The sequence below is a fragment of the Erythrolamprus reginae genome, chromosome 2, assembly GCF_031021105.1.
Source record: "Erythrolamprus reginae isolate rEryReg1 chromosome 2, rEryReg1.hap1, whole genome shotgun sequence".
Lineage (NCBI taxonomy): Eukaryota > Metazoa > Chordata > Lepidosauria > Squamata > Dipsadidae > Erythrolamprus > Erythrolamprus reginae.
In genome coordinates, this window is record NC_091951.1 from 13,851,966 (window position 1) to 13,975,196 (window position 123,231).

At 40.9% G+C, this 123,231-nt stretch overlaps 3 protein-coding genes and 1 pseudogene across 5 annotated transcripts in view; 2 read left to right on the forward strand and 2 right to left on the reverse strand.

Annotated features, from left to right (window-relative positions):
• Positions 1–637: 637 nt before the first annotated feature.
• LOC139159770 (zinc finger and SCAN domain-containing protein 2-like) lies at positions 638–12,551 on the forward strand. Of its 3 annotated transcripts, none has more exons than XM_070737151.1 (4): positions 638–697; positions 3,660–4,115; positions 7,070–7,196; positions 10,194–12,551. In XM_070737151.1, the coding sequence occupies exons 2-4, from the start codon at positions 3,723–3,725 to the stop codon at positions 11,555–11,557; spliced, it is 1,884 nt and encodes a 627-aa protein (XP_070593252.1). In that variant the 5' UTR covers positions 638–697; positions 3,660–3,722; the 3' UTR covers positions 11,558–12,551. The 3 variants fall into 3 exon arrangements, with proteins under 3 accessions (XP_070593252.1, XP_070593253.1, XP_070593254.1); XM_070737152.1 differs by lacking the exon at positions 638–697 and adding an exon at positions 2,501–2,635; XM_070737153.1 differs by lacking the exons at positions 638–697; positions 3,660–4,115; positions 7,070–7,196 and adding an exon at positions 9,955–10,090.
• Positions 12,552–13,982: 1,431 nt separating this feature from the next.
• LOC139159148 (vomeronasal type-2 receptor 26-like) lies at positions 13,983–29,434 on the reverse strand (annotated as a pseudogene).
• A 4,707-nt stretch (positions 29,435–34,141) lies between these two features.
• LOC139159149 (vomeronasal type-2 receptor 26-like) lies at positions 34,142–53,024 on the reverse strand. Its single transcript, XM_070736500.1, has 6 exons — positions 52,908–53,024; positions 50,332–50,571; positions 48,492–49,304; positions 39,822–40,021; positions 35,841–35,974; positions 34,142–35,037 (listed from the first exon to the last, which is right to left on the reverse strand). Exons 1-6 carry the CDS (start codon positions 53,022–53,024, stop codon positions 34,142–34,144), a joined length of 2,400 nt encoding a protein of 799 aa, XP_070592601.1.
• Positions 53,025–102,352: 49,328 nt separating this feature from the next.
• LOC139159150 (vomeronasal type-2 receptor 26-like) overlaps positions 102,353–123,231 on the forward strand; it is a 24,316-nt gene continuing 3,437 nt past the window's right edge. The window contains exons 1-5 of the mRNA XM_070736502.1: positions 102,353–102,525; positions 105,691–105,979; positions 108,069–108,860; positions 110,393–110,581; positions 120,242–120,425. Coding sequence (XP_070592603.1) covers positions 102,353–102,525; positions 105,691–105,979; positions 108,069–108,860; positions 110,393–110,581; positions 120,242–120,425 — 1,627 coding nt within the window. The remainder of the gene's footprint in view (positions 102,526–105,690; positions 105,980–108,068; positions 108,861–110,392; positions 110,582–120,241; positions 120,426–123,231) is intronic.

Below are 123,231 nucleotides of genomic sequence, written 5' to 3' on the forward strand. Positions count from 1 at the left end.
CATAAGGTCTTTTTCTGCAATCAGTCTTCTATGTTTCTATGTTTCTATCTTAAAGTGGCCAAAGTTGAAAAACACTGCACTAGATGGGTCTCCCACAAGGGACACAACAGCACACTTTTGGTGGTGTGGGATTTCTTTGTTGTCCTCCCCCCTCCAGCATTTCTTTCACTGCACACTTATTTATTGATTGATTGATTGATTTTGTCCATTGCACAATGAGTTATATTGGGTATACTGTACATATAGTAAATATATAATGAACTTATAATATGTTCATTATATATGAACATATTATACTATGTAGTATACTATGTAGTAAATATATAATGAACTTCCACAGCGTTGTTCCCTGATACAAAATCAGGAAGTCTCCTCCCTGAGGGATAAATGGAGGGCACCCTGACAGGGTCTTTTGGGGAGGCCGATCATGATGCAAAGAAGTAAATGAAAATCTTAACTTATTTTTACTTCCTTAAATAAAGTACAGAGGGCCAGCAGGAAGGGACGGACATAAGATCCAGCCTGAGCTGTTATGATGTACCTTCTCTTCTCTTAGGGGTTAAGGCAAGAGAGGCGAGATGGCTAGAAAGGCCAAAAGGAAGAAAAGAAACGGGGAAACCAGCCGTTTCCTGTCCCGTCTTGCCCCTCCTTCTTACCTCCCCCCTTGGGCAAAGGGGTCTTTGTCTTGGGATGCCTGGTGAGTTCCTCCCTGGGAGGGGAGGGAGGCTGCCTGGAATGGCGGTGTCAGGTTGGGAGGAGGGCAGCTGTGGGGAGTCCACTCTTGCAGAGGGATGGGGACCCAAGGGTGGGAGGGAGGAGGGAACCATTGGAGGATTCAAAGAGGATCAAGAAGCTGCTGATACAGTTCTGTATAACTGTATAACTGTCTGGTTCGGTTCTGCAACCCAACAAGACACAGACTTCAGAGGATAATCAGAATTGCAGGAAAAAAAATTGTTACCAATCTGCCTTCCATTGACTTGTGTATACTGCACGAGTCAAAAAGAGCGCTGTGGAAATATTTACAAACCCTTCACATTCTGGACACAAACTGTTTCAATTCTTACCCTCAAAAAAACTCTATAAACCAAGATAACCAGGCACAAGAACAGTTTCCTCCCCGAATGTTATCACTCTGCTAAACAAATAATTCCCTGACCACTGTCAAACTATTCACTAAAGCTACATTACTATTACTATTAGTATTCTCATCCTTCCTATCACCCATCTCCTCCCACTTATCACTGTATGACTGTAACCTGTTGCTTGTACCCCTACAATTTATATTAATATTTTTATACAGTATAATTTTTTTTTCCTTCATACACTTTAGTACAATGTCAAATATCTTCTATTTCCTGTACAATAAAATGCAGTATTTTGTTAGTAACTCTTGTATAATCCCAGAAAAAAATCATAATACAAAATTATTCATTTCTCTATAGCTCTTTTGTCCCCTATTGCAAAAAAAAAAAAAAGATTTATCTAATCTTGTCATCCAGCAATCACAATCATCATGTATTACCTCTCTTCATTGATGTTCCCTCAAATATATACTGACAAATAACATTTCTAACATTCTACTTAACTGATAGGCCACAGTGTCTCCTATTTCTCTTTACACATTTTACTTAAATCTTTATATTAATATTGATTGTTTTCTGGTTGCTTATTTGTACCCTATGATAATCATAGGTTGTACCTCATTATTCTTGACAAATGTATCTTTTCTTTTATGTACACTGAGAGCATAGGCACAAATGACAAATTCCTTGGCCAATCACACTTGGCCAATCAAGAATTCCTATTCTATTCTATTCTATTCTATTCTAATCCATTCCATTCCATTCTAATATACATGTATATATAAATAAATAAAAGGACAAGAGCACTGAACGGACTATTTCTGAATCAGATTAATTCAGCCTTCTCTAGGCTGAAACCCACCAGGTGGGCAGTATATCCAGGTTGGCCTACCCTGGCCACCTTGTCACAGCCATCTTACCACAGGAGAGCTTGCTGCAAGACGAGAGTTACACTAATATCAAAGAAATAGTAGAGTAGAATCAGTAAAGAACGGATGCCAAAGAAGGGATAGAATAAAATGTGAATGACAAAAAGTAAAATATTTTTATTTATTTATTTTAAATAATTAAATAGAATTTGACTGTGGCAAAAGAGACATTGAAACTCTGGAGAAGATGCAAAAAAGAGCAGCCAAGATGATTAAGGGATTGGAAACCAAGACTTACCAAGAGAGACTGAGGGAACTGGGTATGGATAGCCTAGAGAAAAGGAGGGCCAGAGCAGACATGATAGCAGTCTACAAGTATATGCGGGGATGTCACAGAGAGGAGGGGATCACTTTATTCTCCAGGGCACCAGAAGGCCGGATGAGGAACAACGGCTGGAAGCTGACCAAGGAGAGATTCAACATGGAGATAAGGAGGAACTTCCTGACGGTCAGAGCGATCAACCAATGGAACAACCTACCAGCGGACGTTGTGAACTCCAACACTCTGGACATTTTAAAGAGAAGATTGAACTGCCATTTGACTGGTGTGCTATAGGGTTCCTGCTTGGGCAGGGGGTTGAACTTGATGGCCTTCATGGTCCCTTTCAACTCTAACAATAAGTAAGTATGTATGTATGTATGTATGTATGTATGTATGTATGTATGTATGTATGTAAGTAAGTAAGTAAGTAAGTAAGTAAGTAAGTAAGTAAGTAAGTAAGTAAGTAAGTAAGTAAGTAAGTAAGTAAGTAAGTGAGTAAATTGTCCCATTCCTGTTCCATTTCCCACATCCCTAGGTATTCTGAGATCTGCGATTCTGGGAGGCCCCAAGTTGAGGAAAGTAGGCTTATGGCTTTGTTCTCCATTGTTGTAGGTGTGACTGTCTCTACGGTACCTTCATTTGCCCTTTGAGGTTTAAACTTTCTACCAGGAAAGTTGGCACTGCTTACCAGATCCTTTTCTGCTTTGATAATATTTATTTATTTATTTATTGTTAGAGTTGAAAGGGACTATGCAGGTCATCAAGTCCAACCCCCTGCCTGAGCAGGAATCCTAGAGCATCCCAGCCAAATGGCAGTCCAATCTCCTCTTGAAAGTGTCCAGAGTTGGGGAGTTCACAACCTCCGCAGGCAGGTTGTTCCACTGGTTGATCGCTCTGACCGTCAGGAAGTTCTTCCTTACTTCTAGGTTGAATCTCTCCTTGGTCAGCTTCCAACCATTGTTCCTGGTCCGGCCCTCTGGTGCTCTGGAGAATAGAGTGGCCCCCTCCTCTCCGTGGCAACCCCTCATATATCTGTATACAACTATCATGTCCCCTCTGCCCTCCTTTTCTCTAGACTATCCATGCCCAGTTCCCGCAATCTCTCTTCGTAAGTCTTTGTTTCAAGTCCCCTAATCATTTTGGTTGCTCTTTTCTGCACCTTCTCCAGAGTTTCAATGTCTCTTTTGAAGTGTGGTGACCAGAACTGGATGCAGTACTCCAGATGTGGTCTGACCAGGGCGTAGTAGAGTGGTATTAATACTTCCCTGGTCTTGGAGTGTATCCCCTGTTGATGCAGCTTAGGATAGTATTGGCTTTTTTGGCCGCTGCTGCACATTGCTGACTCATGCTACAGCTTGGCTTTTGAACCGTGTTTCCTTTAAGAATAAGTTTCAGAGAACTGCGCCTTCCTGCTCCTGATGGGATCTACCCCAGAACAGTTCAAAAATGGAGCAAAACATGGCTGGCCCAGAAGCAGGAAAGAACTGTGATGTTCTCCAGGTGGAGTTCAGGGCTGCTAAGATGAAGCCTGGAGAGTCCGACCACACAGTGGATGCCCAATGTTTCCATTTCCGGCAGTTTTGCTACCAAAAGATCTGGGGACCCCGAGAGGTGTTCAACCGCTTCCATGATATTTGCTTCCTGTGGCTCCAACCTGAGCGTCATACAAAGAATCAGATCCTGGATTTGGTGATCCTGGAGCAGTTCCTGGCTGTCCTTCCTCCAGAGATGGAGAGCTGGCTTCGAGAATGTGGACCGGAAACCAGCTCTCAGGCAGTGGCCCTGGCCGAGGGATTCCTGCTGAGTAAAGCAGAAGAAAAGTCTCAGGAAGAGCAGCAGGTGAGTATCCTGGTCCAGGTATTCCTCGATTTATGTCCACAATATGGGCCCGGGATTTCTGTTGCTAAGCAAGATACCTGTTAAGTGAATTTAAAAACCTTTACAAACTTTCTTGTCACAGTTGTTAACTAAACCACTGCAATTGTTTTTTTAAAAAATAACAATATTGATTTATGATGTAACAGTGAAAATAATAATAATAATAATAATAATAATAATAATAATAATAATAATTTTTAAATTATTATTATGGTGATAAGCAGGGATATCTGGGCAAAAGTGGGATGAATTTCTCATAGTAGTTTGCAAATCCCAGGAAACTCTGTAGCTGCTTCCTGGCCTCCCACTCCAGAATCACCCCTACCTTACCCAGGTCTATTTCAACCTCATCCTTAGCGATGCAATGCCCCAGATAACTGATTTTGTGGAAGTCACATTTAAATAGTTTCACGCACAACTGGGTTTTTCTTAGTTTCTTACATGCTCTTCCATGATTTCAGTGTAAATTAAGATATCTAGATATACCAGCACCCTTTGGTATAGGTATTCATGCAGGACTTTGTTTATCAACCACATGAATATCACTAGTGCCCCTTGCAGCCAGAATTTAAATAATTTCTTTCTAGAAAAATCTCAGCTTTGCTTTATGAACATCAGAAGAACCCTGAAGCTGTGTCAGATCACTCTAGACTAGCATTCTGTTTCTCTTAGGCTGACTTTGAGATGCTCCAGAACAGAATAAGAAGACACCAGCTATCTCCTAATTCAGCTGGTCTCTTTCTGAATGTTTGCTGAAAAAGCTGTTGAGCATTTTTTGTCGGTAATTTGATGGCCTTGGTGGATCAGGCAAGACCCATAATTGTCCACTATTTACCTTCTCAGAGTGTCCAACTGGGTGCTTCTGGGATGTCACCCACAATCAGAGGAAGACAGTGCTATCCAAAACCTTAAGCCACTAATTTGGACTAATATTCAGTTTTCAAGGCAAAAACTTACTGATGTAGTCTTCAGGGCCAGTGAGCTTATATGTCTGAGGATGGGCTGAAATACACAACCCCCCCAACTTATCCCAGTGTCAATGGGAAAAAATAGTGGCCATTTCTTGTCGGCAGGAATTCTTTATCCTCCCAAAGGTGCTTTTTGAAGAGGCAACTGGATTTTCTGGTTTTTCTTTGAAGACATATTTTTTCTCATCCAAGAAGCTTCTTCAGTTCTGGCTGGATGGTGGAGAATAGAAGAATTTATACTCCTTGCAGACAGCTGGTCATTTGCATTCTTTTTAGAGAGCTGTTGAGGCCACTTGGAGGTTTATCTGTGTCATCAGGATTGCCTGAGTAGTGCAAAAGGGTGTGGAGCCTTCATGAAAAAGTTGAAAGCATAGTTCCCTCTAAGCTGAGCAGTGAGCAATCGCTCACTTAAAAATCATCATCAACTCAGAGTTTTTCAAACCTGCCCAGAAGCCGAGAGGGAAAGAGTGAGAGGGAAGGAGAGAGAGAGGAAGAGAGGAAGAGAGAGAAACAGATAGAAAAAAGAGAGGAAGGAAAAGAGAAAGAAAAAGAATGGGAGTAAGGAAGAGAGAAAGAAAATCAAAATCTAGTTTGAAACTAGCTCAACTATTTAAGTGGCATTTTGATATTGATAGAGTTGCCCTATTATGAGCTCACTGTTATAGACACACAGTACTGTACAGTATTTTATTTTGAAATTCTCTGAGGCAAAACAGGGTGGGTTTTTTGTTTGTTTGTTTGTTTGTTTGTTTGTTTGTTCGTTCGTTCATTCATTCATTCATTCATTCATTTATTTATTTATTTATTTATTTATTATTTCTGTGCCGCCCAGTCCCAAAGGGACTGCCGCTCAGACACTATACTTTTCCGCCCACCCCCCAAAAAAATTAGAGGGAACACTGGTTGAAAGGACTGTGTTGCAGACTGGAGATCAATATTGTCTACCATACAGTCCTTTCAACTGTTCAAAGAAGGCTCCACAGTAATTTGCACTACTCAGGTGACACAAATAGCCTCCAGGGGGCATCAACGACTCCCTAAAAGAATGCAAATGACCAGCAGTCTGCTAGGAGTAGAAATTCTCCCAATCTGCACCATCCAGTCAGAGCTTCCAATCTTGGATGAGAAGCAAAACACCAAACCAGAAAGTCCAGTTGCCTCTTGAAAAAAAGCACCTTTGAGTCAACCATGACCTGGATGACTTAGAATCTATCTATCTATCTATCTATCTATCTATCTATCTATCTATCTATCTATCTATCTATCTATCTATCTATCTATCTATCTATCTATTAATTAGATTTGTATGCCGCCCCTCTCTGTAGACTCAGGGCGGCTAACAACAGTAATAAACAGCATGTAACAAATCTAATGTTTAAAATAATTAAAAAACCCTTATTAAAACCAAACATACACACAAACATACCATGCATAAATTGTATAGGCCTAGGGGGAAAAGGGTAGTTCAGTTCCCCCAAGCCTGACGACAGAGGTGGGTTTTAAGGAGCTTACGAAAGGCAAGGAGGGTGGGGGCAATTCTGATCTCTGGGGGGAGCTGGTTCCAGAGGGCCGGGGCTGCCACAGAGAAGGCTCTTCCCCTGGGTCCCGCCAGATATTGTTTTTAGTTGATGGGACCCGAAGAAGATCGACTCTGTGGGACCTAACCGGACGCTGGGATTCTTGCGGCAGAAGGCGGACCCAGATGTATTCTGGTCCGATGCCATGAAGGGCTTTATAGGTCATAACCAACACTTTGAATTGTGACCGGAAACTGATTGGCAACCAATGCAGACTGCAGAGTGTTGGTGTAACATGGGCATACCTGGGGAAGCCCATGATTGCTCTCGCAGCTGCATTCTGCACGATCTGAATCTCCATACACTTGCTGTCCTCCTATTATGAAAATAAATTTGAAGAGAATTCACATCCTTCCCTTTTGTCCTTCAGGATCTGGTGACCTTTGAAGATGTAGCAGTCTACTTCACTGATGAGGAGTGGGCATTGCTGGATCCAGAGGAACAAGCCCTCCATGTGGAAGTGATGGAGGAGAACTGTGGAAACTTGGCTTTTCTGGGTAAATTGTGTTCCTTGGGGGCCCTTCATGGGACAGATGGATGAGGCCAAAAGGGTTACTCTTTTTTTCAGGACTTGTTCTATTTATAGGAAAGTTTTCACCAGCAATCCCTGTCAGGGCTGCACTTTCAGAAGATAGCCAGCCCAAGCAGCTGACCACCCCAGCCAGCTAACAAACCCAACCAGCCAGCCAGAGACCAATAGATATGGAGTTAAAGTCTTCAATGAAACACAGCAGCAGCAGGAAGCCCTGCAAAAATATATTTAGTTCTTATTTACACTACTAACTGTATTCCATCTTACTATACATAGATCACACTAGTACAGTGTTCCCTCGATTTTTGTGGGTTCGAACTTCGCGAAAAGTCTATACAACGGTTTTTCAAAAATATTAATTAAAAAATACTTTGTGGGTTTTTTCTCTATACCACGGTTTTTCCTGCCCGATGACGTCATATGTCACCGCCAAACTTTCATCTGCCTTTAATAAATATTTTTTTTAATAAACTTTAATAAACATGGTGAGTAATGATCTAAATGGTTGCTAAGGGAATGGGAAATTGCACTTTAGGGGCTTAAAGTGTTAAGGGATGGCTTGTGATATTGTTCATAGCCAAAAATAGTGTATTTACTTCTGCATCTCTACTTCGCGGAAATTTGACTTTTGCGGGCGGTCTCGGAACGCATCCCCCGCGAACATTGAGGGAACACTGTATCTCACTAGTATCTCACTACAACTATCTCAACTGCAGTAATTCACAGGAACCAACAGATCAATACTTCAATACAGCAACAGGAACTTCAGATTAGAGCACACATCACAGAGCAGAGAACGGATCAGAGAATCAGAGAAAGCAATACAAAAGTTCTTACATATCTATTATTATTATTATTATTATTATTATTATTATTATTATTATTATTATTATTATAATAGAAACATAGAAGACTGATGGCAGAAAAAGACCTCATGGTCCATCTAGTCTGCCCTTATACTATTTCCTGTATTTTATCTTACAATGGATATATGTTTATCCCAGGCATGTTTAAATTCAGTTACTGTGGATTTACCAACCACGTCTGCTGGAAGTTTGTTCCAAGGATCTACTACTCTTTCAGTGAAATAATATTTTCTCACGTTGCTTTTGATCTTTCCCCCAACTAACTTCAGATTGTGTCCCCTTGTTCTTGTGTTCACTTTCCTATTAAAAACACTTCTCTCCTGAACCTTATTTAACCCTTTAACATAGTTAAATGTTTCGATCATGTCCCCCCTTTTCCTTCTGTCCTCCAGACTATACAGATTGAGTTCAGTAAGACTTTCCTGATACGTTTTATGCTTAAGACCTTCCACCATAATAATAATAATAATAATAATAATAATAATAATAATAATAATAATAATAATAATAAATTTATTAATTTATTTATTAAATTTGTATGCCGCCCCTCTCCGTAGACTCGGGGCGGCTCACAACAATAGTAGCAAAACAATATGTAATACAAGTCTAATAATTTAAACTAAAAACCCATAATTTAAAAACATGCACACAACACACCATACATAAACAATATAGGCCTAGGGGAGGTATTTCAGTTTCCCCATGCCTGACGCCAGAGGTGGGTTTTAAGGAGTTTAACGAAAGGCAAGGAGGGTGGGGGCAATTATAATCTCAGGGGGGGGGCTGGTTCCAGAGGGTCGGGGCCACCACAGAGAAGGCTCTTCCCCTGGGACCCGCCAAACGACATTGTTTAGTCGACGGGACACGGAGAAGGCCAACTCTGTGGGACCTAATCGGTTGCTGGGATTCGTGCGGCAGAAGGCGGTCCCGGAGATATTTAAATACTTATCACCCAATCAGGTTGCTGCATGCTTAATTAACTCAGAATGACTCAGCATTCTATACATAGTCTTTCCTTCTGCATTGAGATATTACCTCAGGATATGCTTATCCTGACAATACCAACATTCAGCAGCACCAGTGGGTGAGAGTCAGTTTGATAAAAGCAGAGTTGCAGTGCAAAACTATCCCTTCTCTTCATATGAATGCTATCATTTGCTCACCTAATGTTTATGCTGCTGCAATTGTCATTCCAACAAAAGTGGCCAGACACCGCAGAATCCACATATGGAATTATGCTAGGAAGCAGATGAAATGAGCCCCCAATGCTTTAAAACTGCATATTCTTCATCCCAGCTTGAGCATTATTACCTCATCGTCCATCTAGTCTGCCCTTATACTATTTTCTGTATTTTATCTTAGGATGGATATATGTTTATCCCAGGCATGTTTAAATTCAGTTACTGTGGATTTACCAAACAGGTCTGCTGGAAGTTTGTTCCAAGGATCTACTACTCTGTCAGTAAAATAATATTTTCTCATGTTGCTTTTGATCTTTTCCCCAACTAACTTCAGATTGTGTCCCCTTGTTCTTGTGTTCACTTTCCTATTAAAAACACTTCCCTCCTGGACCTTATTTAACCCTTTAACATATTTAAATGTTTTGATCATGTCCCCCCTTTTCCTTCTGTCCTCCAGACAATACAGATTGAGATCATTAAGTCTTTCCTGATACGTTTTATGCTTAAGACCTTCCACCATTCTTGCAGCCCGTCTTTGGACCCGTTCAATTTTGTCAATATCTTTTTGTAGGTGAGGTCTCCAGAACTGAACACAGTATTTCAAAATGTGGTCTCACCAGCGCTCTATATAAGGGGATCACAATCTCCCTCTTCCTGCTTGTTATACCTCTAGCTATGCAGCCAAGCATCCTACTTGCTTTCCCTACCACCTGACTGCACTGATGACGTTTAGTCAACGGGACCCGGAGAAGGCCAATTCTGTGGGACCTTATCGGCCGCTGGGATTCATGCGGTAGAAGGCGGTTTCGGAGGTATTCTGGTCCAGTGCCGTGTAGGGCTTTAAAGGTCATTATCAACACTGCATGATGACACTACTGTATATCCCTTTTTAATACCCTTCTCTCTTTGTTCCAGCCAGGGACAACTGGAATGCTGAAACAGAGAAAGAAGTCCATGGGGTATTTTTGGAGAAGCCTGCAGATAAGGAAGAGGAAAAGCAAAGCCAGAAAGTGAAAATGAAAAAAAAGAGGATGCCTCCATCCCCTGTTTTTCAGGATGTTGCGGCCGGTGAATCCCCAGCCTTAGATACCACATGCAGTGGGAAAAGGAACAACCAGTGTCTGGTGTGCAGAGAAAGCTTCAGCTGCAAGTTGAGCCTTGAAGCTCATTTGAAAACCCACAAAGAAGAGAAACCCTTTAAGTGTCCCGAGTGCGGGAAAAACTTCTCGCAGAGGAAAGGCCTGATAAGGCACGAGAGGATTCACACGGGGGAGAAGCTCTATGCCTGCCTGGAATGTGAAAAGAGCTTCTGCCAGAGTGTAGCCCTCATCACCCACCAGCGCATTCACACTGGCGAGAAGCCGTACGCTTGCCTGGAGTGCGGAAAAAGCTTCTGCCAGAAGACCACGCTGGTCCGGCACCAACGGATCCACATGGACGAGAAGCCATTCACCTGCGGGGAGTGCGGGAAAAGTTTCAGCCACCGGTCGCAACTGACTTCCCACCTGAGAGTCCACACGGGGGAGAAACCGTACAAATGCTCGGAATGCGGTAAGAGTTTCAGCCAGAACTCAAACCTGATGCTACACCAACGAATTCACACCGGGGAGAAACCCTTCCGGTGCCTGGAGTGTGGAAGGAGTTTTAGCCACAGCTCGACTCTAATGGCCCATCAGAGAACTCACACGGGAGAGAAGCCGTTCACCTGCTTGGACTGCGGGCAGAGTTTCGCCCAAAACTCCAGCCTTATTTTCCACCGAAGAACCCACACCGGGGAGAAACCCTACACGTGTCCGGATTGTGGTAAAAGCTTCAGCACCAGCACCAGCCTGGCTTGTCACCGCCGTATTCACACGAGAGAGAAGCCCTATGTATGTTCCGAGTGTGGGAAGAGCTTCTGTACAAGTACAAATCTTCTCACCCATCAAAGGATCCACACGGGGGAAAAGCCATTCAAATGCTCCAAGTGTGGGGAGAACTTCCGTAAAAAAGCCCATCTCTTACGCCACCACCTCACACACACCGGGGAGAAGCCATACAAATGCACAGAGTGTGGGAAAAGCTTTTGCAAGAAAAGGAACCTTAATTCACATCAAAGGATTCATGCTGAGTATTGGAGTGAGGAACCTCGCAGTGGCGCTCGGGGGCGTCCTTCTCTAAATTCAGATTCTCCCCCTGTTTCACAGAACTTTGGTTCTTTCCAGAGCCATTTGCAACACGATTCTAATCCAAAAGGAAATTTAGAGGGCTTTACACTCAATTTCTCAGTGAACAGATGACAGCGTGCAGGGCGCATGGGGTTTTATGGGGCACCCCCACCTTAGCTTGATTTTTACGCCTGTGTCTCACCTGACCTCGTACAACCAGACAGTGGGCAAGGCTTAACTCTGACTTATTTTGGGGGTAGGACTTATAATTAGGTGCAGGAATGAAAATTGGGCTAGGCCTTGTTTTCGGGATTGTATTTTTGGAGAAACATGGTAGAGTGCCAGTTTAAATATAAAATAACATAGCTTATTTTTCTGTTTTGGATAAGAGATCATGTGCAAAAGCCAAATCTTGCTCAGACACGTGCACGCCTCCCGCTGGTCACCTGGTGCTGCACACGCATTAGCACCGGTAGCGGCAGTAAATTGGAACCCCACCTGGTTTCAAGTAATCCCCACCAGGGGTGGCAGCCCTAAAGATCCAAAGTAAAAGAGGGCTTCCAGGGCTGGCAGAACATAGGAAGAAAGGTTGACTTACACAGATACTGGAGAGTTTTTGAAACTTAACATTTCTAACATAGCCTGAGTTGCAGAAATGATGCCATCATGCCACCGATGGAAAGGTATCCTGGCCTGTAATGATTCTTTGGATCTACCTCATCCTTCTGCAGCATCAGGGGGTTCTTGGTTTTGAGCAACTCCCAAACTTCCTGGGTCCATAGAAGCAGCAAGAAGCAGTGACATGACTTGCGCTCCCAATGGAGCCTCCACACTGTGCATGGTTTGAATAAAATGCGGTAAGATGAGGTGGAAGAAAGCATTCTTATTTCAACCAAGGCTTCATTTCTGAAGGGGAGAGGAGAAGAAATCTCCCTGCCTGCCCTAAAAACCTCCTCAGGACCTCTTCAAATCCATTTACATCCCCATAGTCAATGTTCCCTCTAATTTTTTTTTGCTGTAGGCGGAAAAGTATAGTGTCTGAGCGGCAGTCCCTTTGGGTCTGGGTGTATATATATAAATAACAAATATAAATAAATAAATCGTACAATTGAATATTGAACCAAAACCCCTTGTTATTGTTTCTATTTATGCACCCAATGACAAACAAACAGAATTTTACAAACAATTACACCAAAGATAAATGAATTAAATATTGAAAATATGATTATAATAGGAGACTTTAATGCAATTTCAAACAGAGCTTTAGACCATTCTGGTAAAAAGAAAGACAAGAAAAAGAAAACAATATTACCTATTACATTTCAGAAAATGCGGTCAGAATTGTTATTAAATGATGTTTGGAAGGAACGGCATCCATTGACCAGACAATACACTTTTTATTCAAACCCCCATAAAATTTGGACAAGAATAGATATGGCAGGCAGGGGGATGGGGAGTGTGCGCCCGTGGAAAAGGGTGCGTGGGGGGTATTTTGGGGCGCGCATGTGTGCACATGCGCAGCTTACAGTGAACAGTGCCCATAGATTTCCAATGCCATGGCAACAGCCCACTAGGCTTTTGTGTGAAAGCGAGGTGAAAACATATTATGTTTTTCTGCCAATTCTTCTGAAAGCCTGCAGAAGAGTCTGAAGACAACAAGCAACATGTCAACAATCAAATCACTATAATTTGAATAATGACAATAAAGGAGAAAAGATTCCAATTCTGGAGATGAGCCATTGAACTGGATAGAAAAATTCGCCTCCAAATCTATCTAGAAATATGCTTTTTGCAAACCAATGTCACAAGAGACTATTAGAATGTGTGCACCATGGATCTACCTGGATCTGGATATACACTATAAAAAAATAAAGGGAACACTTAAACAACACAATATAACTCCAAATAAATCAAACTTCTGTGAAATTTGGTGGTAGGGTTTCAAACTGCTGAACTGCTGACCTTTCTGACCAGCAAACTCAGTGTCTTAGCCACTGAGCCGCCGTGTCCCTCATTATCTTTACCTATCCTACCTTTACAACATTAAGAGTAATTCAAGGAGGCAAGCGTACCTAATTTTCTTATTTTCCCAACAACCTAACCCCTAATAGATCTCTAGCTGTGTTCCAATAGTGGACTTGGATGATAGGATTAGTTGGAGATATGAAAGCGCCATGCTTTCATATTAGACGGGGTTAGATCTGTGATCCAGATGGCTGAATTGCTGGAGATGCCAATGTTTAATGCCAGATCTGTATCTAAAACATTATTTATTAATTTATTATTTATTAATTGGATTTGTATGCCACCTCTCTTTGAGGACTTGGGGCAGCTCGTAACATATCAAAAAGTACAAAACGGTATACATCTCAAAAGATCAAATTAATATTATAGAAACAGATGAGCTCATATTACTAATATTGGTACTTTTAATTATAAGATTATTTGTTGGCTATGATATTCTCAGCTTTAATAAGTAGACCAGATGGAAAAACGCAACAGATAACCTAATTTTACTTTATTGTAAAGCTATATTAACATAATTTTGCAAGTCTGATTATTTTGCCATTACATGTTCTTTTGTATTTAAATCTGATCTTAGAAAAATAATGAAACACTTGGGGAAAAAGATGCAGCCCAGAAGACCTGCATTGGAGGCTAAGATAGAGAAGACCTGCACAGCCACCATGTTCTTCCCTTTGGTACTCAGGTAAGAGGGCACAAAGGATACCCAGACACTGCAGAAGATGAGCATGCTGAAGGTGATCAGCTTGGCTTCATTGAATGCCCCAGGAAGATTCCTGGCCAGGAAAGCCACTGTGAAGCATATAGTAGCCTGGAACCCCATGTAACCAAAGACCACATAAAACATGGTGACACAGCCTTCATTGCACTGTAGAATGATTTCTCCAGATTGTGAGTGCATGTCAGACTCAGGGAAGGGTGGGAAAGTGCCCAACCAGATGCTACAGAGAAGAACTTGGAGACCAGAGCAAGAAAGGATGATGGATTTGGCAAAACTCCTTCCCAGCCATCTCTTCAAATTGTTCCCTGGTTTTGTGGCCCAGAAGGCCAGCACCACTGTGATTGTTTTGGCCAAGACAGAAGAAATGGCAGCAGAGAAGATGATGCTGAAGGCTGTTTGTCGAAGAAGGCAGGTGACTCTCCTTGGCTGACCAATGAACAAGAAGGAGGTGAAGAAGGAAAGCAGGAGACAAACAAGAAGGTTATAAGATAAATCACGATTGTTGGCTTTGACTATGGGAGTTTCTTGGAATTTAATGAAGGTTCCCAGGACAAGGCATGTGATTAAAGAGAGGAACAAGGCAATGGAAGTTAAGATGATCCCCAATTTTTTTGTTTATAGGATAGAAAAGTTTTAATCTTTGGGATACAGTGATCTCGGTTGTTATTTGGATATTGGTCTGCTGGACATTTGCTGCATTTCTCCACATCTGAAAAAGAGAAAAAGTAATATTTACATGTAAATTTATTATTTTATCTAATGATAAAATATTTTTCTCAAATTGGCTTTCTGAAATAAGCAAAGTGTAGGATTCATGGCCTTGGTGGTCCTTTCAAGTTATTTTTTTCTGAAAAGGCATCTGCTTTCCTGATGAAACCTGCCTTGTTTCCCATGCATAGAAAAGGGATTGTTGTTTTCCACATTTAGTCCTGGAGATTACTATAAAGTCCAGTTGTCTCTTGAAAAAGCACCTTTGGGACAATTGTGACTTGGATGACAGAGAATCTCCATAGATCAGTGTTTCCCAACCTTTGCAACTTGAAGATATTTGGACTTCAACTCCCAGAATTCCCCAGCCAGCAGATGCTGGGGAATTCTGGGAGTTGAAGTCCAAATATCTTCAAGTTGCAAAGGTTGGGAAACACTGCCGTAGACAATGCTTAGAATGGAATGGCTTTCAAGTGAAGGACCACATAGCACAGTTTATTTCAACAAAAATTAAAAAAATGTTCCTTTTTTATCAACTCACTAGGACAAGAAGGGTGAGCCCTAATTCATAATTTCTGACATGCCTCACACAGCCTCCCTCACTTTCAGGCAATAATCCATGTAATTATTCTCTGGAATGTGTTGTTTTGAATGAAAATGGGGTGAATAGAAATTTGAAATACAAAATGTATGCTGAAAATGAAAGATAAGAAAGGGCTCCGCTTATGCTAAGCTGTCATTGTCCTAGTAATTTTTAAATGTTCTGCTCCCTGTTTATCCTCTAAGGCAAGGCTGTCAAACTCACGGCCTGTATCACACATTGGCCACTCCCACAACCAGTTTAACAAAGGGGAAAAATCTCTATACAATAGGACAGGGGATGGAAGGCACACTAGTGCACTTATGCACGCCCCTTACTGACCTCTTAGGAATCTGGTGAGGTCAACTGTGGATAGTCTAAGGGTACTAATGGAATACTAATATCAAATGACCTAAGTGCTAAAGCTCACTGCAACAATATCGCCAAAAAGGCTTCCAGAGTTGTTAACCTGATCCTACGTAGCTTCTGCTCTGGCAATCTCACACTACTGACTAGAGCCTACAAAACCTATGCCAGACCCATTCTGGAATACAGCTCATCTGTCTGGAACCCACACCACATCTCAGACATCAACACTCTCGAAAACATCCAAAGATATTTCACCAGAAGAGCCCTTCACTTCTCCACTCAAAACAGAACACCCTACGAAAATAGACTAACTATCCTGGGTCTAGAAAGCCTAGAACTGCGGCGCCTAAAACACGATTTAAGTATTGCCCATAAGATCATATGCTGCAACGTCCTTCCGGTCAACGACTACTTCAGCTTCAACCGCAACAACACAAGAGCACTCAACAGATTCAAACTTAATATTAACCACTCCAAACTTGACTGTAAATAATACGACTTTAACAATCGAGTTGCCGAAGCGTGGAACTCATTACTGGACTCAATTGTGTCAACTCCCAACCCCCAACATTTCTCCCTTAGACTCTCCACAATTGACCTCTCCAGGTTCCTAAGAGGCCAGTAAGGGGCGTATATAAGTGCACTGATGTGCCTATCGTCCCCTGTCCAATTGTCTTCCCTTATCTTATATATCATACATATTCTCTCCTTATCTATCTATCTATCTATCTATCTATCTATCTATCTATCTATCTATCTATCTACCTACCTACCTACATACATACATACATACATACATACATACATATATATATATATGTATCCAGCTAAAAACATTTAACATATATATATATATATATACATATATCATATATATTCTCTCCTTATCTCTTATATCATATATATTCTCTCCCTCCCATCTGTTCTGCCTGACCGGCCTCAAGCAATGATTAATGGTCCAGAAAAGAAGGTCAAACACACACATGGATAGTTAATCAGCAAACTTGTATTTAAACAGTAAAGAAAACTATCTAAAGCAAATGGTCCTTACTTTCAGAAGAAATAAAGAGGATTCGTTGCAAAATTCAGTCAGCTACAAAGTTCAATGAAAAGCCAACCCATACAAAAGTCACTGAGCAGAAATAGTCCAAGAGTCTCTGAATATTCACAGCACAAAAGCAGCAGCTGGTCCCATAGCGTTCAACTCCCACAAAGCTGAAGTACAATCCACGAGCAGGAACTTCAGAGCAGGAACAAACCACAAACCACCCAGATAATCAGCCACAGTTTGCCTTGGCCCCGTTCCCTGTTTATGCTGTTTAGCCCTCATTAAGGGAACCACACCCAGCCCAGGTGTGTTTATCCTACTTCTTAAAGCGACCCCTTCTTTGTAAGGCCCTACGGCTGTGTAAATTGATGTATTGTATTGCAGATGAGCTGAGAGAAGATAAACTGTCTGCCAATTCGTCCTGGCTCTCTGCCCCATCTTCCTGACTGCTGGCTACATCTTCCTGGCTGTCAGCTGCATCATCCTGGCTGTCAGCCAGGCTTTCACAGTCACTGTGTGCCACGTCTCCCCCATCTGTGGGGGCAACAGCTGGCCCAGGCCCAAACACAACACCATCTACTTCTCTTCTTTTACTTTCTATCTTTATATATATTACTTAATGCCTATTCTCTTCCATATGTATTGTATATTGGACAAAGAATAAATAAAATAAAATAAATAAAATGTTGGGGGCTAGGGGATGACACTACAGAGTCAGGTAATGAGTTCCACGCTCCAACAACTCGATTATTAAAGTATTTTTTACTGTCAGAATAATTTATTTATTTATTAGATTTGTATGCTGCCCCTCTCCGGAGACTCGGGGAGGCTCACAACAATAAAAACAGTACAAATCCAATAGTTAAGAGAATTTAAAACCCTTAATATAAAAGCAATCATACATCTCATACAAACCATGCATAAAACGAAACGGTCCAGGGGAATCAATTTCCCCATGCCTGATGACAGAGATGTGTTTTAAGGAGTTTGCAAAAGGCAAGGAGGGTGGGGGCAATCATAATCTCTGGGGGGAGTTGATTCCAGAGGGCCGGGGCCACCTCAGAGAAGGCTCTTCCCCTGGGTCCTGCCAGACAACATTGTTTCGTCAACGGGACCCCGAGAAGGCCAATTCTGTGGGACCTAACCGGTTGCTGGGATTCGTGCAGCAGAAGGTGGTCTCAGAGATATTCTGGTCTGATGCCACGAAGGGCTTTATAGGTCATAACCAACACTTTGAATTGTGACTGGAAACTGATCGGCAACCAATGCAGACTGCGGAGTGTTGGTGTAACATGGGCATACCTAGATTTAATAGCTGACCAGATGATGTAAGGCTGTAAACTGAAATGCTGATGCAATGAGGATGAGTCAGCATGGATATTGCTGTTTTTAGAATAGGGATGAGTCAGCAGGGTTACTGCCACTTTAAGAAGCTGTCTATATAAGGGAAGCCATGAGAAAGCATTTCCCTCTCTTTGTGTATCTCTCTCCTCTTCTATCTGTATTGTAGTTCTCCATGTAAAGTTGAAGATTGTTTGCTTGCCTAGTATGTACCTACCACATGTATGTATGTATGTATGTATGTATGTATGTATGTATGTATATTGAAGTCTTGTATATAAACCACTGTTTATCAGACAAACTTCTGTGTACTGTATTTTGCTCCTGGTTTGTCTCAAAATAGTAGTTAAGCTGTGCACGCTCTGACAGAAAAAGATATATATGTTAGAAACAGGGGTGGGTTCTAACTTAACTTGCCGTTGGTTCACTTCCCCCCATATTGCATGCACAGTGCTGAAAAACAAGCAAAAAATAACCAAAAAAACCCCCAAACCAAGATGGCAGCACATGCAAAGTGCCAAAAACAAGCCAAAAAAATTCCCCCTCCCAATATCCAAAAAAAGAGATGGCGATGTCCATGGACTGGCACCGACGAAACCTTCTACATGATGTCACCACAGGTTTACTACCGGTTCTAGAGAACCGGTGCAAACCATGAGGAACCCATCTCAAGTCAGAAAGATATGAGTTGATAAAAAGCCTATCAAAATATTCTCATGCAAAGTGTTAAGATATATGGTCTTCCCAGTAGTTTGCTTTTTCCCTGCCACTCACCTTCCTTGGTGGAGATGGTTCCTTCTGCACAAGGAAGACAGTCATAGCAACAGATGGGCTTCCTTTCTTGAGCCACCTTCATAAATCCAGGACAGCAGCTTTCTACACACCTGGAAGAAGGCAGGGGCTGAGCAGAGAGAGGAAGATCATCCAGAAAATGGTTTATATTTTAATTTCCAGAAACAGGGAATACACAAAGTGGTTGGTGATGCCCAGTGCAAGGCTTAGCTTTGCAAAATTTTAACTCTATATAAAGAATTCAATAATCTTGCTTTTGTTTTTGTCTAACTTTTCATACACTTCCATTTGTAGTTGAGATTTTACAATCATATTTTAAATAGCTTAAGGTAAAGTTTAATGCATTTGTTTTTCCTTTGAGGAAATTAATTCAAACATAACTTGGCTCAAATGTACTTCACAGAAGACTTAGCGAATAGTTTCCATAAATCATTAAGGATACATTTCACATAGATAGCTTCATATCTAACAAAAGAATTTGTTGGCTTTCCTAGAGAACTAGACTAGACTAGAGCTCCAAAGGGACCTTAGAAGTCTTCTAGTCCAGCCTTCTGTTCAAGCAGGAGAACCTATACAATCTGAACAGCCAGACAAGTGGCTGTCCAGTCTCTTCTTAAAATCCTCCTGTGATGGAGCTCCCATTTCTGGAGGCAAATGGAGGTTCCACAGGTCAATAGTCCTTGCTGTTAGGAAGTTTCCCCTTAATTTCACATTATTTCCTTCTTTGATCAATTTTCAAACATTTTTTCATCCAAACTCTTTTCATCCTATACATCAATGACCTCTGTGATAATATCGCAAGCAACTGTGTGCTTTTTGCCGATGATGTGAAACTTTTCAACACCACTGACAACACACTCACTCTCCAAAAAGACCTCGACTTTGTCTCACATTGGTCTAACACCTGGCAACTTCAAATATCAACCAACAAATGCTCTACCCTCCACATCGGCAAAAAAAATCCAAACCTCATATATGAACTGAATAAACAAATTCTCACAGCCAACCCACACTCAGTAAAAGACCTTGGAATACTAATATTAAAAAGCCCACTGCAACAATATCGCCAAAAAGGCTTCCAGAGTTGTTAACCTGATACTACGTAGCTTCTGCTCTGGCAATCTCACACTACTGACAAGAGCCTACAAAACTTATGCTAGGCCCATTCTCAAATACAGCTCATCTGTCTGGAACCCACACCACATCTCAGACATCAACACTTTCGAAAACGTCCAAAGATATTTCACCAGAAGAGCCCTTCACTCCTCCACTCAAAACAGAACACCCTACGAAAATAGACTAACTATCCTGGGTCTTGAAAGCTTAGAACTGTGGCGCCTAAAACACCATTTAAGTATTGCCCACAAGATCATATGCTGCAACGTCCTTCTGGTCAACGACTACTTCAGCTTCAACCGCAACAACACAAGAGCACATAACAGATTCAAACTTAATATTAACCGCTCCAAACTTGACTGTAAAAAATATGACTTTAACAATCGAGTTGTTGAAGCGTGGAACTCATTACTGGACTCAATATTTCTCCCTTAGACTCATTACTGGACTCAACATTTCTCCCTTAGACTCTCCACGATTGAGTTCTCCAGGTTCCTAAGAGGCCAGTAAAGGGCGTACATAAGTGCACTGATGTGCCTAACGTCCCCTGTCCAATTGTCTTTCCTTATCTCATATATCATATATATTTTCTCCCTACCATCTACTTCTCTTTGTTTTTACTTACTATCTTTATATACCATATATTACTTAATGTCTATTCTCTTCCATATGTATTGTATATTGGACAAAGAATAAATAAAATAAATAAATTATTTCTGGTCCTGCCCTCTTGTGCTTTTGTGAATAATTTGACCCCCACTTCTTTGTGGCTGCCCCTCAAATACTGGAATACTGCCATCATGTCACCCTAATTCTTCTTCTTTTTACACTAGCCTACCCCTTTCTCCCAAGAAAGCAATCCTGTTGGTAAAAGATTCAGGAAGACTAAAATCAAGATTTTCTCTACCTTGTTCAATTTATTGATCTCTGCCACACCCTTTGGATTGACCATAAGATTGAAATCCAGGGTTTTTTGTTTTTCTAGGCTACCAAACATCACTTTTCTAGTTGTCCTGTTCTGAAGCAGCCACATAAAAACGTCCAGGTCTGCTGTCAGGTCTCCCTTCTCTTCCAGATACACTCCCTCTATAGATTTATTATAAAACTCAGAGTTTTCAAGGAAAGGATGAAGCTGGAATGTAAAAGAAATCAGGAATGCTTATGCAGGATATCCAGATGTCTGTGAGAAGAAACTTTATTTGTGTGATGGGAGAGAAAAGTAGTTTTAGACTTATTTTAGAAAATGACCAATATTTGAATCATAACCCTACTAATATAGTTAAATACGGTAATATATGTGATCAATAGACAATTCCAATCCCACACAGTTTTTGGAGTATGTAATTATTCCCATCGAAAGTATAGTATTATTTCTGGAATCTCTGTATTATCTCTTTCTTGACCTTCCATATGTGGAATCTCTGTCAACAGACTACAAAGCCTGTTCCAGATGTAATCTATACATTGCATTGAACAAAACTGAACACTGGACAAAAAAACATGGTTATTTGGAGTTTTTTGTTTTTATGATCTGTCCGTGTCCAATTCCCAAATCTATTTCATTCACAATAGAGAAGTGTAAATTTTGTGCGTTTTGTGTGAATTCTCACTGGAGGTTTTTAAAAAGAGCTATTAGTCTGTTTCCTGGTATCCTTTGAAGTGAATCTAAAAAGTGAAGTAGTTCAGAGAGTTTCTTGAAGGAAATATTCAAGACCTGTTTCATAAACAAAATGTCAGAAATCTTCCTGAAGTCCTGGGAAGGGAGACAGTGGTGGGGTTCAATTTTTTTTACTATCGGATCTGTGAGCATGGCTTGGTGGGCATGGAATGATTTGGTGGGTGTGGCTAGGTGGGGATAGCAGGGGAAGGATACTGTAAAATCTCCATTCCCTCCTTGTTGCATAAAAATCAAAACCTAAAGCACAGACTGATTTAGCTGGACTAATAAACATCTTTATAAACATAGTATGTATGTATGTATGTATGTTTGTATGTATGTATGTAGGTATGTATGTATGTATGTATGTATTCATTCATTCATTATTTATTTATTTATATTTGTTTATTTGTTTATATTTGTTTGTTTGTTTGTTTGTTTATTTATTTATTTATTTATTTATTTATTTATTTATTGGATTTGTATGCCGCCCCTCTCCGCAGACTCGGGGCGGCTAACAACAGTAATAAAACAGTATATAACAATAATCCAATACTAAAAACAGTTAAAAACCCATTATATAAAAACCAATCATACATACAGACATACCATGCATAAAATTTTAAAGGCCTAGGGGGAAAGTGTATCTCAGTTCCCCCATGCCTGGCGGCAGAGGTAGGTTTTAAGCAGCTTATGAAAGGAAAGGAGGGTGGGGGCAATTCTAATCTCTGGGGGGAGTAGGGCCGGGACCGCCACAGAGAAGACTCTTCCCCTGGGTCCCGCCAAGCAACATTGTTTGGTTGACGGGACCCGGAGAAAACCCACTCTGTGGGACCTAACTGGTCACTGGGATTCGTGCAGCAGAAGGCGGTCCCTGAGGTAATCTGGTCCAGTGCAATGAAGGGCTTTATAGGTCATAACCAACACTTTGAATTGTGACCGGAAACTGATTGGCAACCAATGCAGACTGCGGAGTGTTGGTGTAACATGGGCATATTTGGGAAAGCCCATGATTGCTCTCGCAGCTGCATTCTGCACGATCTGAAGTTTCCGAACACTTTTCAAAGATAGCCCCATGTAGAGAGTGTTACAGTAGTCGAGCCTCTTCATTAGGCTAAAGCTCTACATGAAAACCGTCCTGAAGTTTCAATTCATTGTACATGCTCAGCCTGGGTACTTAGGGGTATCTCTTGTTATTTCCAGAGAAGTCCTCTATTTTGTGACCTTTATTAGTCATTATTTATGGCATAGGGTAGGTTATTTGTGAGAGTGACTTCTCCCAATCATATCTGCCCACCCAATACTCTTCTCCATGGAGTACATATTTCAAGTACAGTAATCCCAAACCCCCAAAACTTTAACCTTATACTGTCTACCATTGACCTCACCCCATTCCTAAGAGATCTGTAAGGGACATGCGTAAGCACATAACCATGCTTTCCATCCCTGTCCTAATGTACCTGTAAAATTTCTTGTACTCATAACCATGCTTGTACTTCCTATATATTCACAATCATGTTTATACTTTTTTTATACTTTGTTTTTAAGCATATACATGCTTGACAAAATAAATAAATAAAAATAAAAATGTGGTGAAACAGTGAAGGTCTTGTAATATTCCCTTTCAAAAGTAATTTAAAAGGATAATATGCCTTTCGTAAGCTTCTTAAAACCCACCTCTGCCGCCAGGCATTGGGGAATTGAGATACTCTTTCCCCCTAGGCCTTTACAATTTTATGCATGGTATGTCTGTATGTATGTTTGGATTTACAATAGGGTTTTTTAACTGTTTATACTGGATTGTCATATGCTGTTTACTACCGTTGTTAGCCGCCCGAGTCTGTGGAGAGGGGCGGCATACAAATCCAATCCAATCCAATTCAATCCAATCCAATCAAATGTTACTAAATGTTACTAATGCATTTATTATATTACTATTATCACTATTATTATTATTGTTGTTGTCATTGTTGTTATTATTATTATTATTATTATTATTATTATTATTATTATTATTATTATATGTATTATATGCATCTCTCCTTTTATACTCCCTTAAATTTTTCCCCTTCCTTAGTAACATATTGTTCTTTTAAGTTACTTTTGAAAGGGAATATTACAAGATCTTCACTGTTTCACCACCTTTTCATTTTTATTTATTTATTTAATATGATATGATGATTGTATTTCGTGATTATAATCATGATTTATCACTTGTTGCTTGTATATATGCCGAGAGCTTATGCACCACAGACAAATTCATTATGTGTCCAGTCACACTTGGCCAATGAAGAATTCTGTTCTGTTTTGTTTTTAAACAAATACCTGCCAAGACTTCAGTTTTGGAATTTCTAAATTGTTACCATCTTTTGTCTTTGTCTTTCTGGATCTTGGCAAGTTGGCTGCATGTAAGGCCTGGGCCAAAGCCCAGATAATGATGTAAATGAAATAGTTGTCTAGACTCAGGATCCGATCCTTTGCTTGTTGGGTCACAGTCAGCAGCTTTTCTCTCTCTCTGCACCGTCTCCAGTTTTTCACAGAAAAGGCCTCCTTGGTGTAGGAGCACACGAAGGTGTTTTTTGTAAAGTGGTACATGAAAAAATGAAGCTGCCTAAAGCCACCATACATTGTCATTTGCCTTCTCTTCAAAGGAAAGGAAATAATGCTATCAATGAACTGAATAGCAAATACTTGCTGTCTAAAAAAAGAGCTTAAGTCCCAGAGCAATGTTGTCATGAGAACTTTTCCTACCACATGTTCCTTAATTTTATTATGTACCAGTTTTAAAACTCCTATTCCCGAGTGGATTGAATCAATCTCTGCAGCATAGAGAAAGACATTCACTTGTCTCCATTTGCGATATACATGAACATCTAGGAAGATCTCAAAAGTTGTTGATGAAATAATCTGTGATATAACTGGACAAATGCCATTCTGGATCAGCATGGAAGTCATTGTGGTCATGAAATTTTGGCCCTTGTCACTGTTTGGAACAATCAGACCAACCAAAGTCCATCTGAAATGGAGGAGAAGCTTGATCATCCCAGCATACTGGAATCCTTCAGCAGGGAGCATTGGATAGAAGAAAGGAAACTGAATTTTATTCTTCAAAATCTGGGAAACAAAATTGTAACTAATCTGAAAAAGAAAAAAACGATGTATTTTATCTGAGATTGATGAAAGTCAAAATGTAAGATATTGATTCTGTCTCCAATGAAGGTTTGGTTCCACTTCTTGCAGATTTCTATATTCATCATTTCTTCATGCATTGCTGCTTTTGATGCTTGTTGCCTGTTGTGGTTAGCTCTGGCCCAGCTCCTGCCCCAAGGACTGTGGATGTGGGGGAGACATCCACATGCTGCAGGCCTGTTTTGCCCCCGGTGGAATCTGCTGATGAAGGCTCCTCTGACCAAGAAGACATGAGTGACAGGGAGGAGGAGAGTGTGGCAGACAGCTCAGAAGGAGACCAATTATCTAGCTCCTCCTTGGATTCAGAACAAGAGTTAATGATACAGCCACGCACGAGGAGAGCGATGCATAGGCAACAACAACGGAGAGATTATTATCAAAGAAAATGAGGCCACCTGTGGTTGGGTGGGGCTGTGGTAATTAGTGAGGCTGCTATAAAGAGCAGCCTGTTGGTTTGGCCATTGTGGAGGATTATCTGATCATTGTGTTTCATGACTGCTTTCCTGACTTTGACCTTTTGTGTGCTGATTTTCCCTTGCTTTGAAACTAAACCAGAGCAAAGTGTGTTTCACTTTGTGAAAGAAGGACTGTGAATTGCCTCACGGCTGCAAACTAAGTATCACAGAACTGATAAGGAACTTGTACAAATTACCAGTTTGTTTGGAGACGAGTGCTCTTTGTTATACCAAAAGAGGGCTGGGTTTAAGTGAATTTTCATTATAAAGAACATTGTTTTGAATTTTCAAACGTGTGCGTGTCTGAAATTTGTACCTGTGAATTTTTGGGAGGAGTCAACCAGAGAGCCCGACAGAACATTGCCCAAGAGGAGAATTATTTATTAATTTTAAAAATTTATAGACTGCTCATCCTCTTCACCTGTAAAGGTACAGTAACTCAGGAAAAGAACCCCAAATCTGAACTGGGATCATGGAGAGAAAGGATATGTTTTGTTTACTTCTTCCTTCTATCTGGATAACCATGATCCTTAATCAATAAAACATGGGGGAGAAAAGAGTCTTCATTTCTATAATACAACTCTACTTTTCATTTATAAGAAAGATCCTCCAATTGAAAAGTGCCTGATTGAAAACTGTCTTCTCAGCAATAACTCACCTGTGGGATTTTGTAGGTGCCCAACATGGATGAAATCTGAATGGAAAAGCCAGTTTCATCCCCTTCAAGAACAGCCACTGTGTTTCTCTGTCTCCCACAGCTGTAATTGGGAACATTGGCTTCACCATCTGAAAGCAGGTCCAGCAAAGCATCTGAAGTTTTTTTTGAATCAAAATAATTTTCATAGATGTTGTAACCCAAAGTGATGTTGGGCAAGATATGAGGATCCTGGTTGATCTCCTGGATAGCAAAAAGGAAGGATAACATTTTCCAGTCCTGTGCCCCTAATATGCTGCAAGATAATCAATGAAAAGAACATTTGTTTAAATTGAAATACTTCTAATCTGCCTTAGTCCAGGCATTCTTCCGAATGGATTGGAGCAATCGTAAAAAAAAAGTAACATAAAAAAATAAAATAAAAAGCAATCTAAATTATTAAAATATATCTAATTATATTTCAAAGCCACTAACCAAGTGTGTGTTAGCTGAGCAAGTTTTGAGTATTTACTGTCTTATTTGGATAGATTATTTTATCTATCCTAGGAAGGCTAAGAGAGTTCACCAAATGTCTCACATATGAAATTTGAGGCTCTTTTTCAATTTATATTTTATTTTAAGATACTTAGGGCAATTTAAGTGTATTTGAATGTATTTGTTACTAGCTTATTCAAGAGGTAGCCATAACTTTGCAGTCTTTTCGGACTGACTTAAATAGTCTCTATTTTCCTTTCTAGTTATGCTCCTCCAGTAGAGGGAGGCAAACAACATAACATTTTCCTGTATTTTTGTGCCTTGTTCACCCTTTAGGATGGAAGGTAGGAATAAAAGAAATGAACCACCTGGTCCTCTCTATCCATGATACATCCCCGGTGAAAGATGTCAGGGAAAGTGGCTGTTTGAAAAACAGAAGCTCCCTGTTTGATGAATATACTTGAAGGATTTCAAAGGAGATTCATCAGTTGCATGATATAAAATAAATCCTTCAAGATGAAATGGCACAATGTCCAAATGAAACTGTTGATATAACTCAGAAATACAATTGCTCTAATGCAATGCAGAAAGTTTGACTTACTCCAATACTGGAGTTGAAGGAGATTTTTTGAAACTTAATTTTCCGAAAAAAGCCTGGGTTGCAGAGATGATGCCACCAATGGAAAGCTCTCCTGGTCTGTAGTGATTCTTTGGGTCCACCATTTCCCTCTGCAGCTTCAGAGAGCATTTGGCTTTGAGCACCCCTCTGACTCCCTGGTCCCACAGAAATAGCAGAGGCAGCAACAGCAATATGATGTGATCCTGATGGAATCTCCAGTCCTGTTTATGCTTTGAAGAAAAAGAGAGAAGAGATTCAAGAAAGTTTTATTGTTTCAGACAGAATCCAGCCAAGGCTTCATTTCTGAAGTGGATCTGAGAAGATACCTCTCCTAAACACCTCCAAGGCTCTTTCTTCCCAAGATCCATTTATACACCCACCGTTTTCCAAAGCCAAGGCTTCATGTCTGAAATGCAGAAGAAACCTTCCTCCCTGCCTTAAAAACCACTTCAGGACCTCCCTCTCCCCAGGATCATTTATGGACTCCTGGATTTCCAGTGCTATGGCATCAGCCCCAAAGGCTTCTCTGGTGAACCCAAAGGAAATCATGTTATTGATACGTTTGTGTCACATCTTGCAGAAACATCTCTAGAGAATTAGCATCAAAGCAACAATTAAATCTCTATAAGTTGTGTAATAGCAACAAGGAGAGAAGTCACAAATGGCGTCCAAACTTTGGAGATGAACCACTGAGGGAGAACGGGAGAAACTTCTCTAAGAAAATACGTTTATGCAAACCAGTGTCAAAACTATTGAGTAAAATAGAATGTTTACTCTACTTTATTGGATTTTGAAAGAATACATAACATTGTTGTTGTTAGTTGCAAAAGTCATGTCCAACCTTTTGTGACCCTATGGACAACATTCCTCCAGATCTTCCTGTCCTCTACCATCCTCTAGAGTCCATTTAAGCTCACACCTACTGCTTCAGTGACTCCATCCAGCCCCCTCATTCTCTGTTGTCCCCTTCTTCTTTTGCCCTCAATCTTTCCCAGCAGAAAGGCATTAGGTTCTTCTCCAGTGAGTCCTTTTTTCTCATTAGGTGGCCAAAGTATTTATTTTTATTTATTTATTCATTCATTCATTTGTCCAATACACAAATACATAGGAAGAAAAAAGACATGTGGTAATATATATAAAGGTAAAAGTGAACTTAGAGGAGAGGATATATGAAAGGAAGAGAATATATATGATAGATGAAAGAAAGGAAAGACAATTGGACAGGGGACGAAAGGCACACCTGTGCACTTATGTACACCCCTTACTGGCCTCTTAGGAACCTGGAGAGGTCAATCGTGGAGAGTCTAAGGGAGAAATGTTGGGGGTTAGGGGTTGACACAATTGAGTCCAGTAATGAGTTCCACGCTTCGATAACTCGATTGTTGAAATATTTTTTACAGTCAAGTTTGGAGCGGTTCGTATTAAGTTTGAATCTGTTGCGTGCTCTTGTGTTGTTGCGGTTGAAGCTGAGGTAGTCATTGACCGGTAGGACATTGCAGCATATGATCTTGTGGGCAATACTCAAATCATGTTTTAGGCACCGTAGTTCTAGGCTTTCCAGGCCCAGGATTGTTAGTCTATTTTCGTAGGATATTCTGTTTCGAGTGGAGGAGTGAAGGGCTCTTCTGGTGAAATATCTTTGGACATTTTCAAGGATGTTGATGTTTGAGATGTGGTATGGGTTCCAGACAGATGAGCAGTAGTCTAGGATGGGTCTGGCAAAAGTTTTGTAGGCTCTTGTGAGTAGCGTGAGATTGCCTGAGCAAAAGCTGCGTAGGATCAGGTTAACAACCCTAGAAGCTTTTTTGGCGATATTGTTGCAGTGGGCTTTAGCACTTAGGTCATTCGATATTAGTATTCCAAGGTCTTTTACTGAGTGGGGGTTGGCAGTGAGAGATTGTTTATTCAGTTCGTATGTGCGGTTTGGATTCTTTTTGCCGATGTGGAGGGTAGAGCATTTGTTGGTTGATATTTGAAGTTGCCAGGTTTGTGTTTTATCTTTGAGATCTGGCCTTCTAAAGAGCAGTCAGAGTTCATCTCCTCTAGGACTGATCGGTTTGATCACCTTGCAGTCCAAGGGACTTGCAAAAGTATTTTCCAGCACATAGTTCAAAGGCCTCAATTCTTTGGCACTCAGCCTTTCTTGTGGTCCAACTTTCAGAGCCATACAGTGCACTGAGGACACAATCATCTGGACTATACACACTTTTGTTGGCAGGGTGATGCCTCTGCTGTTTAGTTTGCTGTCTAGATTTGCCATAGCTTTCCTCCCTAGGAGCAAGTGTCTTTTCATTCTTGGCTGTAGTCCACATCTGTTGTGATCTTGGAGCCCAGGAAAATAAAATTGCGGGAACTGGGCATGGATAGCCTAGAGAAAAGGAGGGCCAGAGGGGACATGATAGCTGTATACAGATATATGAGGGGTTGCCACAGAGAAGAGGGTGCCACTCTATTCTCCAGAGTACCAGAGGGTCGGACGAGGAACAACGGCTGGAAGCTGACCAAGGAGAGATTCAACCTAGAAGTAAGGAAGAACTTCCTGACGGTCAGAGCAATCAACCAGTGGAACAACCTGCCTGCGGAGGTGGTGAACTCCCCAACTCTGGACACTTTCAAGAGGAGATTGGACTGCCACCTGGCTGGGGTGCTTTAGGATTCCTGCTCAGGAAGGGGGTTGGACTTGATGACCTGCATGGTCCCTTTCAATTCTAACAAATGAATGAATGAATGAATGAATGAATGAATGAATGAATGAATAAATAAATAAATAAATAAATAAATAAATAAATCTGTCACTACTTCTATTTCCTTCCCCATCAATTTGCCAGGAATTGAGAGGGCCAAGTGCCATGATCTTTGCTTTTCTTGATCTTAGTTTCAAGCCAGCTTTTGCATTCTCCTCCTTCACCTGCATCAATATTTTACATATAGCAATGTAACAATGGGAAAAATATAAGATTGAAAGGATTGATGTATATGTTATAATCTTATAGAGAATTTTTGTAAAGTGCCAAACCTCATTGATATATGTTATCGTTCTCTGCACGGCCCTCAGAGTGAACCCACCGACTCAAAAGTCCCTTATTTCATTGTAAACTCTTTATTGATAAAAACACACACAGCAACAAGCAGATTTGAACGGCAAGGAAAAGGGAGTTATTTTTCTCTCTGGAACTAAGCATCAACAGAGTCTGGGAAACTCAACCTAATTGGAAGTCCATTTATCATTTAAGCATATGAATCAACTCACCGAGATCCCGAGCAAAAATCCTCCAGCAGAGAATGTCTTTTATTGAGGCATGTATCATGGTTTTGAAGCCTTGTTCAAGCACATCCCCACTCTACAACCTCTTCCATTGAAGGATGTTGAAATCCCACACCCAATTACTTAACCCTCCTGTTCTGTTTAAGAAAAGTAACAAATCTTATGTTCCCGGGTCACCCTGACCCGGACCGAAAACTCTTCATTTGCAGTGCTTATGTTTGGTCTTTTTGAAAGCTTTTTTCACTTGGAAAGTAGTCTGAACATTTCTGCACACAATGATATGAAAATTGAAATGAAAAAAGTAAATCTTATTGGTTTATTTTGCGGATATAATGCACGCCCCCCCTGTTTTTGTGAATTTTTTTTCAATTTATGGATAGTTTTGCTTGCAAAATGCATTCTATTTTACTAAAGTTGATATGGGATTGGCAGCTTGAACATTTCTGAACATAATGATATGAAAATTGAACTGGAAAAATTGATGCATATTGGTTTATTTTGTTGATGAAATGCACGTTCCCCCCGTTTTTTTTAAATAGTCTTCACTTTATGGATAGTTTTGCTAGCAAAATACATTCTATTTTACTAAAGTTGGTGTGGGATTGGTAGCTTGAACATTTCTGAACATAATGATATGAAAATTGAACTGGAAAAATTGATGCATATTGGTTTATTTTGCACATAAAGTATGCCTCAATTATTTCAATTTATATAAAAATTATGCTGTTAATTTCAAACTTACATACTTTTTTTTAGTAAAATGGATTTGTTTCATAAAATTAGTTCTCTGGCTACAATGTGGTTGATTTTCAAAAGGATATTCCAAATATTTCTAGACAAATATGTATAAACAGTGACAATAATGGCACACAGCAAGGCCGAGGGGGGGTGGCCCTTTTGTGGCAAAAATAAACCAATAAGAACCATTTTTTTCAGTTCATTTATATTTTTCTTATATTCAGAAATGTTCAATTTAGTATATCAAACCTTTTGGGGGAAAATTCCTTAGGGATTTGTAGCCTTAAAAAATAGAAATTGACACGAAATTAAAAAAGGATGGGGGGAGGGGATTTTTGATCAAAATAAAAATATAAGTCTCAATTTTTCCAGTTCAATTTTCATATCATTATGTTCATAAATGTTCAAACTAGTTTTCCAGTTGAAAAAGTTTTCAAAAAGATCAAATTCAAGTACCTAAAAAAAATATTTTTGGTCCGGTCACATACGAACAGAAACAGATTCAAAGTTATGATTTTTTTTTGCCCAGAAAACAATTAGCCACCACCCCAAAAATATTTTTTGATGATCAGCATTGTTAAATTGAGTAAATGAATGCCTAAGATTTTAAAGAATATTTCGGATTTGGAGCATAAAAAAATAAAAAGTGAAAATGGTTGCAAGCAGCCAAGGAGGGGGGCTTATTTCTGATGTTAAAAAACCAATAAGAATCATTTTTTTCAGTTCCTTTATATTTTTCTTATATTCAGAAATGTTCAAGCTACCAATCCCACACCAACTTTAGTAAAATATAATGCATTTTGCAAGCAAAACTATCCATAAATTGAAAAATTTTTCACAAAAATGGGGGGGGCGTGCATTATATCCGCAAAATAAACCAATAAGATTTACTTTTTTCATTTCAATTTTCATATCATTGTGTGCAGAAATGTTCAGACTACTTTCCAAGTGAACAAAGCTTTCAAAAAGACCAAACATAAGCACTGCAAATGAAGAGTTTTCGGTCCGGGTCAGGGTGACCCAGGAACATAAGATTTGTAACTTTTTTTGCCCAGCAAAAACTAAGCCCCCCACCCCCCAAAAAAAATTCTCATAGAGAGAACCCCTGAAATGATGAAACTACATGAAATTTCAAGTTTCAGATATGCAGGGAAAATTTTTTACAGGGACTCAAACTTGGCTTCGGGTCACATACGACCCGAACAGAACAGCAGGGTTTTAAAATCATTTGCCTTGAAGTGACATCGAACTGCAAAGAAGTTAAAGCTGTAAGCATTTTTGACAAACCCATGTTGGCTTTTTGGTTATTACTTTGTTTGCTTCTAGGTGTTTGTTGATATAAAAATTCAGAGTTAGAAGGAATATTGTCAGAGAAATGATATTTAATAGCTGACCAGCTGATGTATGGTTGTAAACTGAAATGCTGATGCAATGAGTCAGCAGGGTTACTGCCACTTTAAGACGCTGTCTATATAAGGGAGGCCATGAGAGGGCATCTCTTTGTCTCCTTATGTATCTATCTCCTTGTCATGTTCAATCTCCACTGTAGTTCTCAGTGTAGAGTTGCAGATTGATTGCTTCTCTTGTATGTGCCTATCATGTGTATGCATGTAGCTATGCCTTGTATATAACCACTGTTTGTAAGTCAAACCACTGTGTACTGTATTTTGCTCCTGGGTTGTCTCAAAATAGTAGTCACGCCATGCACACTAACAAATATTCACTAGTATATTGCTATGATGAGATCATAGCATGATTCAGTTGCACATAGGCAGCATGCTGGATAGAAATTTGCTACATACTCATGAGGCCATTTGATAGGGAATAGGACTCACAATATGAAAACTTATTTCCATGTTTGGGCACCTATGTTGGCTAAAATGGAATTGGTGCTGCCTGGGACAGGTTTACTGAAAGGGCAAGGACTTTCTGGAGGCATGTTTTTCTTTGGGAGGTGTTGTGGTTAGCTCTGGCCCAGCTCCTGCCCCAAGGACTGTGGATGTGGGGGAGACATCCACATGCTGCAGGCCTGTTTTGCCCCCGGTGGAATCTGCTGATGAAGGCTCCTCTGACCAAGAAGACATGAGTGACAGGGAGGAGGAGAGTGCGGCAGACAGCTCAGAAGGAGATCAATTATCTAGCTCCTCCTTAGATTCAGAACAAGAGTTAATGATACAGCCACGCATGCAGAGAGCAATGCATAGGCAACAACAACTGAGAGATTATTATCAAAGAAAATGAGGCTGTGGTTGGGTGGGGCTGTGGTAATTAGTGAGGCTGATATAAAGAGCATCCTGTGGGTTTGACCATTGTGGAGGATTATCTGATCGTTGTGTTTCTGACTGCTTTACTGACTTGGATATTTTGTGTGCTGATTTCCCCCCGCTTTGGAACTAAACCAGGGCAAAGTGTGTTTCACTTTGTGAAAGAAGAAGGACTGTGAATTGCCTCACAGCTGCAAGCTAAGTATCACAGAACTGATAAGGGACTTGTACAAATTACCGGTTTGTTTGGAGACAAGTGCTCTTTGCTATACCAAAAGAGGGCTTGGTTTAAGTGAATTTTCATTATAAAGAACATTGTTTTGACTTTTCAAACGTGTGTGTGTGTCTGAAATTTGTGCCTGTGAATTTTTGGGAGGATTCTACCAGAGAGCTCGACAGAACACTCATGAGGCAATTTGATAGGGAATAGGACTCACAATATGAAAACTTATTTTATTTATTTATTTATTTATTTATTAGATTTGTATGCCGCCCCTCTCCGAAGACTATTTTCATGTTTGGGCACCTATGTTGGCTAAGATGGAATTGGTGCTGCCTGGGGCAGGTTTACTGAAAGGTCAAGGACTTTCTGGAGGCATGTTTTTCTTTGGGAGATGGGGCATAAAAATGTTAAGCGTTGTTTACCAGAATGTTTAACTGAAATTTTGGAAGATTTTTTATGAAAACTCATGTTTCTATTTTATTTTGACATTATATATTCCTTTGTATTCAGATCTGGTCTTAGGAAAATAATGAAACATTTGGGCATGAAGATGCAGCCCAGAAGTCCTGCATTGGAGGATAAGATGGAAAAGACCTGCACGGCAACCATGTACCTCCCTTTAGTGCTCAAGTAAGTGGGCACAAAAGACACCCAGACACTGCAGAAGACTAGCATGCTGAAGGTGATCAGCTTGGCTTCGTTGAAAGCCCCAGGCAGATTCCTAGCCAGGAAAGCCAATGTGAAGCAAATGGCAGACAGGAAGCCCATATAACCAAGGGCCCCATAAAACATGGTGACAGAGCCTTCATTGCACTGTAGAATGATTTCTCTTGATTGTGAGTGCATGTCAGACTCAGGGAAGGGTGGGAAAGTGCCCAACCAGATGATGCAGAGAAGAACTTGAAGACCAGAGCAAGAAAGGATAATAGAGTTGGCCAAACTTTTTCCCAGCCATCTCTGCACATTATTCCCTGGTTTTGTGGCCCAGAAGGCTAGCACTACTGTGATGGTTTTGGCCAAGACAGAAGAAATGGCAGCAGAGAAGATGATGCTGAATGCTGTTTGTCGTAGAAGGCAGGTGACTTTCCTTGGCTGACCAATGAACAAGAATGGGGTGAAGAAGGAAAGCAGGAGACAAACAAGGAGGACATAAGAGAGATCACGATTGTTGGCTTTGACTATGGGAGTTTCTTGGAATTTAAAGAAAATCCCTAATACAAAACATGTAATTAAAGAGAGGAACAAGGCAATGGAAGTTAAGATGATTCCCAATTTTTCTCGATAGGATAGAAATGTCTTGGTCTTGGGGACACAGCTATCTCGGTTGTTGTTTGGATGTTGATTTGCTGGACATGTGCTGCATTGCTCTGTGTCTGAAAAAGAGCAAGAGTAACGTTTACCTTAAAGCTTCTTGTTTTATAGAAAGCTTTGATCCTCTTCAAATTTAGGGTGACTGACAGCTGTTTGGGAAGTTTAGTTTGGTCTCCTGAAATAAACAAACTAACCAGGGATGGGATTGAAATTTTTTAGCAACTGGTTCTCTGCCCAGAGTCTAGGTGGATGTGGTCATGGGGGTGTGGCCCACTTGGTCTCCTGCATCATGGTGATGAAAGGGTGTTTTTGCCCTCCCCAGGCTCTGGGGCCTTTCTTCAAGCCACTAGGAGGGTGAAAATGGCCTTCCTCAGGCTTTAGAGGCCCTCTGGAGGCCGGAAACAGTCCTGATTCCAAATTTCTGGTACTTCCAGTAGGCCCATTTTTCACTCTCCCCAGACTCCAGAGACTTTGCTCCAGCCTCCAGGAGGATGAAAACAGACTCTCCAGCAGCCAGAAACTGGCCCATTTTTGGACTTCTATAACTCCCAAAAGGCCAATTCTCTTCTCCCTCAGCCTCCACATGGGCTTAACTCACATCCAAAGTGGAGACTCCTGGGAGGGGTGGGATTGGACGGGCAGGGTCAACTAGTCCTTGCAATTACCAGTTTGGCGAACTGGATGTAAATTAATATCCGGTTTGCCCGAACTGCTCCGAACCGGCTGAATCCCACCCCTGAAACTAACATTCTCTTGAGCTTAACTGTTCCTTGCAATTTTGATTCTTCTGAAAGGCCATCTATTTTTCTGAGGAAACCAGACACTTCTCTCCCATGTATAGACAGCATCTTCTGATGCCACTCACCTTCCATGGTGGATATGGTTCCTTCAGGACATAAAAGACAGTCAAAGCAGCAGATGGGCTTCCCTTCCTGAGGCACCTTCATGAACCCAGGATGGCAGCTTTCTGTGCACCTGGAAGGAGGCAGGGGCTGAGCAGACAGGGAGAAAGACCATCCAGAAAATGATTTATGATTTAATTTTCAGAAATGGTGAAAAGAGACAGGGGTTGGTGATCTGCAGTTCAAGGCTTAGCTTTAGTAAATTTGAAATCTATTATTTATTTATTTATTGGATTTGTATGCCGCCCCTCTCTGGAGACTCGGGGCGGCTAACAGCAATAATAAGACAGCGTACAATAATAATCCAATACTAAAAACGATTAAAAACCCATTAATATAAAAACCAAACATACATACAGACATACCATGCATAAAATTGTAAAGGCTTAGGGGAAAAGAATATCTTAATTCCCCCATGCCTGCTGGCAGAGGTGGGCTTTAAGTAGCTTACGAAAAGCAAGGAGGGTGGGGGCAATTCTAATTTCTGAGGGGAGTTGGTTCCAGAGGGCCGGGGCTGCCACAGAGAAGGCTCTTCCCCTGGGTCCCGCAAAGCGGCATTGTTTAGTTGACGGGACCCGGAGCAGACCCACTCTGTGGGACCTAACTGGTCGCTGGGATTCGAGCAGCAGAAGGCGGTCCCTGAGATAGAAACATAGAAACATAGAAACATAGAAGTCTGATGGCAGAAAAAGATCTCATGGTCCATCTAGTCTGCCCTTATACTATTTTCTGTATTTTATCTTAGGATGGATATATGTTTATCCCAGGCATGTTTAAATTCAGTTACTGTGGATTTATCTGCCACGTCTGCTGGAAGTTTGTTCCAAGGATCTACTACTCTTTCAGTAAAATAATATTTTCTCATGTTGCTTTTGATCTTACCCCCAACTAACTTCAGATTGTGTCCCCTTGTTCTTGTGTTCACTTTCCTATTAAAAACACTTCCCTCCTGGACCTTATTTAACCCTTTAATATATTTAAATGTTTCGATCATGTTCCCCCTTTTCCTTCTGTCCTCCAGACCAGTGTTTCCCAACCTTTTTTGAGCCGCGGCACATTATTCATATTTTCAAAATCCTGGGGAACATTGAACGGGGGGGGGGGGGGGGGGGCTAAAGAAAAGTTTGGACAAAAAAAAATCTCTCCCTCACTTTCGCTCTATTTCTCCCTCCCTCATTCTCTTTCTTCCCTTCTTTCTCTCTCCATCCCTCTTTCTTTCTTTCTTCCTCTCTTTTTTGCTTCCTCTCGTCCTCCTTCCCTCCCTCTATGTCTTCCTCTCTCCCTTGCTCTCTCTCTCTCTTGCTATCTCTTTCTTGCTTTTCTCTCTCTCTCTCTCTCTCATTCTCTTCCTTCCTCACTCATCTTTCTTTCTCTTTCTTTCTCTCTTGCCTTCTTCCTCTCTCTCACTCTCTTCCTTCCTCTCTCATCTCTCTTTCTTTCTTTCTCTCTCTTTATCTCTCCCCCTCTGTCTCTATCTCTCCCCCTCTTGCTCTTCTCTCTTTTTCTCACTTTCCCTCTATTGTTTTCTTTCTCTCTCTCTTGATTTCTCTCTTTCTCTCTTGTTTTCTTTCTCTCGTTCTCTCTCTTGCTATCTCTTTCTCTCCCCCCTTTCTCTCTCTCACTTTCTCTTGTTTTATCTCTCACACGTTCTCTCATTCTCTCTCTCTTGCTATCTCTTTCTCAACCCCCTCTTTGTCTCTCTCTCTCTTTCTCACTTTCTATCTTGCTCTGTCGCTCTCACTCTCTTGTTCTCAGGAGGCTAGCAAAAGTGATTTTTCCAAGGGCGCCCCCAAAGCCGCGGCCGCCCCCCTGCGCCTCTAGTCCCCTCGCGCCCCTGGCCACTCGCCGCTGCCTTCGGCGAAAGTGCTTTTGTCCCGGGCTCTCAGCGAGGGGGCTGCAGGAGAGGAGGCAAAGGCGATCTCTCTCGTTCTTTGGTGGCTGGCGAAAGTGATTTTCAATGTCGGGGGCGCGGGCCGGCATGCGCTCTCTCCCCACCCCTATGCCGGCTTACTTTGAATGTGGCAGGGGGAGGGGGAGAGCGCACGCCGGCCCACGCCCCCGACATTGAAAATCACTTTCACCAGTCTCCGGAGAACGAGAGAGATCGCCTTTGCCTCCTCTCCTGCAGCCCCCTCGCTGAGAGCCCGGGACAAAAGCACTTTCAGTGAAGGCAGCGGCAAGTGGCCAGGGGCGCGAGGGGACTAGAGGCGCAGGGGGGGCGGCCGTGGCTTCAGGTGCGCCCTTGGAAAAGGGTGTGCGGGGGCATTTTGGGGTGCGCTGGTGCAGGCGTACGCGGCCTGGCACCCTCCTGCTCCCACTGCCCTCCCCCCGGGCCCCAAAGGACATTGGTTGCCGCCCCCACCAGGGAAGCTCCAGCTGGGTGGGGCGCTGCTGGTGCCTCCGCCCTGGAGCTCTTGCCACCGCCATCCCCCGGCTACTACCTGGTGCATCTGCTGATGGCGCCCTCCTCCTCTTGCTGCCGGTGTGAAGAATGAAGTACTCCTTTTTCCCCCCGCCTTCCTTCTTTGGGGCCCAGCAGGAGAGCGCCAGCAACAGCGGCATCGGGCAGTAGCCGCACCGGCAGCGCCCCGCCCAGCTGGAGCTGCCCTAGGAGTTTGGCGGCACACCTGACCATGTCTCGCGGCACACTAGTGTGCCGCGGCACACTGGTTGGGAAACGCTGCTCCAGACTATACAGATTGAGTTCATTAAGTCTTTCCTGATACGTTTTATGCTTAAGACCTTCCACCATTCTTGTAGCCCGTCTTTGGACCTGTTCAATTTTGTCAATATCTTTTTGTAGGTGAGGTCTCCAGAACTGAACACAGTATTCCAAATGTGGTCTCACCAGCATTCTATATAGCGGGATCATAATCTCCCTCTTCCTGCTTGTTATACCTCTAGCTATGCAGCCAAGCATCCTACTTGCTTTCCCTACCGCCTGACTGCACAGAGCCGCCCCGAGTCTTCGGAGAGGGCGGCATACAAATCTAAATAATAAATAAATAATAAATAAATAATCTGATCCGGTGCCATGAAGGGCTTTATAGGTCATAACCAACATTTGAATTGTGACCGGAAGCTGATTGGCAACTAATGCAGACTGCGGAGTGTTGGTGTAACATGGACATATTTGGGAAAGCCCATGATTGCTCTTGCAGCTGCATTCTGCATGATCTGAAGTTTCCGAACACTTTTCAAAGGTAGCCCCATATAGAGAGCATTACAGTAGTAGAGGTGATGAGGGTATGAGTGACTGTGAGCAGTGAAAAACTATGTAAAGACTTCAGCAATTTACTTTTTTGCTTCCATTGCTTCTTTTCAATTTGTTTTGTACATTTCTGTACAAGGTAATTTGGATACTAAATGTACAAGTTCAAATGTTCAAGGTAAAGTTTAATGGATTATTTTCCCTTTGAGGAAATGAATTCGAGAGTAACCTAACTCTAACCTATTTCTCTTCGGAGAAAGATAGTGAATAATTTCCTTAAATTGTTAAGGTTATATTGACGGGTCCTTGGTGCTTTCTGAGCTCTCTTGCTTTCTTGCAGAAGTTTCATTACCCAACTAGGTGCTCTGATGATGTTGCCTAGTTTGGGTAATGAAATGTTCACAAGAAAACTGCAAAGTTCAGAGAGCACCAAGAACCCTTCATTTCAATTCTGAGCTACAAATGTTTTTCTGTATTGGTAAGAATATATTTCTCACAGAGAATTTAATATCTCAACAAAACATTGTTGCTAATTTTGGGGGATGTTGATGAAATGGGGTAGATTCTCCTGCTTGGGTAGGGGGTTGGACTATATGACCTATACAGGTCCCTTCCAACTCTGTTAAAATATTTAAAACCCCTCTTTATCCCCCCAAAACAATCCTGTTGGCAAGAGAATCACAAATACTGAAAAAGGTTTTTCCACACCTTGTTCAGCTGATCCATCAGTGTCATACCCTTCAGATGGACCATAAATGTGAAATCCAGGGATCCCTGTTTTTCTAGGGTGCCAATCAGGAACTTTTTAACAGACTTGTTGTGAAACAGCGAGGTTACAATGACTAGATCTGCTGTAAGATCTCCTTTCTCATCCAGAAACACTCCATTTATCGATGCATTGTAAATCTCAAGGTTTTCAAGGAAGGGATGAAGCTGTAATGGAAGAGAAAATGGGAATGTTTAGATATCTATGGAAAAGAATTATTTGTGGGACAAGAAAATAACGAAGGTCTCAGATTCATTTTTCCAAGAGTTCAGGAGACAATCTATCAATATTTGAATTCTATTCCTTAATATTTGAATGGTTTCTGGATTATGTAGTTACTCCCATGGAAAAATATAATACTGCATCTGGAATCCCTATAAGTGTAAGGTGACCAGACATCCCACCTTCAGCGGGACAGTCCTGCTTTTGAATGATTTTCCCCACATCTCACGGTGGTTCAAAAATGTCCCGATTTTGGAGCTGCCCCCCCCAGTCCTGAAGCCTGGCAAAATTTACAAAAGGTTTGGAGCAAACGTGCATACAGCCCTTCCAGGGAGGTGCTGAGCTTCCGCCCATTGGCTTTGGAGGCAGCCTCTACCACAGCTGCAGCACCACGCCTGGCTGGAGCTCCCCTGGTGGTGGCGGCAGGTGAGTTTTGGGGCCTGGTGGTGGCAGGTGAGCTTTGCAGCTCTCGGGCAGCAGGAAGGGTTCGGGCCCAAGGTGGGCCTGCAGGGACAGCGGGGCGCGGGCAGCTCTGGCGGGTGCAGGGCAGTGGGGCAGGCAGTGAAGGTGCCGCCGCCAAGCAGGGGTTGAAGTAGGAGCAGGAGGGTGCTGGCAGCAGCGGCACCATGCAGTAGCCATGGGGTGGCAGTGGGGTGATCGGCTGTGAGCGGGAGCTCCAGGGTGGAGGCACCAACGGCAGCAGCTGGACATGTTGCTGGACACCATACATGCTGGTGAGCCCCGTGCTCATGCCCAGCACAGCACCAGCACATCCAGCCACCGGTGCCTCTGCCTTTGAGCTCTCGCTTGCAGCCGACCACCCCACCTCTGCCCTGTGGCTACTGCCTGGTGCGGCTGCCACCGGTGCCCTCCTGCTCCTACTTTGCCCCCTGTATGTGGTGTATGAGAGAGAAAGAGAGAGATGGAGAGAGAAAGAGAGAGATAGCAAGAGAGAGAGAGATAGATAGAGAGAGAGCAAGAGAGAGAGAGAGAGAAAGAGAGAGAAAGAGAGAGAGAGAGAGAGAGAGACAGAGAAAGAGAGAGAGCAAGAGAGAGAGAAAAAATAGAGAGGGGGAGTGTTGTGTCCTGAGGACAATCAGGGTTTGTAACTACCCATAATTGGGGTGTGGAACGATACTGTAAGCTGATTGGCTAGTGAGCTAGGCGGGGCTGGGTTACAGGTATATAAGCAGTCAGTTAGACCAGCCTGTTGCTCTTTCTTCTGATGATGTCTGTTACCTGTTTTTAACTAGAATAAAGAACTGACAACTGCTCCAGGCTGGCTTTTACCTGTATGCGGATATAACATTTGGCGACGAGGATGGGAAAAGTGTTTTATGGACTTAAGGTAACCAGGATTCCTGCTTAGTCACCACTGTGTTTTTTTTTCTTCTTCTCCTTTTTGGGTTACTCTTTTCTTCTTCGGCTCTGTTGTTATTGAGCCGGGGTTTTTTTTGGACATTTCTATTGCTAAGTTTGCGACAAACCATCTGCAGTGGGGGGGTTGAGAGAGCTATCTTAAGCCTGCATGCAATCATTGCTACTACTGGAGAAGAAGATTCCAAGTTCAGTTCTTTTAGCAGCCGTTGTTGCCTCCCACGCTGCTGCTGCTAGCACTCAAGGTCTCAGCTGTTTCTAATTGAGGTTTTTTCCCTTTTTTTTTCTGTGTTACTACCGGAGTTTTTTGTCTACAGCTGCATTTGATGGCCGGGGGGGGGGGACCTCCCAAAGAATCATTGTTCTGCTCCTGTGACTGCTGGAAATTTTGTGGGGCCGTCTGCATTGCCGCCAAAGGACTCAGCTGTCTGACAGCTCAGGAAGGATTTTGGTTTTTTTTCCATTTCTTAATTATTTATTCTTTTTTTCCCCTTTGGAGCCACCTGGGTTGTGCTACTATTGTTACTAAAAGCCACTTGTGTATACTAAGAGGATTAGTTATTAATATGGCAAGCCCAAGTTCATTTCTTGTGCCTTTTGACACATTTGACCCTAGTAGTGATACTTGGGAAAGTTTTTTGGACCGTTTTAAATGTTATCTAAAGGCACAAGATCTTAGGGAATTATCAGAAGCTCGCCGCATTGCTTGTTTCTTAAATGCTTGTGGCAAAACCATGTTTCGTATAGCACGCGCTCTTGTAGCACCACAGGTGGTTTACGAAGTTCCATGGGAAGAACTGATGGACAAACTTAAGAGACACTATGCACCAGCTCCGTCCTTTATTTTAAGTCGTTTCCATTTTAGACGCCGCATCCAAGCTGAGGGAGAATCAATTACACAATACGTGGCTGCCCTCCGTGACACAGCAAAAGACTGTGACTTCGAAAATTTAGAACGTTCGCTATTAGAACAATTCGTTTGTGGGGTGCGAGATCTCCAACTTCAGCGCCGCCTCTTGGCCCACCCTAAACTTACACTAGCTATAGCTAGTGACGATGCCTGTGCTGCAGAGATGTCACTTCACTCTTCCGCGGATATACAACGACGTATTCCGGAAACGAAAAAAACTCTTCCACAAACAAGCATCTATGCGACAACTTACCCCCTTATAGACAACACAAATTATGGTGAAACAGTTGCCCGCCTACATACCACCACCAACTGCCATCGCACATCAAACTTTGGAACCAAGCAGAGGATTACATCGGTGCGACAATCAAACTACCCACCGTGTTTCAGCTGTAGAGACCTACATCTTCGCTCTTCGTGTCAGTTCTGTACTGCAACCTGCTACAGCTGCGGAAGAAAGGGGCATCTATCTAGAGTCTGCCACTCAACATCTAACCAAACCGCCAGGCGTGTTACACCTTCACGTCACACGCAACAACATCTGTAGGGACAATGAAGTGATTGTTTCGCCACGGAAACGGATCAGGAATTGTGCAACGGAGAGGAGGAAGTATTTCTAGCAGCTGGAGGTGGGACTAAGAAAATTTCAATGGTTGTAACTATTGAAGGGTCATTCCTAGAAATGGAAGTAGACACTGGGTCTGCCAGGAGTTTGATTTCCTGGGACACACTTGCCCACCTGGTCGTGGACCTATCTAAAGTTAAGCTGGATCCAACAAGTGTGAAACTGAGGGATTATCAAGGAAACCTAATTCCAACCAAAGGGGAGGGAAAATTCCATGTAAAAAAGGGAACATTTTCTGGGATTCTCCCATTGATAATTGTAACTAATCCCCTACCATCGTTATTGGGGAGGGACTGGTTTACCAAATTAGGTTTGTTTGTATCAGGAGTTCATTCAGACGCCTCTGATGTATATTCATGTATATTTGATGAGTTCTCAGATGTATTCAGCAATAGCTTGGGTTGCTATGTGGGAACACCAATATCTCTTAACTTGGATCCAAAAGTGCCCCCTATTAGATTAAAACCTAGACAAGTGCCTTTTGCGCTACGAAAAAAGGTAGATGCAGAGTTGGACAAGTTGATCCAGCAAGGGGTTTTAGAGCCCACCGATTACGCAAAATGGGAAACACCACTAGTAATTCCTGTTAAACCTGATGGATCTCTCCGCTTATGTGGAGATTATAAGGCAACACTAAATCATGCCCTCAGTTCTAACCCTTACCCGGTACCGGTAGTACAGCAATTATTTCACTCCCTGGGTCAAGGGTCAGTTTTTGCCAAATTCGATATGGCGCAAGCGTACCAACAGCTCTTGGTGGATGATGCCACCGCGGAAGCTGAAACGTTGGTCACCCATCAGGGCGCATTTCGTTGTCGCCATCTCCAGTTTGGCGTGAGTGTGGCTCCTGGCCTGTTCCAGAATATCATTGAGAGGCTGTTATATGGATTACCTGGGGTAACTCCCTATTTCGATGACATCTTTATATCAGCCGCCTCACAACAACAACTTCTTACACGAGTGAGGGGCGTTCTATCGTGTTTTAGGAAGGCAGGCTTGCGACTAAAATGTAGTAAATGTCAAATAGGAGTTCCCCGTGTTGATTTCTTAGGTTATACTATTGATAGAAACATAGAAACATAGAAACATAGAAGTCTGACGGCAGAAAAAGACCTCATGGTCCATCTAGTCTGCCCTTATACTATTTTCTGTATTTTATCTTAGGATGGATATATGTTTATCCCAGGCATGTTTAAATTCAGTTACTGTGGATTTATCTACCACGTCTGCTGGAAGTTTGTTCCAAGGATCTACTACTCTTTCAGTAAAATAATATTTTCTCATGTTGCTTTTGATCTTTCCCCCAACTAACTTCAGATTGTGTCCCCTTGTTCTTGTGTTCACTTTCCTATTAAAAACACTATTGATGCTGCCGGCATTCATCCAACACAGGCCAAGGTATCAACTATTAAACAGGCACCTGCACCTGTCAATAAGCCTGAATTACAGGACTTTTTAGGCCTCCTTAACTTTTATAACACCTTCTTGCCACACAAGGCAAGGTAGATAGCAGAACCCTTACATCGGCTATTGGGAAACGATAGGCCATGGGTTTGGGGAAATGTGGAGCAGGCTTCATTTAAGGCAGTTAAGGACCTATTGATGTCCGATGCAGTTCTTATTCAATATAATGATCAGTGGCCATTGATACTCGCGGCAGATGCTTCCCCTTATGGTATAGGTGCCATGCTTAGCCATCAATTACCTAATGGCTCGCAGGCCACCGAGAGAAATTATAGTCAGACGGACAAGGAGGCCTTGGCCCTTGTCGCATCTGTTAAAAGGTTTCACGACTATTTATATGGCAGACCCTTTGTCCTGCAAACGGATCATAAACCGTTATTGGGTATTTTAGTGGGTACTAAGGAATCCCCGCAATTCACATCCCCCAGGATGATTAGATGGATAGAATTTCTAGCGGCCTATAATTATCAATTGCAATATCGGCCTGGGAAGAACATGGCACACGCAGATGCCCTTAGCCGTTGCCCTCTACCAATACCAGTTATGGACCCATCACCAACGTCACAGGTCCTCCTGATAGAGGAACTTAGTAACTCACTGTCTGCAGCCAACATAGCAGCCCACTCATCTACGGATAATACTATTTCACAAATCATTGATTGGGTGAAACGGGGGTGGCCCACGGAAACCATACCTAGTGAATTTAGACCATTCCAGACAAGGCAAAGCGAGTTATCTACACATAGAGGGTGCTTGCTGTGGGGATCAAGAGTCATTGTTCCCCCATCCTTACAGGACACAGTTTTAAGCCTACTCCATGAATGCCATCCAGGCATTGCCCGGATGAAGGCCTTGGCTCGTAGTTATGTCTGGTGGCCGGGGTTAGATAAAGCCATTCAGACGTGGGTAGAGCGCTGTAGGGAGTGTCAGAACTCCAGACCTATGCCTCCGGAGACACACCCAAGGCAGTGGGAATTACCTAGAGGACCATGGTCTAGAGTCCATCTTGACCTGGCCGGCCCTTTCCATGGGCATCAATTTATGGTATTGGTAGATGCTTATTCAGGCTGGGTGGAAGTAGATATCTTACAGTCTACGACATCGGAGAGTGTAATCAATATCCTATCGCGACACTTCTCCACACATGGGTTACTCGATCAGTTGGTGACCGATAATGGACCGCAGTTTACATCTGCACAATTCCAAGTATTTTTAGCCACCTTGGGAATTAGGCAAACGTTAACAGCCCCTTGGCATTCGAGAAGTAATGGCCGGGCGGAGAGGGCTGTGCAGTCCACAAAAGAGGCCTTAGGCCGCCTTAAAGGACTGGATTGGAAAAGTAAGGTGAACCTTTATTTAATTACGCAACATTCAACTCCCTGCCCTACCACAGGCAGGAGCCCAGCAGAGGTTCTTATGGGCCGGCGTCCGCGTACGAGATTAGATCGGATTCACCCTACATATACTCCTGACATAGATAAGGAACCACCAAAATGTATGAGAGTATTTGCCCAAAGAGATCCAGTATATGCTAGGAATTATGGGGGGGGGGGAGAACAACATTGGGAGCTAGGTTGCATTTTGGATGTAACTTGGACCTTATTCTTATAGGGTCCAGCTAGGGGATGGAAGGATCTGGTGACGGCACATAGATCAACTACGCCGTCGAACTTTAGAAGCCATTACACCAGCATTACAAGTACCACCTGTCCAACCAACCAGCATTGCATTACCCGATTACATAGAGATTACCCCCTCCAGGGGAAATCAACATCCAGGGCTGATACCGAAATCATCACAATCATGAAAGTCACACAGAAGCACAATCAAAATCCGTGCCTAGAGAAACAGAACCATCAGTTCCCTCACCAGTTCCCTCACCAGAGGTTGAACTTCACCGTTCTCTAAGGTCACGCAAGCGACCCATATATCTAGAGGATTTTGTGTGTACTAACCAGGTGGGAAGGGGTGTTGTGTCCTGAGGACAATCAGGGTTTGTAACTACCCATAATTGGTGTGTGGAATGATACTGTAAGCTGATTGGCTAGTGAGCTAGGTGGGGCTGGGTTACATGTATATAAGCAGTCAGTTAGACCAGCCTGTTGCTCTTTCTTCTGATGATGTCTGTTACCTGTTTTTAACTACAATAAAGAATTGACAACTGCTCCAGGCTGGCTTTTATCTGTATGCGGATATAACAGGGAGAGAGAAAGAGAGAGAGAGAAAGAGAGAGATAGCAAGAGAGGGAGAGAAAGAAAGAGAGAGACAGACAGAGAGAGAGAGAAAGAGAACAGAGGAGACAAAGAGAGGAAGGGAGGAAGGAAGGAAGTGATAGAAAAAAGGAGAGGAAGGAAGAGAGAGAGAAAGAGAGCGAGAGGGAGGGAAGGAAGGAGGGAGAAAGAAAGAGGCAAGGAGGAAGGAAGAGAGAGAGAGAGAGAAAAGAGAGAGGAAGGGATTAAGAAAGTAAGAAAGAGGGAGGAAGGGAGAGAGAGAGAGAGAAAAAAAAAAGTTTGCAAAAGTTTTTGTGTGAATTCTTTTAGCCCTCCCGCTTCCCACAATGGTGTCCCACTTTCCCAATCTTAAAATCTGGTCACTTTATATAAGTGGTGAAATCCAATTTGTTTTACTACCAGTTCTGTGGGTGTGGCTTGATGGGCATGATGTGGTGTGGCTTGATGGGCGTGGCTTTGTGGGCATGGCAGGGGAAAGATACTGCAAAATCTCCATTCCCACTCAGTTCCAGGGGAAGGATAATGCAAAATCCCCATTCCCACCCCATCATGGGGGCCAGCCAGAGGTGGTGTTTGCCTGTTTGATTCACACGGGAAAAAATGAGCAACACTCAGGAATGATTCAGCACCTTTATTTCTCCAAAGCTGAAAGCAATAAGAACTGCCGTGGGGCTGCTGGGAAGCTGTTTTTAAGGTCTTCCCTTCACCCTGCTGGCCACTGACAGCTCTCTCTCTTTCTCTCTCTCTCATGTGCGATTCCTCTGCGCGTGCTTTTGGTGCCTCCTGCCACTGGTGCTACCAGTTCCAAGAAGTGGGACCAACCCACTGCTGCTCCAAAATCCTTTCCAGCTCTATTCTGACTACTGTAATGCTCTCTACATGGGGCTACCTTTGAAAAGTGTTCGGAAACTTCAGATCTTGCAGAATGCAGCTGCAAGAGCAATCATGGGCTTCCCAAGGCATGCCCATGTTACACCAACACTCCGCAGTCTGCATTGGTTGCCGATCAATTTCCGGTCACAATTCAAAGTGTTGGTTATGACCTATAAAGCCCTTCATGGCACCGGACCAGAATATCTCCGGGACCGCCTTCTGCCGCACGAATCCCAGGGACCAGTTAGGTCCCACAGAGTTGGCCTTCTCCTGGTCCCGTCGACTTAACAATGTCATTTGGCGGGACCCAGGAGAAGAGCCTTCTCTCTGGTGGCCTCGACCCTCTGGAACCAGCTCCCCCCAGATATCAGAGTTGCCCCCACCCTTCTTGCTTTTTGCAAGCTGCTTAAAACCCACCTCTGTCATCAGGCATGGGGGAATTGAAATTTTTCCCTTCCCCCTAGGCTTATTGAATTTATACATGGTATGCTTGTTTGTATGATTGGTCTCTTAAATTGGTGTTTTTAAGATTATTCTTTAAGATTAGATTTGTTACATTGTCTTCTTTATTGTTGTTAGCCGCCCCGAGTCTTCGGAGAGGGGCGGCATACTTCTAATAAATAAATAAACAAACAAACAAACAAACAAACAAACAAACAAATAAATAAATAAAAGAGAAGCATGACATTAATAGACATTTGTTTGAGAGAAAAGATGGCTTGTCAGAATCTCTTTGACAACCAATTTAAAAGGAGACTAAAGAAGGGAGTGAAGAGTATCCCAAAAGGAGAAGAATGGAAAGTTGAAAATTAATTCATTTATTGTATTCAGAATGAATAATTCCCCACCTCCACCCCAAACTAGCTGCCCAGTTTTTACCATTCTAAAATGAATTCGCGGCTGCTGGAGAGATCCATGTATTAGAAAAGAAATACCTGCCAAGCCTTCAGCCTTGAAAACTCCGATGTCTTACTGCTTTCCATCTTTGTCCTCTTGGATCTGGAGAAATAGGCTGCGTGTAAAGCCCATGCAACAGCCCAGATGGCCTCATAAATGTAATAGTTGTCTAAGCAAAGGATCTGACCCATCTCTTCCAGGGATAGAGTCCCTAGTATATCTCTTTCTTTGCACCGACTCCAGTTTTTTACAGAAAGGGCATCCTTGGTCTCTGAACACATGTAGGATTTCTCTGCAAAGTTTTTAATGAAGACATAAAGCTTCCTATACCCAACACACTTTATCAAATGACTCGTCTTCAAAAGAAAGGAAAAGATGCTATGCATGAAATGGAAGGGAATTCTCTGGTCTGTCAAATAGGAAGTTAAGTCCCAGAGCACCGTTGTGACCAGGACTTTTCCTCCAGCAGGTTCCTTAATTTTTTGCTGTACCCAATCTAGAATTGCTATTCCTGCATTGATTGAATCGAGTTCTGCAGCATAAAGAAAGACATTCACTTGTCTCCAGTTGCGAAATGGAGGCAAATCTATGACAATCTTGCGACTGGTGGTTAAAAATCTCTGTGATATAACTGTACAAATGCTGTTCTGTATAAGCATTGAAGTCAATGTTATCATGAAGTTTTGCCCCTGGTCACTGTCCGGAGCAATCAGACCAACCAAAGTCCACCTGAAATGGAGGAGAAGCTTGACCATCCCTGAATACTGGAACCCTTCAACAGGGAGCATTGGGTAGAAGAAAGGAAAGTGAGTTTTGTCTTTCAGAATCTGGGAAACAAAATTGTAACTGATCTGAAAAGGAAAGAAAAGTGGTGTTTTATCTGAGTGCCATAAAAGCCAAAATTTAAGATGCCAATTCTGTCCCAGATGGTTTGCCTATTTGCCGATGACTCTAAAGTGTGCAATAGGGTTGATATTCCTGGAGGCGTCTGTAATATGGTAAATGATTTAGCTTTACTAGATAAATGGTCAAAGCAATGGAAACTGCAGTTTAATGTTTCCAAATGTAAAATAATGCACTTGGGGAAAAGGAATCCTCAATCTGAGTATTGCATTGGCAGTTCTGTGTTAGCAAATACTTCAGAAGAAAAGGATTTAGGGGTAGTGATTTCTGACAGTCTCAAAATGGGTGAACAGTGCAGTCAGGCGGTAGGGAAAGCAAGTAGGATGCTTGGCTGCATAGCTAGAGGTATAACAAGCAGGAAGAGGGAGATTATGATCCCGCTATATAGAATGCTGGTGAGACCACATTTGGAATACTGTGTTCAGTTCTGGAGACCTCACCTACAAAAAGATATTGACAAAATTGAACGGGTCCAAAGACGGGCTACAAGAATGGTGGAAAGTCTTAAGCATAAAACGTATCAGGAAAGACTTAATGAACTCAATCTGTATAGTCTGGAGGACAGAAGGAAAAGGGGGAACATGATCGAAACATTTAAATATATTAAAGAGTTAAATAAGGTCCAGGAAGGAAGTGTTTTTAATAGGAAAGTGAACACAAGAACAAGGGGGACACAATCTGAAGTTAGTTGGGGGAAAGATCAAAAGCAACATGAGAAAATATTATTTTACTGAAAGAGTAGTAGATGCTTGGAACAAACTTCCAGCAGACATGGTAGATAAATCCACAGTAACTGAATTTAAACATGCCTGGGATAAACATATATCCATCCTAAGATAAAATACAGAAAATAGTATAAGGGCAGACTAGATGGACCATGAGGTCTTTTTCTGCCGTCAGACTTCTATGTTTCTATGTTTCTATCTCCAACTGAAAGCTGCACAATTAAAATTTATCTTCCTAGCAAAGACTCACCTGTGGGATTTTGTAGGTGCCCAACATGGATGATATCTGGATAGAGAAGCCAGTTTCAGCCCCTTCAAGAACAGCCACTGTGTTTCTCTCTCTCCCACAACTGTAGTTGGGGACATTCGCCTCTCCGTTTGAAAGCAGGTCCAACAAAGCGTCCGAAGTCTTCCCTGCATTGAAATAATTTTCATATATATTATAGCCCAGAGTGATGTTGGGCAAGAAACGAGATTCCTGGTTGATCTCCTGGATAGCAAAAAGGAAGGAAAGGAATTTCCAGTATTGTGTCAACCTTACCCTGAAATGATAATACATTAATCAATGAAATTAACATTTCATTTATTCTATTTTTATAAAACTACTTCTAATTCGACTTAGCCCAAGAGTTCTTCTGAAGGGATGAAAGCAATTCTGAAAATCATATAGAACAGAACAGGACAGAATAGAATAGAATAACAGAGTTAGAAGGGACCTTGGAGATCTTTTAGTCCAACTCCCTGGACTTCTTTAAAACTTCTAGTGTTGGAGCATTCACAACTTCTGAAGGCAACTGGTCTGCTGATTAATTGTTCTAACCATCAGGAAATTTCTCCTTAATTCTAAGTTGCTTCTCTCCTTGATTAGTTTCCACCTGTTGCCTCTTGTCCTACCCTCAGGTACTTTGGAAAATAGTTTGACAATTTAACATGACAATAATAAGAAACTATAAACTATCTGAACATTATATTTCCTTTTAAGATTCTTTATTTCAATTTGGGCCCCAACGAGTCTATTTATTATTAGCTTTGGCTTATTCTAGAGATTGTCGATATCTTTTCTGTTGGTCTATGATTTCAGGCTGATTTTAATTATTCTCTATTTTTCATGTTCTCCAGTATTTAATATAGGGATTAGTACTGCAAAATCGCCATTCCCACCCCACTCCAGAGAAAGGATACTGCAAAATCTGCATTCCCCCCCCCCCTACTTCAGGGGAAGGTTACTGCAAAATCCCCATTTCCTTCCTATCAGCTGGGACTCAGGAGACAGAGAGTAGATGAGGGCAGGACAGCCAGAGGTGGTATTTACCAGTTTGCTGAACTACTCAAAATTTATGCTACTAGTTCTCCAGAACTGATCAGAACCTGCTGAAACAGTACTGTATCCACTTTTGGTCACTACATTATAAAAAAGATGTCGATACTCTAGAAAAAGTGAAGAGGAGAGTGTCTTGACATACGGCATTCTAGCTTGGTATGGGAGCAGCTCTGTAGCGAACAAAAAAGCTCTACAGAGAATTATTAAAACTGTCCAGAACATCATTGGGCTACAACTACCTGCCCTGGATGACATCTTCACATCTCGCTGTTCTAGGAAGGTGCATACCATTCTCAAAGACTCTTCTCACCCTGCTTACAATCATTTTGAACTGTTGCCTTCTGGCAGAAGATACAGAACAACTAGAACTCGGACCCCACGTTTCCTGAATAGTTTTTATCCCAGAGCTATACTCGCACTTAACAACGAACTAAAGGGTCACCATCAGTGAACTGTTGGACAATATTACTCAGTCTGTCATGTAGATGGTTGAGTGGTTCAGGGTGGGGAATTTGTAGTGGGTGGGACATTTTATTCTATTTTTCATTTTATTTTTAATTCTATTTTTAAATTTACCTATTCTGATTTTATGTATGGTGGGACTGGTCTCTGGGTGTCACACGACTTTCGTTGCCAATGACAATTCGTCATTTTGACAATGACAATAAATTTATTATTATTATTATTAGGGGACTGGAGACTAAAACATATGAAGAACAGTTACAGGAACTGGGCATACATTGTCTAGTGAAGAGAAGGACCAGGGGAGACAGGATAGCAGTGTTCCTGTATCTGAGAGGCTGCCACAGAGAGGAAGGGGTCAATCTATTTCCAAGGCACCCAAAATCCACACAAGGAATAAAGGATGGAAACTGTTCAAAGAAAGATTCAACCTAGAAATAAGAAGAAATTTTACAACAGTGACAGCAATCAACCAATGGAACAGCTGTGGCCTTCAGAGGTTTTGGGAACTTCATCAGTGGAAGCTTTCAACAAAAGATTGGACTGCCATTTGTCAGAAATTGTGTAGGTACTCTTGCTTAGGTGGTGGTGTGTGTGTGCTCGACTAGATAACCTATAACTGGACCTTCCAATTCTGTTAATCGTTAAATCTATTAACACAGTGAAGGAAGATTGATATACATAGATTGACTTACATAGGTACTGGAGTCACAGGAGATATTTTGAAACTTAATCTTTGAAATGTAGCCTGAGTGGCAGAGATGATGCCATCAATTGAAAAGTCTCCTAGCTTGTAATGATTCTTTGGGTCTATCTTATCCCTCTGCAGCATCAGAGGGCATTTGGCTCTGAGCACCCCCCTGACTCCTTGGACCCACAGAAGCAGCAGAAATATCAACATGCTGTATTCCTGAGGAAGCCTCCAGTCCTATGTGTTGTTTGAACAAAGAATGGCAAGAAGAGATGGCTGGGAACTTTCTTATTTCAGGCAGAATGCATCCAAGGCTTCATTTTTGAACCAGGGAGGAGAAAAACCTCCTCACCAGCCCTAAACCCTCCCCAGGTTCCCTCTCTCGGTGTCTAGACCCATTTATGCTCTCAGAGATTGCCAGTGCCATGGCATCAGCCCTCAAGGCTTTCAGAAGATATGTTTCTGTCATACCTTCTGAAATATTGCAGAAATGTCTCTAGAGAATTAGCACTAAGGCAACAACTCAAGCAATATAATTAGGATAATGGCAATGAGGAGAGAAGTCACAGATGGGGTCCAAAGTTTGGAGCTGAGCCACTGAGTGAGACAGGAGAAAGTTCTCTAAGAAAATACTTGTATGTTTATGCAAACCCCAGCCCTCTGGAATCAACCCCCCCCCCCGAGATTAGAACTGCCCCCACCCTCCTTGTCTTTCGTAAACTACTCAAGACCCACCTATATCGCCAGGCATGGGGGAGTTGAGACACCTTCCCCCAGGCTTTTTATATTTTATGTTTGGTATGTATGTGTTGTTTGGTTTTAAATATGATAGGGTTTTATATGCTTCTTTTTAATATTAGATTTGTTTCTCTATAACATTGTTTTTTATTATTGTTGTGAGCCACCCTGAGTCTTCGGAGAGGGGCGGCATACAAATCTAATAAATTATTATTATTATTATTATTATTATTATTATTATTATTATTACTGAATTTTTGGAGTATAAGATACCCCCCCAAGAGGGTGGAAATGTCAGTGCATCTTATTTATTTATTTATTTATTTATTTATTTATTTATTTATTCATTCATTCATTTATTAATCAAATTTGTATGCCGCCCCTCTCCGCAGACTTGGGGCAGCTAACAACAGTAATAAAACAATATAAGCAAATCTAATATTTAAGTTAATTTTTTTTTAAAAAACCCAATTTAAGAGACCAATCATACCATGCATAAATTTTTTATAAGCCTAGGGGAAGGGAATATCTCAATTCCCCCATGCTTGATGACAGAGGTGGGTTTTAAGGAGCTTACAAAAGGCAAGGAGGGTGGGGGCAACTCTGATATCTGGGGGGAGTTTGTTCCAGAGGGCCAGGGCCACCACAGAGCAGGCTCTTCCCCTGGGTCCCGCCAAACGGCATTGTTTAGTCGACGGGACCCGGAGAAGGCCAACTCTATGGTACTTAACTGGTCACTGGGATTCGTGCAGCAGAAGGCGGTCCCGGAAGTATTCTGGTCCGATGCCATGAAGGGCTTTATAGGTCATAACCAACACTTTGAATTGTGACCAGAAACCAATCGGCAACCAATGCAGACTGCGGAGTGTTGGTGTAACATGGGCATACCTTGGGAAGCCCATGATTGCTCTTGCAGCTGCATTCTTATACACTGAATACAACAGTTTTTGGTCTCCAGAAGCCCTGCTCCCACATCCCATTTTTGCACAAAATAGGGTTAGGCTTTTTTGCAAAAATGGGGTTCACAGAGGGTTTGGAAGGCCTGCAGAGTACTCCTGGGGGTTGGGGGAAGGCGAAAACACCTTCACTTTGTGATAAAAGGATGAAAAAATGGGCTGCTCCTACTCTGCTTCCCCATCTTCTTCTCCACACCCAGTAAGCGCAGCCCAGCAACTGCCTACTTCAGAACGGCTGTGGGTAAATGGCAGCATGTGGTGCTGAAACTCATCTGCTTGGGCGAGAGACCACACACTGCCCAGGAGCTATGGACCGGCATCCAGGGGCAGACAGTTGAGTGGTTGTTGCCGCTGAACCTGAAGGCGGGGAAGGTGGTGTGTGACAATGGGCGGACCCTTGTGGCAGCCTTGGGTTGAGCAGGGTTGACGCAAATCCCTTGCATGGCTCATATGGTCAACCTGGTGGTGCAGATGTTCCTGGCCAATTATCCAGGCATATCGGCACTGCTGGGTGTGTGCACTTTCGACGTTCCCACCCTGCTGCTGCTTGCCTATCTTCCTTGCAGAGGAACTTTGGCCTTCCCACCCACCACCTCATCTGCGATTTGCCAACCAGGTGGGATTCCACACTGCATATGCTTGAAAGGGTGTGTGAGCAACAGCAGGAATAGTGGATTACCAGTTTCAAAAGCCCCGGTCAAGTCGAAGTGCAGACCCACAGCACTTTACCCCCAATGAGTGGGCCTCCATTAGGGACATTTGTTCCGTCTTGAATGGCTTCCAGTATGTCACCAATATGGTCAGCGCTGACAATTCCGTCATCAGTGCTACCATCCCCATGGTTTGCCTACTGGAAAAAACCCTTCAGGTTATGCAGGTTGTGCGACAGGAGGAAACAGAGCGGCAGGCGGAACAGGAGGAGCAGGCAGAGGAAGGCCCATTTTCCCAACAAATCCATGTCTCGCAGGGTGGGGGGCTGTGCCAACAGCAGCCAGGTACTCCATTGTCCAGCCAGCATAGAGTTTTGGGGCAGGAGGAGGAGGAGGACTTACAGCAGGGTGGCCCCCAGTTCAGCTCATGGGCACCAATGGAGTGTGGCTGGAGGAGGGAGCAGGAGGAAGAGGAGGAGGAGGAGGAGGAGGAGGAGGAGAGACCTGTTGATGAAAACATCATCTTGACTCCGGGCAGCCTGGCTCACATGAGCCACTACATGCTCCAGTGCCTGCAGAATGACCCCAGGGTAGCCCGCATCCTGGACTCGGCCAGTTACTGGGTGGCTGCCCTGATGGATCCCCATTATAAGGACCGCATCACCTCCTTCATACCAGCGCCCGAGTGGGAGCACAGAATAGGCAAGTACAAGTGTGCGCTCATGGACGCACTATTGGAAGAGTTCCCACAGCAACTGGAGTGCCCAGTGGTGGCACGCGGAGTGGGAGCAAGAGTAGGACGCAGTCAGCAATGCAGCGGGGACACTGTCAGCAACACAGGGGGGTGGTCATTGGAAGAAATTGCAAATATGCATGATACCTCATTTGACCTCCACATAGATGCACCACCCTCGGATGTGATGCCCCATAGCAGAAGGCACCACATGACCCACATGGAGGACGAATACCTGTCTACGCGCATGATGGTTCTTAGCGATGCCTCCACCAACTTTAATTTTTGGGTAGGAAAATTGAACACGTGGCCAGAGCTTGCCCTCTATGCCCTGGAAGTGCTGGCCTGCCCTGTGGCAAGCGTCCTGTCAGAGCGTGTGTTCAGCACCACAGGAGGGGTCATCACTGACAGAAGGATCTGCCTATCCACAGTCAACGTTGACATACTGACATTTCTAAAAATGAACCAGTTGTGGATCACAGAGGACGTTGCTGTGCCACCACCTGAGTGAGTGGTTAGAGTGTTTGTCACCACCACCACCACCACCCTCACAGACAGTTGTAAAATTCATCATGTTATGTATGTATATAGTCAGTTATATTTTTATGGTGAAAGTTTGGGTATAGTTTGTGTTTGACTAAAGTTTGTGTTCAATAAACCTATTTTTTTGCACAGATTTGTTCTGAGAACCTGTAATGTACATTTGGATCTACCACAGGACCACCTTCCTTCTCTGTCTTTCCTTTTCTATGCAAGACAAAGCCACTAGCACTGACTCTCAATGTAATTTGTGGGCAACCGCAGGACCACCTTCTTTCTCTGCCTTTCCTTTTCCTATGCAAGACAAAGCCACTAGCACTCTCTCTAAATTTTGGGTCAACCGCAGGGACACCTTCTTTCTCTGCCTTTCCTTTTTCTGTGTAAGCTGAAGCCTCAAGCTTTTACTACTGGTCACAGCGGCCAGAGACCGATGGCGCCACAGAGTGCATGGCCTTCCATCACATGGGATTACTGTGAAAAATGTGATGCCTGCAGCATATCGGATTGCTGGGTAAAATCTGGCAGGTGGCTGCTGTTGCCTCCTCCTGCTACTCTGCGTCCCCATTCACCCTCCTGCAAATTTAATTTGTGTGGGAAAGCACAGGGCTGTGCTCTATTTTTTAAAAAGTTCGGAGTTCGGTTCGGGTTCGAGGTTCTGTGATGTCACCCGATCTTTTTTTAAAGTTCGCCTGAATCCGCTGAACCCGAACTTTGTTGGGTTCGCCCATCACTAGTCATGATGCTTTCATCATGCTATAGTCTGCAGAGAGGGGTGGCATACAAATCTAATAAATAAATAAAATAAATAAATATACAGCGAGTTTTCAGACATCTTCAAGAACAGCCTGGGTAAATATAAGGGGAACCCCATTTCCTTTAATTTGGACCTTCAGGACCCCCTGTCTATCTCATCTGTTCTCTCATATCTATCTAACTGTCTGTCTGTCTGTCCATCCGTCCATCTGTCCATCTGTCCATCTGTCCGTCCATCCATCCACCCACCCACCCATCCACCCACCCACCCACCCATCCACCTATACACCCACCCACCCACCCACCCACCCATCCATCCATCCATCTATCTATCCCCCCCCCCCCCAATATTTATCATCTCTCATCTCTCTGTCTGGAATTTTACCCAAGATATGTTTCAACAGATCAAAATATTATGACCATATTTTTTAGCTTAATTATGGTCACAAGTGGAGGACTACCTGTACTAGGGGTGAGCTACTGGGCAGAACGAGTAGTAAAAATGGAGCACCCATTTTGCAGTGAAAGATGTTGAAAGAAAATGCAGGGTATTCTGCATAAGCTATGCTCACAGTGTGGTAGTAAACATTTTGGTAGCTCTTCACTACCATGTACCTACAATGTACCTGTACCTACAATGGAGGGATGCAAATATACCTAAAGCTAACCACAAATGCAGTCTAATTGTAGTGAGATCTGTTTGTGACTACACATTGTCCTAGACTTACAACAGTTCTTTTAGTGACTATTTGAAGTTTATAACAGCACTGATAAAAATGACTTATGACCACTTTTCACATTTAAAACCATTGCAGCACCCCCAGGGTCAGGTGATCAAAATTCAAAGGCTTGGCAACTGACTCATATTTACGATGGCCCCAGTGTCCCAGGATAATGTGATCCCCTTTTGTGACCTCCAGACAAGCAAAGTCAATGGGGAAGCCAGATTCACTTAATAACTGGGTTGTTACTGTTACTGTCATGGTTGTTAAGTGAATCAGAATAAATTTGAAGTTTGATTGTGGTCAAAAATTGAGGGCTGCCTCTATTTAAACCCAACCTAACCCTTGATATGAGTTTGCATAAAGATATCTTTTTTTAGAGAACTTTTGGCTTCAATGGCTCATCTCCAGAGCTTGGTCCTCATCTGTGACTTCTGTCCTCATTGCCATTATTGAAATTATAACGATTTAAAGGTTGCCTTGGTGCTGATTCTCTAGAGACGTTTTTGCAACCTTTCAGAAGGACACAAAACACCTTTTGCAACCTTTCAGAAGGACACAAACACCTCTCAGCAATAGGTTTTCATCTTGATTTCCAACCAAAGCCTCGTAGGTTGAGGTTATGGCATTTGAAACCCATAAGAGCACAAAGGGGTTTGGAGAAGCATTGAGAGCGGGCAGATAATTTTTTTTCTCCTATCTTTTTCAGGAATCAACACTCGGATGGAATCCATCTGAAATGAGAAGCTTACTTCCATCTCTTCTTCACACTCTTTGTTCAAACCACATGCAAAGCCTGGAGGAATCATCGGCAAAACAAGCCAAGTTGCTGCTTCTGCTGCTGTTGCTTCTGTGGGTCAAAGGAGTATGCAGGGTGCTCCTAGCCAAATGCCCTTTGACAATGCAGAGGGATGAGGTGAACCCACTGAATCATTACAGAGCAGGAGAGCTTTCCATCGGTGGCATCATCTCTGCAACTCAGACTACGTTCGACAGATTAAGTTTCAAAAAATCACCTGTCACCCAAATAGTGGAGTAAGTCAGTCTCCTTGCACTACATCAGAGCAGGTCTGTTAGATAGATAGATAGATAGATAGATAGATAGATAGATAGATAGATAGATAGATAGATAGATTTTTTATTGGCCAAGTGTGATTGGACACACAAGGAATTTGTCTTGGTGCATATGCTCTCAGCGTACATAAAATAAAATATACATTTGTCAAGAATCATGTGGTACAACACTTAATGATTGTCATAGGGGTCAAATAAGCAATGAAGAAGCAATATTAATAAAAATCTTAGGATATAGGCAACAAGTTACAGTCAGACAGTCAACATGGGAGGAAATGGGTGATAGGAATGATGAGAAAAACTAGTAGAATAGAAGTGCAGATTTAGTAGAAAGTCTGACAGTGTTGAGGGAATTATTTGTTTAGTAGAGTGATGGCGTTCAGAAAAAAACTGTTCTTGTGTCTAGTTGTCTTGGTGTGCAGTGCTCTGTAGCGATGTTTTGAGGGTAGGAGTTGAAACAATTTGTGTCCAGGATGTGAGGGGTCAGTAAATATTTTCCCCGCCCTCTTTTTGACTCACACAATATACAGGTCCTCAATGGAAGGCAGGTTGGCAGTGATTGTTTTTTCTGCAGTTCTGATTATCCTCTGAAGTCTGTGTTAGTCTTGTTGAGTTGCAGCACCAAACCAGACAGTTCTAGAGGTGCAGATGACTCAATGATTTCTCTGTAGAACTGTATCAGCAGCTCCTTGGGCAGTTTGAGCTTCCTGAGCTGGCGCAGAAAGAAAATTCCTTGTTGTGCTTTTTTGATGATGTTTTTGATGTTAGGTGACCATCTTAGGTCTTGAGATATGATAGAACCTAGAAATTCGAAGGTCTGTACTGTTGATACTGTGTTGTCTAGTATTGTGAGAGGTGGAAGGGTGGAAGGGTTTCTCTTAAAGTCTACCATCATTTCTAGCCGGTTTTGGATTGTTCTGGATTGTTTCACTAGTTCTAGCCAGGCTTGGGGATCTATTTTAAATCCCACAACTGATGAGCCTCCTTTGAAAATCTCAAGTAATAATGCATGGAACAAAGGTTGGAGAGAAGCAACCTGAAATGAAGGAGGAGCTTCCTAACTGTGAGGAGAATTAACCAGTGGAGCAGCTTGCCTTCAGATTTTATGGGTGCTCCATCACTGGAGGTTTTGAAGAAGAGACTGGACAGCCACTTGTCTGAAATGGTGGAGGTGTCATGCTTGACCATCAAAAAAACCATCAGGAAGATAAAACAACTTGTATTGCAGAGTTTAATGAGTGGTTAAGAGCGGTTACTTTAAGTTTGTATCTGCTGTGTGCTCATATGTTGTTGCGGTTGAAGCTGAAGTAGTTGTTGACAGGAAGGACGTTGTAGCAGATGATTTTATGGGCTATGTTTAGGTTGTGGTTAAGACAATGTAGTTCTAAGCTTTCTAAACCTAGGATTGTGAGTCTAGTTGTGTAGGGTATTCTGTTGCGAGTGGAGGAGTGGAGGGCTCTTCTAGTAAAGTATCTCTGGACATTTTTTAGAGTGTTTATGTCTGAAATGCAGTGTGGATTCCAGACAGATGAACTGTATTGAAGGATTGGTCTGGCAAAAGTTTTGTATGCTCTGGTTAGTAGCGTGAGATTACCAGAGCAGAAGCTACGTAGAATTAGGTTAACAACCCTTGAAGCCTTTCTGGCGATGTTGTTGCAGTGGGTTTGGCACTTAGGTCATTTGATATGGATATTCCAAGGTCTTTAATGGAGTGAGGGTTGTCTGCAAGGTCTTGTTTATTCAGTTTGTATTTAGTGTTCTGATTCTTTTTGCCAATGTGTAGGACAGAATCAGTAAGTAAGTAATGCAGGAATCAATAAGTAAGTCACAGATCCTCATTCTCTGTGGCCTTGTGCGTGAGTGTGCACTTAATTATACTATATTTACTAGGGAAAAATAGGTCAAAGAATTCTAATATTAAATATGGGGAACATAACCAGAAACAAAAAAAGTGAATATTTAAATCAGAGGTCTTCAAACTTGGCAACTTTAAGACTTGAGGACTTCAAAGTCCACAAGTCTTAAAGTTATCAAGTTTGAGGATACCTGATTTAAAATCAGCCTGAAATCTTAGACCAACTATAAGGATACTGACCACCTGTACAGTATAAGCCAAGGCTAAACACAAAAAAAACATTCCTTTTGACCTCACCTGAACTGAGTATCTTATAGCAAATTGAAATAATCCCAGAGTTTCACCAAACTATGTGAGATGTCTGGGGCAATCCTAGTCTTTTAAGTATTATGAAACAATTCATGCAAATACAGTATATCTTCATTGTCACACAGTTGTCATGAAGTTTGTTAGTGTTTTTAAATACAGATATGTTTTATTAAAGTAATTTATTTTTTTTTTAAATTATTTCTGTGTCATATTTTTCAGGTTTGTTCTAATTCATTGTAAAGAATTATTGGACTAAGAGAGATAAGATATTTTTGTAAAAAAAAGAGAGTGTGATTATTTAATTTATTTATTTATTTATTTATTAAATTTGTATGCCACCCCTCTCCGTAGACTTTAGTGTCATTGGTTACTGTATGTTTCATATATTATCTTTGCAGCGTACAAGCGACAGCATACTGGGAAATGCTATCCTTTGTTTTTGCTATCCAGGCAATCAACCAGGATTCTCATATCTTACCCAACATCTCTCTGGGTTACAATGTCTATGAAAATTATTTCAATCCAGAAAAGACCTCGGATGCTTTGCTGGACCTGCTTTCAGACGGGGAAGCCAATGTTCCCAACTACAGCTGTGGGAGACAGAGAAACACAGTGGCTGTTCTTGAAGGGGCTGAAACTGGTTTCTCCATTCAGATATCATTCATGTTGGGCACCTACAAAATCCCGCAGGTGACTCTTTGCTAGGAAAACAATTTTAATCATAAGGCTCTCCTTTGTAAATAAAGACCAGAGTTTTATGATGCAAATGACAGGAGCTCTTTCAAATTATCCAAAGGGAGGGGAAAAGTTCAGCAAACTTATCCCCTCTGTTCATGGTCCCAATCCAGATTTGGGGACCTTTTCCTGGGCTAAAAGTTTTCTTTTCAAAGAGCAAATAGGAAGGAAAGCAAGTCATAAAGCAGTGGGTCAGACGTTGTCCAGCAAATTGACATTGCTGTGAATGGTGCAGTACACATAGTAACAGGATGCTTTAAATCCACACCAATCATTGGTATTGTTCAACTTTTTATTTATTTATTTATTTTATTTATTTATTTATTTTGTCCAATACACAATGAGGGTTTTATAGTAAAATACATGATGGAGGTTATAGAGGAGATACTCATATTAAAATATATTTAAGAAATAATAGAAAAGAAGATATAGTAATAGATCATATCAGTGAAAGAATAGAAGAAGAGATATAGGAATAGAAGAAAGGAATAGGAGATATAGGAGAGCAATAGGAGAGCAATAGGACAGGGGACGGAAGGCACTCTAGTGCACTTGTACTTGCCCCTTACTGACCTCTTAGGAATCTGGATAGGTCAACCGTAGATAATCTACGGTCCACCAGAACCAGCTAATACCATCTCTGGAATGAATATTTTATTTTATATTTTATATTTTATATTTTATATTTTATATTTTATATTTTATATTTTATATTTTATATTTTATATTTTATATTTTATATTTTATATTTTATATTTTATATTTTATATTTTATATTTTATATTTTATATTTTATATTTTATATTTTATATTTTATATTTTATATTTTATATTTTATATTTTATATTTTATATTTTATATTTTATATTTTATATTTTATATTTTATATTTTATATTTTATATTTTATATTTTATATTTTATATTTTATATTTTATATTTTATATTTTATATTTTATATTTTATATTTTATTTTATTTTATTTTATTTTATTTATTATTTTATTTTTCAATTTTTATGCCGCCCTTCTCCTTAGACTCAGGGCGGCTTACAACATTTTAGCAATAGCACCTTTCAGCAGAGCCAGCATATTGCCCCCACAATCCGGGTCCTCATTTTACCCACCTCAGAAGGATGGAAGGCTGCGTCAACCTTGAGCCTATGATAAGATTTGAACCGCTGACCTATAGATCTACAGTCAGCTTCAGTGGCCTGCAATACAGCACTCTACCTGCTGCGCCACCCCGGTTCTTTAGGATTTTAGGAATAAAATCAGTACATTACATTTTGGCTCTCCTGAATCTCAGTCAAGACATCACTTTTCCTTCCTTTTCAGATTAGTTACAATTTTGTTTCCCAGATTCTGAAGGATAAAATCCAGTTTCCTTTCTTCTACCCAATGCTGCCTGCTGAAGGGTTCCAGTATTCAGGGATGGTCAAGCTGCTCCTCTATTTCAGGTGGACCTTGGTTGGTCTGTTTGCTACGGACACTGACCAGGGGCAGAAATTCACAACAACATTGACTTCGCAAATGGAGACAAGTGAATGTCTTTCTTTATGCTACTGAGATTGATTCGATCAGCATGGGCATAGCCATTCTAGAATGTTTACAGCAAAGTATTAAGCAACCTGTTGGAGGAAAAGTCCTGGTAACAACTGTGCTTTGGGACTTGAACTTTTATTTCTCAGATCTGGGATTTCCCTTTCAAGTCATTCACAGCCTTTTTTCCTTTCTTTTGAAGACAAATCAAATGTCAAAGTACGGTGACTACAGGCAGTTTTATTCTTCCATGAGAAACTTTGCAGAGAAATCCTTTCTGTGCTCCTACACTGAGGATGCCTTTTCTGTGAAAGTCTGGAGCAGTTGCAGAGAGAGAAAAAAACTGCAGGCTCTGTCCTGGGAGGAGATGGATCAGATCCTGTGCATGAACAACTATTTCATTTACCACAGCATCTGGGCTGTGGCGTGGGCCCTACACGCAGCCTATTTGTCTAGATCCAGGAGGACAAGGATGGAGGGGAGTGAGAACTGGGAAACTCAAAAGTTGAAGGCTTGGCAGGTATTTATTTTGTGTGTGTGAGAGAGAGACATGCTTCTCTCCCGCAAACAAGAATCCTAAAAGATGTTGAGACTCTGGAAAGAGTGCAGAGGAGAGCAACAAAGGCTGGGGGCAGTGATGGGCTCCTACGGGTATGGTCAAGTACGCAGAACCGGTATAAAAATTTTGAATTCTTTCTGTTCTTCCCTTTTGGGCTCTGGGTATGTTTTTCCTATCGCAATAAATGAGGTTGAATGTGTATAATTTTAGAAGAGCTTTGTGTGCGTGCGTATGTGTATGCGTACATACACATAGAGTTTATATAGTAGATAATCTATATTTTTTGTGCCTGTGTGTAATATGGAGCCGGGGTGGCGCAGCAGGTAGAGTGCTGTACTGCAGGCCACTGAAACTGAAGTCCTCAAAACCCCACCTCCGGACTTCCGTGCTTTTGTGATGCTGCGATTTCGCTGAGGCTCCCCTCACTGGGCAACCCCACCTCTAGACTTCCATTGCCAGTGAAGTGCCCGTTTCTGCACTGATGGGATTCCCCTGCAGCATTGCAAAAACACAGAAGTCTGGAGGTGGTGTTTCCCATGGAGGGGAGCCTAAGGGGAATCCCAGCAGTGCAAAATGGCCGCTTCGGGTTTGTATCTCGAAAAGTTTGTATGACGAGGGGTTTGTAAGATGAGGTATCACTCTCTCTCTCTTGCACTCTCTCTCTCTCTCTCTCTCTATATATATATATATATATGTGTGTGTGTGCGTGTGTGTATGTGTATGTGTATGTGTATGCGTATGTGTATGTGTATATGCATCACACTTGGCCAAGAATCATATATATACGAAAACAAATATATATATATATATATATGTTAAATGTTTTTTTTAGCTGGAATTTTTTAAAATTAAGGGACACTAGAATTTTAAAAAATTCCAGCTAAAAAAAACATTTAACACATACAGAATATAGTTGTCGGCTATAAATATATTAACTGCCTTGTAGTGGTCCTGGGTCGGGCCTAGAGGCAAAAAGGAGCTGTGACGTTCCTTAAATATTCCAGGGTGATCCGACATAAAAAAAACACACACACATATATATATATATATATATATATATATATATATATTATCCGACATAAAAAAAACATATATATATATATATGTGTGTGTGTGTGTGTGTCACATGTTTTTTTGCTGAATTTGAAAATTAAGGGAGACTAGGATAGATCTATTTCGGCCTTATTTTGGCCTCATCAGCTAGCCATACCCACTGGGACTTGAACCTGCAACCTTTGCCTTGTAAGGCAGAGAATTATCCTCTAGGCTACAGTATCCAATCCCTTCAGCTCTGCACCAGGGAAAGGTTACATATTTTTGTGTCGAATCACCCTGGTGTATTGAAGGAACATCATAGCTCCTTATTTGCCTCTCAGCCCAACCCAGGGCCATTTCCAAGGCAGTTAATTTTATTGATAGCCGACAATTCTATCTGTATGTGTCACATGTTTTTTTGCTGAATTTGAAAATTAAAATTAAATTTATTATTTATTTATTTATTTATTATTTGGATTTGTATGCCGCCCCTCTCCGAAGACTCGGGGCGGCTCACAACAAGTGAAAACAAATCATAATAATCCAATTAATTAAAATATTTAAAGATTTTTTAAAAATACCCTATACTAACAGACACACACACAAGCATACCATGTATAAATTAAACGTGCCCAGGGGGAGATGTTTAATTTCCCCGTGCCTGACGGCACAGGTGGGTTTTGAGGAGTTTACGGAAGGTAGGAAGAGTAGGGGCAGTTCTGATCTCCGGGGGGAGTTGGTTCCAGAGAGCCGGTGCCACCACAGAGAAGGCTCTTCCCCTGGGGCCCGCCAACCGACATTGTTTAGTTGACAGGACCCAGAGAAGGCCCACTCTGTGGGACCTAATCGGTCGCTGGGATTCGTGCAGCAGGAGGTGGTCTCGGAGATATTCTGGTCCAATGCCATGAAGGGCTTTAAAGGTCATAACCAACACTTTGAATTGTGACCGGAAACTGATCGGCAGCCAATGCAGACTGCGGAGTGATGGTGAAACATGGGCATACCTGGGTAAGCCCATGACTGCTCTCGCAGCTGCATTCTGCACGATCTGAAGTTTCCGAACACTTTTCAAAGGTAGCCCCATGTAGAGAGCATTACAGTAGTCGAACCTCGAGGTGATGAGGGCATGAGTGACTGTGAGCAATGAGTCCCGGTCCAGATAGGGCCGCAACTGGTGTACCAGGCGAACCTGGGCAAACGCCCCTCTCGCCACAGCTGAGAGATGGTTTTCTAATGTGAGCTGTGGATCGAGGAGGACACCCAAGTTGCGGACCCTCTCTGAGGGGTTCAGTAATTCCCCCCCCAGGGTAATGGACGGACAGATGGAGTTGTCCTTGGGAGGCAAAACCCACAGCCACTCTGTCTTATCCGGGTTGAGCTTGAGTCTGTTGACACCCATCCAGGCCCCAACAGCCTCCAGGCACCGGCACATCACTTCCACCGCTTCGTTGACTGGGCATGGGGTGGAGATGTAAAGCTGGGTATCATCGGCATATTGATGATACCTCACCCCATGTCCTTGGATGATCTCACCCAGCGGTTTCATGTAGATGTTAAATAGCAAGGGGGAGAGGACCGACCTCTGAGGCACCCCACAAGGGAGAGACCTCGGAGCCGACCTCTGACCCCCCACTAACACCGACTGCGACCGGCCAGAGAGGTAGGAGGAGAACCACTGAAGAACAGTGCCTCCCACTCCCAACCCCTCCAACCAGTGCAGAAGAATACCATGGTCGATGGTATCGAAAGCCGCTGAGAGATCAAGGAGCACCAGGACAGAGGATAAACCCCTGTCCCGGGCCCGCCAGAGATCCTCCATCAACGCGACCAAAGCGGTTTCCGTGCTGTAACCGGGCCTGAAACCCGACTGCTGGGGACCTAGATAATCAGCTTCTTCCAAGGACTGCTGGAGTTGGAGTGCCACCATCTTCTCGACAACCTTCCCCATAAAGGGAAGGTTGGAGACTGGACGATAGTTGTTAAGTACGGCTGGGTCCAGGGAAGGCTTCTTGAGGAGGGGGCGCACAAGCGCTTCTTTATAGAGTGTTGGAAAAACTCCTCTCCCCAAGGAAGCGTTGGTAATCTCCTGGGCCCAGCTCTGTATCACCTCCCTGCTGGCCGAGACCAACCAGGAGGGACACGCATCCAGTAGACAGGTGGCGGAACTCAGAGCTCCAATGGCCTTGTCCACTTCATCAGGTGTCACCAGATCAAACTCTTCCCAGACAGGTGGACAAGTACGTGCCCCAGTCACCTCGACTGACTCATTGTCAGTCGACTCTGTTTTACAATTGGAGTCGAGGTTGGCCTGGATCTGAGCGACTTTATCAGCGAAAAACGTGTTAAACTCCTCGGCACTACTCTGCAAGGGCTCCCCAACTCCCCCCTGGTTAAGAAGGGAGCAGGTCACCCTAAACAGAGCGGCCGGGCGGGATTCCGCTGATGCAATCAAGGAGGCATGGTACGTGCATCTTGCCGCCTTGAGCGCCACTTTGTAAGTCTTAATAAAAGCTCTTACAAGTGTTCGATCAGATTCAGACCTACGATTCCTCCATCGCTTCTCTAGACCTAAATATATATATATTGAACACAAAAATATGTAACCCTTCCCTGGTGCAGAGCTGAAGGGATTGGATACTGTAGCCTAGAGGTTAATTCTCTGCCTTACAGAGAAGAATTATATTTTTCATGAGAATAATTAAAGAAACCAGAATCTCTCTGGAATTGTCTCTCCATCATATTTCATATTGTTTATCCAGACTAATTATAAATACTACATTAGTAAAGATTACAAATTATCTTCTTGGAAAACAAATCAGAATGTTTCCTTTCCCTTCCATTGCATAAAACAAACAAGTCATATTTCAACATTCTCTTCCATACCAGCTTCATCCCTTCCTTGGAAACTCTGAATTTTATAATAAATCCATACATGGAGTGTATCTGCATGAGAAAGGAGACCTGGCAGTGGATCTGGACATTGTCAACTGGCTGCAGCACATCAAGTCAATTACCAAAGTGAAGTTTGGCAGCCTAGAAAAACAGGGGTTCCTGGATTTCAAGTTTATGGTCAATCCAAAGGGTGTGGCAGAGATGGATGAGTTGAATAAGGTGGGATATATCTTTATTTCACTCTTTGTGAATTTGCACAGTGAGAAGAAATATCCATCTGTTTGAGTTCCAAGCCGGGAGAAAGACATTGGAAAATATGGAGGCTGCTTGGAAAAATGGTTTAAGAATGAAGCAGAACCACATGGGTTCTGGGCAACTGACCACATGGAGTTCAGAGACCTTTTCTTTGGCTTTGCACTTGGGCTTCCTGTTCCTGTGCAAGAACATGTATTCTATTGGCTGTAGGTCCTTATTAGCCACAGCAAGATATGAGGGAGGAGGTGGTCCCCTAAATAGTCTGGCCCTGAGCCATTTAGAACTTTAAAGATAATAACCAACACCTTTAATTGCAGCCCAAAAACAGCCCCCCAAAAGGTATGGGCAGAGCCAAATGGTGGTCCAATTTGCCAGTTCTCTGAACCACACATAATCAGAACAAGGGGTTTGGGTGAACCTGTCCGAACCTGCAACAACCCACCAGCTAGTTATTGTTTTACTTTGAATGTCTTCTTCCTTCTGCTTAGCCTCTGCCTTCTTCAATGTGTGTAAAAAGCTGCCGTCCAGGTTTCAGAAAGGTGGCTCAGGAAGAAAAGCCCATCTGCTGCTATGACTGTCTAATCTGTCCTGAAGGAACCATCTCCACCATGGAAGGTGGGTGGCACCAATGGAAACAGGCAAATTTTTCTTTTGGGGAAGACCACATACCCCGACTTTTTTCATGAGAGTATTTTGACAGGCCTCTTAACAATTCATATGTTTCTGATATGTACTGTATGTTTTCCCTAGTGAGTGATAAGCAATGACCTTGGAGGTTAAACTGGGGAAAGAACTGAAAGATAATGGAGCAATATTGCCAGCGAGATCTCTCCCGTATCCTTCATCTTGAATAGAATAGAATAGAATAGAATGGAATGGAACGGAATGGAATCCTTTATTGGCCAAGTGTGATTGGACACATGAGGAATTTGTCTTTGGTGCAGATGCTCTCAGTGTACATAAAAGAAAAGATACACTTGTCAAGAATCATGAGGTACAACGCTTAATGATTGTCATAGGGTACAAATAAGCAATCAGGAAACACTCAATATTAATATAATCTTCCTCACATCTTTCCTGTTTCAAATTGCTATTCACCCCAATTCCCTAAAATATAAATCAAACGAACAGATAAATAACAACAAACAAACAAACAAACAAACAAACAAATAAATAAAATGTGAGACTTTCAGGGATAGATTATTGCCTGAACACAGGGGAAGGAGTTTTTGTGATAAACAAGAGAGGGGCGGCATACAAATCTAATAAATACTAATACTAATACTAATACTAATACTACTAATAATCATCATCATCATCACAATCACAATCATAATCATAAATAAATAATCTGAAAAATCAAAAGTTAGAAGGGACCTTAGAAGTATTCTAAGAAGATAAGGAGATAAGAAGTAGTCGAGGCCTCACCTCAAGCAGGAGATGGTGAACCTTTTTTTGATGCCGAAAGAGTGTGCATGCCTGCTATCACCCATGCGCAAGTGCCCACACCCATAATTCAATGCCTGGGGAGGGAAAAACAGCTTCCCCCACCCTCTGGAGGCCTTCGGAAGGCTGGAAATGGCCTGTTTCCAACTTCTGGTGGTCTCCGTAGGCTTGTGTTTCACCCTCCCCAGGCTCCAAAGGCTTCCCTGGAACTGGGGGAGAGTAAAAATGCCCTCCCCCATCCTCCAGGATGCTCTCTGGAAGCCAAAACATCCTCCCAGAGCCTCGGTGTGAGCCAAAAATCAGCTGGCCAGCACACACATGTACATTGGAGCTGAGCTAGGGCAATGACTCACATGCCAGCAAATATGGCTCCGCTTACCACCTGTGGCACTCGTGCCATAGGTTCGCCATCACTGCCCTATACCATTTCAGATTAGCATATTAACGGAGGTGGAAGGGATCTTGCTGGTCAGTGATGGAGCATCCACAACTTCAATTGGCAAGTTGTTCCACTGGTTAATTGTCCTTACTGTTAGGAAGTTTACTTCCTGGATTCTTCTCTCCTTGATTAGTTTCCATCCATTATTTCTTGTCCTGGCCTAATGAGTTTGAGATGAGACTTCTTGCCCTAGTGCAAGGGTCTCCAAACTTGGCAACTTTAAGACTTGTGGATTTCAACTCGCAGAGTTCCTCAGCCAGAGCCCTGCCCTAGTAGGATGATAGTCTACAAAATTTTAAAAGCTGTATTGTTTGAAAAATCACGAGGTCACCATGAAGGCACCATCACTAAAATGATAAGGGGACTAGAGACCAGGTCATACGAGGAAAGGTTGCTGGAACTGGGCATGGATAGTCTAGTAGGGGGGACATGATAGCTGTATACAGGTACTTAAGGGGTTGCCACAGAGAGGAGGGGGACACACTGTTTTCCAGGGCACCAGAGGGCCGGATGAAGAACAACGGTTGGAAACTGACCAAGGAAACATTCAACCTGGAGATAAGAAAGAATTTCCTGACAGTGGGAGAGATCAACCAGTGGAACAACCTGCCAATGGAGGTTGTGGACTCCCCAACTTTGGACATTTTCAAGAGGAGATTGGACTGCCATTTGGCTGGGGTGCTGTAGGGTTTCCTGCTCAGGCAGGGGGTTGAACTTGATGACCCATAAGGTCCCTTTCAACTCTAATAATAAATAAAAAAAATAAAATAAAATGTCAATGGGGCTTATTTTTCTTGGGCCATGAAATCATGTTTTTGGATTTCTGTTGGAGATAACTGGGTTAAGTGGCTCTTCACTCCTACATCATTCCATTCTAAGCAACGTTTCCCCTCTGTTTGACTCTCTACATGGGGTTACCTCTGAAGAGTGTTCGGAAACTTCAGATCGTGCAGAATGCAGCTACAAGAGCAATTGTGGGCCTTCCTAGATTTACCCACGTCTCATCAACACTCCGTGGCCTGCACTGGCTGCCAATTAGTTTCCGGTCACAATTCAAAGTGGTGGTAATGACCTATAAAATCCTACATGGCATCAGACCACAATACTTTTGGGACCGTCTTCTGCCACACGAATCCCAGCAGCTGATTAGGTCCCACAGAGTTGGCCTTCTCCAGGTCCTGTCGACTAAACAATGCCATCTGGCGGGCCCCAGGGTTCCTTCTCTGTGGTGGCCCCAGCCCTCTGGAATCAATTCTCCTTGGAGATTAGAACCGCCCCCAGCCGCCTTACCTTTTGTAAGTTGCTGAAAACCCACCTATGCCGCCAGGCATGGGGTAGTTGGGGTATCCCCTGCTAATATGGTTTATGTATGGTATGAGAGAGTTGTATGGTTATTTTAATGATATGGGTTTTTAGATGTCTTTTTAAGTATTGGATTTGTTTACATTGTTCACTATTGTTGTGAGCCTCTCCGAGTCTTCGGAGAGGGGCGGCATACAAATCTAATAAATTATTATAAATTATTATTATTCATTCAGTGTGAAGGAATCACTTCACTCTCTTTACTCCTAGTCAGGTGCCTTGATAGCTTTGTCCTCTTTGAAGGTTCAAATTCACACAGTTGCTAAGTGTTAATAATCAAGGCTGAGTAGATAAAATGTAGACAAGGAAAGTAAAATAAATCAAAACAAAACAGGGTCTCTTGGAAAGAAAGCCTGCCTGGAGAATTTCAACAGAAATGGATAGAAGTGACTTCTCCCAAGATGGAATGCTGAGTAGCAAGTGACTCTTTTTCTCCTGCCAATGAACAGCTGATTTCACTGCCAGAGCTGGTTATCTGGGGGTTTTACTCCCTGTCTTTTTTGAAGGAGAAACTAGGAAAGACCCAAGGTGATCTTCAGACAGTCGTGCATCTATGGAGAAACGGAGTTAATAAAGACTGTAATTCTCAGTAAGGAGTGATCAGAAAATCACTTCTCCTACCATCTTTTCCCTTCAGCTGTTTATTTTTCTGAAGCATGCCTGGGTTTTATTTGCACATTTTAAAGCTTTACTATCTTTTTAATTTAGGGCTAGGTTAATCATAAGCATATAAGTCCAATTAGTAAAGTAAGTAAGTAAGTAAGTAAGTAAGTAAGTAAGTAAGTAAGTAAGTAAGTAAGTAAGTAAGTAAGTAAGTAAACAAACAAACAAACAAAAAACAAAGTAAACAAAGTAAATAAAGTAAACAAATGAATAAATAAATAAATAAATAAATAAAGTTAATAAAGTTAATAAATAAAGTAACTAACTACTGTATTTTTGGGTGTATAAGATGCACCTAGATTTTAGAGGAGGAAAACAAAGAAAAAAGTATTCTGAACCAAATAGTGTACTATTATATTGTTTAATAAAATACCAGTGTAGCAGAATGCTTTTTACAACCATGTGTACTTTTTAGAACCATGTACACTTTTTACAAATTTCAAACTTGACAGTTTCAAGACTTGTGGACTTCAACTCCCAGAATTCTTCCACCAGTCATGCTAGCTCAGGAATGGGAGTTGAAGTCCCCAAGCTTTAAACTTGCCAGGTTTGAAGAGCCTTGCACTGCTAACCCCCAACTCAGGAGTCTTCAAACTTGACAGCTTTAAGACTAGTGGACTTCAACTCCCAGAATTCTTCCATCGGTCATGCTAGCTCAGGAATGGGAGTTGAAGTCTATAAGCCTTAAACATGCCAGGTTTCAAGACCCTTGCATTGCTAATGCCCAACTCAGGGGTCTTCAAACTTGACATTTTCAAGACTTGTGGACTTCAACTCCCAGAATTCCTCCACCAGCACTGTTCCTGCTAAGGTGGGCAGTGTGCCATGGCGCACTTAGCACCGGCCTTCAGTGCAGAGGTTTTTCAACCCTGCCCAGGAGCTGATCGCCTACCTTTTGCAAAAGTGGGGGCTCAGGCAGCGGGGCGGTGGGAGAGGAGGTGGTGGAGGTGAGGGGTTTGCAAGTGGCTGCCCCACCTCCCCATGACACAAGGCAAACACAATGGTAGGGAGGTTGCTGTTGGGGCAGCAGGGGTCCACAGACATCAAGTCCTGCACTGGCCAGCAAAGCTGTTGGTCCAGGGAAGCAGTGCGCTTTTCAAGCACGCTGCTTCCCCAGGCAGCCAGCTTTGCTTGCCGATGCAGGGCTTGATGTCAGAAGGCCCCTGCTGCTCTGACAGCAACCTCCCAATCGCCGTGCTCACCTTGTGTTGCGGGGGGGGGCAGCCATTTCCAAACCCCTCACCTCCACCACCTCCTCTCCCACCGCCCCACTGCCTGAGCCCATGTAGAAGGTCGCTTTTTCAAAAGGTAGGCTTTTTGTGAGCCACCCCGAGTCTTTTGTGAGCCGCCTTGAGTCTTCGGAGAGGGGCGGAATAAATTATTAATAATAATAAATTATTATTATTATTATTATTTTGCAAAAGGTAGGCAAAAAAAGAGAGAGGGGGGGAGAAAGGAAGAGGGAGAAAGAAAGGGGGGAGAAAGAGAGGGAGAGAGAAAGGGAGGGGAGGGAGGGAGGGAGAGAATAAAGTAAGGGAGAGTAAGAAAGAGAAAAGAGAGAGAGAAAAAGGAAAAGAAAGAAAGAGGAAGGAAGAGAGAGAGGGGGAGAGAAAGAAAATTAAAATCTAGTTTGAAACTAGCTCAACTATTTAAGTGGCATTTTGATATTGATAGAGTTGCCCCATTCCAAGTTCACTGTTATAGACACACAGTATTTTATTTTGAAATTCTCTGAGGCAAAATATGGTGGGTTTTTAAAAACCAAAATTTCTTTACTGCAGATTAAGATCAGCAAAACAATATCAGTCATCCAATTTCTTAATATATTTTAATTTTCATTTCTCTCAGCTGCGTAAAACCTTTGATAGCTTATAATTAAATAGAAAAAAACAAATATCAAAAGAAAAATGCAGGCTACTGAAAAACAACATGGTTTGTTCCCTTTGGCAAGAGTGGTAGAAATTTGAGGAGGGGTGATTGATTATTAAATATGGATTGAGTATGCAGTGATAGTAAAATATATATTGAGATGTTGTTTAATATTAGGATGTATTAATTCGTAAAATTGGATTTTAGTATTATAGAAAAACAATAAGCTTTAAATCTGCTGTTTTCCCCTCACAGACACAGAACAATGCAGCAAATGTCAAGAAGATCAATATCCAAACAATAATCGAGATATCTGTATCCCTAAGATTAAGACATTTTTATGCTATCAGGAAAAATTGGGGATCATCTTAACGTCTATTGCCTTGTTCCTCTCTTTAATCACATGCCTTGTCTTGGGAACCTTCATTAAATTCCAAGAAACTCCCATTGTCAAAGCCAACAATCGGGACCTGTCATATATCCTCCTTGTTTGTCTCCTGCTTTCCTTCTTCACCACCTTCTTGTTCATTGGTCAGCCAAGCAGAGCCACCTGCCTTCTTCGACAAACAGCCTTTAGCATCATCTTCTCCGCTGCCATTTCTTCTCTGTTGGCCAAGACAATAACAGTAGTGTTGGCCTTCTCGGCCACTAAGCCAGGGAATCAAGTGCAGAAATGGCTGGGAAAGAGTTTGGCCAATTCCATCATTCTTATTTGCTGTGGTCTACAAATTGTTTTCTGTAGCATCTGGTTGGGCATTTTCCCACCCTTCCCTGAGTCTGATATGCACTCACAATTTGGAGAAATCATTCTACAGTGCAATGAAGGTTCTGTTCCCATGTTCTACAGTGCCCTTGGTTACATGGGCTTCCTGGCTGCCATCTGCTTCACAGTGGCTTTCCTGGCCAGGAATTTACCTGGAGCCAAGCTGATCACTTTCAGCATGCTGGTCTTTTGCAGTGTTTGGATATCCTTTGTGCCCACCTACCTGAGCACCAAAGGAAAGTACATGGTTGCTGTGCAGGTCTTCTCCATCTTGTCCTCCAGTGCAGGACTTCTGGGCTGTATCTTCATGCCCAAGTGTTTCATTATTTTCCTAAAACCAGATCTGAATACAAAAGAATATGTGATGTCAATATTAAAATAGAAAACATAGAAACATAGAAGATTGGCGGCAGAAAAAGACCTCATGGTCCATCTAGTTTGCCCTTATACTATTTCCTGTATTTTATCTTAGGATGGATATATGTTTATCCTAGGAATGTTTAAATTCAGTTACTGTGGATTTACCAACCACTTAAACAAAGAAGGATGGCTGCATGGTAGTAGATTTTGAAATCTGGTTATATTATTACATATCAAAAATTGAACTTAAAACAAGGTCAACATTAGTAGAAGAAGGCATAATTATAGATTGGTGGCCTTATCTGCAATTACAGAAGAAACATAAATCTGATCTTGAAAAATTTGGCTTTCAGTCCAGAGAGCAGGAAATTGATAAACAATTTCAAAGTTTTATAAATTTTCTTAACAGAAACAGAAAGTTAAAGAAGTGATGATAAAATGGGCACAGAACATAGGCCATGTGATAGAATTGGAGAAATGGGAATCCCTTTGGAGCTACAATTTGAAACTGACTATTTCAGATGCTTATAAAGAAAATTTGTATAAAATTTTTTAGCGTTGGCATTTCACACCAGCTAAATTAGCAAAAATGTATCAAGAAAGATCTCCAAATTGTTGGAAGTACAAAGAGGAGATAGGAACTTAATACCATATGTGGTGGACTTGTGGAAAGGCTAGATATTTTTGGAAGGAAATATGGAGATGTGTAAAATAAATTACTTTAGTTGAGATAAAATTGGAACCACAAATTTTTAAATTAGGAATGATTCACAGCAACATTAAAAAAGAGGATAAATACCTTGTTATTAGTGATGGGCGAACGCAAAGGAGTTCGGGTTTGGTGAGTTGCCATGAAGTTTGGGTGAGTTCACCGAACCCGAACTCGAACTCTGAACTCTTCTGGAAATAAAGCCACGCTTTATTAAAATTAAATTGACACAGAGCTCTAGTGGCTTTAGATTAGATAGAAAAAAGAAATGAAGAGAAAGAAAGTGACCCTGTGGTTGACCCCAAATTAAATTTAGAGAGAGCACTAGAGGCTTTAGATTACACAGAAAAAGGAAATGCAGAGAAAGAAAGTGGCCCTGTAGTTGACCCAAAATTATATTTGCAAGAGGGGGGAGAGGGGGAAGCAGAGTAGCAGGAGGAGGCAACAGCAGGCACCTGCTTTTTTTCCAGCAATCCTGTGTAATGGAAGGGCATGCGCTGTGTGGCGCACGCGGTCTGGACACCTCCTCTTTCTCCAGCAGAAGCTCCGGGCTATCCAGAAGCCAAAGATCTGCAACTGTGGATGGGGCAGGTGCACGGCCCCAAATTAAATTGACAGAGAGCTCTAGTGGCTTTAGATTAGATAGAAAAAGGAAATGTAGAGAAAGAAATTGTCCCTTTGGTTGACCCCAAATTAAATTTAGAGAGAGCACTAGAGGCTTTATATTACATAGAAAAAGGAAATGCAGAGAAAGAAAGTGGCCCTGTAGTTGACCCAAAATTATATTTGCAAGAGGGGGAAGAGGGGGAAGCAGAGTAGCAGGAGGAGGCAACAGCAGGCACCTGCTTTTTTCCAGCAATCCTGTGTGATGGAAGGGCATGCGCTGTGTGGTGCGTTCGGTCTCAAACCACTGTGGCCAGTAGTAACAGCAGACTAAATGCTGAGGGTTTGCAGCCTTCTCCCTCTTCTGCTAGCTGACTGGGGCTGTGGGACCACCACAGCCTCTTCCTCCTCTGAACTCTGCTGGCCTTCGGTCCATGTGGGATCTAGCACCTCGTCATCCCCCCTGGCATCTTCTTCCACCCACTCCTCCCTGCTAGCCTCCCTCTCAGCTTCAACATTGCAGTAAGCCGCAGGAGCATGGATCTGGGTCTCATCATCCTTCCCCGATTATGCCCTGGACACCTCTTTCTCCAGCAGAAGCTATGGGCTATCTGGAAGCCAAAGGTCTGCAACTGGGGTTGGGGCAGGTGGACAGACCATGGCATCCCAGTTACAAGTGTCAACGAAGAGCATTAAAGACTCCACTGCTTTTGGCTGAGATGGCCTTGCTGCTTCTAAGTTGGGTGATGACAAGGGCTCTTTGTGGCTTTGCACGCAGAATCAATTTGGCACAGTTTAGAACTGGAACTGGAGGAGAGAAAATTAGCCCTTTCCTCCCTGTTTAGAAGTGTTCAGGGATGATTCCTTGGTGTTAAGAAGACAGGGAGCTCTAGAATTAAATGACGGAAATCTACACTGGAACAAAACTCCATAGTGCTGGGTGATCTTCCCCAGCAGTTTGTGGAGACAGTGTACCCCAATGGAGGACTTCACAATGAGACAATTCCCTAGGTATTAAAGTATCTTTCTCCAGCATGACTTTCTGGACATGTCCTGACAGGACTGTAGAAGAGTGTCCTCAGGGATGTATCTGTGAGATTTCATACACATCCTTTTTTTTCTTTGTACATGGAAGAGGTTCAGAAGTCCCAGGGGACAAATGATCACTCACAGTAAATATCCTGGACTGTGAGACATCTGCTGCAATTTTCCCAGTGACTGCCTGTGATATAACATTAGGCTAAAGCAACAGTGAATGCATCAGAAAAAGGGGGGAACCCCTCTACTTGTGCTGAATGATTTGCACAAGATTTAGGGGCTGTTTTGCCGAATGCGCTGTCTTCCTTTTCTATGTGAAACTCGGTTTGTCTCTGTTCAAAAGGGGAAAGCCACTGGATATTTCATTTCGTGACAGTGCTTTGAATTCATGTAACTCTTCTTTGGAAACAGAGGATTGATTCAGCCTCATTAATTATGGATCCCCTGCTTCTGCTTCTGCCACTGCTGGTATCCCAGCAAGTATCTGGGAAGCTTAGAATGAAGTGTTCAATGAACTTGGAGCATCTAGGTGAAAATAGACCATGGAGTTACTATAGACCAGGAGACCATCTCATTAATATAATCACCAGTGCATTTACTATGGCAGAGGATATATTGAGTTTCAACGTGTTTCCTCTAAGTACATCTCACTTGTAAGTCTTTCAGTGTGATGGAGTTGTATTCTCTCCATCTGCATTAATAACACCCCCATTCTTTTATTTTTATTCCACTTACTCCTATATTGTAGGAATTGACTAATCTCTGGAATTCACCTCTCCCAATTCCTAAGAAGTTGGAAAAGGGTTGCATAAGTACACCAGCGTGCCTTCCGAAATTTCTCTCCTTGATTAGTTTCCATCCATGGTTTCTTGTTCTGACTTCAGGTGTTTTAATGAATAGATTGTTCATCTCTTATTTTAGATATTGGAACACTGCTATTATATCACTTCCAATGCTTCTCTGCATTGTACTAGAAATACTATGTTCTTGCAACTGTTGTCATATGTTTTTGTTTCCAGCAACCTAATCATTTTTGTTATTCTTCTTTGCATTTTTATTAGAATAACAACCTCCTTTTTTATTGTGTTGACTAAAACTTGACAAAATATTGCATGTGTGCTCTTATCAAGGCATTTTAATGTAGTACTAACGCTTCACTTGATCTTGATGCTATCTTTCTGCTAATGCAGACTAAGATTGTGATGGCTTTTTTGGCAGCTGCAGCACACTGCTGGATCATGTTTAAATGATTGTCCCTTTCAAAGTTACTACTATTGAATAATACAATCTATTGTACACTGGTGCATTTGATACCAAACCCCAAAGGTAGAACCTTACTTTTCTCACCACTGAATTTCATTTTGTTACTTAAGATCCAGTGTTCAAGTCTGTCGAGATCATTCTGCATTTTGATTCTATCTTCTGGAGTGTTGTCTATACCTGCCAGCTTGGTGTCATCTGAAAATTACATTAGTCGTCCTTCTATGTCCTCATCTAAAACATTTGTGAAGTTATTAAAGTGTACTAAGCCTACGACAGAGCCTTGGGATACCTCACTGCATATTTCCTTTCAAGTAGATGCAGTTCAGTTAAGGACTAAATCTTGAGTATGGTTGGTCAGCCAGTTATGAATCCATCGGATGATCATGCTGTCTAACCCAATTTTTTCTATCTTATCAAGTACGTAATAGGTTGTGGTCTTCTTTATCAAATGCTTACTGAAGTCCAAGCAAATTATGTCCACAACATTTCACAACACTTCAAGGAAGAACCACTCCAAGTTCTCAGCATACAAATCTAATACATTATTTATTTATTTACTTACTTACTTACTTACTTACTTACTTACTTACTTACTTACTTACTTACTTATTCAATTTTTATACCGCCCTTCTCCTTATACTCAGGGCGGCTTACAACATGTTCGCAATAGCACTTATTATTATTAAGAGACACAAATGTAATGATAGGATGTAAAAAATACCTGAAAGAAGTCTACATTATTTTCCTCTCTGCCACAAATTATAGAATTAATGACTTAAGGAAATCATAGTTTCCTTTGACCAGCTCATTTCTATATTTTTATAACCAGTCATTAATATTCAGTTCAGTGCCTAATTTGTGTAGGATTGGAGAGTGACTTGAATTAAAATGGCATTTTTTTCAATCACTTTTGAAATATCCACTTCTTTATTACAGTGCTACAAATAATGGACTATTTGTGATTCTTAACCTTATGGATTAGAGCAGTGATTTTCAACCTTTTTTGAGCCGCGGCACATTTTTTACATTTACAAAACCATGGGGCACATTAAGTGGGGATGGAGGGGCGGCTAAAAAAAGTTTGGACAAAAATATTCTCTCTCTCTTCCTCCCTTTTGCTCTATTTCTCTCTCCCTCCCTCTTTCTCTTTCTCTTTCTCCTCTCTCCCTCCTTCCCTCTTTCTTTCTCACTTCCTTTCTTCCTCTTTTTTGCTCTTTCTCTCTCCCTCCCTACCTCCCTCTATGTCTTTCTCTCTCCCACCTTCCCTCCCTCCCTCTCTTTCTTTCTCTTTCTCTCTTGTTCTCTTTCTCTCTCTTCCTTTCTTTCTTTCTCTCTCTCGTTCTCTTTCTTTTTCCCTCTCTTGCTTTCTCTCTCTTGCTTTATTTTTCTCTCTCTCTCTTTCTTTCTCTCTGTTTTCTTTCTCTCTCTATTTCTTGCTTGCTTTCACTCTCTCTTGCTCTTTCTCTCTCTCTTTCTTTCTCTCTCTCTTGTTTTCTTTCTCTCTCTGAGCTTCGCGGCACACCTGACCATGTCTCACGGCACACTAGTGTGCCGCGGCACACTGGTTGAAAAACACTGGAGTAGAGGACTATCTCCTTTCCAATTTCTCAATATTTATAAATATTTAATGTTGATGGATTATTTGCCTCTGGGTTTGGATGTGTATTTGCTTTAGACTCAATTGTCATATATTGACAAAGGGGATGAAATTTCAAAAAAAAAGTTATTTGATGATTACTCTTGATTATGCTGATATTAACTATACCTGGGGGTTTTTTTTACAATAGAGTAATTTATGGTAACAAAGACAAAGAATGCTTTATTTTCACCATCCAAGTGATTAACAATAATATTCAGCTAATGAATAATCTCACACTTGGGTACAACATCCATGAGAACTATTTGCTCGCACTTGGCACTTCAAATGCCTTGCTGGACATGCTCTCAACTGGAAAAGCCAATGTTCCCAACTACAGCTGTGGAAGGAAAGACAATATTTTGGCTTTTGTTGATGCAGCTGACAGGGAAATATCCATCCAGATGTCAACTTTAGTAGGCACCTACAAAGTCCCACAGGTGTGTGTATGTTTCTGTTGCACAGTTGTAAAGGTGAGGAAAGGCTGTTGAATTAAAAACTAAATCAGTACAATAGGAAGATGCAGCCCTGATGGAAAGTTCACATTTTTGTACATAATCTTAGAAAAAAAAATATTTTTGAATGCTGAACGAATCCCATATTCATGAAAAAAATCTCCATCTTACCAATTGTTAAGAAAACATACCATATTTTTCGGAGTATAAGACGCACCTTTTTACTCCCTAAAAGAAGCTGAAAATTCAGGTGTGTCTTATGTTCTGAATGCAGCTTTTTTCGAAGCTTTTCCCCCCAGTCCTAATGCTAACGATCTTCCCAGCTCTTATCTTGCAGGTTCTTTCATTGTTACTGTCTTTGAAGAATGTTTTCCAAGCTCTAAGTCTTTGCAGGGTTTTTTCATTGATCTAACTAGCTCCAAATGTTTCTTTCCAGCCCTAACTAGGTGGTAACAATGTTCCCAGCTCTTACTGGCTTGCAAAGTCTTTCATTGTTATTCTCTGCAAAGAATGTTTTCCAAGCCCTAAGTCTTTGCAGTTTTTTTTCATTGCTCTACTTGCCTAGAATTTTAACCAGTTTCTAGCAATGTTCCCAGCTCTTACTCTCTTGAAAGCTCTTTCATTGTTACGCTCTCCAAATAAGGATTTTTTTAAAAGCCCCAACCAGGGGATAAAATAATGTGCTGAAGCTGACCAGACTAAGGATACTAGCCAGATGAATATCTGGTAAGCAGATTCTTTCCCCTATTTTCCTCCCCCAAAACTGATGTGCGTCTTATACTCCAGTGTGTCTTATATTCCAAAAAATACAGGCTCATAGTAATCAATGGCAGTAATTAACCACATTATTTAAAAAGCTACAAATATATGAGCCAACATGTCAACAACTTTTAACTTTATTGTATTCATAATCAAATGAATCATAAAAGGCTTGAAGAACAATAGAGCCCCTGGAAAGGACTTTCTATCAGCTGAATTATTCAAAAAATAAATGTAATCACTGCTATTGTTGTGAGGAAAATAAAATAAAATTAAAATTAAAAATAATTAAAATTAAAATTAAAATTAAAATTAAAATTAAAATTAAAATTAAAATTAAAATTAAAATTAAAATTAAAATTAAAATTAAAATTAAAATTAAAATTAAAATTAAAATTAAAATTAAAATTAAAATTAAAATTAAAATTAAAATTAAAATTAAAATTAAAATTAAAATTAAAATTAAAATTAAAATTAAAATTAAAATTAAAATTAAAATTAAAATTAAAATTAAAATTAAAATTAAAATTAAAATTAAAATTAAAATTAAAATTAAAATTAAAATTAAAATAATTTAAAATAATTTAAAATAATTTAAAATAGTAATAATTTATTAGATTTGTATGCCTCCCCTCTCTGAAAACTCAGGGCAGCTCACAGCAACAATAAACAATGTACAACAAATCCAATAATTAAAACTATGGCTAAAACCCCTATAATTAAAAAACAGACAATACTACTCAATCACAACCATACATAAATCTTACTAGCCAAGGGATACGTCAATTACCCAATGCCTGGCGACATAGATAGGTTTTCAAAGTCTTGCGAAAGGCAAGGAGGGTGGGGGCAGTTTGAATCTCCAGGGGAAGTTGATTCCAGAGGCAATAATATTTTCTATTTTTAAAAAGGGTATAAAAAGCACCCTAGTTATTATTGCCTCATTGTTCAAGTAGATATTGTGGTTAAAATAAATGCTAGAATCTCTTGAGAAGTGTTGATAGTGGGTAGATGAACAGGGTAAATGCACATGGTGGCTTAGTGGCTAAGACGCTGAGCTTGTTTATCAGAAAGGTTGGCAGTTTGGTGGTTCGAATCCCTAATGCCACATAAGGGAGTGAACTCCCATTACTTGTCCCAGTTTCTGTCAACCTAGCAGTTTGAAAGCATGTAAAAACGCAAGTAGAGAAATAGGGACCACCTTAATGGGAAGGTAATAGCTTTTTGTGCACCTTCGGTATTTAGTAATGCTGGCCACATGACCATAGAAATGTCTTCGGACAGCGCTGGCTCTTCCGCTTTGAAATGGAGATGGGGGCTGCACCCTAGAGTCAAGAATTACTAGAACATATGTACGAGGGGAACCTTTATCTTTACCTTACTTTACTTAACTCCATATTTTAATCTAATTGTGGTCAGTTGTAGAGGTGTTATTCTAATTTATTTTATTTCTTGTATCTGTTTTTATATACAGTCTTATTAATATTATGTGTTTATGTGTTTATGTGTTAAATATTTTAAAAAATGACTAATCAATAAACCATTCAAATATATTTATCAAAACAAACCTCGTCATTTTTCATTACTTTTTCAGATGAGGGATAAAATTGCTTCAGAGATTCTGAGTGATAAAAGTGATTTCCCCTTTTTCCACCGGATGCTTCCCAAAGAAGGGTTTCACTACCCAGCAATTGTCCAGCTGCTCCTCCACTTCAGATGGACCTTGATTGGTCTCCTTGCTCCAGAAACAGAAAAGGGTGCGCATTTCCTGAGGAGTTTTCCTTCTTTGCTTGTCAGGAATGGGATTTGTGTTGTTATATCTCAACAAATTCCAATGACTATATATGAAGAACCCCTTGGGGGATGCAGCTCTACGTGGAAACAAGTCAATGTATTTGTTCACCTCACAGAATATGTTATTGTTTCGACCGCATTCATTGCTTTCCATTTAACACTTAAAGATTTGCCAGGACCCATTGAAGGGAAAGTCTGGATCACTACAACTTTGGGAAAATATTTAATATATTATCCTGTGTATATCAAATGCATCCATAGTATTTGGAGCTTTGATTTTATGCAAAAATTAAGGCCAAAGTTTGGTGATTTTGAACCCAATTTCTTTCTAGATCGCCAGTTTGTACAACAATCTTTTAACTGTTCTTCTTCAAAATATGCCTTTTCTGTCAAAGGTCGAAGAAGATGCATCCAAAATGCTTCAATAAAAAAGGGCACGATTAAGATTGAAAATAGTGACTCTATTTACACTATGCTTATTACTCTGGCCCACATCCTGAAGGCTGCATATTCATCCAGATCTTGGAGAAGGAAGAAGGTTCAAGAGACATTGGAAGCTCCAAGACTCCAGCCATGGCAGGTATGGGATCCCAACAAGGATCCAACAAATTAAACTCTTTTGGAGAAGAAATCCATAGGAAAATGAGGAGACCCGTCTCATCCTCCTTGTGCTACAACCTCTTTTTATATTACTTTTTAAAAAACTTTTTTAAAGTTTATATTTTAATGTTTCAAATAAAATAAAATAAAATTTAAAGGAAAAATGTAACATGAAAATAAGAGGTAGGATAAGAAACAACGGTTTCTGCTTTTAAAATTCTTGGGTGTTTCCATTCTAGTTCCATCCCTTTCTGGAGAAGAATGAGTTCTATAATCTTTCTCATTGGAAACTCTACATGGACCAAAATGGAGAAGTAACTGCAGACATGGACATTATGTGTTTGTTGGCTTCAAGGGGCTTCAACAGAAGGAAAGTGGGGAGTTTTGAAAGACAGGGACTTGTTATTGACCAAAGTGCTCTTTCATTGGTAAAGTTGCCCCACCAGGTGGGTAAAATATTGCTATGTTTTCTCCTTATGAGCCATTTCAAGCAGATTAATTTTAGTCATGATGGCAGATTACTGTTTTCTAACACTACTTGTTGTCATCTTTTTTAAGGGTAGGCTGTATCTGTAGAGCAACCCTTGAGTTATAAAGGACATGTATCTAGAAATGGGATATTGCAATAGATATAAATAATTATTCAGTTTCTATGTGCATGTCCTTGTTAAGTCAAGGGTTGCTCTGTACACACCTCTAACTTAGGTTTGGGCCCAGTGAGATATTGCCAGTGAGAAATGTTATAGTGTGAATATTCAGTTTTTCTTTTTGGGGGGAGTGGTGGTATAAATTTTTTATTGTTTTTTTCCTTCGTACACTTTAGTACAATGTCAAATATCTTCTATTTCCAGTACAATAAAATGCAGTATTTTGTTAGTAACTCTTGTATAATCCCAGAAAAAGATCATAATACAAAATTATTAATTTCTATATAAATCTTTTATCCCTTATTTCAATTTTTTAAAAAATCTAATCTTGTCATCCAGCAATCACAATTATCATGTATTACCTCTCATCATTAATGTTCCCTCAAGTATATACTGACAAACAAACAATATTTCTAACATTCTAAGTAACTGGTAGGCTATAGCACCTCCTATTTCTCTTTACACATTTACTTAAATCTAAAAACCCCTATATAGTCTATCAAATCATATTGAAAATACTAAAGAAAGGGGGGCGGAGAAAAAATATAACCAATTTCATACATTTTTTTCAGTGCACCATAAATCATCTATTGTTCATTAATTTAATTTTTATGATTCTTTCAAAATCATCTCTGTTCTTATATTCCAATTTTACTTATCAAATTCGAATTGCTTTATTAATATGCTTCTTTAAAAATATCTCTATTCTTATATTTCAATGTTACTTATCAAATTCAATTTGCTTTATTTGTACATTTCAATAAAACTAATTAAATTTATTTTAATTTAATCAACCAACCTTATATTTCCTTAATATATTCATTAAAATTATTTGAACCTATTTTAATATATTCAGCAAATCAAATATTTCCCCAAATTCTAAGCATATTTAATACATTTAATTAAATTCAGTTAAACCTATTTTAATATAATCAATAAACCTAAAATTTCCATAAAATCCATACATCAAATCCTAAATAGGACATCTATTAGAAGCTAATAATTAGAAATTAATCTAAATCTAGTAGTATTTTGTGTTTTCCTGATCTTTCACCTCCAGTGTTAATTAGTTCGCTTCTGCACAGTCCAGCATTTTTTAATCAAGTATCTATCATTAGGCAGTGATTTGTTTTTCCAAAACTGCGCTATGGCTATCTAGTCATTAGATGTTGAGTCAAATAATATTGTTCTTTTGTGATACTTTTATTGATATTACCAAGTAAAAATATTTCCGGTTTCATTTCTAATTTGATGTTAATTATTTCTTTTATCCATTCTTGTAACTTATACCAAATTTTCTTGACTAGTGGGCACGTCCACCACATATGAACCCCCCCGAACCCTGAACCTGGAAGTTCGGCAAAAGTTCGGGGTTCAGGGGGTGCTGGGAAGCACCCCAGGCCGGCTGTCACCTTTTAAAACAGCCGCGCGGCTTCCCAGCAGTCTCCGAACGCCGGTTCATAACTCGAAAAAAGTTCGTAAGACGAGGCAAAATTTTTCTGAACCCCGGGTTCGTATCACGAGTTGTTCGTAAGACGAGGGGTTCGTATCTTGAGGTACCACTGTAATTGCTTTTTTGTTCGAGCCCAGTAGGATTTTATCAAGTGGTGAGTCACACTTCTGAATTCCATATTTTTCTTTATCAATCTGTAGTCTAGATTTTATTTGAGTGTAGGGCCACCAATCTATTTTAATTCCTTCTTCGTTTAGCTGTGTTAATGATTTCAGGTTCGTGTCTCTATCTAGCACTTGTGCGTATTTCACCATTTTTCCTAGACTTGTTGTGTTTAGAAAAGTAATGGCCTCCATACTTGAAAGCCATAACGATACCTTAGTATAGTGCTGTTTCTTAATTATATTCCAGATGTCTAGGAACAATCTTTTAATCAAGTGATATTTAAAATATGAATGTTTAAAAGACTTGTTATCCCAAATAAAACTGTGCCAGCCTGCTTGGATGTCGTGACCTTCTAAAGCTAATAATCTTGTGTTCTTAAGTTGGACCCATTCTTTAAATCACACTAGAACTGCCGCTTGATAGTATGTTCTGAATTCGGGTAAGCCCAGTCCACCTTGATTTTTACTGTCTTGCATCCATTTAAGTCTAATTCTTGGTTTTTTCCTTTCTCATACAAATTTGGATATTAATTTTTCTAATTTTTTTTAAGTTCCATCTAATTTGATTGGAATTGTTTGAAATATAGGAATTTAGCTAGTATAGACATTTTGAGTGCTGCCATTCTTCCTAATAATGAAATTGGGAGTTTAGCCCAGCTCTCTAATTGTTACTTTATTTTGTTCATTAACAAGTCGTAGTTATATTCTTTTATGGTAATGCATTGAGGAGATAGGTTTATTCTTAAGTATTTAATTCTTTCCATAATTTCCAAATCTAGGTCTCTAGTTAGGTGTTTCTTGGCATTCATTGTCATGTTTTTAGTAATAATTTTGGTTTTAAATTTATTAATTCTGAACTCTGCTAGGACTCCATATCTGTTTAACTCATCCATCAGTTTTGGACCGACTTTCGACAGGATTTTCGACAATAAAAGCTATATCGTCGGCGAAGGCTTGTAATTTAAATTCCTGTCCCTTAGACTTGATGCCTGTTATCTCTTTGTTGTTTCAGACTTGTCTTAATAAAATTTCGATGCATAAGATAAAAAGCAAGGGTGATAAGGGACACCCCTGGGGAACTCCTTTAAATATTTGAAAGTTATCTCTAGTGTCTCCATTGATTATTATTTTGGCTGTTTGTGTTGAATATATTGTTTTAATTGCTCTGGTAAAATTTGGTCCAAATTTCATCTTATACAATAATTTGAGTAGAATTTCCCAATTTAAGTTGTCGAATGCTTTTTGTGCGTATACAAATATTATTGCCATGGCTTTTTCGGGGTGTATTTCGTAATATTCTAAGGCATCTAGGATTATTCTAGTGTTATTTTGAATATGTCTATCTGGGAGGAAACCATTCTGGTCTCCGTGTATTCATTTGTTTAAGATTGGTTTAAGTCTGTTAGCTATTATAGTAGAGAAATTTTATAATCTGTGTTTAGTAATGTGATGGCTGTATAGTTAGTTATTTTTTCCTTTTTCCTTTTTTTCTTTGGAAATTAAATTTATCAAAGAGTCAGTCTACTTGTCTACTACTCTTTCAGTAGTAAGCTGGTTTGTTCTCAAAGTTATAAAAATTCTAAAAAGTTAAATATATATATTGGTTAAGTTGTAAAGGTCCAATGCCAATGTCTAGATTTTAAAGTGCAATAATAGAATGGTCTTCTTAATGTTGGCCACTGCCATTGACCAACACTCTGAGGATATATCTCTTTACTTTGTTTGGGATTATTCCAAGTTCTCTCCCTATGGCAGTCCCAATATTCGTCGGTCGTTCCAGTCTTTCTCCAACAGTTCTTAGTTCTACTGGGAAACATTTCTGAATCCCCACACCCACATCCTCCGTGGTTCCACACAACTCCCAAACCTCTTCTGGGTGGCCTCCACACGATCCCGACATAGATGGTTACATTCTCTTTGATCTTCACCTTCGATGTTCCCCTTTGTGGCAGCCTTCTTTCCACAATAGTTGAGACTTCAAGGTCCACTGATGGATTGCATTCCCTTCGACACCAGGCGCTCCCCACCATTTGGCGTCCTGGCGTCCCAGGTCTGGTGTCCCAGGTCTGTCTAATCCAACAAACCAGGGCTAACAGGGCTGTCTAATCAATTCAGCAATCCGAACAAGCAAGTCATGGTCTTTTTTGCATCTTTCTCCATTAGCAGATCGACACGGCAGGCGGAAGGCAATGGGCAGCTCAGTTTTTCAGTTTCTACTTGTAGCCCCATTTCCCGATTCCCAGCTGATCAGGTAGTAATCCTCGGTGCCTTCAATGTCTCTGCCGTTCTTCCCCTGTTGGCTCTCTCACAATGCTAAAAATAGCAGACAATGACAGACAGCTCAGATGTCAGACAGACAGCAGACAGGGCAAAAGACAGAGCAACAAATAATTGCAGAAGCTTACGGAGGGAGACTCGGGTGACAAGCGTCTGGGGGTGAGGCGGCTCAAGTTGTAATGGCGGCTGCCATTTTCGGTGTCTCAGCTGGTCCCAGCCGGTTGGCAGATCGGCTCTCCAACGCTTCCGGAGTTTTTCCGAGAGACAAAGTCTTCTAAAACGGGCACTCCTCCCCTCTCTGATCTTAGAAAAATCAACTGCTGCGGTTGCTAAACCCCCCCATTTTTTGATCAGAGGGTTGTTGTTAATTACGAGTATTCTGAGCAGAGTCTGGTTACAAGCGGTGTACCACAAGGTTATGGGTTCTCTTTTTTAAAAAGATATTTGAGAGTGACATAGGGGAAGGTTTGGTAAGGAAGGTTTGCCTATTTGCTGATGACTCTAAAGCAGTGGTCGCCCAACTATGACCCGCAGGACGCATACAGCCAGCTGAGGCCATTTATCCAGCCTGCGGAGGAATGTGGGTGGAAGGAGGGAGGAATAAGGTGGAAGAGACTGAAGCTGCAAGAAACGCACACAGAGAAAGAGAAAAAAAAAGAGGGAAGGAGGTCGGTCGTGGTGTTGGCACACTCAGGGATGCCCCTCCCCTTCCTCCCCCTCCACTGCTCTCCTTCACCCGCATGCAACATGCAAACACAACACCGCACCAACAATATCCCACCCATGCCTTCATCTTAAGAACACAGGATTCCCAGATAGACAAACACACAAAAAACCAGGAGGCGGGAGGCTTGTATCTCTCTCCCTCCTGGGAGGGGCCCCAAAACACCCCCCACCAGCCTCCTGTAGGGAACCCCCAGCAATGCCACCAGCAGCTTTTCTCCTGGAGGGAAATCCTGGTTTGGAGGGAGGGGAGACAGGGGCCACCCACCCTTTGCTTGGTGACACTGGGGAGACCCCTTATAAAGGCGGGGTTCCTTCCTGTGGTTCCCGAAGAGCATCCAAATGTTCCTGGCACCAAGTGGGAAAGAATACCGAAAGGAAAGAAATTCCCACGCTGGCTGTGATTGTGGCTTGGAGGAGATAGGAAGCCCCCACCCCTCCTTGAAAGACCCTCTCTCTCCCTTCCACATTTGCCTGCCCTCTGGTGACACCCCCTTCCCAGGGATGCTCCTCTTGACCTCTCGCTCCCGGCCAGACCCCACTGCAGCCTCTTGACTGAGGGAAGGGTGTGTTTCAGTGCAAATGGTGGCGGGGAGGGGACGGACGCCAGGGAAGCTTTTCCTCCTCTCCCCCCTTCGTACCTTTTCGGCTGGGGAGCAAGAGAAGTGGAGACGGGCAATAGGTGGACGTGCATGCTCAGTTCCCTTTGAAAGCTAACGAACTGCCAAGGCAGCACCACCTGCGGAGGGAGCCCTCTGGTGGTCAGCCATGGCCACAGCAGCCCCCCTTGCAAGCCGGAGGCAAGAGAGACGTGTCTTTGATCCTTCCTGCCAGGAGGGAAAGTGAATGGCTCTGCTGTGTCAAGAAAGGGAGGGAGGGAGGAAGAGAGAGAGAAAGAGGGGGAAGAAAGAGGGAGAGAGAAAGGGAGGGGAGGGAGGGAAGGAAGGAAGAGAAAGATAGAGAAGTGATGCTTGATTTAAGCATATGGTAAAAAGCACCCAAATAATAACAGAAAAAAACCCCCCAGCCCTCACCTGTTTTTGAAAATGGTTCAAGGGTACACACACACACACACACACACACACACACACACACACACGTGGGTAGAAGACAGGGATGGAAAAAGAGAGGAGAAGTGAGAGAGGGAAGGAGTGAGAGAAAAAGGGAGGAAGAGGGAGAAATGAGAGACAAATGAGAGAGAAAAGGGGGAGAGACAGGAGAGGTACCCAGAAATGAGAACAGTGGTAGAAAATTGAAGAGGGATGATTGATTATTAAATATGGATTGACTATGGAATATTGGTAAAAGATATATTTAGGTGTTGTTTAATATTAGGATGGATTAATTTGTAAAATTGGATTAGAATTTTAGAACTATATAGAATTACATAGGTAAAATTAATGGAAGATACATATGATAAACAAGGGGTTTATGTTATGTACTGTATGATTTTATGAGTTTGCATTATGAATTTAAAATATAGTTGGAAATGTAGAAGATTGATGAAAGTTAATAATAGTAAATGCTAAGTGCCAGAAAATTAATGTAGCTTGGAAATATTGAATGAAATTATAGAAAAGTATAATTTATGGAAATATATTAATTGCATTATTTTTCTATTGGTATTTTACTTTTTCATAGGTTTTTTTTAATACTCCAGCCCTCCAACAGTCTAAGGGACAGTGAACTGGCCCCTGTGTAAAAGGTTTGGGGATCCCTGCTCTAAAGTGTGCAATAGGGTTGATATTCCTGGGGGCATCTGTAATATGGCAAATGATTTAGCTTTAATAGATAAGTGGCCAAAACAATAGGAACTGCAGTTTAATGTTCCCAAATGTAAAATAATGCACTTTGCAAAAGGAATATTCAATCTGAGTATTGTATTGCATTGCATTACATTTTATTTCTTTATTTCTTTATTTCTTTATTTCTTTATTTCTTTATTTCTTTATTTCTTTATTTCTTTATTTCTTTATTTCTTTATTTCTTTATTTCTTTATTTCTTTATTTCTTTATTTCTTTATTTCTTTATTTCTTTATTTCTTTATTTCTTTATTTCTTTATTTCTTTATTTCTTTATTTCTTTATTTCTTTATTTCTTTATTTCTTTATTTCTTTATTTCTTTATTTCTTTATTTCTTTATTTCTTTATTTCTTTATTTCTTTATTTCTTTATTTCTTTATTTCTTTATTTCTTTATTTCTTTATTTCTTTATTTCTTTATTTCTTTATTTCTTTATTTCTTTATTTCTTTATTTCTTTATTTCTTTCATTTTTATGCCGCCCTTATCCTTAGACTAAGGGTGGCTTACAACATGTATTTGCAGTTCTGTGAGCAAAAATTTCAGAAGAGAAGGATTTAGGGGTAGTGATTTCTGACAGTCTCAAAATGGGTGAACAGTGCAGTCAGGCGGTAGGGAAAGCAAGTAGGATGTTTGGCTGCATGGCTAGAGGTATAAAGAGCAGGAAGAGGGAGATTGTGATCCCGCTGTATATAGCGCTGGTGAGACCACATTTGGAATATTGTGTTCAGTTCTGGAGACTTCACCTACAAAAAGATATTGATAAAATTGAACGGGTCCAAAGACGGGCTACAAGAATGGTGGAAGGTCTTAAGCATAAAACGTATCAGGAAAGACTTAATGAACTCAATCTGTATAGCCTGGAGGACAGAAGGGAAAGGGGGGACATGATCAAAACATTTAAATATGTTAAAGGGTTAAATAAGGTTCAGGAGATAAGTGTTTTAAATAGGAAAGTGAACACAAGAACAAGAGGGTAAAATCTGAGGTTAGTTGGGGGAAAGATTAGAAGTAACGTGAGAAAAAAATATTTTACTGGAAGAGTAGTAGATGCTTGGAACAAACTTCCAACAGATGTGGTTGGTAAATGCACAGTAACTGAATTTAAACCTGCCTAGGATAAACATAGATCCATCCTAAGATAAAATACAGAAAATAGTATAAGGGCAGACTAAATGGACCATGAGGTATCTTTCTGCCGACAATCTTCTATGTTTCTATATTTCTATCTTTCTATGTTGGCAAGCACCTAAGCGAATGCTTACATATTTGAAACATACAATATTATTAGCTGTATTTGGAACTGGGGTCAGAACTGGTATTAACTGCATATGCTTATGCAAGTTTTGCCACTGATATAATAACACACAAATCTACATCTTGTATAGTGATAATGTTTTGAAATGTGTTGGCTGGATGCAAGCAGGCAGCGGTTGCGACTTACCACTGCTACTTGTGAGCTTCTGCGTGCAGCTTCAGATTGCCAATGTGCTTGTGCGCATGTCCTAGTATTCGCTGGCTGGTGTATTCTGGGAGGTGAAGTCCAGATATCTTCAAGTTGCCAAGGTTGGGAAACACTGGGTTAACTCCATCTTCTTTGCAGCAGCCCCATAGATATTGGAACACTGATACCATATCTCATCTGATCCTTCTCTTCACTAGACTAGGTATATGTAGTCCCTGCAAATGTTCTTCATGTATCTCCAATCCCTAATCATCTTTGATGGTCTTCTGTGCATATGATTATGACTCTGCATATGATCATGAATAGTTAGAGGTTAGGGTTAGAGTTGATATTTCTCCAAGTGAAGCCCATAAAGTCTACTTCATATCTATCTCCATTTTCCATGGATACTTAGTGCAGAAACATTTTTGTGGCATTCCTGATTTGTCTTCTTAGGCTTGGCCTCAATCCAAATGTGTGGAAAATTGTCGTCCTGGATTTGTCAAACGAAAGCGAGAAGGAGAGCCAATTTGCTGCTACGATTGTGTTCCTTGTCCAGAGGGGACCATTTCCACTCAGGAAGGTGAGTGACACCAAGGAAAAGTGCAGGTTTATGTAAGTGGATTCATCTAGAGTAGGGGTGGGTTCCAGATTTTGCTACTGCCAATTGGCTGAGGGACACCTTGCATGGGCATGGGCATTTTGTGTGCCTGTGCATGTGCAGTACTTAAAAAAAGTATGGCACCACTGAGAAAAACAGCTCAGGGGCGTGGCAGGCCTAATCAGAGAAATTGTGAAAAGTATGCACTGCCAGTTGGGAGGGGAGCTGAAGAATTTGGGGAGGAGGAAGGGCCTCAGCTATCACAGAAGTGCCCTTGGGAACCGAGCCAGGCCCAGCAGGGGCAGCAGAGACATCAGCAGTGGTGTCTGCCTAGGCCCACCTTGCAAGGAGGATGCTTCTCGGGAGGTGTCAAATTCAGATGGTTTTTCTAGTGGGAGTAAAATACAAATGGGAATCCCAAGGCTTTGGGATTTTTCCTGACCCAGGTGCAGAATCACATGCAAGAATATGGGGACGATTTCCCTACAACAAAAATGTGATGCATTACCATGGCCCTGGAAGGTATCATGGCTGAGTGGACGGTGGGCCTCCATAATGATGATTCCTCAGTGATGAGGAATTATTATGCTTTTATGGCTGCCCTCTGGCTGCATTTTGATGACCCCCTGGCTGAACATAATGCTAGAACCAGGATGAAAATCCTGACTCAGGAGAGGAGATTGGTGAATGAATACACAAAACTGCCTTCAACAGCCCCCTGGGTAGTTTCCAATTTTGGGTGCTCTACTTCAGTCTACAGAGGGCACCGGCAATATATATGCAACTGATCAACAAAGTCTTCCATGAGCACCTTTACGAGAGGGTTTTGATTTATTTGGCTGATATTCTCATCTACTCAGGGACAATGCACAAACACGTGAAACTTGTGCGATCAGTCTTGAAGAAACTCAGGGTGGATGAACTGTATGCCAAACTGTCAAATGTGAATTTCACCAAAGCAAGATTGACTATTAAGCTTCTCACATATTGCATATAGAGTATTAGAAATTTTGCTATTTTCTTTTAGAAAATACTTTTTATCTCATTTTCTGGAGATGCCTATTCTGGAAAATGCTCCTGGTATCAATTGTCATCCCAAAAAAAGATATTTCATAAGATTGAAAGGATAGGTTACTAACGAAACGTTTCTTCTGGATTTTCTCAGATACAGAAAAATGCACCAAGTGTCCAGATGATAAATATCCAAATGAGGATCGAGTTCAATGTATCCCCAAAGTTATAACATTCTTGTCTTATGAAGAACATTTGGGCATCCTCCTCCTATCATTTGCCCTTCTCTTGTTCCTAACCACATTGCTTGTATTAATCATATTTATTAAATACCGAGAAACACCCATGGTCAGAGCCAACAACCGGGACCTCTCTTTCATCCTCCTGGCCTCCCTCCTGCTTTGCTTCTTGTCTTCTTTTCTGTTCATTGGTCAACCAAGGAAAGACACCTGTCTACTACAACAAGTGATGTTCAGCATCATATTCTCAGTCGCCATTTCTTCTCTCTTGGCCAAAACAATCATGGTGGTGCTGGCTTTCCAAGCCACAAAACCAGGAAACCGAGTGAAGATGTGGTTGGGGAAGAGCTTGACCAATTCCATTATCCTTTCTTGTTCCACTGTCCAAATTATCATCTGCTCCATCTGGATGGGGTTTCTCCCCCATTCCCTGACTCTGACCTCCACTCTCAGCCTGGAGAGATCATCCTGCAATGCAATGAAGGACCTTTTGGCATGTTCTACATTACTCTCAGCTACATGGGCATCTTGGCTGCAATTTGCTTTGTGGTGGCTTTCCTGGCCAGGAATCTCCCTGGGGCTTTCAATGAAGCCAAACTGATCACCTTCAGTATGCTGGTTTTCTGCAGTGTCTGGGTGACTTTTGTGCCTACCTATCTCAGCATCAAAGGGAAATACATGGTGGTCGTTCAAGTCTTCTCCATGTTGTGCTCTAGTGCTGGTCTCCTGGGCTGTGTTTTCTTCCCAAAATGCTTCATTATTCTTCTGAGGCCAGATCTGAATAGGAAGGAAAAGCTTACATCTAGAAGAAATGTTGAAATGTGAGACATGGGAATGTCAATTCTCAACATGTTCCAACAGAAAATGGTCCAAGATCTTCTCCATGGATGACTACGCCAACAGTTTTGCTTCAGAGTGTTAAAGGGTAACTGGAAGATAGGATAAAGTCCTCGGAGAGGGGCGGCATATAAATAAATAAATAAATAAATAAATAAATAAATAAATAAATAAATAAATAAATAAATAAATAAATAAATAAATAAATAAATAAATAAATAAATAAATAAATAAATAAATAAATAAATAAATAAATAAATAAATAAATCGTGAGGAATGCAAGTTCCTAGAGTAGTGGGTATAGGCAACTGATATTTATTTTTATTTAGACAATAACTATTACTTAAGGGTAGTAACAATAAATGGATTATGAATAATCATTCTTACATCATATGTTAAATATGGGCATGTACTATTATTTTCCTGAAATGTAGATATATGAGTGCATCCTTTCATCTCTTGTATTCCCTTCCACTATTTTCTTGGAAGAAAATTCCTGCAGTGTACACTGAATAAATAATCTGCAGTGAATAAGGATTTTTTTTGGGTGGGTGGGTGTTTCCTATATTTGTTCCTAGAGAAATTGGTGCCAGCAATGAGATTTACAATCTAAATCTTGGTGATCACAGATATTCAGATTCGATCTTGCTTATAAATAACACGGATGGAATGTCAGTTTTCTCAAATTATTTGGTGGGTCTGAGTTCATTGACACTCAAGGAAAAACATAATAAAGATGGCATAGGTGAGGGAGGTCTTCCTATAATTTCACAATCATTTTGTTTGTGTGTGTGTGAGTGTGTAACCAGAATATTTTATACACAACAAAATAGGTTACTTTAAAATAGCATGTTCATTACAGTTTTACTTTTTGTTAATTTGCAGCATACTTTCTTAAAAGAGGCTGATTCTTCTCTAGAGGTTACGAAAAGTAATAAAGAAATGTGCAATACCATATAGAAACTAATGTGTTAGTGCTGGCTGTTTGCTTGAGGGCACAGATAACCACCAAATGGCCTCAGGTGAGCTAAGTGGTGATGGTCATGATGCTCCCGTTGGGAGTCATCTAGCCCAGTTTGCCCCAATCTGAGAAGAGGCAACCATCGATTTTGGTCTCTCTCTAGAATTTCTCTTTGTTTCCTCAAGGTTTTTTGTTTGTTGTTCCATTGTCCAAAAAAGCTCTCATGGATAACGCTGTACAGTACCTGCTGGATATTTGAGCCATCCAGTAGGTACTCTGGACCAATAAGGGCAGGTTTTATTCTATTCTTGTTGTGGTCCCCAAAACCTTGGGGAGATGGAGGGCGATTCCAGATTTAAAGCATCCGAATGCATACATTAAGTATCGAAGGTTCAAGATGCATCCCCTACTTTCAATCCTGGCTTGTATCCACCAGGGAGACTTCATGGCCTCTCTAGATCTGGTGGAAGCCTAACTGCACATTCAGATTTCCCATCATATCTTCGGTTTTGTTATGCAGGTAATAAGCACTTCCAATATTGGGCCCTACTCTTTGGGCTATCACCCACACCCAGGGTATTCACCAAGATCTGGAGGTCCTTACGGCTCACCTGAAGAACTTATGCATGCATGTCCAGTGTTACCTTGGTGATATCCTGGTGCATGCACCATTGTGCTGCATCATCTCTAGGTAACTATCAACATCATGACTTCTCAATTAACCTAGAGAAAAGCCACCTTTGGATACCTCCATTGTTCATTTTGGAATCATTATTAATTCCCTATAGTGTAGGGTTTTTCTGTCCCAGGAGAGGCAAGATTGTAGTAGGGGACTAGCATATAAAGTCCAACAGGGAAGCAGGATCCCTCTGTCGCTTTTGTCCACTCTCTTTGGGAAATGATTTTCATGCATCTCTATCACACCTTCGGCATGCCTTCATTCTAGGGAGCTTCAATGGTTCCTCTTACCTTTCCAGAAGTTGAGCCACAAAACATCACTCTATATGGTTCCTGGTTCCACTGCAAATACATTGATCCCTCTATTGGTGACTGACCAGCGATGTAGGAGGAGAACCACCATAGAACGGTGCCTCCCACTCCCAACCCCTCCAGTCGGCACAGTAGGATACCATGGTTGATGGTATTGAAAGCCACTGAGAGGTCAAGAAGCACCAGGACAGAGGATAAATCCCTGTCCCTGGCCCACCAAAGATCATCCATCAATGCGACCAAAGCAGTTTCTGTTCTGTAGTCAGGTCTGAATCCTGACTCCCGAGGGCCTAGATAACCAGCTTCTTCCAAGGACCGCTGGATCTGGAGTAACACCACCTTCACAACAACCTTCTCCATAAAGGGAAGGTTGGAGACAGGATGATAGTTGTTAAATTCAGTCAGGTCCAGGGAAGGCTTCTTGAGGAGGGGGGCGCACAAGTTGGTAAACTCCTGGACTCAGCTCCATGTCACCTCCCTGCTGGCCAAAACCAGCCAGGAGGGGCACGGCTCTAACAAACAGGTGGCAGGACTCACAGCTCCAATGGCCTTGTCCATTTCATCAGGTGTCACCAGGTCAAACCCGCTCCAAACAGGTGGACCAAGATGAGCCCCTGAGGAGTTACCTTGACTGACTCATTGTCAGCTGACTCTGCACTCCAATTGGAGTCAAGATCAGTCCAGATCTGAGTGATTTTATCTGCAAAAAACTTGATAAAGGCCTCAGCACTCCCCTGCAAGGGCTCCCCAACTCCCCCCTGGTTGAGAAGTGGGAGGCGGCCAGGTGGGATTCCACAGACGCAATCAGTCCGACATTGTAATCACGTATTGTCAACCTGATTGCCACTTTGTAAATCTTAATATGAACTTTTACTAGTGTTTGGTCAGATTCAGTTCTGGTCTTTCTCCAACATTTCTCCAGACTTCTCTTCTGAAATTCATTCCCCAGAGCTCCTCGGTAAACCAAGGAGATCTCCAGGGTCTGTTGCCACAGAGAGGTCGCAAAGAACCAATACGGTCTAGAGCCTCCGTTGCAGCCGTATTCCAGGCTGCAGCAAGAGACTCTGCTGAACTGTGTACAAGTGAATCTGGCAAAACCCCAAGCGCCCTTTGAAAACCTTCTGGATCCATCAGCCATCTGGGGCAGAACTTCCTAATTGGTTCCGGCTCCCTGCGGGGAAGGATTAGAGCCTTAAAATCAAGCCCCAATAGGAAATGATCTGACCATGACAAAGGCAACGTCTCTAAGCCCCTTAATATCAGATCATTACTCAACTGCTCTGAAAGGAAAACCATGTCGAGAGTGTGCCCCCTCTCATGGGTTCGGCCTTGAACTACTTGGGTCAGGTCCATGGTTGCCATGGTGGCCATGAACTCCTGCGCTAGGTTAGGTATAGAGCTGGTCCTCAAGAATTTTTCAAAGATTATGCTTAGTGGTTCAGCTATGGCTCTGAAGAGGTTCTTTTAGGAAGTATTGTCGATCAGGCCCGATTGATAGAGAAGGTTTTAGGCTATATAGTGGTTTTTCAATGTTGTCTTCAATGAAGTCTATTTGTGTTAAATCATCGTGAGTTTTTGTGGTGGAACTAAGGAATTTTGAGCATGAGCCATTGCTGATTTATTTATTTATTTATTTATTTATTTATTTATTTACTTACTTACTTACGTACTTACTTACTTATTTATTTATTTAATTAGTTATTTATTTAGTTATTTATTTTTAGAGTTGAAAGGGACCATGCAGGTCATCAAGTCCAACCCCCTGCCTAAGCGGGAAATCCTACAGCACCCCAGCCAAATGGCAGTCCAATCTCCTCTTGAAAGTGTCCAGATTTGGGGAGTTTACAACCTCCGCAGGCAGGCTATTCCACTGGTTGATCACTCTGACCATCAGGAAGTTCTTTCTTATTTCCAGGTTGAATCTCTCCTTGGTCAGCTTCCAGCCGTTGTTTCCTCATCTGGCTCTCTGGTGTACTGGAGAATAGAGTGACCCCATCCTCTCTGTGGCAACCTCTCATATACCTGTGTAGTGCTATCATGTCCCCTCTGGCCCTCCTTTTCTCTAGCTATCCATGCAGTTCCCACAGTCTCTCTTCGTAAGTCTTTGTTTCAAGTCCCCTAATTATTTTAGTTGCTCTTTTCTGCACCTTATCCAGAGTTTCAGTGTCTCTTTTGAAGTGTGGTGATCAGAACTAGGTGCAATACTCCAGATGTTTACAAAGCTGAGCCAAAGAATGTGTTGAAGAGGTTAGCTTTGACTGTTTCATCATAGCATTCTTTGTTGTTGTATCCTTTTAGTGGTCGGATGGGTCTTGAGTCCTTGAATTTGTTATTTACAAATTGTAGAAAGTGTGGTTGTATTTGCTGTGCAGAAGGTTTTCCTCTTGTTTGGTGTGATAGTTGGAGCATTCCATCTTTATTTGGTGGCATATATTTTTGTAGTGTTTTTTGAAGTTGGCTACACAACCTGTTTTGTTTATTCATCACAGGGAATTTTGGGGAAATTTTAGCTTCGGTATGAAACAGAAGTGGAAATCGTAAAAGAAAATATGTTATATTGGGGGATAAATTTTGGTTACACAATTGAATTAGAAAAATGGGAAAAATTATGGATTAACAATTGGCAGCTGACAAAATCAACTGCATTCAAGGAAAACCAACTAAAAATGTTTTATAGGTGGCATTTATCACCGGAAAGACTTTCAAAAACGTTTCCAAAATTTCGCCATTATGTTGGAAGTGTAAAAATAAAAAAGGTACATTCTATCATCAATGGTGAACCTGTTTACAGGCAAAAAACTTCTGGAGTAAGATAACAGATTGGCTAAAAGAAATAACAAAGGAAGAATTTGAAAAAAACCCAGAATTATATTTATTAGGTATTTTCAATTAAAAAAATGAAAAAAGAAGTAAGATACTTAGCCATTCTCATACTAACAGCAGCTAGGATAGTTTATGCCCAGCATTGGAAAACAAATAAAACACCAGAAGAAAGCACAATAATCAAAAAAATGCTAGACTGTGCAGAGATGAAGAGGATGTCAAAAAAATTAGAGGGAAAAGAAGACTCGGATTACTATAAGATATGGGGAAATGTTATGATTGTTTAAAGAAAAGAAGAGTGGAGAAATAATTAAAATTCAAGCAAAGCAACTCATCAAATAAAATAATATTCAATGACAAGGAAAAATTCTCTGATCGAACATTCAAAAAAGAAGTGGGGAAACTTTTGTTTCCCAAATGTTGTATTTATGTTTTGTTTTGTTTTTTATTATTTTTTATTACTATATGTGATACTTATTGTATTGTTTCCCTTTTTTGTTGTTGTTGTTGGGTTCCTTGCCTACTTGTTATTTGCTTTACTTATCTATGTTAAAAAACAAATAAAAATAATATATATATATATATAAAATAAAGTTCATACCTTGTCGTCACATCCAGAAGTTCATCATATGGACCACTTTGGTTCTCTTAACATCCATGTACCTCCTGTTGGTGCTGAACAAAGGATGTCCTTGAATCTCTGGAAATAATTTTTTGTGGCTAGCTTTCTCTGTGGGGGGCCCAGCCCTCTAGAAACAGCTCCCCCCAGACATTCACGCTGCCCCCACCCTCCTTGCCTTCTGTAAAAGTTTAAAGACCTATCTGTGCTGCCAGGCTTGGGGCCATTAGACCCTGGCTCCCTGACCGACAAGTGTATTATGTTTTGTTGTGTGAATGGGAATGAATTATTTTAAACGTTATTAGAGTTTTTAAAGTTATTTTAGCGATATTAATTGGATTTTTAGATATGTTTTTAGAATCGAGGAAAGGGAGGGGAGGGATACAGAGGGTTTGGCAGAAATGAAGAAGAAGGTGCTAGGGCTAGGACGCTGATTGAGACAAGATCAAAGGGCGCCCTTAAATCGAATAGTCAATAAAGATATTAGAGAAGGTGAAATAAAAATTCTATCAGTAAATATCAATGGCTTAAACTCGTTAATAAAAAGGAAACGTGTTTTTTAGATATGGGTAAATCAAATTTGGATATCATTTGTATGCGGGAAACGCATATAAAAGAAAAATATAATAAATTGTTGGAATGTCCAAAATTGGGGGAAATGTTTTGTACTTCTGCACAAGTAAGGAAAAAAGGTATAGTTATGTACATCCAAGAACATTTAAATCCTAATTTAATCTATAAAAACACCGAAGGGAGAATATTAATGGTGGAAATCTGTACAGATAATGGCAAAACATTGTTAGTAGGAATCTATGCCCCGAATCAAAAACAATTTTTTTAAAATTCCAAATTACACAAAAAAACTAAATGAGTTTAATTGGCAAAAAGTTTGTATATTGGGTGATTTTAATGTAATTATGGATTTTACTTTGGACTATAGAGGGAGAAGCAAAAACCATATTAAAGAAGACTTCTAAGCTCGGGTATGACCATGATTAAAGAACTGGATTTGTATGATGCCTGAGAAAATTGAACCTTAATAGTAGGCAATATACACATCCACATGAATCACGTATTGATATGGTGTGGACCAATTTAACTTTGTTTTCACAGATTACGAATATGGAGATACAGGATAAGAAATGGTCAGACCACTCTTCAATCTTATTAAAATTCAGGAATCCGGTGCGAGGTAAAAATAGGTGGACTTTAAATTCGAATATACTACAGGAAAAAGAATTCTTAGTTAAAATAGAAAAAGAATTAAGTATTTTCTTTAAAGAAAATTTAAATGAAGATACATCAATTTATAATGTATGGGACATGATGAAAGCATATTTTAGAGGCATATCTATTACTTATCAAATAAGAAAAAATAAAAAACGCAAAGAGAAAATACTTAACGTGCAAAGAGAATTGCAAGATATGGAAAATCAATATAGGGAAAATTCTGAAAGCGAAAAGTTACAACCAGAAAAAGATTTAATAACCCATAAAGTAAATTAAATTAATCAAGTAGAATTAGATTTAAATATAAAAACAATGAAGCAAAATTATTTTGAATATGCTAATAAAGCTGGGAAATGGTTAGCTTATAGATTAAGGAAAAGGAAAGCCAGAAGAGTCATTAAATTTAGAGAGAGCACTAGAGGCTTTAGATTACATAGAAAAAGGAAATGCAGAGAAAGAAAGTGGCACTGTAATTGACCCAAATTTAGATTTGCAAGAGGGTGAAGAGGGGGAAGCAGAGCAGAAGGAGGAGGCAACAGCAAGCAGCTGCTTTTCTCCAGCAATCCTGTGTGATGGAAGGGCATGAGCTGTGTGGCGTGCTCAGTCTCTGGCCACTGTGGCCAGTAGTAACAGCAGACTAAACGCTGAGGGTTTGCAGCCTTGTCCCTCTTCTGCTGGCTGACTGGGGCTGTGGGACCACCACAGCCTCTTCCTCCTCTGAACTCTGCTGGCCTTCGGTCCACGTGGGATCTAGCGCCTCGTCATCCCCCCTGGCATCTTCTTCCATCCCCCCTGGCATCTTCTTCCACTCAGCCTCAACATTGCAGTAAGCTGCAGGAGCATGGATCTGGGTCTCATCATCCTTCCCTGATTATGCCCTGGACACCTCCTCTTTCTCCAGTAGAAGCTATGAGCTATCTGGAAGCCAAAGGTCTGCAACTGGGGATGGGGCAGGTGGACGGACCATGGCATCCCAGTTACAAGCGTCAACGAAGAGCATTAAAGACTCCACTGCTTTTGGCTGAGACGGCCTTGCTGCTTTGGAGGTGGGTGATGATGAGGGCTCTTTGTGGCTTTGCACACAGAATCAATTTGGCACAGTTTAGAACTGGAACTGGAGGAGAGAAAATTAGCCCTTTCCTTACTGTTTAGAAGTGTTCAGGGATGATTCCTTGGTGTTAAGAAGACAGGGAGCTTTAGAATTAAATGACAGAAATCTACACTGGAACAAAACTCCATAGCTCTGGGTGATCTTCCCCAGCAATTTGTGGAGACAGTGTACCCCAATGGAGGACTTCACAATGAGACAATTCCCTAGGTATTAAAGTATCTTTCTCCAGCATGACTTTCTGGACATGTCCTGACAGGACTGTAGAAGAGTGTCCCCAGGGATGTATCTGTGAGATTTCACAAACATCTTTTTTTTTTCTTTGTACATGGAAGAGGTTCAGAAGTCCCAGGGGACAAATGATCACACACAGTAAATATCCTGGACTGTGAGACATATGCTGCAATTTTCCCAGTGACTGCCTGTGATATAACATGAGGCTAAAGCAACAGTGAATGCATCAGAAAAAAAAAGGGGGGGGAAAGCCCTCTACTTGTGCTGAATGATTTGCACAAGATTTAGGGGCTGTTTTGCTGAATGCGCTGTCTTCCTTTTCTATGCAAAACTCGGTTTGTCTCTGTTCAAAAGGGAAAAGCCACTGGATATTTCATTTCTTGAAAGTGCTTTGAATTCACGTAACTCTTCTTTGGAAACAGAGGATTGATTCAACCTCATTAATTATGGACCCCCTGTTTCTGCTTCTGCCACTGCTGGTATCCCAGCAAGTCTCTGGGAAGCTTAGAATGAAGTGTTCAATGAACTTGGAGCATCTAGGTGAAAATAGACCATGGAGTTACTATAGGCCAGGAGACCATCTCATTAATATAATCACCAGTACATTTACTATGGCAGAAGATATATTGAGTTTCAACGTGTCTCCTCTAAGTAAATGTCACTTGTAAGTCTTTCAGTGTGATGGAGTTGTATTCTCTCCATCTGCATTACTAACACCCTCATTCTTTTATTTTTATTCCACTTACTCCTATATTGTAGGAATGGACTAATCTCTGGAATTCACCTCTCCCAATTCCTAAGAGGTCGGAAAGGGGTTGCATAAGTACACCAGCGTACCTTCCGTCCCCTGTCCTAAGGCTTCTTTTTTACTGGTGTCATGTATATCAATATTATTATATCTTTGTCTACCACCAATACGTACTTCACAAAACAAAAAAATAATAGGCTCACTCTCTTTTGTCATTTTTTTTGAATATGACAGAAATATAGCAAATAAGTGACTTGGAAGGTAAACCTGGAGATGGCCCCGTACAAACAGGAGACTTTATACCATTTCAGACAAATGGCTGTCCCATCTCTTCTTAAATATCATCCAGTGATAGAGCAGCCACAACTTGTGAATGCAAGCCATTCCACGGATGAATTCTTCAAACTGTTAGGAAATTTCTCCATAGTTCTCTCCTTGATTAGTTTCCATCCATGGTTTCTTGTTCTGACTTCAGGTGTTTTAGTGAATAGATTGTTCATCTCTTATTTTAGATATTGGAACACTGCTATTATATCACTGTCAATGCTTCTCTGCATCTGAAATACTATGTTCTTGCAACTGTTGTCATATGTTTTTGTTTCCAGCAACCTAATCATTTTTTAAATTCTTCTTTGCATTCTTATTAGAATATCAACCTCCTTTTTTATTGTGTTGACTAAAACTTGACAAAATATTGCATGTGTGCTCTTATCAAGGCATTTTAATGGGGTACTAACGCTTCACGTGATCTTGATCCTATCCTTCTGGTAATGCAGACTAAGATTGTGATGGCTTTTTTGGCAGCTGCAGCATACTGCTGGATCATATTTAAATGATTGTCCAAGATCCCTTTCACAGTTATTACTATTGAATAATACAATCTATTGTACACTGGTGCATTTGATACCAAACCCCAAAGGTAGAACCTTACTTTTCACACCACTGAATTTCATTTTGTTACTTAAGATCCAGTGTTTAAGTCTGTCGAGATCATTCTGCATTTTGATTCTATCTTCTGGAGTGTTGTCTATACCTGCCAGCTTGGTGTCATCTGATAATTACATTAGTCCTCCTTTGATGTCCTCAAATAAAACATTTGTGAAGTTATTAAAGTGTACCAAGCCTACGACAGAGCCTTGGGATACCTCACTGCATATTTTCTTTCAAGTAGATGCAGTTCAGTTAAGGACTAAATCTTGAGTATGGTTGGTCAGCCGGTTATGAATCCATCTGATGATCATGCTGTCTAATCCAATTTTTTCTATCTTATCAAGTAATAGGTTGTGGTCTTCTTTATCAAATGCTTACTGAAGTCCAAGTAAATTATATCCACAACATTTCACAACACTTCAAGAAAGAACCACTCCAATTCCTTGGAGAGGGGCAGCATACAAATCTAATAAATTATTTATTTATTTATTTATTTATTCATTCATTCATTCATTCATTTATTCATTCATTCAATTTTTACGCCACCCTTCTCCTTAGACTCAAGGCGGCTTACAACATGTTAGCAACAGCACTTATTATTATTAAGAGACACAAATGTAATGAAGGATGTAAAAAATACATGAAAGAAGTCTACATTTTCGTCTCTGCCACAAATTATAGAATTAATGACCTAAGGAAGTCATAGTTTCCTGTGACCAGCTCATTTCTATATTTCATATTTCCATATGAAAAAAATGCCATTTTAATTCAAGTCACCCTCCAATCCTACAAAAAATAAGGCACTGAACTGAATATCAATGACTGTTTTTTATAACCAGTCATTGATATTCAGTTCAGTGCCTAATTTGTGTAGGATTGGAGGGTGACTTGAATTAAAATGGCATTTTTTTCAATCACTTTTGAAATATCCACTTCTTTATTACAGTGCTACAAATAATGGACTATTTGTGATTCTTAACCTTATGGAATAGAGGACTATCTCGTTTCCAATTTCTCAATATTTACAAATATTTAATGTTGATGGATTATTTGCCTTTGGGTTTGGATGAGTATTTGCTTTAGTCTCAATAGTCATATATTGACAAAGGGGATGAAATTTCAAAAAAAAGTTATTTGATGATTACTCTTGATTATGCTGATATTAACTATAACTGTTTTTTTTTACAACAGAGTAGGTTATAATAACAGAGAAAAAGAATGCTTTATGTTCACCATCCAAGTGATTAACAAGAATATTCAGCTAATGAATAATCTCACACTTGGGTACAACATCCATGAGAACTATTTGCACACACTTGGCACTTCAAATGCCTTGCAGGACATGCTCTCAACTGGAAAAGCCAATGTTCCCAACTACAGCTGTGGAAGGAAAGACAATATTTTGACTTTTATTGATGCAGCTGACAGGGAAATATCCATCCAGATGTCAACTTTAGTAGGCACCTACAAAGTCCCACAGGTGTGTGTATGTTTCTGTTGCACAGTTGTAAAGGGGAGGAAAGGCTGTTGAATTAAAAACTAATTCAGTACAATAGGAAGATGCAGTCCTGATGCCATGTCCACATACCAAATTTTTTGGAGTATAAGACGCACGCTTTTACTTCCTAAAAGAAGCTGAAAATTCAGGTGCGTCTTATATTCTGAATGCAGCTTTTTTCGAAGCTTTTTCCCCCAGTACTAATGCTAATGATCTTCCCAGCTCTTATCTTGCAGGTTCTTTCATTGTTACTGTCTTTGAAGAATGTTTTCCAAGCTCTAAGTCTTTGCAGGGTTTTTTTCATTGATCTAACTAGCTCCAAATGTTTCTTTCCAGCCCTAACCAGGTGCTAACAATGTTCCCAGCTCTTACCGGCTTGCAAAGTCTTTCATTGTTATTCTCTGCAAAGAATGTTTTCCAAGCCCTAAGTCTTTGCAGGTTTTTTTCATTGCTCTACTTGCCTAGAATTTTAGCCAGGTGCTAACAATGTTCCCAGCTCTTACCGGCTTGCAAAGTCTTTCATTGTTATTCTCTGCGAAGAAGGTTTTCCAAGCCCTAAGCCTGTGCAGGTTTTTTTCATTGCTCTACTTGCCTAGAATTTTAGCCAGGTTCTAACAATGTTCCCAGCTCTTACTGTCTTGAAAGCTCTTTCATTGTTACGCTCCCCAAATAAGGATTTTTTTAAAAGCTCCAACCAGGGGATAAAATAATGTGCTGAAGCTGAACGGACTAAGGATGCTAGCCAGATGAATATCTGGTAAGCAGATTCTTTTCCCTATTTTCCTCCCCCAAAACTGATGTGCGTCTTATACTCCAGTGTGTCTTATATTCCAAAAAATACAGTATATTTCTGATAGGCTCATAGTGATCAATGGCAGTAATTAACCACATTATTTAAAAAGCTACAAATATATGAGCCAACATGTCAACAACTTTTAACCTTATTGTATTCATAATCAAATGAATCATAAAAGGCTTGAAGAACAATAGAGCCACTGGAAAGGACTTTCTATCAGCTGAATTATTCAAAAAATAAAAGTAATACCTCCTATAGTTGTGAGGATAATAATAATAATAATAATAATAATAATAATAATAATAAATAGTAATAATTTATTGGATTTGTATGCTGTCCCTCTCTGAAAACTCAGGGCAGCTCACAGCAACAATAAACAATGTACAACAAATCCGATAATTAAAATTATGGCTAAAACCCCTATAATTAAAAAACAGACAATACTACTCAATCACAACCATACATAAATCTTACTAGCCAAGGAATACGTCAATTACCCCATAGATAGGTTTTCAAAGTCTTGCAAAAGACAAGGAGGGTGGGGGCAGTTTGAATCTCCAGGGGAAGTTGATTCCAGAGGCAATAATATTTTCTATTTTTAAAAAGGGTATAAAAAGCACCCTAGTTATTATTGCCTCATTGTTCAAGTGGATATTGTGGTTAAAATAAATGCTAGAATCTCTTGAGAAGTGTTGGTAGTGGGTAGATGAACAGGGTAAATGTACATGGTGACTTAGTGGCTAAGACGCTGAGCTTGTTGATCAGAAAGGTTGGCAGTTTGGTGGTTCGAATCCCTAATGCCTCATAATGAACTCCCATTACTTGTCCCAGTTTCTGTCAACCTAGCAGTTTGAAAGCATGTAAAAACGCAAGTAGAAAAATAGGGACCACCTTAATGAGAAGGTAATAGCTTTTTGTGCACCTTTGGTATTTAGTAATGCTGGCCACATGACCATAGAGATGTCTTCGGACAGCGCTGGCTCTTCCGCTTTGAAATGGAGATGAGGATTGCCCCCTAGAGTCAAGAATTACTAGAACATACGTACGAGGGGAACCTTTACCTTTACCTTACTTTACTTAACTCCATATTTAAATATAATTGTGGTTAATTGTGGAGGTGTTATTCTAATGTATTTTATTTCTTGTATCTGTTTTTATATACAGTCTTATTAATATTATGTGTTTATGTATTTAATATTTTTTAAAAATGACATCAATAAACCATTCAAATATATTTATCAAAACAAACCTCATCATTTTTCATTACTTTTTCAGATGAGGGATAAAATTGCTTCAGAGATTCTGAGTGATAAAAGTGATTTCCCCTTTTTCCACCGGATGCTTCCCAAAGAAGGGTTTCACTACCCAGCAATAGTCCAGCTGCTCCTCCATTTCAGATGGATTTTGATTGGTCTCCTTGCTCCAGAAACAGAAAAGGGAGAGAATTTCCTGAGGAGTTTTCCTCCTTTGCTTGTCAGGAATGGGATTTGTGTTATTATATCTCAACAACTTCCAATGAATACTTATCTACGACCCCTTGGGGGATTCAGCTCTAAGTGGAAACAAGTCAATGTCTTTGTTCACCTAACAGAATATGTTATTGTTTCGAGCGCATTCTGTACTTTCCAAATCATACTTGACTCTTTGCCAGGACCCATTGAAGGAAAAGTCTGGATCACTACAACTTTGGGAAAATATTCAATATATCATCATGGGTATCTCAAATACATGCATAGTATTTGGAGCCTGGATTTTCTGCAACAATCAAGGCCAAAGTATGGTGATTTTGAACCCTATTTCTTTCTAGATCACCAGTTTGTACAACAATCTTTTCACTGTTCTTCTTCAAAATATGCCTTTTCTGTCAAAGGTCGAAGAAGATGCATCCAAAATGCTTCAATGAAAACCCAAGAGAAAAGGGGCGCGACTCCGATTGCAAATAGTGACTCTATTTACATTATGCTTATTACTCTGGCCCACATCCTGAAGGCTGCATATTCATCCAGAACTTGGAGAAGGAAGAAGGTCCAAGAGACATTGGAAGCTCCGAGACTCCAGCCATGGCAGGTATGGGATCCCAACAAAGATCCAACAAATTAAAGTCTTTTGGAGAAGAAATCCATAGGAAAAGGAGGAGACCCATCTCATCCTCCTTGTGCTACAAAAGACCAACAGATTTCATGGGTCAAATGATAGTTTACCAAGGAATTGGCATCAGATATATTTTGATATTAAACACTGCTAATTTTAAATTATGTCTGCATTTTTAAAGCTATTCCTATACATATGATTTATGATTAACATTGTAGAAGTTTACTCTTATAAATTTGACGGAGACTCTGAGAACATCTGATGGCCTGACCTGGAGTCTATTTTCACAGAGCAAGTGGCCAATAAATCATGTTGAAATAAGGAAGAAATCATTCAGATGTTTATTCCTGCAGAAATAAAGAGCCTCATTCTTTGGGCAGAGGACTCAATGAAGGGCTCCAGAGTAAAAGATAGCTCAGATATTTATAGAACTACACGTTTTATTTTGTTATTTACAGTCAATTATATGATGTCTTTCACACTTGATTATTTATATATATCCTTTTTGGTACAAGATTGTATTTGTTACTTTGAGAACAACAGAGTGAAATCCTCGTAAGCCTATCGTTGTCTGGAATTTCTGCTGTCTATAGTTTGCTTTTCAGTTTCACAAAGAAACCAGCACAGATGGCAGTTTATAAAGTCAAATTGTTAATTTAATTAATTACACATTTTTGTGTAGCCTTCTTTAGTAGTGTTGGGCGAACCGAACTTGCAAAGTTTGGGTTTGTGCCGAACTTTGGAGTGTTCTGATTGCCGAACCCAAACCCAAACTTTTTAAAAAATTTGTGTGAAGTTCGCGTTTGAGTTCGGCGAAACACCGCGAAAACGCCACCGCCCGGGAATAAAGTCGGGAATCCCATCGTGGGATTTCCCACCTCCTTTTGCTTGCAGTGCTGCAAAGATTAGATTAGATTAGATTTATTGGATTTATATGCCGCCCCTCTCCGCAGACTCCGCAAAGGAGGTGGGAAATCCCACAAAGTGTTTCTGGGGCGGGACTTTGAAGTCACGGAGACTATTTCCTGGCCGGCCAAAATGGGGAGAAAGGAGTCTCCGTGACGTCAAAGCCCCGCCCCTGGAATTCCTTTGTGGGATTTCCCACCTCCTTTTGTTTGCAGCATCGCTGTGACATCCTTTTCTGTAAAAAATAAAAGGAAGCAAAAGGAGGTGGGGAATTCCCCACCTCCTTGTTTATTTTTACAGAAAAGGACGCTGTAGCGGCGCTGCTGCTGTTCGGGTTCGGCTAAAGTTTGGATTCGGTGAACTCACCTGAACTTCACGGTAAAGTTCGGGTGAGTTCGCCGAACCCGAACTTCATGAAGTTCGCCCAACACTATTCTTTAGATCTCTTTTGTATTACTTTTTTTTAACTTTTTAAAAGTTTATATTTTAATGTTTCAAATAAAATAAAATAAAATTTAAAGGAAAAATGTAACATGAAAATAAGAGGTAGGATAAGAAACAATGGTTTCTGCTTTTAAAATTCTTGGGTGTTTCCATTCTAGTTCCATCCCTTTCTGGAGAAGAATGAGTTCTATAATCTTTCTCATTGGAAACTCTACATGGACCAAAATGGAGAAGTAACTGCAGACATGGACATTGTGTGCTTGTTGGCTTCAAGCGGTTTGAACAGAAGGAAAGTGGGGAGGTTTGAAAAACAGAGACTTGTTATTAACCAAAGTGCTCTTTCATTGGTAAAGTTGCCCCACCAGGTGGGCAAAATATTGCTGTGTTTTCTCCTTATGAGCCATTTCAAGCAGATTAATTTTAGTCATGATGGCAGATTACTGTTTTCTGACACTACTTGTTGTCATCTTTTTTAAGGGCAGGCTTTATATGCAGAGCAACCCTTGAGTTATAAAGGACATGTACCTAGAAGTGGGATATTGCAGTAGATATAAATAATTATTCAGTTTCTATGTGCATGTCCTTCTTAATTCAAGGGTTGCTCTGTACACACCTCTAACTTAGGTTATGGGCCCAGTGAGATATTGCCAGTGAGATATGTTATAGTGTGAATATTCAGTTTTCCTTTTTTTGGGGGGGGGGGGGGTATAAATTATTTATTGTTTTTTTTCCTTCGTGCACTTTAGTACAATGTCAAATATCTTCTATTTCCAGTACAATAAAATGCACTATTTTGTTAGTAACTCTTGTATAATCCCAGAAAAAAAAATCATAATACAAATTATTAATTTCTCTATAAATCTTTTATCCCCTATTGCAATTTTTTAAAAATCTAATCTTGTCATCGAGCAATCACAATTATTAGGTATTACCTCTCATCATTAATGTTCCCTCAAGTATATACTGACAAACAAACAATATTTCTAACATTCTAAGTAACTGGGAGGCTATAGCACCTCCTATTTCTCTTTACACATTTTACGTAAATCTAAAAACCCCTATATAGTCTATCAAATCATATTGAAAATACTAAAGAAAGGGGGGGGGGGAAAGAAAAAATATAACCTATTTCATACATTTTTTTCAGTGCACAATAAATCAGTTATTGTTCATTAATTCCATTTTTATGATTCTTTCAAAATCATTTCTGTTCTTATATTCCAATTTTACTTATCAAATTCGACTTGCTTTATTAATATACTTTTAAAAAAATATCGCTTTTCTTATATGACAATGTTACTTATCAAATTCAATTTGCTTTATTTGTACATTTCAATAAAACTAATTAAACTTATTTTAATATAATCAATCAGCCTGATATTTCCTATATATAATCATTAAAATTATTTGAACCTATTTTAATATATTCAACAAATCAAATATTTCCCCAAATTCTAAGCATATTTAATACATTTAATTAAATTCAGTTAAACCTATTTTAATATAATCAATAAACCTAAAATTTCCCTAAAATTCACACATCAAATCCTAAATAGTACATGTAATAGAAGCTAATAATTAGAAATTAATCTAAATCTAGTAGTATTTTGTGTTTTCCTGTTCTTTCAGCTTCAGTGTTAATTTATTCGCTTCTGCACAGTTCAGCATTTTAAAATCAAGTGTCGATCATTAGGAAGTGATTCATTTTTCCAAAACTGTGCTATGGCTATCTAGTCATTAGATGCTGAGTCAAATAATATTGTTCTTCTTTCATATTTTTATTGATAATACCAAGTAAAAATATTTCCGGTTTCATTTCTAATTTGATATTAATTATTTCTTTTATCCATGTTTGTAACTTATACCAAATTTTCTTGACTAGTGGGCATGTCCACCACATATGAAAGTAGGAGCCATGTTATTCTCCACATTTCCAGCAATTAGGTTTGAGGTTAGTGTACATCTTGGCTAGCCTGGCTGGGGGCATATGCCACCTGTAAAACATTTTTACTGAATTTTCTTGATAGGAAGTAGACCTGGTCATTTTATAATTTATGTTCTGAAATCGGGTAAGCCCTGTCCACCTTGCTTTTTACTGTCTTGCATCCATTTGAGTCTAATTCTTGGTTTTTTGCCTTCCCATACAAATTTGGATATTAATTTTTCTATTTTTTAAAAAAAGTTCCATCTAATTTGATTGGAATTATTTGAAAGAGATATAGGAATTTAGGTAGTATAGACATTTTGACTGCCAGTATTCTTCGTAATAATGAAATTGGGAGTTTAGCCCAGCTCTCTAATTGTAACTTTATTTTGTTCATTAACAAGTCGTAGTTATCTTCGTTTATGGTAATGCATGCATATTTAATTCTTTCCATAATTTCCAAATCTAGGTCTCTAGCTAGGTGTTCCTTGGCATTCATTGTCATGTTTTTAGTAATAATTTTGGTTTTAAATTTATTAATTCCGAACCCTGCTAGGACTCCATATCTGTTTAACTCATCCATCAGTTTGGACCGACTTGGGTAGGATTTTCTACAATAAAAGCTATATCATCGGCAAAGGCTTGTAATTTAAATTCCTGTCCCTTAGATTTGAGGCCTGTTATCTCTTTATTGTTGCGGACTTGTCTTAATAAAATTTTGATGCATAAGATAAAAAAAGTAGTTTTGTATATCATTTTCCTTTATTTCTTCTTTCTGATATAGTGTGGTAGAATTCCATTGCTATCTTTTTTTTTCTGTTAATGTAAATTGTGCTACTCCTTTCTCATCCTCTAATTGTTGGATATATTAATTTTCCTTCTCCTTTTTTATTTATATGCCAACCATTTACCTATTTTGTTTGCGTGTTTGAAATGGTTTTGTTTTACCTTTTTCATTTGGGACACTATATCCTCTTAGATAATCAAATTGATTCTGTGTTTTAATTTATCTTTTTCTTCACCAACGGTATCATCTTGTGGGTCGCTTTGTAATTGGGTTTTTAACTTTTAGAATAGAATAGAATAGAATTTTATTGGCCAAGTGTGATTGGACACACAAGGAATTTGTCTTTGTGCATATGTTCTCAACGTACATAAAATAAAATATACATTTTTCAAGAATCATGTGGTACAACACTTAATGATTGTCATAGGGGTCAAATAAGCAATGAAGAAGCAATATTAATAAAAATCTTAGGATATACGCAACAAGTTACAGTCATACAGTCAACATGGGAGGAAATGGGTGATAGGAATGATGAGAAAAACTAGAAGAATAGAAGTGCAGATTTAGTAGAAAGTCTGACAGTGTTGAGGGAATTATTTGTTTAGTAGAGTGATGGCGTTCGGGAAAAAACTGATCTTGTGTCTAGTTGTCTTGGTGTGCAGTGCTCTGTAGCGACGTTTTGAGGGTAGGAGTTGAAACAATTTGTGTCCAGGATGTGAGGGGTCAGTAAATATTTTACCCGCCCTCTTTTTGACTCGTGCAGTATACAGGTCCTCAATGGAAGGCAGATTGGCAGCAATTGTTTTTTCTGCAATTCTGATTATCCTCTGAAGTCTGTGTCGGTCCTGTTGGGTTGCAGCACCAAACCAGACAGTTATAGAGGTGCAGATGACAGACTCAATGATTCCTCTGTAGAACTGAATCAGCAGCTCCTTGGGCAGTTTGAGCTTTCTGAGCTGGCGCAGAAAGAACATTCTTTGTTGTACTTTTTTGATGATGTTTTTGATGTTAGGTGACCATTTTAGGTCTTGAGATATGATAGAACCTAGAAATTTGAAGGTCTCTACTGTTGATACTGTGTTGTCTAGTATTGTGAGAGGTGGAAGGGTGGAAGGGTTTCTCTTAAAGTCTACCACCATTTCTACAGTTTTGAGTGTGTTCAGTTCTAGATTGTTCTGGTCACACCACAAGGATAGTTGGTCAACTTCCCGTCTGTATGAGGATTCATAGTTGTCTCGAATGAGTCCGATCACTGTTGTATCATCTGCAAACTTCAGTAGTTTAACAGATGGATCGTATGAGATGCAGTCATTAGTGTATAGAGAGAAGAGAAGTGGTGAGAGTACACAGCCTTGGGGGGCACCTGTGCTAATTGTACATATATCTGATGTGATTTTTCCTATCTTCACCTGCTGCTTCCTGTCTGTTAGGAAGCTTGTGATCCACTTACAAGTGTGTTCAAGTACCGCTAGCTGATTTAGTTTGGTTAAGAGAATGTCCGGTACGATGGTATTGAATGCTGAACTGAAGTCCACAAAGAGGATCCTAGCGTAGGTCATTGGAGATTCAAGATGTTGAAGGATGTACTGTAGAGCCATATTAACAGCATCATCTGTTGATCTATTTGCTCGGTATGCAAATTGCAGGGGGCCTAACAGTGGATCCGTGATGGCTTTCAACTGGAACATCACTAGCCTTTCAAAGGTTTTCATAACAACAGATGTTAGAGCAACTGGTCTGTAGTCATTCAGTTCCTTGATGGAGGGCTTCTTCGGCACTGGGATGATAGTCGAGCGTTTGAAGCAGGAAGGAACATAGCACAACTCTAGTGATTTGTTGAAGATTTGGGTGAAGATGGGGGCCAATTGGTCAGCACAGACTTTTAAGCAAGAAGGAGTTATCTTGTCTGGGCCTGGTGCTTTTCCAGGCTTCTGTCTGAGAAATAGATCTTTCACTTCCTTTTCTGTGATCACTAGGGGTTGAAAACACAATGGGATGGGTTCAGTTGTAGAAGATTTAGCTGTTGTTGGTGTGTCTGGGATGGAGGTTGTGCACATAAGTGGTTGAAGTTTCTTTTCAAACCTGCAGTAGAACAGATTCAGGTCATCTGCCAATTGCTGATCTCCTTCAGCTTGGAAAGGTGGTTTGCTGTAACAGGTGTTTTTGAGAGTTTTCCACATGTTTGCTGGTTCATTTGTTGAGAATTGATTCTTTAGCTTTTCAGAGTAGTTCCTTTTTGCTGCTCTGACCAAATTTTAAATTTGGTCTTGTATTTCTTCTAGTTTTTGGTTTTTATTTCTATTTTTCCTACATAAATATGAGATTGATAAGTCCCTAATATAGGCTTTCGTGGTGTCCTGAGGTTTTGTAGTGTGGTATCATTGTTCCAGTTTTCTACTAAAAAGAAAGTTAGCTCTTTTTCCATAAATTTAATATATTCTTTATCCTTCATTATATTAGCATATAATGACCATCTCTTATTTCCTTTTTCAGTTCCTTTTAGCATTAATATTGTTGGTTGGTGATCTGCCCAAACGTTTGTTCTATTTTTTTCTATTTGATTTTTTTATCTCACTATTGGTCCATATCATATCTAATCTAGACCATGATTGGTGGGGTGGTGAAAAGTAGATGTATTGTTTGTTAAGTTTATTCCTTTCCCTCCATACATCCTTAAGTCTGAATTCTTCCACCATGTCAAAGAATACAAAAGGCAATTGGTTTCTGTGGTTACTTTTATTTTTTTTATTCCCTATTTTGTAATCAATATTCAGGTCTACAATAGCATTAAAATCACCTAGCAAGCATATATTTTGGGTTTTATCATATTAATTTGTTCATGTAACTTTTGTAAAATTCTTTTTGGTTAATATTAGGTGCGTATATTACAATTAAAGAAATTCTTTTATGGTCTACTGAGATTTCTAGGATTAAAATTCTACCTTCATTGTCTGAGTATATATGTCTGGGGACAAGCCATTGCTTTACATACACTACAATACTTCTTTTTTTGGTTTCAGCTGCGGTTACAAATATTTTGCCAAATTTTAAATATTTTAATATTTTATTTTCAGATTTTTTAAATATGTGTTTCTTGTAAAGAAATTATGTCTGCATTTTCTCTTTGTAATTTTTTAATGGTTTGTTTCCTTTTGATTATAGAATTTAGTCCATTAATGTTAATCTTAGAAGAACTTGAATTATTAAATACAAATAAGGCAATGCATCCAGATGGCATCCAGCCCAGAGTTCTGAAAGAATTCAGATCTGTGAATACTGCCCCCCTGACTGTTTTGTTTAACCAATCCCTTTTAACAGGAGATGTTCCTGATGATTGGAGAATGGCCAGTGTTGTGCCTTTCCACAAGAAGGGCAGTAGAAAACAGGCTGGTAACTACAGGCCAGTTAGCTTGACATCAGTTATAGTTCAAATGATGGAGACTCTACTCAGAAAGAGGATAAATCAGCACCTAAAAAGCAACAACTTATTGGACCCAAACCAGCATGGCTTCACTGAGGAAAAATCATGTCAGACTAATCTCATTGATTTCTTTGATTAGGTCACAAAGGTGTTGGATGAAGGTGGTGCCGTGGATATTGCCTATCTGGACTTCAGCAAAGCCTTTGATACGGTTCCACATAAAGAGCTGATAGATAAATTAGTGAAGATTGGACTTAATCCCTGGATAGTTCAATGGATTTGCAGTTGTCTGAAGCGTAGATATCAGAGGGTTGTTGTTAATTACGAGTATTCTGAGCAGAGTCTGGTTACAAGCGGTGTACCACAAGGGTCTGTTATGGGTCCTATTTTTTTTAATATCTTTGTGAGTGACATAGGGGAAGGTTTGGTAAGGAAGGTTTGCCTATTTGCTGATGACTCTAAAGCAGTGGTCCACAAACTACGGGCCGCAGGATGCATGCGGCCCGCTGAGGCCATTTATCCAGCCCGTGGAGGAATGTGGTTGGAAGGAGGGAGAAATAAGGTGGAAGAGACTGAGGCCACGACAAACGCACACAGAGAAAGAGAAAAAAAAGAGGGAAGGAGGTCGGTCGTGGTGTTGGTGCGCTCAGGGATGCCCCTCCCCTTCCTCCCCCTCCCCCTCCCCCTCCACTGCTCTCCTTCACCTGCATGCAACATGCAACATGCAACTACAATACTGCACCACCAATATCTCATCCACACCTTCGTCTTAAGTACACAAAACTAGGAGGGGGGAGACCTGTATCTCTCTCCCTCCTGGGAGGGGCCCCAAAAAACACCCACCCACAAGCCCCCTGCAGGGAACCCCCAGCAATGCCGAGTCTGTGGAGAGGGGCAGCATACAAATCTAAGTAATAAATAAATAAATAAAATAAATGCTGCCAGCAGCTTCTTTCCTGGAGGGAAATCCTGGGTTGGAGGGAGGGGCGACAGGGGCCACACACCCTTTGCTTGGTGACACTGGTGAGATCCCTTATAAAGGTGGGCTTCCTTCCTGGGGTTCCCAAAGAGCATCCAAACGTTCCTGGCACCAAGTGGGAAAGAAGCTGCAAAGGAAAGAAATTCCCGCACTGTCTGTGATTGTGGCTCGGATGAGAAGGGAAGCCTTCACCCCTCCTTGAATGACCCTCCTTCCTCTCTTCCACAGTTGCCTGCCCTCTGGTGAGACCCCCTTCCCAGGGATGATCCTCTTGGCCCCTCGCTCCCAGCCAGACCCCACTGCAGCCTCTTGACTGGGGGGAAGGGGGTGTTTCGGTGCAAAGGGTGGTGGGGAGGGGATGGATGCCAGGGAAGCCTTTCCTCCCCTCCCCCCTTTGTGCCTTTTTGGCTGGGGAGCAAGAGAAGTGGAGACGGGCAAAAGGTGGATGTGCATGCTCTGTTCCCTTTGGAAACTAACGAGCTGCGCGGGCAGCACCACCTGCAGAGGGAGCCCCTTGGTGGTCAGCCATGGCCACAGCAGCCCCCCTTGCGAGCCAGAGGCAAGAGAGACGCGCCTTTGCCCCTACCTGCCAAGAGGGAAAGCGAATGGCTCTGCTGTGTCGAGAAAGGGAGGGAGGGAGGAAGAGAGAGAGAAAGAGGGGGGAAGAAAGAGGGAGAAAGAAAGGGAGGTGAGAGAGGGAAGGAAGGAAGAGAGAGAGAGAGAGAAGCGACTCATTGCATTTTATTGCATTTTATTTCTTTATTTCTTTATTTCTTTATTTCTTTATTTCTTTATTTCTTTATTTCTTTATTTCTTTATTTCTTTATTTCTTTATTTCTTTATTTCTTTATTTCTTTATTTCTTTATTTCTTTATTTCTTTATTTCTTTATTTCTTTATTTCTTTATTTCTTTATTTCTTTATTTCTTTATTTCTTTATTTCTTTATTTCTTTATTTCTTTATTTCTTTATTTCTTTATTTCTTTATTTCTTTATTTCTTTATTTCTTTATTTCTTTATTTCTTTATTTCTTTATTTCTTTATTTCTTTATTTCTTTATTTCTTTATTTCTTTATTTCTTTATTTCTTTATTTCTTTATTTCTTTATTTCTTTATTTCTTTATTTCTTTATTTCTTTATTTCTTTATTTCTTTATTTCTTTATTTCTTTATTTCTTTATTTCTTTATTTCTTTATTTCTTTATTTCTTTATTTCTTTATTTCTTTATTTCTTTATTTCTTTATTTCTTTATTTCTTTATTTCTTTATTTCTTTATTTCTTTATTTCTTTATTTCTTTATTTCTTTATTTCTTTATTTCTTTATTTCTTTATTTCTTTATTTCTTTATTTCTTTATTTCTTTATTTCTTTATTTCTTTATTTCTTTATTTCTTTATTTCTTTATTTCTTTATTTCTTTCCTTATTTCTTTATTTCCTTATTTCCTTATTTCTTTATTTGATTTTTATGCTGCCCTTATCCTTAGACCCAGGGTGGCTTACAACATGTATTTGCAGTTCTGTGTTAGCAAAAACTTCAGAAGAGAAGGATTTAGGGGTAGTGATTTCTGACAGTCTCAAAATGGGTGAACAGTGCAATCAGGCAGGAGGGAAAGCAAGTAGAATACTTGGCTGCATGGCTAGACGTATAACAAGCAGGAAGAGGGAGATTGGGATCCCGTTGTATATAGCGCTGGTGAGACCACATTTGGAATATTGTGTTCAGTACTGGAGACCTCACCTACAAAAAGATATTGATAAAATTGAATGGGTCCAAAGAGGGACTACAAGAATTGTGGAAGGTCTTAAGCATAAAACGTATCAGGAAAGACTTAATGAACTCAATCTGTATAGCCTGGAGGACAGAAGGAAAAGGGGGGACATGATCGAAACATTTAAATATGTTAAAGGGTTAAATAAGGTTCAGGAGATAAGTGTTTTAATAAGAAAGTGAACACAAGAACAAGGGGGTAAAATCTGAGGTTAGTTGGGGGAAAGATTAGAATTAACGTGAGAAAATATTATTTTACTGAAAGAGTAGTAGATGCTTGGAACAAACTTCCAGCAGATGTGGTTGGTAAATCCACAGTAACTGAATTTAAACATGCCTAGGATAAACATAGATCCATCCTAAGATAAAATGCAGAAAATAGTATAAGGGCAGACTAGATGGACCATGTGGTCTTTTTCTGCTGTCAATCTTCTATGTTTCTATATTTCTATGTTTCTATGTTGGCAAGCACCTAAGCGAATGCTTACATATTTGAAACATACAATATTATTACCTGTATTTGGAACTGGGGTCAGAACTGGTATTAACTGCATATGCTGATGCAAGGTTTGCCACTGATATAATAACACACAAATCTACATCTTGTATAGTGATAATGTTTTGAAATGTGTTGGCTGGATGCAAGCAGGCAGGGGTTGCGACTTACCACTGCTACTTGTGAGCTTCTGCGTGCAGCTTCAGGTTGCCAATGTGCTTGTGCGCATGTCCCAGTATTCGCTGGCTGCTGTATTCTGGGAGTTGAAGTCCAGATATCTTCACGTTGCCATGGTTGGGAAACACTGGGTTAACTCCATCTTCTTTGCAGCAGCCGCATAGATATTGGAACACTGATATCATATCTCATCTGATCCTTCTCTTCACTAGACTAGGTATATGTAGTCCCTGCAAAAGTTCTTCATGTATCTTAGCCTCCAATCCCTAATCATCTTTGATGGTCTTCTGTGCATATAATTATGACTCTGCATATGATCATGAATAGTTAGAGGTTAGGGTTAGAGTTGATATTTCTCCAAGCGAAGCCCACAAAGTCTACTTCATATCTATCTCCATTTTCCATGGATACTTAGTGCAGAAACATTTTTGTGGCAATTCTGATTTGTCTTCTTAGGCTTGGCCTCAATCCAAATGTGTGGAAAATTGCCGTCCTGGATTTGTCAAACGAAAGCGAGAAGGAGAGCCAATTTGCTGCTACGATTGTGTTCCTTGTCCAGAGGGGACCATTTCCACTCAGGAAGGTGAGTGTCACCAAGGAAAAGTGCAGGTTTATGGAAGTGGATTCATCGAGAGCAGGGGTGAGTTCCAGATTTTGCTACTGCCAATTGGCTGAGGGACACCCTGCATGGGCACGGGCATTTTGTGTGCCTGTGCATGTGCAGTACTTAAAAAAAGTATGGCACCACTGAGAAAACCAGCTCAGGGGCGTGGCAGGCCTAATCAGAGAAGTTGTGAAAAGTATGCACTGCCAGTTGGGAGGGGAGCTGAAGAATTTGGGGAGGAGGAAGGGCCTCAGCTATCACAGAAGTGCCCTTGGGAACCGAGCCAGGCCAAGCAGGGGCAGCAGAGACATCAGCAGCGGTGTCTTCCCAGGCCCACCTTGCAAGGGGGATGCTTCTCGGGAGGTGTCAAATTCCGATGGTTTCTCTAGTGGGAGTAAAATACAAATGGGAATCCCAAGGCTTTGGGATTTTTCCTGACCCAGGTGCAGAATCACATGCAAGAATATGGGGACGATTTCCCTACAACAAAAATGTGATGCATTACCATGGCCCTGGAAGGTATCATGGCTGAGTGGACGGTGGGCCTCCATAATGACGATTCCTCAGTGATGAGGAATTATTATGCTTTTATGGCTGCCCTCTGGCTGCATTTTGATGACCCCCTGGCTGAACATAATGCTAGAACCAGGATGAAAATCCTGACTCAGGAGAGGAGATTGGGGACTGAATACACAAAACTGCTTTCAACTGCCCCCTGTGTAGTTTCCAATTTTGGGTGCTCTACTTCAGTCTACAGAGGGCACCGGCAATATATATGCAACTGATCAACAAAGTCTTCCATGAGCACCTTTACGAGAGGGTTTTGATTTATTTATTTATTTATTTATTTATTTATTTATTTATTTATTATTTATTTATTATTTATTTATTTATTATTTATTATTTATTATTTATTATTTATTATTTATTATTTATTATTTATTTATTTATTTATTTATTTATTTATTTATTTATTTATTTATTTATTTATTTATTTATTTATTTATTTATTTATTTATTTATTTATTTATTTATTTATTTATTTATTTATTTATTAGATTTGTATGCCGCCCCTCTCCGAAGACTCGGGGCAGCTCACAACACGTGGAAACAAATCATAAATAATCTGACAATTTAAAATATTAAAGATTTAAAAAAGACCCCATATACTAACAGACATACACAGAAGCATACCATATATAAATTAAACATGGCCAGGGGAAGATGTTTCAGTTCCCCCATGCCTGACGGCAAAGGTGGGTTTTAAGGAGTTTACGGAAGGCAGGAAGAGTAGGGGCAGTTCTAATCTCCGGGGGGAGTTGGTTCCAGAGGGCCGGTGCCGCCACAGAGAAGGCTCTTCCCCTGGGGCCCGCCAACCGACATTGTTTAGTTGACGGGACCCGGAGAAGGCCCACTCTGTGGGACCTAATCGGTCGCTGGGATTCGTGCGGCAGGAGGCAGTCTCGGAGATATTCTGGTCCAATGCCATGAAGGGCTTTAAAGGTCATAACCAACACTTTGAATTGTGACCGGAAACTGATCGGCAGCCAATGCAGACTGCGGAGTGATGGTGAAACATGGGCATACCTAGGTAAGCCCATGACTGCTCTCGCAGCTGCATTCTGCACGATCTGAAGTTTCCGAACACTTTTCAAAGGTAGCCCCATGTAGAGAGCATTACAGTAGTCGAACCTCGAGGTGATGAGGGCATGAGTGACTGTGAGCAATGAGTCCCGGTCCAGATAGGGCTGCAACTGGTGCACCAGGCGAACCTGGGCAAACGCCCCCCTCGCCACAGCTGAGAGATGTTTTTCTAATGTGAGCTGTGGATCGAGGAGGACGCCCAAGTTGCAGACCCCCTCTGAGGGGGTCAATAATTCCCCCCCCCAGGGTGATGGACGGACAGATGGAGTTGTCCTTGGGAGGCAAAACCCACAGCCACTCCGTCTTATCCGGGTTGAGCTTGAGTCTGTTGACACCCATCCAGGCCCCAACAGCCTCCAGGCACCGGCACATCACTTCCACCGCTTTGTTGACTGGGCATTGGGTGGAGATGTAAAGCTGGGTATCATCCGCATATTGATGATACCTCACCCCATGTCCTTGGATGATCTCGCCCAGCGGTTTCATGTAGATGTTGAATAGCAGGGGGGAGATGACCGACCCCTGAGGCACCCCACAAGGGAGAAGCCTAGGAGTCGACCTCTGACCCCCCACTAACACCGACTGCGACCAGCCAGAGAGGTAGGAGGAGAACCACTGAAGGACAGTGCCTCCCACCCCCAACCCCTCCAGCCGGTGCAGAAGGATACCATGGTCGATGGTATCGAAAGCCGCTGAGAGGTCAAGGAGCACCAGGACAGAGGATAAACCCCTGTCCCGGGCCCACCAGAGATCATCCATCAACGCGACCAAAGCGGTTTCCGTGCTGTAACCGGGCCTGAAACCCGACTGCTGGGGACCTAGATAATCGGCTTCTTCCAAGGACCACTGGAGCTGGAGTGCCACCACCTTCTCGACAACCTTCCCCATAAAGGGAAGGTTGGAGACTGGACGATAGTTGTTAAGCACAGCTGGGTCCAGGGAGGGCTTCTTGAGGAGGGGGCGCACGAGCGCTTCTTTATAGAGTGATAGAAAAACTCCCCGCCCCAAGGAAGCGTTGGTAATCTCCTGGGCCCAGCTCCGCGTCACCTCCCTGCTGGCCGAAACCAACCAGGAGGGACACGGATCCAGTAAACAGGTGGCAGAACTCACAGCTCCAATGGCCTTGTCCACTTCATCAGGTGTCACCAGATCAAACGCTTCCCAGACAGGTGGACAAGTACGTGCCCCAGTCACCTCG

Coding starts and splice junctions, on each gene's coding strand:
- LOC139159770 (XM_070737151.1), top strand. CDS start 3,723: ATGGAGCAAAACATGGCTGGCCCAGAAGCAGGAAAGAACTGTGATGTT. Junction 4,116..7,069: donor AGTCTCAGGAAGAGCAGCAG/GTGAGTATCCTG, acceptor TTTGTCCTTCAG/GATCTGGTGACCTTTGAAGA. Junction 7,197..10,193: donor TGGAAACTTGGCTTTTCTGG/GTAAATTGTGTT, acceptor TCTTTGTTCCAG/CCAGGGACAACTGGAATGCT.
- LOC139159149 (XM_070736500.1), bottom strand. CDS start 53,024: ATGACAGAAACATATCTTCTGAAAGCCTTGAGGGCTGATGCCATGGCA. Junction 35,975..39,821: donor ATGGTCCATCTGAAGGGTAT/GACACTGATGGA, acceptor TTTCTCCCTGTC/TGCTCAGCCCCTGCCTCCTT. Junction 35,038..35,840: donor AACCATATCCACCATGGAAG/GTGAGTGGCATC, acceptor GCTCTTTTTCAG/ACACAGAGCAATGCAGCACA.